This window comes from Gigantopelta aegis, chromosome 10 (assembly GCF_016097555.1).
Source record: "Gigantopelta aegis isolate Gae_Host chromosome 10, Gae_host_genome, whole genome shotgun sequence".
In the NCBI taxonomy this organism is placed as follows: Eukaryota; Metazoa; Mollusca; class Gastropoda; order Neomphalida; family Peltospiridae; genus Gigantopelta; species Gigantopelta aegis.
The window spans coordinates 23,374,586-23,518,764 of NC_054708.1; the positions used below are offsets into that span (position 1 = coordinate 23,374,586).

The 144,179-nt window shown below is 36.8% G+C and overlaps 5 protein-coding genes across 5 annotated transcripts in view; all 5 read left to right on the forward strand.

The window, feature by feature from the left end:
* LOC121384729 overlaps positions 1-5,599 on the forward strand; it is a 20,450-nt gene extending 14,851 nt beyond the window's left edge. The window contains exons 8-10 of the mRNA XM_041515253.1: positions 1-140; positions 1,842-1,979; positions 4,982-5,599. The exon at positions 1-140 is cut by the window's left edge and continues 16 nt beyond it. Coding sequence (XP_041371187.1) covers positions 1-140; positions 1,842-1,979; positions 4,982-5,046 — 343 coding nt within the window. The 3' untranslated portion in view covers positions 5,047-5,599. The remainder of the gene's footprint in view (positions 141-1,841; positions 1,980-4,981) is intronic.
* A 6,794-nt stretch (positions 5,600-12,393) lies between these two features.
* On the forward strand, positions 12,394-35,872 carry LOC121383540 (P-selectin-like). Its single transcript, XM_041513627.1, has 9 exons — positions 12,394-12,521; positions 24,265-24,389; positions 25,151-25,330; positions 26,503-26,682; positions 27,971-28,150; positions 29,284-29,463; positions 31,329-31,508; positions 35,350-35,529; positions 35,808-35,872. The coding sequence occupies exons 1-9, from the start codon at positions 12,394-12,396 to the stop codon at positions 35,870-35,872; spliced, it is 1,398 nt and encodes a 465-aa protein (XP_041369561.1).
* A 21,230-nt stretch (positions 35,873-57,102) lies between these two features.
* On the forward strand, positions 57,103-64,720 carry LOC121384779. Its single transcript, XM_041515358.1, has 5 exons — positions 57,103-58,151; positions 59,599-59,760; positions 61,112-61,267; positions 63,060-63,197; positions 64,350-64,720. The coding sequence occupies exons 1-5, from the start codon at positions 57,107-57,109 to the stop codon at positions 64,352-64,354; spliced, it is 1,506 nt and encodes a 501-aa protein (XP_041371292.1). The 5' UTR covers positions 57,103-57,106; the 3' UTR covers positions 64,355-64,720.
* Positions 64,721-71,220: 6,500 nt separating this feature from the next.
* LOC121384661 (sushi, von Willebrand factor type A, EGF and pentraxin domain-containing protein 1-like) lies at positions 71,221-121,264 on the forward strand. Its single transcript, XM_041515146.1, has 25 exons — positions 71,221-71,250; positions 72,442-72,494; positions 75,647-75,688; positions 76,146-76,178; positions 79,731-79,744; positions 83,596-83,716; positions 84,736-84,860; positions 98,938-99,117; positions 101,180-101,359; positions 102,283-102,462; positions 103,665-103,844; positions 105,083-105,262; positions 106,246-106,425; positions 106,817-106,996; positions 107,718-107,897; positions 108,433-108,612; positions 111,047-111,283; positions 111,860-112,090; positions 112,955-113,038; positions 113,804-113,986; positions 115,118-115,906; positions 117,123-117,284; positions 117,694-117,849; positions 118,864-119,001; positions 120,839-121,264. Exons 4-25 carry the CDS (start codon positions 76,165-76,167, stop codon positions 120,841-120,843), a joined length of 3,879 nt encoding a protein of 1,292 aa, XP_041371080.1. The 5' UTR covers positions 71,221-71,250; positions 72,442-72,494; positions 75,647-75,688; positions 76,146-76,164; the 3' UTR covers positions 120,844-121,264.
* Positions 121,265-144,081: 22,817 nt separating this feature from the next.
* The window catches only part of LOC121384059 (homeobox protein MSX-2-like), a 15,859-nt gene continuing 15,761 nt past the window's right edge, over positions 144,082-144,179 (forward strand). The window contains exon 1 of the mRNA XM_041514258.1: positions 144,082-144,179. This exon is cut by the window's right edge and continues 1,290 nt beyond it. The gene's annotated coding sequence lies outside the window, so the exon portion shown is untranslated.

Genomic DNA, 144,179 nt, shown 5'->3' on the forward strand with positions numbered 1-144,179 from the left:
TGAATATTCACCAACAGGACTACAGCCATGTTTCAGATGTCGAGGTGGGACCATCCAACCTCGCGGAGAAAGCACGTTCTGTCATTTATGTCCTCTTGGGACAATGAACCATACGGTCACCAAAGAACCTATATGTATTCGTAAGTAATCGAGGTCAAGTTCATAATACATTTTATTTTCATTTGGCTTCATTTTATTTTGACATAAAAGATACTCTGTAGACACCATTTACTTGATTCTATTATATATATATATATATATATATATATATATATATATATATATATATATATTCATGCAGATAACTTTGAAAAACCAAATTCCAATAATGGCGGACTTAATTTGCATGTTATGCAAAATTTCCAAAGGTTCCAGGGTGGCACCTTAAAAGATGCAAGAACTGCAAAGTAACTTTACTGAAAAGTTATCTGGGCTACTGCACGACTAAACAGTTACCTTGTTGATAGATTATGAACTTATTCTGTTGTCATACTATGTAAGGTAGTGGGCCCAGGGTTCTAACCTTGGCATTACCATACCATTTCGAAAGCGTTTCATGGTAAACTTTAGCCAGCTAATTGAAGTAGGGTGTTTTGAAGCGCAATAGAAGGTGGAACAAAAGTCACATTGGTATATTATTCAAACAGAGGACAAAGAAAAACAACACAATGCAGTTTTGTCCCCACCCACGGTTCCTATCGACCTGAATAATAATAATACTTTTGTTAATCTTTGTCTTACTTTGTGATGGTGTATCTTCAGGCGCGTGTGCAGGTGGAAGGTTTCGGGGGTTGAACCCCCCTCTCCCCGTTGAAGCAAATTTTCTTCTTTTTTTCATATATTTTCAGGGGGACGACCCCGTATAAACTTCGCTCGCCAGTCTATACCCTCCCCCTCCCCCCGGTGCTAAAATGTGTGCACCCACTCCTCGGGAGTGGCTGTCCTCATATAAATGAGGCACTAGATAGAGATTAATCAAATCAGCAACTATTTTGCCAAAGGCCTATTCGACTCTGCATTGTGCTGAGATATGGCCCTGATCATGTATTACGGTTTTGTCTTTCAGACAGACAATCACTGCATTTTTCTTTGGCGATTGGGATTAAAATAAGCGCTACTTACAGTAGTTTAAAATATTTTGTAAATCACTTTAACAGCAAACAACCAATCAAATGAAGACTAGCCGTAGGCTAATTTCAATTTACGGTTTTTCGTCTTGTGCTAAACATTCAAGAATGATAATAATATTTTCGTTTTCTACTATGACTATTTCAGCTAGGGAATACTGTAACCAGATCCAGGGTGGATCTGTGAGACGATAGAGGGAGGCAGCACGTGCAACTTGCAACAATTTGCCAAAAATGTCTATTAGACTTCAAAAATTGCAGGGGCGGGACGTAGCCCAGTGGTAAAGCGCTCGCTCGATGCGCGGTCGGTCTAGGATCGATCCCCGTCGGTGGGCCCATTGGGCTATTTCTCGTTCCAGCTAGTGCACCACGACTGGTATATCAAAGGCCGTGGTATGTACTACCCTGTCTGTGGGATGGTGCATATAAAAGATCCCTTGCTGCTAATCGAAAAGAGTAGCCCATGAAGTGGCGATAGCGGGTTTCCTCTCTCAATATCTGTGTGGTCCTTAACCATATGTCTGACGCCATATAACCGTAAATAAAATGTGTTGAATGCGTCGTTAAATAAAACATTTCATTCATTCATTCAAAAATTGCAGAAATTGTCACTTTTTTTCCAAAAAAATTCAATTATTACATGAAATTATTTCGCCAAACTAAAACATCCAAGAATGATAATAATACGTTCGTTTTCTACTATGACTATTTCAGCTAGGGAATACTGTAACCAGATCCAGGGTGGGTGCGATCATATCTGTGAGACGATAGAGGGAGGCAGCACGTGCAACTGCAACAACAATTACATACTTCAGGCAGACGGCTTCACGTGCGCCAAGCCGCCGTATAGAGGTTCGAGTATTGTAGTGCCCATACATTATCTGTATTGTAATATCTGACTTGAATTGTAATAGTAATAATGATGATGATGATGATGATGATGATGATGATAATAATTTGTAATAATAATAATTTGTAATAATAATAATGATAAAAAAAACACAACAACAATAAAAATACATTTGTGAAATTAATAATACTAATAATACTAATACTAATGATAATGATAATGATAATAATAAATTAATTTAAACAAATCCTGACAGCAACGTGTGTGTCGTTAAACAAACATTCCTTTCCTTTTCTATCTAAAGAAGAAGAAAAAAATGATTCCGGGCACTCGACACTACCTAAAAACAAGACCAACCCTAATTGGTTTTTTAAATGTATTTCTTATTTATTTTTTTATTAATATTTTAGGTCAAAAAGAGTATACAGAACAATTTATCTTGTATATGGGTGAATGTAATTTTAAAAATGTATTAAAATGCCGATGTACCATACCTAATTGCCCCCTCCACCCCGGCACATTCCCTAAACATACAAAAAAAATTCAGGTTTTATTATACATCAAGTCAATATGATATAAACTGATGACGAGTGTTTTCTGTATTGTGATTGGTTAATTATATTCTTTTTCCGGGATCAAATAGACAATAACACCCGGAAAGCTAATGACGTCATTAGAAAGTGACGTCATTAGCAATTGGAACAGGCGAAGTTGCCGATTCAAAGGTCTACAGTTAAATTGTAGCCAGGTATTTTTTTCAAGAAATACAAAATATACAGTTCGTTCCGTAGAAAAACGATTACGTTTACAATGGACATAACCATATGGAGTTTTTAGATTTGCGGGTGTTATTGTCTATTTGATGCCCGCAAATGTTTCATTTTTGACCTCAGGCTAACGCCTTCGGTCAAAAATGTATTTGCGGGATCAAATAGTCAATAACACCCGCAAATTTAAAAACTCCATATAGTTATCTCCTAAATAATTCAAGGAAGCTATGGTTCCAAGAAATGAAAGCAGTTTTTTTAATGTCTTAAAACACCATTTTACTATTCTTGCAGATATATTTAATGTGATAACAAAGGGACCTATATTAAGTCATACAATGCCGTATCACTATTGTCTGAAATCATCTAATACAATACAGGGGACCCTTATTATGTAACCATCTCTTTTGAGGCCGGTGATGCATTTTAGCTAATATATCATTGCATTTTACCGGCCTCGGTGGTGTTGTGGTTAAGCCATCGGGCATAATACTGGTAGGTACAGGGTTCGCAGCCCGGTACCGGCTCCCACCCAGAGCGAGTTTTAATGACTCATGGGTAGGCGTACGACCGCTACACCCTCTTCTAACAACTAACAACTAGCCCACCGTCCTGGACAGGCAGCCCAGATAGCTGAGGTGTGTGCCAAGGACAGCGTGCTTGAACCTTACTTGGATATAAGCACGGAAATAAGTTGAAATAAATGAATTGCTGTGAGCTGGTGCAACTGCTTATGGTACGTTCTAACCTCATTGTGATATACACTGTGTTTTGAAGGGCGGGACGTTGTCCACTGGTAAAGCGCTCACCTGATGCGCGGTCAGTCTAGTATCGATCCCTGTCGACGGGCCCATTGGACTATTTCTCGTTCCAGCCAGTGCACCACGACTGGTATATCAAAAGCCGTGGTATGTGCTATCCTGTCTGGAATGGTGCATATAAAAGATCCCTTGCTATTAATGGAAAAAATATTGCGGGTTTCCTCTCTAAGTCTATGTGTCGAAATTACCAAACGATTGACATCCAATAGTCGATGATAAATAAATATGCTCTAGTGGTGTGGTTAAACAAAATAAACTTTAACATCGAGTTTTGTTTCTCATTCAAGATGCTGCGAAACTCAATTGATTCTGTTTACCTATGACAATAATCTTCCATCAATAAGAATTTAGTTTTAAAAATGTATCTCTGCATAAACAGTATCACTGTAGTGATACTCTATTTAAAACTATTTTATACATCGTGTTTTATTTGTCATACAAAATATTACACAACTCAATTGATTCTGTGGACAAACGAGAATATATTAATAATCTTTAAAGAGACATTCCTGAGTTTGCTGCATTGTAAGATGTTTCCGACTAATAAAATATTTCTACGATTAAACAGGGCTAGCTCTGGGTGAGCAAAACAATCTGCCAAAAATGTCTATTAGACTTCAAAAATTGCAGGGGCGGGACGTAGCCCAGTGGTAAAGCGCTCACTCGATGTGCGGTCGGTCTAGGATCGATCCCCGTCGGTGGGCCCATTGGGCTATTTCTCGTTCCAGCCAGTGCACCACGACTGGTATATCAAAGGCCGTGGTATGTACTACCCTGTCTGTGGGATAGTGCATATAAAAGATCCCTTGCTGCTAATCGAAAAGAGTAGTCCATGAAGTGGCGACAGCAGGTTTCCTCTCTCAATATTTGTGTGGTCCTTAACCATACGTCTGACGCCATATAACCGTAAATAAAATGCGCTGAGTGCGTCGTTAAATAAAACATTTCATTCATTCATTCAAAAATTGCATTTCGCCAAACTAAAATAAAATTCGCCAACTGCTTTCTGCGAGTACCGGAGCTAGCCCTGATTAAACTTACATATTAAATATGTTTTCATGTTTCGAATATCAGTGTCTGTATGTTCAATGTGTTTCTGGTCGTCTTAATATTTGTAATAAGCCCAAACTGGATTTTGTCTTCAAATAATTTCGTATGTATGAAATGAATATATTAAATTTAACCTAGTACAAATATTAGAACGATCAGAAACACGTTTAATATACAGCCACTAATATGTTATGCAGAAAAATATATTTGATATGCCATTACAATCGTTAAAAAGTCTCTGTTAGTCGATAACATCTTAAAAATTGCAGCAAACTCAAGAATGTCCCTTTAAGGTTTAAATATTGTTTACTGGACATACTATATCACTGTAGTAATACTCTATTTAAAAGGTATATTTGTTTTCAGGATCATCCATGTGGTACTGGAATAGCGGATCAGACGAGAGTTCATCTAGAGGTCGCATAATATAGGAAGCGTCACTTCTCCATAACAGAATTTGTTTTGACTCTTGTACTAAGACTTTTGCAGTGCAGAATTTCAATTTATTTTGATTATATGCCTAATGCGTATGCATGCATGTTTTGTAATATTATATAAGATAAAACTCAGCTGCATATATGTATTATAGCTTTGGCTTCTACTGACTGAAATGATAACATTGTGTGTTTTTAGTTTGTATATTTTATATTTTACGGAACAGTCGAAGTAACGTTAAACAATTAAAATCACAAACTTAACATACACAGAATGCTTCAAATAATGTTCATTAAATGTTTTAAAAACTTTTTTTTAAATAAATGATATATCAATATTATTTACTTAACTTTGTGTTTTTGTTTTGTTTTAAATTCAAGGAGTCGACTGCTTAATTGTTTTGCATTTATACCCAACTACAGTAGCAACCATAGCATGACACGTGACGTTTTGTCATATGTTTTATAAAGTGTCTAGAGGTGTGCTTCCATACTGGTCTGATCAGCTATCAATTAAAAAAAAATTAAACATTGTAATCAAACATTTAAATATCTTTTGTTTTATTTCTGCAAAAACCCTAATTAAAAAGCATTGTAATCATTAACCATTCACACATTTTCGCATAACGGTATCAAATGGAAGATGCTCATTGGTAAATGCAAACATGGCCAAAAACTAATGTTTTCTGGAGCCCAGTCCTACCTAGAAAAAAGAGCTGATCCTTTGTTTTCGACTATTTACTAATAATATAATTAATAATATATAATTAAGTAGGTAAAAAGAGTACATTCCTAGCATTTTATCTGGATCCGTATGGGTGAATGTAGTAAAACAATTTATTAAAGCCAATCTCATTTTATTTGGCATGCTTCTGGAAACAGGTTTTCAGACGTGAGGTAGATCAGGTTTTGTATGACCTCTATATGTTTAGTGGATGGTTAGAATGCATCATATTAAATATTCTAACACGAAACACATAGGCCTCGTTTCACAAAGCGGTGTTAGCGCTAAGATGACATTAAGTGCATAACTACCTTGAGCACTTAAGGTGATAACTGATGCCATATAATTGTACATAAAATGTGTTGAGTGCGTCGTTAAATAAAACAATTCTTTCTTTTTTCTTTTTAAGGTGATCGTAGCACTTAAAAACAGCAATATGACGACCCATACACATTGTCGTTATATTGTTGGATCCCGATGAGAAATCACACGTCAATAATACACTGATGGAAAGAAATAAGAGATTACACAAATAAACTAAACACCAACAGAAATATATATATATCTGGAATACGATTAGTTTGTAGTTGAAATAGGTTTACTTTATCACAAACGCTCAATGATATGAAATGATAAACACTATGAACCTGTATTTATCCTGAATTTCAATGTGTGCTAAATCCCTTTAGAAAACAAAATTTAATTATATTTGTGCTTGTTTTGGTGATCAGTATAGTAACGACAAATACATGTAGGAAGAAAATCAAAGAAAGACCAAGTTCCGAAGTGGGCGACACCAGGCCCGCAAAAGGACACTGAAATACTACAAATCGTAGGATAGCGACCGACAGGCACGCTGAAGGGGGGTTGTGGTTGGGCTGGGAATATCAAACCCACCTAATAATTCTGAATAAAAACTTATTGGTAGTAAACCTTAAAGCAGAAGTGAATTTTACTACATGAATTATGAATAAATTATAAATATGAATTTCATAATGAATGAAATTGCATTTTAGGACATCTATTTTTCAAAAAGTTACGGCTGATCAAAGCCCCGAACCCCCTACAAACTTTGCTTTGCGCCCTCGATCTCGGTCAGCCTCCCACTTCCCCCAATGCCTACATGCTTCCACCATGCCTGAAGAATAACGTTAAAGTTGTTATAGATAAAACCTGTAGGAACCAAAAATACTTGTAATCTGTGTGTTATTAATGTACAACATAGAGTAGCTATTAGTTATTTCGACGCTTGGTCTAGCCAACGTTGACGTTTTATGTACGACAAAATCCTCGCATCTATACGATTCCACAGAATATTTGTTAATAAAGGGCAATAATCGCGATGCATTCACGACCTTAATGGGACAGGACTTCTGTCCCTTAAATTAAATGTAGATATCTAGAGGAAAACGTCAACACCAGATGGGGTGGGGGATGGATTTATCGATTTAGAATCCACTAATTTAAAGGGACTGTCCCGAGTTTGTTGCCGACTAAGCGACGTTTTAATAACTAAAATTACATATCAAATAAAAATAAAATTCTGCATAAGATATCATCCGCTGTATATTAAATGTGTTTCTGATCTTTCTAGTGTCTTTACTATGTCAAACTTCGTTTCATTTCCTAACATATTTTTTTCGTAAATACGAAGATAAAGAGATCGATATATTTAGTATGTAATTTTAGTCGTTAACGGATTTTATTAGTCGGAAACATCTTACAATGACAGAAAACTCAAGACATTCTCCTTAATATTAGTATGATTAATCAAACAAAACAGAAACGTCTTAATGTAGAAAAAGATTTTAAAATTATATTTTAATACAAAATAAATTCGAAGAAAGTACAACATAGTCGTGGCGACAAAATGGTCTGTAACAAACGTAGTCCCAGCATAATAGTTTGTTTACCAGGGCACAAAATCTTGCAGTTCAATACCCACAATTGTGCTTTGTGGTTTTTGCATTTTTGAAAAATAAATAAATTACTAACGGTAATTACGTAAACTTTTAAAACATATGAATGTTTGAAATTTTAAATTTCAGCATGGTGGCGGAAAGAGGGGTGTCTTTAATAAGTTGAAGAGAACAATGACGGCCTCTCCTGCTCCATGCTAATTTTCGTTTTTATTCAATATATTTTTAGAAATAGCATCACTCGCTCGCCACGGTACAGACTATAAGCGTACGAGGCGGGGGGAGGGGGGAGGGGGAGGGGGATCTGCCCCCTAGTGCGTAAGCAAATCCTCGGAATTCGGGCAAAAACGGTAGAGATATACGGACACAATGTCTAACCTGAGACCTTTAAACCATGTATTTCTATCATTCTACCCGCAACATTAGTTGTAATCCACGGGTCAATGCATAGTGATTCGTTTGCAAATCCTATATAGCTGTTTGATAGTTATGCTTAAAAGATAAACGTTGTTATTCAGATTCGGGCATTTTCGTTTAATTAGAGGCAAAAACCAGTCTGCCCGTCTAGAAAATGGGAGCCCGTGCGCCTGTGGTACAGCCCCTTCTATACAATTTTCTGCTGTATGCACAGCGAGACGTTAGTCTTGATTTATAGAGAATACCTGGTTAATCGTGAGGAGCGGGACGTAGCCACCCCAGTGGTAAAGCTCTCACTTGATGCACGATCGATTTGTGATCGAGCCCCGTCGGTGGGCCCATTGGACTATTTCTCGTTCCAGCCGTGGTATGTGCTATCCTGTCTGTGGGATGGTGCATACAAAAGATCCCTTGCTACTAATGGAAAAATGTAGCGGGTTTCCTCTCTTGGAATATATGCCAAAATTACCAATAGCCGATGATTGGTGAATCAATGTGCTCTAATGGTATCATTAAACAAAACAAACTTCTTTTTGGGGGGTTACCGGTGAAAATTAGTATTGAACAAGAAACCGTTGGCCTCTAGTCCAGAATGAATTTTCACCACAACGAGAACGAAAAACATGAAATTCCATATTTACACAACATTGTATAATATACCGCTACATAGACGACTCCTTCCGAATAACAGAAATGGGTATTTTGTATGCAGTTTTAGTAAGCAGGACAGCACATACCACAACATTAAGATACGTTCATTATATTAAACTTCCCATCTAACCCATTTTAAATTACATTCTAGACGGTCATATAAAAATTGCTACCGCCACATAGAGCACTCGTACCGAATAACAGCAGGGGATATTTTATATAGGACAACACATACCACGGTTTTTGTTATACCATACCGCATGCTACGTTCTTTGATGTAGGACCTTGGTTAGAACACCAAAAAACTGATTGGTCTACCGAGGGCCATAGATCAAAGAACCCAAAACCTATGAATAATTGAGTTTGCACGAGTATACGCGTTTGTGTGTAAGTATATGTGTCGCATCTCTACACTTTTTCCTCTGGAACATAATACAACTTGACATTGTAATGTTTCCGATAAAACAGCTATGGTGAAGTATTACATTTCCGACCTAGAGAAGATTGGCACAATGGAATACATGAACTTCCTTGTAGAATGAAGATCTGCGAGATAAGACGCAGTAATATGTATACTATTACTGTTTGTTGTTGCATGAGGTTTGAGAACTGTTGATTTGGAAAGGTTACGACTGAAGGTAAGATTTTAATACATCATCATATAATTAAAAAATCTTTGAATTGTCAGGACTTAGGGACTTTCAAGATTTATTATGTTCTGAATATGCATTAAATAAACAGCAGTTTATTCAGTTCTATTATTCAATAGACTAAAGTCTTTTGTTGACATAAATACTTGCAAATAATTAAAATTTGGTGAAAATAATAATGATAAATGTCTAAACACACGAGAAATTAATTGTAAATATTTAAAATTTATGAAAAAATAAGATCATTGAAAATAGCTGTAGATCTGGTCTGAATGTAGGTGTAGTTTATCTATACTATTAAATCCAAAAACGAAAAAAACAAACAAAAAACCCCCACCCCAAAACCCCTAGAATGACATAGAGCTTTGGATATTTAATAATTCCTTACAATCAGACGGAAAATCTGTAAAAAAAACCCCGCCATGAACTGTACCAGAGTACGATTTAAAAAGTTAAATTTGATCTTCATTGATTAACTCCAAATAAGGATTTTCGATTTACAAAAAAGAGAAAAAGCCACAATAAATATACATTTACAAAAATATATGTTGTAATTATATGAAACATGAAAATATGTATCAACAACCGAATGTACAACATTAGAATTAACAGAATTAAAAAACAACAACCCCAAAACAACACCCTAAAGGTCACTATATAAGATCAAAGACGAGTGGATCAAAGAACGAGAAAATCTGTCAAAATATTTCTGTAGTTTAGAATTCAGAAATTATTATTACAGTAAATTAATACAGAATTGCACCTAGACAATGGAAGACATTAATAACTAATTAAGAGAAATGTTAAAAAGAAACTCAAACTTTATGCATTTGTGTATGCGCGTGAAGACGTGCATGTTTGCATGGCTATATATTATATATACGACATGTCGAATACTAGTATACTTTATGCCAGACTATTTTAATTTTATTTTTAAAATGCGTTTTGGGGGTGTATATACTTTGAAAATTCAGTCCCTTTTGTTGAAATTGTTTCGGGTCCAAGGGAGATTATTTTCTACAAAATTATAATTTTAAATATGCTGGGTTTCTGTTTTTTGTTTTGTAGTATTTTATTTAATAATATTTTGTAACAAATAGGCGAACAAATACTCACAAGCCATATGTCTACAGTTTTTGCTTTTGCAGATTGAACCAGATACCATACCATGCATCTGGGAACTGTCTTCGTCCTTTTACTCGGTACGAGTATTAATAGTTATATTGTTGTTTGTGTGTGTAATAATTGTTTGGTTTTCCATACTCTGTATATCCTTCTACTTAAAGTTACAGACCCTAGTTTCAACACGTGAAATTGGACACTAAGTTTGGGTAATCCACAAACCTGTAACACAATTGAAACACAAACTACAATAGAGCGAAACAAAAGTATGTGATGTTGAAACGGGAAAATACCTTTAAAAGCTCGTTTCCTATAACCGTTACTTGTTAGAGTTACATGCGTTTTTTAAAATATGAAAAATGAATTTCGTGATATTAGAAACATCAGGATGACCAGAAACACTTCGGAATTTCGGAAGTTGATAATCTAAACAATAAAATCTTAAATGTCTGATTTCAGTGGTCAAAACAGCTCTAATAGTGAACAGTATGTCGTAGTGTTTAAAAACTAGGGTCTGTCATTTTAATAGCTATCCGTACATAGTCCTTATTAATAAACTATATTTTATGCATCCATCTTCTGTATTCCAAAACTTCATAACAATTCCATACAAGGAGCGACAGATTCCGGGGGGTCCAGCGAATACAGCACCAAATCCTTGTCTCAGAAACCAACCATTATCCTGACCTCTATCAAGGTTGGTCTTTTAAAGGGACATTCCCGAGTTTGCTGCACTGTAAAATGTTTCCGACTAATAAAATATTTCTACGATTAAACTTGCATATTAAATATGTTTTCTTATTTAGAATGTCAGTGTCTGTATATTCAATGTGTTTCTGGTCGTCTTATTATTTGTAAGAAGCCCAAACTTGATTTTGTCTTCAAATAATTTCGTTCGTACGAAATAAAATATTTTAGGAAATAAAATGAAATTTACGCTAGTACAAATATTAGAACGATCAGAAACACGTTTAATATACAGCCACTAATATGTTATGTAGGAAAATATATTTGATATGTAATTACAATCGTTAAAAAGTCTCTGTTAGTCGATAACATCTTAAAAATTGCAGCAAACTTAGGAATGTCTTTTTAATATGTTGGCAAAAACGTCTTCGAGACAAGCGTTATTAAGGTATTAATCACATGTGGATCCCCAAGAAGTCCAAAGATTACAGTTATCTTCCCATTTGGTTGTCCAAAATCCGGAAATGTGTCCGCGCAAGTAGTCTGCTGTTTTCTTGTGATTATTTCATGGCAGACAGCTACGAAGTGGCAACTATGTGACTTAAGTGACAGGGGAGCGCATGGAGTTTGTAAACATGTGTAACTTGTTGACATTGAAGACTTGTTTGTGCCGGAGTCTGTTACCACAGAAGTGTGCAACGTAGTCCACTTGTAATGCATATAGTTGGTGAAATTGTTGGCCCAAGAACAGAACAAGTATGACAAGTTTTCCGTTTAAAAAAGAGCTATTTTCTGTTTCATGTTTTTGTAAATTCCATTTCATTTCAGTTTCAGACTACAATATGTAACACAACTAACACAAGTTGTGACAAATTAAAGGGTCCGAGAATTGACTGGCGTCGATATTTGTCATTAAATCAAAGTAGGCCTATATATTACTAGCGAAAAATCACATCAGGAGCAAAGGTTACAATTATAACTACATAAAACATAATTGTCCAACAATTAAGTGCACAAAACGTAAACATTTATTTTATCATCTCTTTGACAGTCCAACGTAGTCTGCAAATTGAAGTATGCGCATGAAACAGCGGAAATAAAGTAACATTGCAACGTTCAGCCAGCCGTTTTTTGCTAAACGTTTGCAAACATATTTTGACTGGTGGTTTCCGAAATGGTCATTCAGTTTAATGTGTTGCGTAAAAATCTGTCTTCCAAGACAAGCGTTAGCGACAAACCGCTGGCTAAACTTACTCCTGGAAAAAAACCTATCCCTTCTGCGCAAGCGCAACAGGCTAAACAGTAAACCAGCCCCAAGTTCAGCCAGCAAACGTTTCGCTGACGTTCGCGAAGTATTTGATTGGTTCCCACTGTGACCATTTGGTTTACTGTGTAGCGCATAATCCAGTCAAGCGTTTGCCAATAGTACTTCGCACGGGTCAAGCGTCAGTTTTACAGTGTGTGCAATAGTAAAATAGTAAATTAATTTTTTTAACTTCGCGGAAAATCGTAATTCCGTTTCCAAATGTAAATTCCGTTTCACAATGGGAATTCCGTCCGTTTTCCGCGATCGCGGAAATTCACAGGGTCTAGTGTGCTCATGAATCAAAACAAAATATATTTAAAAAACAAAGGCAATGAGCAGTAATGGACGCTGTATTCGTGGGAAACTCAAAGTTTTCCTGAAGAAATTAACCCATAGAAGCCGAGCTATACATTCAGACAAGAACCAAGAAAATATGAACTGGAGTCTGGACAACTGTGGCGAAAATAGACGTCGAAAATGAGGGTAGTAAATGTCGCATGCGACGCGCGACGCCTTGTTTTGCAACCACTGCATATAGCGAAATTAATTGTGGTCTTAGGCCATTAGGGTGTATACTACCAAATCAAATCCCATAGACGACAATAGTAACATATGTGGCTAAAACTCCTACCTGCAGTGTATCAATCGACACAAACGACACGGATATAAATACTACCACCCCTCACCCTTAAAGTGAATCAGAAAAAAATGGGGGTCAAGCTGCTCATTTCTGAGATAACGGTTAGCATCTATGACTACCCTAGTTCCGCAAAAAATTCGAGTACTTTTTTTTACAGGTACCCCATACATGTTTCAAGCACACGGATACTTGACACAGTGGTACTAGATGAAATAAACTTGCATATTTTTTTTTACCCAGATGAAACTAATTTTTTTTACAACCAACACACTCACATTTATCACCAATCACAGGACTTGTTGTGTTCACTTCTCTATCAAAAGTTGGGTGCACCTCAAACTTTGACCCAGCCGGAAGTTATTTGGTTTAGTACTACCATTACTCGCCGATTTGTTTCTCTATACATATGAATAAGAGTTTCGAACTGATCTGGCTAAATCAAAAGAAGGGAATCCAACAAAAAAGGTTTTATGTCACATTCCGATATATTGATAATATATAATTCAATAATAATAAGGTCACATATTACCTTGCATTGATTTACCCACCAGAATTAAAAATAAAGGAAACTTCAGAAAGTATAAAATCTGATTCACACCTGGATCTATACATAGAACGACGTTGGCCCTCATACAAAGCTGTATGATAAAAGCGATGACTTCAGCTTTCTAATAGTCAATGTTTCCTTCATGTCGAGCAATAGTCCTTCTGCTCCAGGTTTTGGTGTCTATATTTCACAACATTTGGAATACCCTAGGGCATGTTGATCACATGCCGATGTTACAAATCGACATGTCGTTGTGGCAGATTTTGTTTTTTTGATCAAGGTTATAACATCCCAGGACTCCTGAAAGCCTTGAAAACGTTTTATGATGGATGCAATATTTTAACCATGTACAAGCCTTTTCATTCTTTTGGTAAACAACTTGTACATTTCAACTATAGACTTGATGGTTGTGTGTTGTACTGATGACAGGTGGGGCAAGATGTACTCACATTTCGCGAACATCTGATACCATCTCTTTTTTAACGGTGATTCATGAGTGAATGCCACCACAGCTGTATACATTCCACGAAGCTCTATCGTACGCAAGGTTGGGTTTTCTAAGCTAGTCTTGGGAGTGGCAGTCCTCCTAGAGGAGTGACGGTCCTTCTAAGAACGAGCACCTGGTATTGGATCATGGAAGCAATCACGACATTGCTTAATGTCCTTTCGACTCTGCCTTGTGTAGACGTACGATTTTAATCAGATAATACGGTTTTGTCGTTCAGATTTATACCCATGTGAAACTTGTTGACCACGTATGTCTCACTCAATTTGACTGTGCGTCTTACTTTATTTTGAGAAGGTCAGACCCTAACTTGATTGCGTTTGAATGATTCGAGTGCGCCAGACTCAGATTTAGGGAGATATAAATCTATATATTGTTTACCTAGGACATGACTTGATAGCGAGTTACTAATTTGGGGACTACTGAAATGGAACTTCTTTATTTGGCACGTTAGTGACATGGGGCCTTTGTTTGATAGGTTGATGACTTGGGGTGGGATATAATTGCATTTGCAAAGAGCTGACATGTGAACACGTCTGATGGACAGAGCATAATCTGTGGTGTTTTCTGAAAATCACTAATTATATTTCACATTATAGTTTTTCAGAATGGCTTGATGTTTGGAATAAAGAAAAGACGAGGTAATGCAAATTTTGAGAGAGTTTGGATTTTCTTTTCTTGTAATATATAATATGGTTGAGGAATGAATGTTTGAATGAATGTGTACCGACACCCCAGCACGAAAACCCCCAATAACAATTACAACAACAACAAAAACAAACATGCCCCCCCCCCCCCCCCCGAAAAAAAAAGAGAAAAGACAAAAGAAGAAAAAACAAAAACAACAAACCCCCAAAAACAAACAAAACAAACAAAGCAAAAAAAAAAAGACAAAAAAAAAGACAAGCAAAAACAACAAACAAGAACAAAACAAACAAAAAACAAAACAAAATAAACAACAAATAAATAAAATAAAAAACTACAACAAAACACACACCCCACAAAAAACATTGGCCATTGAGTGAGAAGTGATCTGACCCACGTAATTTAAGAATTGGTTAATTACATATACTGGACAACAAAAGAAATTCTATTATTTAATATATACAGTTTATTATATGTTTTCATGTTAAAATTAATTTAGAAAATAGACTGTCAAAATAGGTTTAGAATGCCAACATGACTTTAAAATGGTTAATACTAAATTGATTAATTTGATTTAAGAAATAAAAATAACATTCCGGTTTCTTTCTTCTGTTGCTCAGTATAGCATATTATTAGTATATCATTCTACAGTATCTTATTATCTCGTGTAAAGCCTGTCTTGTCACTGTGAAATTATGTTATTATATGTTCCTCATATGCCGTTGCGTAATGGCCTGAATTGTAATAAAGTTCTGTTCTGTTCTGTTCTGTTCTGTTCTGTGATTATCTAAGGTTACGTTAACTTTTGATTTTGATTTCAGTCGTCAGATCCATCGGTGGATGGTTGCGAGAAGGTATTCATATTTTACTTTCTAAAAACAGGGGACGGGATGTAACTCGAGGGTGGAGGTAAAAAGCATCTGCATGATATACAACATATAGTAGGATCGTAGTATTTACTCCAGTCAATGGATTAATTTTGCGTTATAGCTAATATTCCATGACTGCAACATCAAAGAGCGTGGTATATACAATCCTATACAGTCCTCTATTTAGAGCAAGTCTTGCTGTTCATAAAATAGTTTATATGACGGCAGCGGATTTCGTCTTATATCGTATTCTTAACCATGAGATAAAGATAGAGATAGAGAGAGAAATAGAGATAGAGATAGACATACAGCCACACAGATAGACAGGTAGGTAGGTAGAAAAAAGGACAGAGATGAAGAGAGACATCTATAGAAATGGAGAGAGAGAGAGAGAGAGAGAGAGAGAGAGAGAGAGAGAGAGAGAGAGAGAGAGAGAGAGAGAGAGAGAGAGAGAGAGAGAGACGTCCGTCCCGACCGGTTTTTTGCTTATCCGGTAGGAATGTCAGCCAATTTCATCCCTTTTATTTTAAACTGTCGAATCTTTGACATTATGCAACTTTGAGACTGCCAGTAGTAAGCCAATCTGTATGGAGTATGTGAGCCATGGCCTATTTTAAGAACTGATAAAACAAGATGTCCGCCAAACCACACAGTAGTGGATGATGGAAGGTGATCAAATCGATGACGTCACGAAAGCCGCGTCCCCATTATGAAATCTATGACTCTCCTCTAAAAAGACTGCCATCTCATCTATGTTTAGAAAAGTAACGTGTCTGGCAGTTCCCTTCAGTACTGCAGTACGCTACTCTCCATGTTACAACACATTTAAATGGATGTAGGAATATATGTTATGAATGCATACACCCTCCAATTCACAAAAGATCCCCCACCTAATAGCACCATCTCCTACCCACAAGAATGTAAGTGTTGTGCGATTATCAAACAAAATTGTTTATTCTCTCTCTATATATATTAATCGTATAAATACCTAACTATATACGAATACAAAACGGGACACATAATATACTGACGATTAATAAAGAAAGATTATACAGATAGTTTGGAAGTTTAAACAGTTACAGCGTCCGCAAAGCTATCATTAAAAAACGAAAAAGAAATAAAAAAACAAGATTTATTTTAATTAAATAAATGATTCCTATGGCACAGTTGAAAAACGAAACAATAGAAAAGCAGTTCATACCCCAGCCTTCTAATACTTTACTATTAGAACAATAAACAAGCGCAATGAATACGCAGGAGAAATAATTTATTGCTTGGAAGAAAACAAATATTAAAAGAAGTCCGAAAAAAAACTGACTACAATCAAATAAGCCACACACAAGTGCACGCAGTGTGGGTTTGAAAAGACATTCATGTATTCACTTCTCATTATAAAGAACGGTTTAAATGTAAGTTTCAGTCCATTAAAAATAACGTCATATCGCCCAAACCCTAAATCGAAGCGTAATGCTTGCGTAATAAGTTTATTAAGATAATGGCTTTATACAGACCCAAACTTATCATAAAAACAGAACCCCAATGTTTTACCATACAGTTTTTATGCTATATGAAAATTGTAACATATTCAGTCAATGATAACCAATTACCATGACTCACTTCTCAGTGTGTGGTACTTACCTTAATCCTACCTCCAAGAATAGCGAACGAAGGAAACAAGAACAAAATTTTCAGATATTTTAGAAAAGAAATGTTACTACACGCCACCACCACCACCTCAGGGTCTCTTTAATTATATCCACAGAACACATTAAATCCATTTAATACAACAGCATCTGTACGATCTGCAAGATCAAACACAATTTCAGGTGGTGTAATAGACCAAGGTGGTGAAACAAAATATGAAGGAGTTTCCAAAGTGTCAGTTAAATAATTGTTGGAAATCGGCGAAAAACGCTGAAAGCGAAGACCAAATGTACGAATAGCATTTGGCCTTGCATCAAACAACTTCATATGTTTGTTATCCAAAACACTGCATTATGTATAGGATATTTAGGTAATGGTTTAATCTTGGTAGGCTACTGCAGAGAAAGCTTTGCACGTCTAGCACCAAACAAGGTTCGTGTGCATCAACTTAAACGCTTTCTACAGGAGATGTTCTAAACGCATCAAGACAAAGCCTAAGTCCCTGGTTATGTATAGGATCTAGCATCTGCAAGTAAGACTTGCGTGCTCACTCATACACAATGCATCCATAATCATGTTTGGACCTCGCAAGAGATCTATACAGACGTAGCATAGCCTTGCGGTCTGCTCCCCATTCTGTATTACCAATAACTTTTAAAGGATAGCTTCCTGTCAAATATAACCCCCAGAAATGTAGTCTCCTCCACAACTGGAATTGGACTTTTGTCCAAAAACAACTGTGGATCTAAGTGGAGACCTCTTTTCTGGCAAATATGCATACAAACCGTGTTTGCCTTTGAGAATGAAGCCATTGTCTGTTGCCCAGTGATGAAGTTTATTCAAACAAAGCTGCAACTTACGTTCAATGATACTCATATTGGACGATCTGTAGCAAATCTGAAAATCATTGACATATAACAAGCAATCCACACCAAGTGTTAAACACTGGGGGATGTTGTTAATTTTCACAGAAAATAAAGTTACAGATAGGATACTACCTTGAGGGACTTTAAAAGATCTACCTTTAAAAAATTGAGATATAAAAACAGGAAGTTTACGGCCCATGCCATGGAGGTAGTTTAAAATCACATACCTCCATGTGGTATCGTAAGCTTTCTCCAAATAGAAAAACAACACTGACACCAAGTGCTGATTATGGATGAAAGCTTCCCTACAAAACGTTTGAAATCTAACAAGATGATCAACCGTGCTACGTCTAGATCTGAACCCACATTGCACGTTAGTAAGCAATTTATGGGATTCAAGATACCAGACATGTCAACGATTGATAATTCGTTCCATGGTTTTACAAACGCAACTTGTCAAAGCGATAGGGCGGTAACTAGTAGGATTTGTTGGATCCTTACCAGGCTTGTGCTCGTATTAAGACAGGATGTATCGGTCAGCCTATAGGCGAATCAGTGATAACAAGCAAAGCTCACAACGTGTATGAGTGAGGAAAACAGTTGGTTTTGTTTAACGACACCACTAGAACACACTGAGAAGTGAATCATAATTTGTTTTCATATAGCATTAAACACTTTATGGTAAAACATTGGGGTTCTATTTTACGATAAGTTGGGGTCTATGTAAAAGCAGTATCTTAATAATCTTATAACGCGAGAATCACGGTTTGATTTAGGGTTTGAGCGATGAGACGTTATTTTTAATAGAATGAAACACATTTAAACCGTTCTTTATGATGAGAAGTGAATACATGAATGTCTTTTCAAACCCATATCGCGTGCACTTGTGTGTGGCCTATTTGATTGTAGTCAGTTTTTCTCCGGACTTCTCTTAATATTTTTCGTTCTTCCAAACAATAAATTATTTCTCCTGCGTATACATTGCGCTTGTTTATTGTTCTAATTGTACAGTTTTAGGAGGTTGGGGTATGAACTGCCTTTCTATTGTTATTATATTTTTCAACTGTGCCATAGGAATCATTTATTTAAATCGAATAAATCAGGGTTTTTAAAAAATATTATTGCTTTGCGGACGCTGTAACTGTTTAAACTTCCAAACTATCTGTATAATCTTTCTTTATTAATCGTCAGTATATTATGTGTCACCTTTTGTACTCATATATAGTTAAGCATTTATATGATTCATATATATATATATATATATAGACAGAGGATAAACAATTTTGTTTGATAATCTTACAACACTTACATTCTTGTGGATAGGAGCTGGTGCTATTAGGTGGTTTTTGTGAAATGGAGGGTGTATGCATTCATAACATCTCTATACATTTCTACATCCATTTAAACTTGTTGAAGGGTAGCGTACTACTGTACTGAAGGGAACTGGCAGACAGATCACGTTTCTAAATATAGATGAGATGGCAATCTTCCTAGAGGAGAGTCACAAATTTCATCATGGGGGGCGCGGCTTTCGTGACGTCATCGATTTCATCACTTTGCATCATCCACTACTGCGTAGTTTGGCGGCCATCTTGTTTCATCAGTTCTTAAAATAGACCATGACTCATATACGCTGGGGGTGGGTATTATTATATTTCATCAGTTCTTAAAATAGACCATGACTCATATACTCCATACAGATTGGCTTACTACTACTACCCCTTTAACTTTATTACACTGTAAAACATTGGAACCTTTTAAAATGTGGAAAGTTCAGCAGCTGTCTGAATTGCTCTTCTCAGCTGGGGCGGGATCTAGCTCAGTAGTCACGGTGATAGACAGAGTTAAAGTTTGTTTTGTTTAACGACACCACCAGAGCACATTGATTAATTAATCATCAGCTATTGGATGTCAAACATATGGTAACGTAGTCATCAGGGGAAACCCGCTTCACTTTCCCACAGACAGAAAAACACATACCACGGCCTTTGATCAGTTGTGGTGCACTGCACTGGTTGGAACGAGAAAAAACCTCTTGGGTCGTAGGATCCAACTCCCTAGATGAACACATTCTGTGATTAGTTTTTCCTCGTCTCAGCCAATACTCCATGAGTGGTATCACAGGAAAGTGCATATAGAGATCAATCTAATTAAAATTAGCTCCACTATTACATGTGGATCTAACAGCAGCCAGTTGGAGCTCATGTCCACCAATCAAAACCTTACTTGCAGAATTATGCCAGTGGTTTGAAAATAATTTGAAAACATTCCGAATTATCCTGATGGTATACGACATGTTTCATGTGAATTACGAATGCCTTATTTAGACCAGTAGAACTAATTTTAATCAGATTGCTAACATCACTGCGTAGTCTCCAATGTCCAGGTAACATTTCGTCTGTAAATAATAATTTAAATATTAACCAATCACACTTCGCCTTTTATAACGTTATTTGGGAGCATACAAATTCTAACAATATCGGGCGAGTCTATTTTAGTGGCCGCAGTACAGAGAACCATACCAATACGTACGGGATGGGTTATCAGTCTTCAATTTTACATTACAAATTATTTATTTAAAAAAAAATAATAATATTAAATCAGTCTTCAGTTTTTCATTACAAATTATTTATTTTATAAAATAAAACATGTTTTAAGGCATTCGTAATTCACACGAAACATATCGTATATCCTCAGGATAATTCGGAATCTTTTCAAATTATTTTCAAATCACTGGCATGATTCTGCAAGTAAGGTTTTGATTGGTGGGCATGAGCTCCAACTGGCTGCTGTTAGATCCACATGTAATCGTGGAACTAATTTTAATTAGATTGATATAGAGATCCCAATAAAAATATAGTGAGTTTCCTTTAAGACTACTAGTATATGTCAGAGGTATTAAATATTTGACATACATGTCTAACAAAGTATTACCTGAACAAATATAATTTGATTTGTCCATAAATGTACTTTATTCAACCATCTACATAACCACCATACTCCATTTATTAATGACATTTTGTAAAAATAATTGAATTATGGCAATGGTCCATAATTCAAAAACTAAAATTGCCAAGAGGGATGACATGGATTTCACTCCATCATGATTCAGTTAAGGTGATGCGATAGCTAGATTTGGTTTCCAACAATTAATGTAATTTTTATTTATTATCCTTTTTTTTTTTTGAGAGAGAAATAAGGTCCTTAAATCTGTGACAGTATGCCTTTAAGCAAAACAAACTTTAACTTCTGCACTTCTCAGAGATTGTCATCGATACCACAATTATTATAACATTTTTTGACAAATCTATCTTAACCAATTGCATGTTACAAATCTATAAGTGACATACGACTTTGTTTCCAGTTTCTGGGCATTAAATATAGGGGTGACTAATGCGGTCAGTTTTACTATTGCAATAGTATTGTGATAGTTAAACTAATATTGTGATAGTATTGCAATAGTGATAGTATTATTGCAATAGTATTATGAATAGCAGTAATATGAATAGATATTTCGCAAAACTATTTACCTCAGTCTTCCAATATGTATGTATGTATGTATGTATGTATGTATGTATGTATTTATGAATGTGTGTTTGTCTGTGTGAGTGTGCATACGTATGTACGTGTGTTTGAATGTATGTCTGTGTTTGTACTTAGTTATTTGTAATAATGTCACTAGGTAGTGAAATTATGTGTTGGTCGCAGACAATATTTCACTATGCATACTATCGAAACTATCGATAGTTGAGCAAACATTTGCGATAGTTATCGATAGTTGAATAACTATCGCAACATATCAACAGTTCGATGTATTGTTACACCACTAATTAAATACCACATGTATTCAATCATATCTGTTTTGTTTTCCAGTGGAAAGAGGAGTGGTTAAAACTGTGAAGCATCTGAAAAAAACTTGTATGATCATTATAAGTATTTATTTTAGTGCCCAAAAATCAATGGATTTTAATATCTTGAACCACTTTAGCCATTGCCAAATTTAATCATTTATGTCGTATAATAATTAAGATATATGAAAAGTTTTTCTTTAAAATAAGTTTAATCAGCACGTTTGTTAAATATACATGTATATATATAAGACGAAATAAAAGAAAGATTTATTACTTAGAACTTCCTTACGTTTTAGTTACTTTTTAAAATTACTTTTTATTTGAAATCGTTATTTTGTTGTTATTAAATCGAACATCGAAGAAAATAAGCAGGATATAGAAGTACCATTTTAATTGCTGGCAAATGAGCAAATTTTATTTCATTTATATTTATTTTATTTTTATTAATTGATTCATTGCATTTCATTATAATTATTAATTTTTTTTTTATTCAATGTTATCGTTAGAGGTCTATTTTGATGAACTAAGTATTTGCATCCGTTTGTCTCATAATGTGGAAAAAGACATACAACAAAAGAAGGTGTATTATTATTTTCAGTCAACATTCCGCCAACTATTAAATGTAATGCTGACAGTTATTTTGAGGCCGGTTACTTTGAAGATTATGTGACAGTTAATTTGGGAAAGCCTGGATGGAACGACGACAAAACGGGTGTCAAGTACGTTACGGCTACTACTACTACTACTACTATTATTAATACTACTACTACTACCACCACCACCACCACCACCATCACCAACACTATTTCTACTACCACTACTATTATTATATACTACTACTACTACTACTACTACTACTACTACTACTACTACTACTACTACTACTACTACTACTACTACTACTACTACTACTACTACTATTACTACTACTACTACTACTACTACTACTACTACTACTACTACTACTACTACTACTACTACTACTACTACTGCAACTACCACCGCCACTACCACTATTTCTACTACCACTACCACTACTATTACTATTACTGTATATACTACTACTATGTATACTTTTCAAAAAAAAGTAGGGGAACCTGAAATATTAATGTTAATATCAACTATTAGACCGAACATACGTTTTGACCACAGACATCCTAGTAAAGAACGTTCAGGTCTGTTTATCAACACACCGAAACACATTCCATAGTTTGCACATATAGATGGGGCGGTTACTTGATATATATATATTTATATATATATATATATATATATATATATATATATATATATATATATATACAGTGGACTCTGTCTAAACCGGATTCTGTGTAATCCGGATCTCTGCTTAAACCGGTCCATTTTTAAAGCCCCGTCCAGTCACCGTTTATCTCTTGGGTATACATCTCTGCCTAATCCGTACTCTGTCTACTCCGGACTCTGGATAAAAAATCAGGAACGAAAGAACCGTTCATGCATTAATTACCTCTGTCTACACCGGATTGGGATTTGACTGAATGACGGGCTGCGTAATTAGCTGAACAATGATCGTCACTTGCCGAGTAATCAGGACGCCGCCGAAAGATCAAATACAAAATGTAATCACACTGGTGTGAAGTTTACTCTTATTGCGGTAGGCCGTTAGAATACGTACGTACGAATAAATAATGTTTTAGGAAATAAAATGAAATTTAACCTAGTAGAAATATTAGAACGACCAGAAACACATTTAATATGCAGCCACTAATATTTTATGTAGAAAAATATATTTAATATGTAATTACAATCGTTAAAAAGTCTTTTTTAGTGAATAACATCTTAAAAATTGCAGCAAACTCAGGAATGTCCCTTTAGGTATATTTTTTTTATGTCTGTGAAATAATCGATTGCAAGTCTGGCTTGTATGATTGTGTTTCCCAACCATCCATGGGTTCAAATGTCATTGTTGATCGCGAGTTGTCGATCATTCAAGAACTATTACTACTACTACTACTACTACTACTACTACTACTACTACTACTACTACTACTACTACTACTACTACTACTACTACTAAACAAATGAATAAATATATAATAATGATGATCATGATGATTATAATGAGGATTTTATATTTTTTATAAAATTTTAATGACACATTTCGGTTGTATTTATTTGATTCTGTATTTCTAGAATAACACAAGTTGGGGGACCAAAATCCGGTAGCAAGTTTTACGAAGGGCGACACACAATAACATACAAGGCTACAGATAGAGAAGGAGCAACTGATTACTGTGCGCAATATGTAACTATTAAAGGTAAGTCTCTTTAAATTAACTGAATAAAACATATCTGTATTCCTCTATGGTATTAATGCAGTAAGCTGCAAATGACCGAACATTAAAATTTATTTATTACTAAATATTGTTTTGATTAACTTATCAATTTTGGCAAATTCAGTGTGTGTATTTTTGGTGGTCCTGTTCTTTGTATTAGCTCAAGCTAGGATCAGCGGCGTTCATGTTTATTCTATATTATCGAGATTTTATATTTTATATTCTTACTAAATGTAATACATGCTTAGCACAGGTACGTTCAGATGAGGCGTGGTGTCATGACACTGGAATTTACTCTAAACTATGACCACCGTCTAGATCGCTAGCCCATAGCCATACTATTGCCGTTGGATATATGGAATTCATCTTTGTACGCAATATTTAGAACGATATGTGTACGATAGTCGACTGAACCTGAATACAAACAGATACTTACGAAATGCGGTATCGGGCAAGTACAAAGAAGTCAGCCGGCAGTACAAATCAAAAGCGGGAAAGCGATCAGAACGACTGGGAAATGTCACTGCCTTGCCTATTATAATTATAGATACTAGTTGTTTGCACTGCAATAGAACATAGAGCAATTTATTTTGGGGCGATGATCGGTCCATTATTTAGGTAATGGCATTCACCGATATATTTTGTGATAATCCACAATAATTATTAATCCGCCGCGATAAATTTAGTTCTATTTAATTTTAAAGCTTCTTCTCTACTTCCCTACTTCTCTTTAATTATTTCAGTCATAAAGTGCAAAAGTCTTGGAACTCCGAATCACGGCAGTAAAAACTGTGACAACGATAACAATATTTATGGTACTGACTGTCAGTTCTCCTGTGACACGGGCTACAAACTTAGAGGCTACTCAAAGTCTTCTTGTCAAAAGAGCGGTCATTTTAACCACCCCTCGCCAACCTGCAATAGTAAGTGAAGTGGTTTTCTAAAATTCCTCATCATAATTAAATGTCTTTCTGAGAAAAAGCATATCAGGCAACATGTCAAAGGAAACCTTACATATATACAATTTGAACAATTTGATAAAAAAGAACCATTTTTTAACCAGTTTAAAAACCACCTTACAAACATTTTGCATGTATCACGAAGTGCATTGTGACGTGTAGATGTTGAACTTCTTGATACTTTTATATCCCACCATACTATTTGTTGGTTTTCTATAAAACAATTTCAAGCCTTGTAAAGGATTTGTTTTGGACGTCAGTATAGTAGGTTCTATGAGCTACATTGTGACAAACATTTAACAGTAAACATGATGTTAGAGGGCGTACTTGTTGCCGGAATTATTATCTCTCAGAATATAAAAAAACCCGCTAATTAAACAAAGCTAAGCTTAATCCCGTACTTTTAAAACTTTAGAATTTAGACTCAAACATTTAATTTGTATGATGTTGCCATGACGTTAAATTCTAACAGTCTTCAGTCTAGACTAAACGTTTTATATAGCAGTAGGCCTGTTTTTTTATTTTAACAACCAACACACCAAAGAAAGGGTTTAATGGGAATACATTTACACAGTTGCACTGACCAACACAGACCATCTGTAACTGTGTTTCCATACAAAACAAAACATGTCTTTGGTCTGCGACTATTTGCGTCAGTCTGCGTCGGTTGCCGACGTCTGTACATATTTTATGGAAACCAGGCTTTAGTAGCAGAATCAGTAAGAGGCGGATAAGGCAATTGAGCCATTTGACCCGAGTCCAAAGTTATAATGGGGTCTAGCAATTTAGACATTCGTTAAATTCTCCATTTGTTATAATTTAGTAATTTATGTGCAAGATGTTTTTAATATTTGTTATTTAACAACTGTCTTATTTGTGTCTGATAAAGGAGGCCAGCTCCATTTGCCTCAAACATCAAATTGTAACAGAGCTTCAAATTTAGACACTTGTTAGATTCTCCGTATGTCACATTTATAAGATATTTCAATATGCTACTTATTAATAACTGATAGTCTTATATATGTGCGTGCGTGGGTGTTTGTTGTCAATTTTAATATGATCATGGACCGGACCTCATATAGCCAGGCCTGTCTGAGTCTCAGGGAGCCGTGTATTTTTGTTACTGTTGTTTTCAGTTGTCCATTGCAATATCCTCACAACACCTTCTCACGGATCTAAATACTGTGACAATAAACAAAACGTTTACGGTACTGAGTGTACATTCAGTTGTGACAAGGGTTTCGAACTCAATGGCTACGAAACGTCAACGTGTCAGAGTAGTGGATCATACAGCCATTCCACGCCATCATGCAACAGTAAGTACCTTTAAAGAAAAATCTTAAATAATTTTGATTAATAATTGCTCACTATTTCTAAGCGCCTGATGTGGTATGTAACGGCGATCTGGCAAGGCAATAATATTGACGATGTTCTCATTGCTTTCCATTTTTTATTTTGTCGGCGAACGTTTACATCATCTATCTGTTTAAAAAGACCGCGATTCCAAAGTAGTAGACTTTGTCCCGTAGTTGAATAATGTATCTAACCAGTGCACCACGACTGGTATATCACAGGCCGTGATATGTACGGTGCATATATACAAGATCCCTTGCTACTAATGGAAACATGTAATGGGCTTTCTTTCTAAGACTGTATATGTCAGAATTACCAAATTTTTGACATCCAGTAGCCGATGATTAATAAATCAATGTATTCTAATGGTGTCGTTAAACAAAACAAACTTTAACTTTGAATGAAGTATTTTCCTGGACAATTTTGCAAGTGTACGCACTGTGACACTCTACGTTTAGGAATAAAGCAAATTATGTTGAAAACGATCATGATTCCAATATAGGCGACTGTGTCAAGTAGTGGGATGATATATTTTCTGTGGAGAATGTCTGCTATTATGTTCTGTTTAAGAATAGAACAAACCAGGTTCAAAACAACTACAATTCCAAGGTGGGAGACTATATTCCATGGCTTAATGAGATATTTGCTGTGGACAATGTTTGCAAACGTACACACTTTGACATTTCCTCGTTTAGGGATAAAGCAAATTAGGGTGCAAACGACCACGATCCAAAGTAGAAGACTTTGCCCCGTAGTGGAATGAGAAATTTCCCGTAGACAATATCTACAAATAAAAACACTTTGACCCTTCCCCGTTTGGGAATAAAACAAATTAGATTAAAATAACCCCGATTTCAAAGTGAAACACTGTATCCCACAGTGGAATGAAATGTTTTTTGTAAACAATGTCAGCAAATATATACACTTAGACTCTTCCCCGCTTAAGAATAAATCAAATTAGGTTGAAAGAGACCACGATTAAAACAGGAGTGAATGGGTACTGGACTGGGATGAGATATTTCCTGTGGACAATGTCTGAGAATGTCCTACTTCTCAGAGAAAAAGCAAAGACAAAAAAGGACCCCCCCCCCCCCAAAAAAAAAAACCCTACCATTTATAAAGGGGTCTGGATTCAGGGAATATTATTGAATACCCCCCCCCCCCCCCCCCCCCCCCCAAAAAAAAAAAAAAAAAAAACCCCACAAAAAAAAAAAAAAAAAAAAAAAAGATCTATTAAATCAATAATTTCAGGAGTGTCGTGTCCCTTGCTTTCAACACCAGCACATGGTACGGGGTTTAGCTGTACTAACGGGAGGCACTACGGTAGCGTCTGTTCGCTGGAGTGTGAGGCGGGTTACTCGCCGGAGCTGGGATTGTACACCTTGTGTCAAGACACGAAGCGATGGAGCGCCACGAAGTTTTTATGCAAACGTTCGTCTCTATTATTCTCTCTTCTATTCTTGTAATAAGCATTGAAGTGATTAACGGTTAGTCAAAGTCGGTATAGTGAAGGTCTGTCTGTATTTTTCTCTCTTCTATTCTTGTAATAAGCATTGAAGTGATTGACGGTTATTCAAAGTCGGTATAGTGAAGGTCTGTCTCTATTTTTCTCTCTTCTATTCTTGTAATAAACATTGAAGTGATTAACGGTTAGTCAAAGTCGGTATAGTGAAGGTCTGTCTCTATTTTTCTTTCTGTTCTTGTAATAAGCACTGAAGTGATTAACGGTTAGTCAAAGTCAGAGAATGACCTGTGTACTCATGCCACTGTCTACATTGGCGGATCCAGATGGGTACAGGGGTCCCGTAAGCCACTCCGGGTCGTTTGAAGTGCCCTTTTGTATAACTTGGTGGTGTTTTTTTTTTTTAATTCATCATCCACAACATACAACATTAAACTACCTTAAAACGCATTTCTGAGTATCATTATTTCACACTTTCTTGGGGAGATGGCCACAAACACGCCTACAGATCTCGCTCCCTTTAGGAGCTCGGCTCATTTGGCTTCGACAAATTCAAACTGCCCCTTTTAAAATGTTGTGACCCCTTTTATAAAATCTAGGATCCGCCCTATACTGAGATATGAACCTAATATCTAACAGACTTAAATTTGACGGCCGCATTCGATTCACAGCCATATAATATGGATGAAATTTTCCAAAATATGCTCTCCACTTCGTAGTGCTTATGTGCTTGCGTCTTTGTGTGTGTATGTGTGTGTGTTTGTGTGCGTGCGTGCGTGCGTGCACGCATGTATTTAAAACACGCATCAGTGGCTGAAGACTTCATATACTAAAATGAACATTGAAAAATCAGTTTCATTCCCTGTTGGGTTTTTCTTCCCTTTTTATGTGTCTTTCTTACCGTTATGCATGTGTATGTTGTGGTACCATCAATAATATTATAATAATTAACTCTGTTTTAGTTTAAAATGTTTTGCAGCATGCACATTTGACAGTGTACTAAATCATGAAATTGTTAACAACTTAATCAGTATTGAAAGACATATACGTTGAATATCTTTAACTATATAAACATTTCTTACTTCCGTTTCCGTCTTTTCAGCCAATCGATGCAGCAGTCTGATGACGCCATCTTTCGGAACAAAAAAGTGCAACAAAAAACATAACGAATACGGTACCGAATGCAAGTTCAGTTGTAACGCGGGATTTTTACTTGATGGCCATGAAAAGTCGAAATGTCTGCATAATGGGTCTTACACTCACCCCACACCAAAGTGCCACAGTAAGTAGCTTCATTTAAAGGGACTGTCCTGAGTTTGCTACCATTGTATGATGTTTCCTACTAATAAAATATTTTAACGACTTAAATTACATACTGAATATACTGTCTTGTTTAGAATATCAGCGTCTGTATATATTCAAAATGGTTATAATCGTCGTAATGCTTGTTAGAAGCCCAAACTGGATTTGGTATCCCAATATTTCGTACGTATGAAAAAAACAATATTAGGGAATAAAATGAAGTCTGACCTAGTACAAACACTAGGAAGATTTGACAAACATTTAATATACAGTCACTGATATTTTATGCAGGAAAAATGTATTTAATATGTAATTGTGACCATTAAAATATCTCTGTTAGTCGGGGTCTTAACAATAACAAGAAACTCAGGACCGTCCATTTAATGCAGTCTAATGTAATGCAGACCTCGTTTTATTCGCGCAAATCTATTTTGCGTAAACTATTTTCCGTCCGCACATTCAATTTACATGATCGTAACGGGTTTCGCAATTGGTTTAATACATGATTTTTTTTAATTTAGATTTTTTTTGTTGACCATCCACAAAGGGTTATGCTAATTTTCAATTATTAGAGGCTTAAAATGTTTGCGAGCTAAGAATAAAATAATAATCTTCAAGTGCACCTGTTGGCCATTCTTTTATGATATATTGTGAAAACAGCAGATCCATTTCTAATGTTATAAAATGGAATGAATGAATGAATGGATGTTTAACGACACCCCAGCACAGAAAATACATCGGCTATTGGGTGTCAAACTATGGTAATGCAAACAAATAAAGTCATGATCAACATCAATATAAATAAAAACAGTGTAAAGAACTGTGCAAAAATACAAATATCACAGATAGATACTGACTTTTACTCAAACTTTCAATTGTGCTGTATTGGCCATTGTCAAAGAGAATGTTACACCCCTTCACTACGGTGAGGTTACAGCACGCGCAGGGGTTATACAATGGAGTAATCGTTATTTAGTAACATGGGCCATCCAATAGCGGATATATTTTTCGTGCGGGGTGTCTTTAAACATTCATTCATTTGGTAACATGGGGCTCAGATGCTGAGATGCTTATTATACATTTGCATGTATTTAAACAACAATAACAATAGAGAAAAACATATTTTACTGTTTTTGTTTGCGACCGATATTTCACATGTATAATATACATAAAGAATAAACCATTTTGTGTTGATCTCATAAAGGGGTTTTAATATATTTGCAATAACTGATCGTATTTTTGGCCGTGCGTTGAAAAATCATCGACCAAACTGTTACGTAACGACGCACAAGTTTAAAACTCTAGGCGGATCGCCATGATTGCAAAGAACGTTATCAACACATGGAAGTAAATAACACACATAACAAATGATACCCATAACGTACTTTGAATTATTCAACAATGGTAAAGACCTGCACCGTGGATGGATGCACATACAAGCTGTGAAAGGTATTAGGACCTTACACAAATTCCCAAAAGATCGCCCAACATCGCATCCGTGGGAACAATTCGTTAATCATACCAGAGCTTACTTGAAAGGATCTGCATCCTGAGAAAGGATTTAAAGCGACCATCTTTGAATACAGATTACAATAATTACTTTATGTTCACAGTAATATAATGGCGAATTTTTAAATTATCCTTAAGATAATAAAAAGTCCATGCATCAGTGAGTGTAAAAGGTTAAATATGTGTTGAAAATTTTAAAACAACATTATCTCTAAAATGGATTAAGCTGCAAGCGTTCATTGTTATAATACGTCAAAGGTAACATTGATCACATCTTTTTGTTTTCTTTTTTCAATAAAGGGGAAAAACTTACAACATATTTTTAATCCATTTTAGGAATTGCGTGTTCTGCATTAGAGCTTCCTGAACACGGGACTGAGTTCAAATGTACTAACAGTTGGTTGTTTGGCAGCGTGTGCTCCCTCGAATGTCAGACAGGGTACACGACAGTCGGTGAATCTCACATCATGTGTGACGTCAACAGAACGTGGACCAAGTCTGACTTTTCTTGTCGAGGTAAGTTGACTTTGTTTATTTCTATTTTAGGTTTGACTTTAAAGTGAAAAATAAAGGCGACAAAAAGTCTGCTTTAGATTTATTTTTTTGTTTGTCTGAATAAATTGTGTGTATACAAAATAAATAAGATCACACACACACACACACACACACACACACACACACACACACACACACACAGAGAGAGAGAGAGAGAGAGAGAGAGAGAGAGAGAGAGAGAGAGAGAGAGAGAGAGAGAGAGAGGGGGAGAGAGAGAGAGAGAGAATGAGAGAGGAAAGAAAGAAAGAGACGGAGAGAGGGAGAGATAGTGATATCGTCTATTTTAGATATAAAAATTGGCAAATAAATATAACCATTGGATATCAGATGATATATATATATATTTCTTTGCTATATTTTTTCTAAAAAGATCAAATCCAATTCCATGTAATGTAAATGATATTGTAAACCTTTCTATATTGTGACATTTACTAACCACTGGTCGATGTGCTAGAGCGTCATTAAACATTCACTTCAACGCGAATATCAATTTCAGCTGTAACGTTAAATTTTGTTTTGTTAAAAAGGGATTAACGCTTGATATTAAGAAGCATTGCAGGTTGATACACCATTTATCATTTCGCAGAACTGAGAGTTTTTAAGTCAAGTAAGCCTATTCTAATTACAAACCCATTTCACCCTAATTTGCATTTATTTTGTTGTTCACTGTACTTTCCTTCCTGTTGTCTTAAAGGGACATTCCTGAGTTTGCTGCAAGTTTTAAGATGTTATCGACTAACAGAGACTTTTTAACGATTGTAATTACATATCAAATATATTTTTCTGCATAAAATATTAGTGGCTGTACATTAAACGTGTTTCTGATCGTTTTAATATTTGTACTAGGTTAAATTTGATCTTATTTCCTAAAATATCATTTGTTCGTACGTACGAAATTATTTGAAGACAAAATCCAGTTTGGGCTTCTTACAAATATTAAGACAACCAAAAAAACATTGAGTATACAGACACTGATATTCTAAACAAGAAAATATATTTAATATGCAAGTTTAATAGAGGTATTTCACATTCCTATTGCGCATGCGCGCGAAGAGTAACATCCCTTGACAAAATAGACTGAAACTAGTCTATTTACAAATTGGGGGGCGTGACAGACAGGTTGTTATGGGCGATTTGAGTAGCTTCGTAGGAGACTTTTAAACTTTGGCAACTAACATGTACATATTTCGAATTAGATGGTATAATAGCCGTAGAAAACGGTCCGCTGTATACACACACACACACACACACACACACACACACACACACACACACATATATATATACACATATATATATATATATATATATATATATATATGAGCAGGGGTGCCATGCGGGATTTATGAAACGAATTAGGGGAAATTTTATTCCTAGAGCGAGATCTAGGGATATTAAACAATTTTAAAAACGAATATAATAAATTTCGTATGGTACTCCCGTGCTGTATAATTTTTTTTTAAACCCGTTAAATATGATTATAATTCCTTCACAATCGATGTTGACATTCAGCGATATCAGTGATATATATATATATATATATATATATATATATATATATATATATATATATATATATATATATATATATATATATACATACAGTGAAACCTGTCTTAAGCGGCCACACAAGGGAGTAGATAAACGTGGCCGCTTAAGACAGGTGGCCGCTGAGTACAGGTTGCCACATATATAGTCATTAAAACATTTGTTGTTGTTTCTTGTTTTACCGTCTGTACTGCTAATTAACGGATGTGTGCTTCATAGTTGACTATAAATCAACTTTTGACATGTTGTCTCCTTCAAAAAGAATGCAAATAGAATATATTAAATTAACCGTTCTCCACAAGTTTGTTTTCTTTTTCCATTTAATTATTTAATTCCGACTTCATGCGATGTATTGTTACAGTAAGTGAATCTACAAATGCCAAGCGTAGCCTGCCCAGAGGCAATTAGATGCATGTCAGATTCATACTTCCTTAATTCATACACAGTGGAGATGTGTACTATTATTCCTGAAGGTGTGAAGATCGGTTATTTGCTGCACCTATCGCTGTTGTTAAAACATCCCTTTTATATAAGAGTAAAACTTTACTGTGGCCGCTTAATGCAGGTATTTTAGCGATTTGGGATCAGATTTAGGTGGCCGCTGGCCGCGTTAAACAGGTGACCGCTTATTACAGGTGCATTTACATTATAAATCGTTTGGGAGGAAAAAAGTGGCCGCTTAAGGCAGGTGACCGCTGAGTACAGGTGGCCGCTAGGACAGGTTTGACTGTATATATATATATATATATATATATATATATATATATATATATATATATATATATATATATATATATATATATCAGAAGGTGTTTTGTTGCATTTTACTTAGTGTCTATCTAATTGGGAAAAGTTAAAAAAAAGAAGAGATTTTTATGCTGTTACATGTATATCCATAAAGTGGGAATTTAAAAAAGGGGGATTGGGGGGGGGGGGGGGTTGAAGGTAGGTGCCGTTCTGTTTACCCATACACACGTTTTTATAGTGTCAACATGAACGCATTGAGTATTATACAAAATATATTTATTTTCTTTACTGTTAATGTGTTTTCCACCATATCTAAGTATATAAAATACTAGACGGACCTGTGTAGGAACGTCCTGTACAGAGCCGTCATCACTCTATATATATTTATATATCATTATTATTATTATTATTTAAGGAGTGTCTGTTATTTCTTTTACGTTCATCGGGGTATGAACAAAATAAATCATCCGTAAATTTTGTGAATCGGCGAAGCCGTTCTCACATAAGTTTGCGGATGATTTTTTTGTTCATACCTAGATGAACGTAAAGTAATAACAGACAATACTTATAATTAAATTTGAAACATACTGAGTAATAATAACATTAAAAGTTCATATATATATATATATATATATATATTCTGTTGAGTATTGTCCGAAATATACATATATTTTCTGTATATACAAAATAGATATTTATTTTATTTTATTTACTGTTTACTACCATATCTAAGTAGAGAATAAACCGCCCTGTATAGGAACGTTCTGTACAGAGCTGTCCTGACTACATATATTTTTTATATATTTACACACGCACACGTTATATATTTTATCGAGTATAAACCGAAAAATACATATATTTTCTTTATATACAAAATATATATTTATTTTCTTTACTGTTAATGTGTTTTCCACCATATCTAAGTATACTAGACCGCCCTGTGTAGGAACGTCCTGTACAGAACCGGTAAGATTTTGGTCCCTTATGCGTTCACTGGCTTCCCTCCTACAAAATGTGCCGAACAAACCCTCGTACTTAGAGTAACATTAAAATCGTTTTCTACGTGAAACGATTACCCACAATCGTTTCCGATATCTATTGGCTTGATATCGATGGAAGGATAACGAATTTCCCGGACATATGCGGTTGGAACAGTTAATAATTGAACAATGATCGTGGCCTCGCATTGCTTTTGCCCCCCAATTTGCAGATAGGTCTATTTTGGCGAGATCTCGCGAAATCTCGCGGTTTGCGTCCTCGAGTAACTCCGCAACGGGCACATGCGCAGTGGAATGTGAAAGAAGTCTATTGTAGAAATATTTTATTAGTCGGAAACATTTTACAAAGCAGCAAATTCAGGAATGTCCCTTTAAGGCAACACCACACGATACGAGTGCTTCGTACGAGAATAACCGATTGTGATAAAACAAACTTTACAATTTCATCGGTTGCTGTGTAATCGGCTATTCTTGTACGAGGCACTCGTAACGTGTGTCCCCGCCTTTAGGTATTCAGTGCAACATCTTGTCGACGCCGTATCACGGAATCAAACGGTGTAACAGCCATCAGAATATTTACGGTACCAAGTGTACGTTCATCTGTGAGAAGGGGTTTGAACTCAGTGGCCACAGTACGTCTTCGTGTCTGAGCAATGGGTCATATAGCCACCCCACGCCAACGTGCAACAGTAAGAGTTTTTACTTAAAGTCATTGACCCTAGATTCAGACATAAACACATTATCTGTTTCACACAAAATGCAGCAAACTCAGCAAACCCCACGCCAACGTGCAACAGTAAGAGTTTTTACTTAAAGTCATTGACACTAGATTCAGACATAAACACATTATCTGTTTCACAGAAAATGCAGCAAACTCAGCAAACCCACGCCAACGTGCAACAGTAAGAGATTTTACTTAAAGTCATTGACACTAGATTCAGATATAAACACATTATCTGTTTCACAGAAAATGCAGCAAATTCAGCAAACCCCACGCCAACGTGCAACAGTAAGAGATTTTACTTAAAGTGACTGACATAATATTCAGATATAAAAACAATTTTTGTTTTTCATGAAATACTTTTGGATCCACTACAAACACAAGAATAATAAAACCCCCCAAAACGAACAAAGAAATAACACACGCACGCACGCACACACAAAGAAAAAAGAAAGCAAAAACAAACAAACAAAGAAAGAAACAAGAGACAAAAACAAGTTGAATTTGTAATCTACTCCCATTCTCTTAGGAACTATTTTTTCTCTGTTAATTCCATCAAACATAATTATAAATAACATTTTGAAAGGATTAGGTTGTCAGGGCTGAACTCGTTTTGAGAAAGGAAATAACTAATGATATATTCCATTATTTCAGGAATTTCGTGTTCCGAACTAGAAACCCCTGAATACGGCACTAATTTTAAATGTACTGACGGAAGGAAATTCGGCAGCATATGTTCCCTGAATTGTGAGCGTGGCTATGCCACAGCACATGGGTTGTATGGGATCTGTCAGTACAACAAACGATGGAGCACCGAGGACTTCGTGTGCAAAGGTTTGTCAGGTTTACTCTTTTTTCTCAGTCGGTCGATCAATCAGTCAGTAAATCAATCAGTTAGCCAAACACTAGGTCAGGTGATCAATCGATCACTCGATCAATCAATCAATCGATCAATCAATCAATCGATCAATCAATCAATGGGCGAATCAATACATCAGATAATCATCCAGTTAGACAATCACTCGATCAATTTTTTATTTTTTTTTATTCTTTATTTTTCTTTTTTCTTTTCAAAGGTACAGTTTATAAAACATAAATTACAAAATACAAGAAAAAAAAACCCAATACACTATACACACAGCACGTAATTAAATACAAACAGTATTTGAAAAAAAGAAGGTAAAAAGGTATGCACAGCTGATGTAATTGAACACATGGGCTATTTCACCGCAGATCTCCTATTTCCACGACTTCTATATTTGCATAAATATATATTATTATAGATGCATTAAAACCAGTTTGATTAAATCAACCTTAATAAAAAGAAAACGGAGAAGAAGAATATTTATTCACTGGCTTCTAATACCGCGACAAATAGGCACCATTTTTTAATATGGTCGTCCCCTTGCAAATTTATTTGTGATATTATTTTTTCTGTCATGTAATAATCCTTTACCATGGCTAGAAGACGAGTAAACGATAGTGAGATGTTCGCTACACGAGCATTATATATGTATTGTTTTGTTATTAAAATTAAATGATTAAGTATTTTTTGTCCTGTTTGTATACCAAATATTATCTTTCTATCGTTTATAACTGTACGGCATCCCGTGACGTCAAATATCCAAGATTCCAAATTTCGCCACAAAGAAGTCACTTTTGAACATTTTACAAAAAGGTGCATTATCGTTTCCTTGTCCTCATTACAGAAAGTACAAAGTGCATCGTCCCGAATCCCTATCCTACATAGAAAGCTATTGGTTGCTATTATTCTATTAAGAATTTTATATTGAAAATTTATAAGTGCGATTTGTTTAGTACATAATCTGGGTGTTAAATATACCTTTTTCCATATTAACGGGGAGTTATCATCGTTTATTATCGCAGACCAGCGGATTTGTGCTATTGGCATTTCTACATTCATAGAAAGTATATTATAATATACACCACAACCTTTACTAATTTTTGTCATTAAAAACATATACGTTGGACACAAAGTATTATATAAATTTATCTGTCCTTGTAATTTTTGGACAATGCCTTTCCAATTTTCTGGGATACTATGAATTACATTTTCGTAATCTAAAAAGGTTCCTCGTATGTTGTATTTTTGTTTTAACTCTACAAAAGGAATGATGTATCCTGTTTCAGATAAAAGATATCTGATATGTGTTATACCGTTATTATACCAATTGCGGATAAATAATGACCTGTTTTTAAAAAATGTGTGTTCATTTACCATGTTTTTTTTTTCAAGATCTTTCCATGCATTCAATACATCATTTTACTATTTCGTCACAAGTTTTAGATATTTATATTGTTTTTTTGCACAAAATCATTTCCATGCATTCATTGATACATCATTCCAAAAAGGAGCTTTTAAATGTTTTTTATTTCAATTTTCACCCCAACATTTTTTGGCTGAGCCATTCTTAGATATAGCTAAATTATCCATATATTCATTTTATTTACAAACCAGTTAGTTTTTTCCTAATGTTTTGACAACGGTTTTGCAGTCTGATTGAAAGTAGCGTTTTCATCCAAACCATGTCCAAAAACTAGTTTTAGAGCTTTAATCAAATGTTAATGTTTCAATCATTTTTAAGGGGACCCCACCCTCAGTATAATGTCTCTAAAAATTTTTTGTAATAACTGAGCGTTTAATTTTCTATCTGGACCACCTTTCCATATAAATGACCCTAAAATCAAATTCTGTTTATTTTCGAAATATATATTCATTAGGTGGATTTGGTAGACTGGTAAAAATATTAGTTAGTTTTGACATAGCTAATGTTTTGACCATTTCAAAGTCACAGATCATCCTACCACATATATTTTTCCGCATCAAAATCACCTAAGATCTATACAAGAAAAAACTACACCTAATATAAATAAATAAAAACTTGCCGAATCGTGAAACCCATGTCTAAAATGTGTCCATTATTGTAAAAAGGACCCATTTTTATTGTTTTTAAAGTTTTGTTTTTTTTAGAATCGGTCGTATTAGTCCTGGTAATTCGTACTTTCGAATAAAATATCATACAATATCCTTACATTTTCACCCGTCCTTCTACAAAGCCTTTTTGGTCTTCATTTATAATTATTTAAAATTGGTTTTATTCGAGCTGCTATGATTAGTTTTTGTGATATAGGTCTCCGTGTTAATTACAAGTAATTACCCCTCTTCGTGATACAGACAATTGTTCCTTATCATAACCTTTTGAGTCGAAACAAAACTCACCTAAGTCTATAAAGCTTCAAATACTCAATCGTGAACCCATCTAGTCCAGGACTTTTATTGTTCTTAATTTTTTTTTAAGGTACTAATTCCTGCATACAAACCTTCTAATTTATTTGAAGTTTCTTTGTTAAGTTTTGAATATTCGTGTTAAATATCTTTTAGTCGAAACCTTTTAAAGCTATATAATGATTGGAAGTATATTTAGCCTGTTGAAGTAATAGTTCCTGTAGGTGTCTCTAATTTTAAAATTGTCTTTGAGACATAATTTCTAGTTTCTAAACTATAGAAATATGCACTTGACTTGTCACCTAATTGATACGACAATGTCCTTGACCTTATATAGGCGCCTTCTGTTTTCTTATCTCGAATAGATTCTAATTTCCGTTGTGTGTCTTGCAGTTCATCTAAAATATTTTCATTTATGTTCTAAAAATTAGTATTTATTTCTTTTTGAATATTAGATATTTTTGTTTCTAAATCGTTTTCTTCCTTTAACTCCTGACGTTTTTTCCAAGTACCATAGGATATCGTTTTACCTCAATGTTTCTAAAAATAATGATACTGGTATCTTAAAGTTTATGTCAGCATTACGTATCATTTGAATATTTTCATTTTGCACTGGTTGACCATATTCAGTTTTCGTTTCTTTTATTATATTTTTAATTTTACAATAAGATGGGTCCTTTAATAGGAGTATTTCCAATATAATTCTTGGTCCGAAAAAATTACACGTTATATTAATAGCATTATGGTCAGATCTATAAGGTATTGTAATTTTAGGATCTAAAATTTTATCAAACATATTTGGAGATATAAGAAAATAATCTAGTCTAGCCTGCTGTCCAGGTTTTTTCCTCCTCCACGTAAATGATTTGGTATACCCATTTAATATTCTCCAAGCATCTATTAAGTCATTTTTAGTTATAGTTTCTAATACTGCTTGTCTTGCTCTTGGGTTATTAATACGTTTGTAGTTTTCGAGATCTAGCTCTGGGTCCAATACAAAATTCCCATCTCCACAAAATATCACGTTTAATTGTTCAAAATTAATTTTATTAAAAATATCCAAATAGAATTGCGGTGAATCTTCATTTGGACCATAAATATTTACTATAGTGAAATCGGTATGTTTATTTATCGTTAATCTAGCTATTATGTAATTTGATCGATCAGTCAATCAGTCGGGCGGTCGATCGATCGATCAGTCGTTGATTGGAAGGTCGATCAGTGAGTCAACCACCTAGTCACCCATCCATCCCTCAAGCCAACTGTCACGGGGATTCTATAATTCCCGTAACTGAATAAAACACGATTATCCAAATATCTCTCCTAACTGTATATCTATTAGATCTCTCTGTAACAGGCAGTTCAAAACCGCTTTGGCTCGTCTCTAGGTATGATCAGAGATACGATCTTATATAAAGTATATGTAATATAGCACGTTTAGTTCACTAGAAAACACAACAAAAACACAATACACTTTGGAATCTGTATTAACCTACGCTGACAAATGTACTGCCGCAGTAGTTAATTAATAACAACAATAATAACAACCCAGACTTGATCACTTAATTAGTTAATCTCTAGGTGTCTAGTTTACACAATATGCTTAACACTTGACCGTGACACAACACCCACACGTGTGATAATTGAGAAACGCTTCTAGGGGAACTTAATTAATAAAGGAATTACAACACTATTACTAACTGGTTAATTTTTAATTAACCCTTAACTACTCATTCAGTAACCTTGTAACACAGAATTAATACTGGTACCTATCACAATAAAGACAATAACCTACAGTTTACCTAGGTCTGCTAGGATGACTGGCTAAGCTTTATATTACCAAATACTCGTATAAATAGAACAGTAAGACTACGATTTACTTTGTCAAATGACCGAAGACACTGTCTAAAGAATATTGGTATAATACAGTATTAAAATATTAAAAGTCACATCAATCACATCAAGGTTATACAACAGAGCAGAAATGATATTTACCAAGTCCTAACGGACTACGTTCCCGGGAAGCCTTCCTTTTTGGTTCTCCCCGATATCTCTCAAACACTAGCTATTTATTATAAAATCAGAATATCGCCTGGGGTTACAAGGCGGTCCTCCCCCTATCAAGTGATATATCCCCAACTCCCGGAGACGCATTTTTCTCTTTGATCGCCAGACTTACTGACGCCTTGGTCGCCAAACGCGAGCAATCCCCTGGCCATAAACAGCACTACCGGAGATATTACGTAACTACTAGCCACATGGCCTCCACACCTGCTCTGGGTGTGTATTAGGCGTACCGATCGAGGACCGTCGTGCAGAAGTATTACGTAACAAGTTGCCCACCTGGCTAAGTGCAATTTGGAACTGCACACGGCCTTCTAAAACAATTAATATTGCCACAGGCGAAAAGAGATTAAGAGCATGTACCGTCACACACCCCCACCTCAAAAAGGATATTTCCTCTACTCTAGGAATAGGGAAATATACTACATTAAAACAAAAGGTGCGTTAACCGACGCATACGGGCATTTATAACACATGTAATAATAAGGTGACTACCAGTAATCACACTGAGTCTCTGAGTCCCTGGTATACAAAATAAAATATATAAAAACAAAACAGAAATCAAGAATGTCAACACATTATCATAACGTTCAACTTCGGGACAAGGCATCAGCGATTAAATTGGATGTGCCCTTGATATGTTCAGTGGTAATTGGGTATTCTTGCAGGAGAAGACTCCATCTCAAACTCTCTGGTTGGAGGCTTTCATTTGGATGGTCCAGTCCGTCTTCGTCTTCTTGGAACAGCACAGCTCCAGCTCCCATGTCACTGGCATCCACAGCTAGCTTGAACGGCATTCGGTAGTCTGGTGCTGCCATCACGGGAGACGAGGAGAGCATCTGCTTGAGACGGATAAATGACTTCTCGCATTCATCTGACCACTGGAACTTCGTTTCCTTCTTTAGCAGCGAGGTGATGGGGGCCGCTACCGTCGCAAATCTAGCACAGAAACGACAATAATAACCGGCCATACCAAGGAACCGGCGAACTTCACGACGGTTGGTCGGTGCAGGGTACTGGCTGATGCTTAGTGACTTGGCCTGCAGTGGGGCGACGCAACCATGTCCGACAGTATGACCTAAGTAGGTCACTGAAGCTCTCACGAATTCACATTTGCCCAGGTTCACAGTCAAGTTAGCTTTCTGTAGGCGACTGAATATTAGTTGTAACCCGGTTAAATGTTCATCCCAAGTGTCGGTGGCTAACACCACATCGTCCAGATACACACTGACGTTTTCTAAATCAGATAACACCTGGTTCATCATCCTTTGAAAGGCAGCAGGGGCAGTCTTCAAACCAAACGGCATCACTCGGAATTGGGAGAGGCCGTCAGGTGTGATGATCGCCAGAATGTCCTTAGCTTCCTCCGTTAACGGAATGGCATAAAAACCCTTCAGTAGGTCCAATTTGGTGATGTATTGCGCGTGTCCAACTCGGTCGATGTAATCGTCAAGGCGGGGTAGAGGGTAGGCATCTGCCTTGATGAGTTGATTCACGCGACGTAGGTCAGCGCACACCCGGAAACTGTTATCTCCCTTTTGAATCAGAATAACAGGTGATGCCCACTGACTGTTTGATGGTTCCAGAATGTCGTGTTCCAACATGTAATGTATCTCTTTTTTTAGTGCCGCACGTTTTACAGGATTTATCCGATAGGCATGCTGTCGAATCGGTGTAGCGTTGGGTTCCAAGCGCACATCCTGGATTAAAGTATTGGTAACCGTTGGAAAGTCCTGACAAATGGAAACATTGTCTTGTATCAACGTAGTCAGCTTTGCTCGCTGGGGGCTGTCAAGGTGCTGTAGATAGGAACTCAAGTCTGCTAGAATCTGGCTGTTGGTTAATTTGATCTCCGCAGTCTTGACGTCATCACAGGAAATTGATTGACTCTCAATTTGGACAGGCAACACTGGAACTATCGGCAGTCTGTCAAAATAACCTTTTAGCAAATTGATGTGACAATACCTACTTTTCCTAACCCTATCAGGAGTGTTTATCACATACCCTGTCTCATTAACCCGTTTGTGCACAACATAGGGACCGAAATACCGGTTCTGTAATGAACCCCGTTTAATGGGAAGGTACAGCAGCACTTTATCCCCTGGTTTAAATTCCCGACTCTTAGCCTTCCTATCAAACACTGATTTTATTTTGCTCTGAACATAGCTCAGATGCTTCCTAGCCATTTCGGTCGCCTGCCACAACCTATCTCTAACTCTCCCTACATAAATCAGCAGGTTTTCGGCATTATCCTTGTCTAACCAACTATCTTTTACCAATTTGAGAGGGCCTCGGGCTGAATGCCCATAGACCAACTCAAATGGGGTGAATCCTAAGGATTCTTGCTTAGCATCCCGTGCTGCGAACAACACGAAAGGAATTGACTTGTCCCAGTCAGTACCATTGTCGAAACAATGGCAGCGGAGCATACTTTTCATGCTCTGGTGGAAACGTTCTATGGCGCCCTGGCTCTCAGGGTGGAATGCAGCAGAACGAATCTGTCGTATATCTAACATAGACAGTACTTGCTGGATTAACTTGCTCATAAAGTTCGTACCCCGGTCGCTTTGAATTTCACCTGGTAAACCCGTGTACATAAAGTACTTAAGCAGCTCACTAGCTACAACTGACGCAGTAACCTTCCTTAAGGGAATCGCCTCTGGAAAACGCGTAGTTAAGCACATAATTGTTAACAAGAATTGGTTGCCTGAACGCGTTTTCGGTAATGGCCCCACGACATCTATCAACACTTTTGAAAAGGCTTCCCCAACTATGGGAACCTTCTGCAGGGGATAGGGAGGAAATAGCTGATTTGGTTTGCCCACAACCTGACACACATGACATGACATACAATGTTTACTGACATCTGCAAACATTCCCTTCCAATAAAACTCTGAGGCAAGTTTACTATGAGTTTTATTCCGCCCTAAGTGGCCAGCAAACACGTCCTCGTGTGCTAACAATAACAATGACGGACGGTACTTAGAGGGCACCACAATTCTACATCTTGTCACACATTCCTCACTATCAGGCACAACCTTTTCCACACTCTTATTCATTAACACTCCCATGTCCATATAATACCCTGACATCTGATCCTCCATCTCACCCTCAGTTAACAATGTAGTGCGAGCTGCCAACAAACTTGGATCAGCCCCCTGCTCTAGGATTAACTCTTGTCTATTACAAGGTAAGTCCCCCCTATCAAACACAACTGGTTCATTTCCCCTCTGCGGGAGATCAACAGGTTCCACCACATATAATTCCTCAGTTGACTTATCTACCATTTTACTGATAACATCATCCACTCCAATTTCATGGCTCACACACGTATCAGACAAATCACAAATATCCTCTGGGTCTCGTGCTAACCTACTGGCCATAGCCCTAGTCATTACACACGCAGGATATCTAGTCTCATCAACCTCACACTCTTCTATGGGTAAAGGGCTGTCTTCAATTAACAATTGGTCACATTGCGGCTGACAACATTGACTAGTCAAATCATTACCCAACAAAACTCCTATGTTTTCAAAAGGCAAGTCCTTCACAACACCCATAATGACTGGTCCCGTCACAAACATCGAACACAAGTAAACCTTATGTAACCTGACAACCATATTTTCTCCAGTAACCGAGGTTAAAGCCAAACTACGTCCTGTATCTGAATTCTCCATACCAGCTAAAAACTCTTGCGTGATCAAACTCTGACTACACCCGGTATCTCTATAGATTGATATTGCCTTAGGACTCAATTCTTGTTTCACATCACAAACCATACCAGTGGATACATACGGGTTTACTTTCTCTGCCATGGGACTAACCATTAACTCTCTCGCTAACGGAGCTGACCTCACTAAACCGACCACTTGCGCATTATCGCGTTTCCTTTTAAAACAGTCCCCGACAAGATGGTTATCCTTTTTACAGTAACTGCAATGTGGACGAAAAGTTCGTGCATTGGCTGATAATGCAGGCCTATCCTTACTTTGCCCACCTGGTGCATCCCTTGCCTGACTAGCTGACCAACTAGATGACTCTCCCCGATAGTTACTTTCCCGGGAAAAACCTGGCTGAAATTTCTTCTTATCACCCTGTTGTAAAGAGCTACCCTGTACTGCCTGAGCTTTGTGTATTAACACGTAATCATCTGCCACTATGCCTGCCTCCTCTATCTTTTTGACATCACGATCCTCTAAATGAATACGTAAGCTAACTGGTAATCCATTTTTAATGTCCTGTAAGATCAACAACTCCCGTAACTCGGTATATGACTCTACCTGATGAGAAATCACCCATTTATCAAACATCCCTGCCTTCTTAGCCACAAACTCGCTATAAGACTGACCCTGCGTTTTTCTCAACTCGCTATACCGTAAACGATAATCCTCAGGTCGTAATTCATAAGCCCTCAACACTGCCGCCTTAACTAGGTCGTACTGACTTGCTCGCTCATCACTCATTGAATTATAAGCTACACTAGCCTTCCCCTTAAACTTAGACACGGCTAACAATGTCCACTTAGACTGCGGCCAATTTAGCTGCTTAGCGGCCCGTTCAAAAAGTTGGAAGAACATATCTACCTCCTGGTCATCAAATATAACTGATGTATAAGCCTCCGACATGTTAAAACCATTTCCTGCCTCACGTCTAACTTCTTCAGTATTCAACTTTAACTCATGTTCCACTTTTAATTTTGCTAACTGGAATTCTCTATCCCTATCTCTCTCTTCTCTCTCTCTCTCTCTCTCTCTCCTCTCTCTCTCTCTCTCTCTCTCTCTCTCTCTCTCTCTCTCTCTCTCTCTCTCTCTCTCTCTCTTCTCTACCCCCCTCTCTATCTTCTCTATCTCTACCTCTCTCTTCTCTATCTCTATCTTCTTTCTCTCTCTCTCTCTCTCTCTCTCTCTCTCTCTCTTCCCTCTCCTCTCTCTCTCTCTATCCCTCTCTCTCTCTCTTCTCTCTCTCTCTCTCTTTTCTCTCTCTCTATCTATCTCCTCTCTCTCTATCTCTCTCTCTCTCTCTCTTTATCTAATGCACGTTCCTCTCTTTCGTACTCAAGCTTTTTAAAAGCTAATTGTTGTTCCACACTTAACTCATTTATCTCTATCTCTGGAACAATCTCACTGTCTTCCATAACAGGCCTTTCACCAAAAACTTCCTGGATAATAATTGTCTTTATATCACCTAAGGTTTTAGCTGATGTTAAATCAATTTCCCGCTCACATGCGATTTGAACTAATTCGGCCTTACGTGCTCGCTTAATCTCCACTACACTGAGTGTAGGCCTATCCAGCAAATTCTTATCCATGTTTAGATATGACGCACTTATTATTAATTAATTTTCTAGTGAACAACGTTGCTACTTCTAGTAAATTTGTAAAAATAATTTATAAAGCCTCCATTTACAAACAATACTTTTTTTAATATGCATGTCCCGTTTCAGATCCGGGACGAGCGCCCCAATTTTCTACTCCTGTCACGGGGATTCTATAATTCCCGTAACTGAATAAAACACGATTATCCAAATATCTCTCCTAACTGTATATCTATTAGATCTCTCTGTAACAGGCAGTTCAAAACCGCTTTGGCTCGTCTCTAGGTATGATCAGAGATACGATCTTATATAAAGTATATGTAATATAGCACGTTTAGTTCACTAGAAAACACAACAAAAACACAATACACTTTGGAATCTGTATTAACCTACGCTGACAAATGTACTGCCGCAGTAGTTAATTAATAACAACAATAATAACAACCCAGACTTGATCACTTAATTAGTTAATCTCTAGGTGTCTAGTTTACACAATATGCTTAACACTTGACCGTGACACAACACCCACACGTGTGATAATTGAGAAACGCTTCTAGGGGAACTTAATTAATAAAGGAATTACAACACTATTACTAACTGGTTAATTTTTAATTAACCCTTAACTACTCATTCAGTAACCTTGTAACACAGAATTAATACTGGTACCTATCACAATAAAGACAATAACCTACAGTTTACCTAGGTCTGCTAGGATGACTGGCTAAGCTTTATATTACCAAATACTCGTATAAATAGAACAGTAAGACTACGATTTACTTCGTCAGATGACCGAAGACACTGTCTAAAGAATATTGGTATAATACAGTATTAAAATATTAAAAGTCACACCAATCACATCAAGGTTATACAACAGAGCAGAAATGATATTTACCAAGTCCTAACGGACTACGTTCCCGGGAAGCCTTCCTTTTTGGTTCTCCCCGATATCTCTCAAACACTAGCTATTTATTATAAAATCAGAATATCGCCTGGGGGTACAAGGCGGTCCTCCCCCTATCAAGTGATATATCCCCAACTCCCGGAGACGCATTTTTCTCTTTGATCGCCAGACTTACTGACGCCTTGGTCGCCAAACGCGAGCAATCCCCTGGCCATAAACAGCACTACCGGAGATATTACGTAACTACTAGCCACATGGCCTCCACAGCTGCTCTGGGTGTGTATTAGGCGTACCGATCGAGGACCGTCGCGCAGAAGTATTACGTAACAAGTTGCCCACCTGGCTAAGTGCAATTTGGAACTGCACACGGCCTTCTAAAACAATTAATATCGCCACAGGCGAAAAGAGATTAAGAGCATGTACCGTCACACCAACCAATCAACTAATCAGTCAGTCAATATTCCAATACATTAACTGAATTATTTATTTGTATATAATGAAATATATAAATAAACAAATAAATAAATAAATAAATAAATAAAGGAGAGATCACTAGTCACAGAACATTTTCTGCCCTGTGTAAATAGTAACAAAAATATGTCAACGACCTTACAGTGATAATAACAAATAGTAATGCTTATTACTGCAATCACGTTCCCAAAGTGAACACTCTTTCCAGCTATCCAGTGCAGCAATCTTGTGACGCCCCCTCACGGAACCAAATACTGCGACAAACAACAGAACGTTTACGGTACAGAGTGCACGTTCGGCTGTGACAAAGGATTCAAACTCGATGGTTACCACACATCTGTATGTCAGAGTAATGGGTCGTACACCCACCCCACACCAAAGTGTAACAGTAAGTAGTTTGAACGTTCATGCATTTGTAATTAATAGTACAGGCCCGTTGGAAACGGAGGGGTCGGGGTGGAAGGGCCTAAGCCCTCAACTCGAGGACGAACATGTATGGTATTTTTGGCCTATTCTATATACATAAAGATAAAAATCCGGGTTGCCCCCCCCCCCCACTAAAGACTTTGTCCCCCCCCCTCCATTAGAGTTTATGCCACTAGAGATTGTGTTCCCCAACTCCAAATGTCGTTCCTACGGGCTTGTAGTAATAGTAAGTAAGTTTGCTTAGTACAATTTAATGTGTGGGATTTGTTTTCCAAAAATTGGATCTATATATTTTAGTGGATCAAGCCATTATGGATATTGCTGTAAAACATATACAGGTGCCCCATAAAAATATTTTAAAATGTAGTTGGAAAGCACGTTCGGAGCTCAACTATTGGATCAAAATGTCTGTTCTCGATGAATAGATCAATATATTAACGTTAGTTAATATCAGATCTTTAGACTGATACTAAGGCGGGGTAATAGTAATATTAGTCCAACTATAGGATTACATTTAGTAAATTAATTGTACCCTAATTTGTTTTTCTTTTACCCTGTGTTTGTTTTTAAGGCTACCAATAACCCTGACGTTTTTATATTCCTTAAAAAATAAAATTAAGCCAAAATCCGTCCAAAAATGAAAGAAAAAACCCTAACTGATATTCATTTTAGGAATTTCGTGTCCAGAGCTGGAACTGCCTGATCACGGCATTCACTTCAGATGCACTAACAATTGGTACTTCGGCAGCGTGTGCTCGCTGGAATGTGAGTCAGGATATACAGCCATTGATGGATCACACATCATGTGTCACTTCAGCAAAATGTGGACCAAGTCTGATTTTATCTGTGAAGGTTTGTCTGGTTTCTCCTCCTTCTCTTTTACCGTATGTTTCATCGTCGCCTTCTTCCTCTTCTTCTACATCTTCGTCGTCTTCTTCTTCTTCCGCTTCTTCTCTTTTTCGTTATCATCATCATCATCATCATCATTATCCTCCTCCTCTTCTTGTTTTTCTTTTTATCATCATCTTTTTTCTTTTCCTTTATCATCATCATCACATCATTATCATCGTCTTCGTCTTTTCCTTTATCATCATCATCATTGTCATCATCATCATCATCATCATCTTCTTTTTCACCCCAATGCTTATTAAAGGCTGTAGTATTGTAAATTCCATCTCTTACTGTGTCTGTCACTCATTGTCTCGTCAGCGAGCCCGTTGGTCTATTTCTCGCTTCAGCCAGTGCACCACGACTGATACATCAAAGGCCGTGGTATGTGCTATGCTGTCTATGGGATGGTGCATATAAAAAATCCCTTGCTGCTAATCGAAAAGAGTAGCCCATGAATTGGCCACAGTGGGTTTCCTCCCTCAATATCTGTGTGGTCCTTTACTATATGTCCGACGCCATATAACCGTAAATAAAATGGGTTGTGTACGTCGTTAAATAAACAATTTCATTTCATTCATTTCTCATTGCCTTGACCAAATGTCGAAATAACTATATACTGGTATGTTAGACGCCAAATCGGTAAACAAATACCACTTTCGTTTTCCTTCTTCTTTTTCTTCCTCTTCTTCTTCATCATCTACTTTTGTTTTAGCTGGTAATTGTTTTCTACTTCCTTTGTAACTATATGTATTAATTTATGGGGGCAACCACATTATCTAATTTACACGAATTATGGGAGACGGAAATATAAAAGGTCCTGGCGAAGAAGGATTTCTGACTTGAGGATAGGCATGGCCCCCATGCCCTCCTGGATACGACAAGTGTGCCACCACCAATCGTTTGATATTCACTAAACAAAACGTACACAGTTGTCGATCATTCGTTATCAAACTTGTTGTCAGGCTTGACGATTATTCTGCGTAAGTTTATTGTCAAGGTAACATCATGTTAGAGTACCTCATCGCAAATTGGCCTTAACATCATGTCGGGGTACCTCATCGCAAATTGGCCTCAACATCATGTTAGTGTACCTGATCGCAAATTGGCCTCAACATCATGTTAGAGTACCTCATCGCAAATTGGCCTTAACATCATGTCAGGGTACTGATCGCAAATTGGCCTTAAAGTCCCATTCTGCTCCACAGATACCGAGAAGCCGAGATTCACCAACTGTCCGAATACTACGATCACGTCATACAACATGTCCATCTCTTGGCCCCCTCTCAAAGTAGAGGACAACTCTGGCAATGCATCAATACACCAGACTATAGGTCAGCCGCCTGGATCGTCCTTCGGTGTGGGATATCACGTCATCAAGTATGACGCACAAGACTTGGCGGGAAACAAAGCATATCCTTGCGTTTTTACAGTCAAAGTGGAAGGTAACCGATTTTTTTAAAATTAATAATTCTTTGTTTTTAACCTCCTGGCTGGCACATATGCCTAAGATAGTCCTGATATTGGTTTGTCGTAATTTTGTTTTAAGAATGTATGCCAAATGTAATGGTATTCAGGGAACATTTTGTTCAGTATCGCATCATTATTCGCTACGCAAGTTTCAGAAATTGTTACAAAATTTTAAAATATTAAACAGTAGTTGCTAATCAATTATCAATCGACTACAAATCAAGATATTGAAACAAAAAATGTATTATGACAATGATATGCTTAAAGGCGTTTAAAACCCACCTTATTTATTTTTGACAAATTTGTCTCTAGTTTATTCATGATATTCCGACATTTTTCAATAATGGCAACATGGCTAACATTATTTTAGCAAAATGTCAATTTTGGTTTCAAATGTCTCGGATGACCCTGGAGTTGATTGCAGTTAGGCTGTGACGGTATGCAAAACCTATGGCGAACTTGCACCTATCATACAAACCATAGAAACACCTTCCGAGACAATAAGTATCAGCATTAAGCAAATGACTTTTTTCTGTCAGTCTGTAGAGAAAACAACATTTTTAATCGCCCCTGGATCAACTGAACCAGCTATTGAGTCATTGACAAACTGTCTATATTGAACATTTTTCAGCGTTGTTCTGTTCTAACCCGAAAGATACATTCAAAGAAGACCCACAGTTGATGTTTATTGACTGCAAGTCGAGTCAAACTAAGTTTGTCGAAGGCACAATTTGTCAACTTGGATGCCACACAGGATCGATGGGTGGAGCGAAATATGTACGGTGTGAAAGAAATGAGTCTCTTGTGGCATCTGCAAAGTGGGTGACCAAGAACGCTGGAAAGCCTTTTTGTATTAGTGAAAGTAAGTGGAATAGCCAGTGATAAATTCAAATAAAAGGACAAAATATGGCCACAAAGAACGGGACGTAGCCCAGTGGTAAAACGTTCGCCTCATACGCGGTCGGTCTAGAATCAGCCCACTTCAGTGGGCCCATTAGGCTATTTTTAGTTCCAGCCAGTGCACGACGACTGATATATCAATGGCCGTGGTATGTACTATCAAGTCCAGATCGGTTGCTACAAATGGAAAAATGTAGCGAGTTTCAGTGCAAGCTAAGTCCACATTAAGACCATCAATATTACATTAGATATCGTAAAAGGATTGGGGGTGGGGGTGGGAGGAGGACTGACTGAAGTGTTGATACATCATACTTTAAATTCTTTTGAGGTATCGACAAACAAATACTCATTGCTTTCTTTGTTAGGTTACTTGATTATGTTTTTGTGCCTAATTTTGTAATAAGCTGGATCTATTTTTTTATTAGTGCCTAAATCGATTGGAATACATTTTTTTTCACCACGGAATTACAGAGGACGGAACCGATGGGATAAGAAGAGACGAGGTGTGTATTAATTATGTTATTTACTTTATTTAATACGGCTGTACCTTTTTCTGATTCAACATATTTTGGTAATTATTAATTCGTATTACTTCGTTTAACATTCTATACTCAGTTTCAAAGTTTCAATATATTTAACACCATTTTAGGAAAGCGCCGAGGTGTTGTAAAAGTAATATTTACTTCATTTGTGTTGTGGGACGTTGGTCTTAAACAGAATAAAAAGCCCGCGTATCTGTCTATTTGTCTGTATTTCCATCATTCTACTCACACATTTTGGGATTTTTTTAAACAAAAATGTTTTATTATTTTTTTATTTAAAGATGTATTGCCCCCAGAACATAGGCAGTGAACGGGTTGGGGAGCCGTGGTCACTGCCTTACAAAGTACATATTTAAACAATAGTATCTAAACAAAATATGTTAATGCTTTCTATGATATTTCTACTCACAATGTTAGTTTCAATTCATGTACAAGTGCGTAGTGATTCGTTTGGAACTCTATATACGTGTTTGGTCAGGCGCATGTGCAGGAATTTTAGCAGGTGGGGAGGGATCTAGACTGTGAAGAGCAAAGTTTATAGAAGGTGTCAAGTCATGCTCTCCCGGAAAATTTATGGGAATAAAAGAACACTTGCTTGAGCAGGGAGTGATTTCGAATACATACCGAATAAAATTAGAAACTTCACAATCTAAAATTTGAATAAAGTCAATGAGTGTTAAAAGCAGGTATTTTTCGGGAATAAATATTGTAATGACAATGTCTACACTTCATTTGAAGCCCATCACAGCCCACGTGACCCGATCCATATCACATGCACAGCATCATTTAGGCAAAAGTGGTTTTGCACGTGAGACTGGTCATGTGACTACAATAGCTCACGTGTTTTCATCGCTACTTGCCCACAGTAGTCGGACACAACGAAAAAACACATTAAAACGATATTTGTTATGACCTGTTTCGATGCTATGCCTCAAAAATGTGTAATATGTGTAGAGTGAACATGCCGTCGAAATGTTGCACGCGGGAACGTCAAAAGCTGACGTTGCAAGGGTGTTGGGTTACAGTCGACAGGCAATTTATGATCTGCGGACACGAGTACAACAAACGGGCACCACAGCTGATCGCCCCCGACCGGGTAGACCACGTGTGATGTCACAGGCAGATGACCGTCATATTGTGTTACGTCACCCCCGCAACAGTTTCATGACACCTACAGCAACCAGTAATGAACTTTTCAGACGTTGGGTGTCCGCGCAAACTATCTGAAATCGGCTGCGAACCGCTCATCTCCATGCACGGCGCAAATATGTTGGACCCATTTTGACCCTATTTCATCGACGTCAGTGTCAATTGTGTGAACAACGCCACTTGCGATGGACTCAGAGGGAATGGAATACAGTCGTGTTTAGCGACGAATCAAGATTCACACTGCGATTTGCCAGTGCAGGCAGAGGGTTTAGAGACGAATTGATGAACGTCATGCTCAGTGTTGTGTCAGTGAAGTTGACAGATTCGGAGTTGGAAGTGTGATGGTTTGGGGTGCTTTCTGTGGAAATGGACGTTTTCGACTTCTTGTCATCCGTGGCAACCTCAACGCTGCTGCATACCGTGACCAGGTGCTGGCCCAGAAACTTGTGTACTTCATGGCAGCTCATGGTCCAGGCCTGATCTTTCAGCATAACAACGCCGGACCCCACACGACCATCTTGACAAGTCATTACCTGAGGAACGCGGGCATCAATGTCATGGATTGGCCTTCAAGGCAGCCCGACCTGAATCCCATCGAACACATCTGGGATGTGCTGGGAAGACGCCTGCGCATCCCCAGGAACTCTCCACAGACTTTGCAGGAACTTGGTGCCTCATTAGTGGAACAATGGCGCCGTATCCCTAATACAGTATTTACATGCATGAGGCAGTCAATGAGGAGGCGTTGCCTTCCAGTTGTGGGTACACATGGAGGACATACGCGCTACTGAACCTGTGATTTCATCAGACGACCCTGCTTGTGAATTACCATTTTGACTATTTGTGGTTTGACGAATGCTGTGGGCGCATCGAACAGATTTTTGACTCAATATTTATTCCTATTCTTTCTTTGGACCTCATACAATAAAACATACCTTATTTAACACGTTCTTCTGTCATATGTGCTAATTAGCCAAGATGAAACGGTTGTGAAGTTTTTATTTGATTCAGGTAAAAAATCAGCCTGCCCCCCCCCCCCCCCCCCCCTCCCCTCCACAGAATTGGAGCTGCAATGGCTATGTCAGAATGGACAATGCTGTTTTACATTTGGTGTCCAGGCACGTATGCAGATGTAAGTTTTGGGGGTCGAAACCCATTACTGCTGAAGCAAATGTTTTTTTTTTTTTTTTTTTTTAATTTTCGAATGAGTATGGTTCGACCCGTTCTATAAATTTCGCTTACGACCAAATAGCACAGAACAAAACTTAATCACGCCCAGGCTGGTACACAACAGCATGTGAGGAACATGATAAATAAGCTGGACTCTCCTCTGCATAAATTCCTTTACACACGCCTGGTGTCTGTTGCAGAAAAGGGATGCCCACCACTCCGCAAGCCTAAGAATGGCGAGCTAGTTTGTAACGACCAGACCACCACGTGTAAGCTGAAGTGTAACATCTGGTTTGACACGCCTGAAAAATCGGTAGATACGTACATCTGCAACGAGCGTCAGAATATTTGGTTCCCCACGGACGTCATACAGGACTGCTCGGGTAATGGTCGTAATTAATGATAATGGAGATGACCATGCTTAATGATTAATGATAAATAATAATAACTATGGTGATGATGATGATGATCATTGTGATGTTCACAATGATATGATAACATCGATGATAATAATAATGATGATGATGGTGATGGTGATGATGATTATGATGATGTTTATAATGATGATGGTAATGATGATGATGATAATGATGGTGATAGTGATGATGGGATTGGTGATGGTGGTGGTGATGGTGAGATGATGATGGTGATGATGATGAATGTGATGATGATGATGATGGTGATGATGATGGTGGTGGTGGTGATGATGATGATGATGGTGGTGATGATGATGATGGTGATGGTGGTGATATTGATGATGATGGAGATGGTGATAGTGATGACGATGATGGTGTTTATGATAATCATGGTGATTGTGATGATGACGATGATGATGTTGATGATGATGATAATAATGATGGTTATGATGATGGTGATAGTGATGATGGGATTGGTGATGGTGGTGGTGGTGATGGTGAGATGATGATGGTGATGATGATGAATGTGATGGTGATGATGATGGTGGAGGTGGTGATGATGATGATGGTGGTGATGATGATGATGGTGATGGTGGTGATATTGATGATGATGGAGATGGTGATAGTGATGATGATGATGGTGTTTATGATAATCATGGTGATTGTGATGATGACGATGATGATGTTGATGATGATGATAATGATGATGGTTATGATGATGGTGGTAGTGATGATGGTGGTATTGGTGTATATAATGATAATGATGGTGATTGTGATGATGATGATGATGTTGATGATGATGATAATGATGATGGTTATGATGATGGTGGTAGTGATGATGGTGGCATTGGTGTTTATAATGATAATGATGGTGATTGTGATGATGATGATGATGATGATGGTTATGATGATGGTAGTGATGGTGGTGGTGGTGGTGGTGATGATGATGTGTATAATGATAATAATGGTGATGGTGATGATGATGATGATTATGATACAGATGGTAATGATGATGATAGTGATGTTGATGATAATATTAAATGGATAATAATGTTGCCCAGCCTACCTAATCTTCCACCATAATAACGATAATGATAATAATAATAATAACAACAACAACATCAACCATACACACACACGCACGCACGCACACACACACACACACACACACACACACACACACACACACACACACACACTGCACATATATAGTTCTACTAGGTTTGGGGCATGGAAATAAAAATGCATATAGTGATTTTAATTGTCACTGCAGTTATTATTTTAAATGAAATAAATATATTTTAAAATATTTTTTTTATCTTAATAATTAATATTAAAAACAATAATTATGTAATAAATTTGTTAAATGTATTAGCTCGTTCATTTATCATCGAAAATGTATTTTTTTAAGTAGCCTTTGATTGTCGTTTTTAAATGAAAGACATTCATACAATAAATTTTTATTTTTAATTTCCTTGTTCTAATTTATAAGGATCATGTAATCATTTTGCTCTCTCTCCAGCTTCTCTAATTCATTATTGTTAAAATCCGACCGCAGATGTCAAAAATGTTCTCGCCAAGATAGATAACGAAAATGGGTTACATGCGTAAACTGATTACATGTCGATTATTATGTTTACATCTGTAGTAAAGTTAGCACACGTTGATTTTTATGTCAATACTAATGTTTTGACAAAATCACCTATGTGCTATTTATTTCCGGGTTAAACCCTAATGTTCCTAGACTATATAGAACTCACTAAATTGTCATTTAAAAGTTTACTATTGTTATTGTGTTTATATTTTAAGCTGCTGAAACCAGATCGGAGTATTAAATAGATAATAATGTTGCCCAGCCTACCTAATCTTCCACCATAATAATGATAATGACAATAATAACAACAACAACAACATCAATTATACATACATACATACATACATACATACATACATACATAGATACTGTACATACATAATGTACATACATAGTTCTACTAGGTTTGGGGCATGCAAATAAAAATACATATAGTGATTTTAATTGTTATTTCATTCTATTTCAAATAAAATCTTAATAATTAATATTAAAAACAATAATTATCTAATAAATTTGTTAAATGTATTAGTTCGTTCAATTATCATCGAAAATGTAATTTTTAAGTAGGCCTACACCAAACACATTTCCTTGTTCTAATTTATATGAATCATATAATCATTTTGCTGTCTCCGGCTTCTTTTATTCATTATTTAAAAATCAGACTGCAGATGTGAAAAATGTTCTCGCTAAGATAGATAACGAAAATGGGTTGATTATTATGTTTACATCTGTAGTAAAGTTAGCACACCGTGGAAACTTGGGGACTTTTGATGTTATTACTAATGATGTTTTGACAAAATCACCTATGTACTATTTATTTCCAAGTTAAACCCCAATGTTTCTGGACTATATAGAACTCTCTAAATTGTCATTTAACAGTTTAATATTGTTATTGTGTTTATATTTTAAGCTGCTGAAAACAGATCGGAGTATCGCCTATCATCTGAATTTTATTATATTGGTAACCGGTTTGACGACGAAGAGGCGGAGACTATGATCAAAAACAGCTTCAGCAAAGCATTGGAAATGGCCATGCATGCTTGCAGTGACGTCGACTGTAAGGCTGAAAATATTATACTTACATTTGTCAAAGAATCTAATGGAAAAATTAAAAGGAAGCCTCCATGGTTCTGGTCATCTATAAACAGAGGTTACATCAGGCACAAGAGATTACCTACAGACAAAGATGCCTCTGAAGAAACATTTCATATGTCAAGACCATATATCACTGCTTCTCCAGAGTTTTCGTCTGGAGATGACTTTATTCCCGTTTCAGAATCAACTGGAGATGATTTACCTTTTGTCCCAGGGGTTTCTGGAAAAGACTTGACTGCTGCTTCGAAGTTAACTGAGAATAACTTTACTCCCACTTCACAGTGGAATGATATGAGTACTACTCCGGAATTATCTGCAGACAACATTACTCCTGCTCCAGAAATATTAGGAAATTACTTAAGAACTACTCCAGAAGTTTCTGAAAATTACTTGACAGCTGGTTCTGATTTACCTGGGAACGACTTTACTCCTGCCCTAAGGTTCTCTGGTAATGACGTCAATGCTGGTAAAGAGATCAACGATAATGACATAACTACTGATCCGAAATTATTTCAAAATTATTTTACTTCTTCTTCAAAACTAACTCATACTCCAGGATTACCTGATAATGTCTTGACCACAGTTCCAGAATCATCTGAAAATGTATCCACTCCTTCTCCACGGTTATCTGGTAATAGCTTAACTGGTGCCCCAGAGCTATCTGGGAATGGTGTAACTACTGCTCCAAAGTCATCTGGCCATAGCGGAGGCAGAAACATGATTAGACATCGACTTTTGACGCTTCGGTTCGATCTCGTCGTAAGTGCCAGGAACGCAAATGCAGACGAGGCGAGTGCAATACTCAGTTCCGTAGTGCAGAGGACGTCAAGACCGCTGTACAACTCGTCTGAAGAGTTCCCCCTTCATGACTTCAAAATATTAGACATGGCGGTGCAGTGCCAGGCTGGCTTCACCCATGCCAAGAAGTATCATGGAAGATGTGGTATGTATATAGGCAGTTGTTATTAGTATTTTAGATCTTTTACTTTCTACTATTTTAGATGATGCCAGCGTTAGGTACGTACTATCTGGTCTATGGGATGCTGCATATAAAAGATCCCTTGCTGCTAATCGGAAAGAGTAGTCCATTGTGTGGTTTCTTCTACTATTATATGTGTGGTCCTATTGATATGTCCGACGCCATATCAACATGTCTTCTTGCTTTACATTTATTAAGTGTATACTTTATACCAAAAAAGGGTGTGCGGTTTTTGCTCTTAAAAAATAAAGAACCTACTTGATGTTATTGGATTGTAGGATCGAATTCGTTCGACGGACACATCTACCAGTTCGATAACTCCTGTTCTCATATCTACATAATTGAAACATTAACACTTTCAAAGTTGTAACTCTACAGAAGACAAGAGGCAAAATGGCGTTTTGACAACGTCATGACTACTCCAATTAATCTGTCAGGTGTTTCGTATTTAGCTATACGGCCACTCCCAATGAAAATACAACGTCCTTTCTAGTTGACTGCAGGACTGCCACTCCCCAGGATGACAAAACGTCCTTTCTATTTAAAATGTAGGACTGCCATTTCTCAGGATGACAATACTTTCTACTTTACCTACAGGAGGACTGCCATTCTCAGGGTGACACCACATCATTTCTACTTGGCCCATAGGAAGACTGCCACTCACCAGGATAATACATCCTTTCTATTAGATATATGAGGACTGCCACTCTCAGGACGATACATCATTTGTACTTGACCTTTGACATGTAGGATTGCCACTCCCAATGATGATACGTTATTTCTTCGTGATCTGAAAGAGGACTGCCACTGTCCAGGATGACACATCTTTTCTACTTGACCTTTGAGATGAATGCCATTCCGCAGGATGACACAACGTCCGTTCTACTTAATCTGTATAACTGCCACTCACCAGGATGACACGTCCTTTCTACTTGTGGCGGGACATAGCCCAGTGATAAAGAAGTTTAGGATCGATCACTTTATATCTGTGTGGTCTTTAACCATATGTCTGATGCCATATGACCGTAAATAAAATGTGTTGAGTGCGTTGTTAAATAAACCATTTCCTTCCTTTCTAGTTGGTCTGTATGAGGACGGCCATTCCCAGGAACGATACATCATCCTATCTATTGACATATAGGACTGCCACACCCAGAATGACACATCATTTTTACTTGAACTATAGGAGGAATGGCACTCCCCCGAATGACACATCATTTCTACTTTACCTGTATAAGAACTGCCACCCACAGGATGACACGTTCTATCTACTAGATCTGTATGACGACCGCATGAGGACTGCTACTCCCAAGGACGATGCAATGGATGTAATGTACTCACGAATCACTATTTCAACATACTGCAAAAAGCTTACACAGATTTTTCCTCTAATAATTTCTTTTTTTTTTAGTTGCCTGTGGTGTGGGAACTTTTCACAAGAAAAATCAGGACCTGTGTATGCCTTGCCCCAAAGGCAAATATCAAACAATCGAGGGACAGACGTCTTGCATAGCATGTCCCCCGGGGACCTCCACTCTCGGCAATGGGACCAAAACCTTAGCTAGATGTATGGGTATGTAATAACTTTAGTTTGTCATAGAACAAAATAATAATAATATAGACTTTAGTAGGATAAACTAATGAAGAAAATATACTTTCAAACTCCATTCCAGACAACATTGTTCGCCAAGGCCCAGTTTTAAATAGCGATCTTGGCATTCAAATCGCCTTAAGTCTCTACATTCTACTATCGGACTTACTGATTTAAGGTGGGTACTGTTCATATTTTTACGATTTGTTTTTCGAAATAACCATATGTTGGACATCAACTTCCCGGTAATTTAACATTAAACATATCTTCAATTCCTTGCCTATACTGGGTGGAAGGATCAAATCCTCTTGGTGGATTCATTCTTGGTGTGTTTTTCCACCGCCTAACCAGTGCCCCACGTAATCAGCGGTCAACGACCTTAAGCGCTCATTGTTTTTTCTCCCAAACGATTTATAATGTAAATGCACCTGTAATAAGCGGTCACCTGTCTAACGCGGCCAGCGGTCACCAAAATCGGATCCCAAATCGCTAAAATACCTGTATTAAGCGGGCACATTAAATGTGTACTATTATACAAAAGGGATATTTTAACAACAGCGATAAAGTGCAGCAAATAACCGATCTTCACACCTTCAGGAATACTAGTACCCATTCAGTCCCGACATCTCTACTGTGTATCAGTTAAGAAAATATGACTCTGCAATGCATCTAATTGCCTCTGGGCAGGCTACTCTTGACATTTGTAGATCCACTTACTATGACAATACACCGCATGAAGTAGGAATTAAATAGAAAAAGAAAACAAACTTGAGAACGGTTAATTTAATACATGTACATTCCATTTGCATTTTTCTGAAAGATACATGTCATAAGTTGATTTATAGTCAACTGTGAAGCACACATCCGTTAATTAGCAGTACAGACGGTACAAAACAAGAAACAACAACAAATGTTTTAAAGACTATGTATGTGGCAACCTGTAATCAGCTGTCACTTAAGCGGCCACTTTTATCTACTCCCTTATGTGACCGTATAAGACAGGTTTGACTATATATATATATATATATATATATATATAGACCGTAGTATGTGCTGTCCTGTCTGTAGAAAAGTGCATATGAAACAAATCCTTGCTGCTAATGAAAAAAAGTAGCGGGTTTCCTCTAAGACTTATATGTCAGAATTACCAAATGATTGACATCCAATAGCTAGTTTTCTAGTGGAGAATACATGGTCATTACAGCTGTGTATTTTTAATATCATTTGCGTGGTTTGTAGAGTTCTTATTGTACCCCAATTCAAAAGTGTGAGAGACCTGCAGTTTCACTGATGATGACAACACATTAACATAACACCAACCTTTTTGTTTCAGACGCTTGTAAGCCTCATGAATATTCATCAACGGGACTACAGCCATGTTTTAGATGTCCAGGAGGGACCATCCAACCTCGCGAGGGAAGCACGTTCTGTCATTTATGTCCTCTTGGGACAATAAACCACAAGGTCACCAAAGAACCTATGTGTATTCGTAAGTAATCGAGGTCAAGTTCATAATGCGTTTTATTTTCATTTGGCTCCATTTTTATTTTTACATAAAAGAATATCCTGAAGACGTCATTTACTTGATCCTATTATATATATATATAACAATATGTATATTCATGGAGATAAGGTTAAAAAAAACAAATTTCTATAATTTCAAAGGTACCAGGGTGGCACCCTTTAAAGATACAAGGACTGCAACGAAACTTTACTGCAAGGTTGTCTGGGTTACTGCAGGACTAAACAGTTACCTTGTTGATAGATTATGAACTTATTATGTTTTCATACTATGTAAGGTAGTGAGCTAAGGGTTCTAACCTTGGCATTACCATAATATTTCGGACGTATTTTTATATTAAGAAAACATCCATGGTAAACTTTAGCCAGGTAATTAAAGCAGGTTGTTTCTGAGCGCACAGGGAGGGGAAACAAAAGCGATATTTGTATCTTTATTTATACAGAGAACAAAAAACCCCAACACAATACAGTTCTGTACACTGCCCCAGTCCCTCGGTTCCTATCGGCCTGAATAATAATAATTTTGTTAATCTTTGTCTTACTTTGTGGTGTATCTTTAGGCGCGTGTGCAGGAGGAGGGTTTCGGATAGATAGAGGTTTATAGAATCGGTCACTATTTTGCCAAAGGTCTATTCGAAGAGATACGGTCCTAATCATGTATTACGGTTTTGTCTTTCTGATAAACAATCTTTGCATTTTTCTTTGGTGATTTGGATTAAAATAAGCGCTATTTACAGTAGTTTTAAAATATTTTGTAAAGTGAGTTTACAGGGTTCGAATTTCACCACGGCATCGACGGCAATTGTCGTCAGTGCCCTCCTTACTTGCCGTTATGCCCCTAAAATCTTAAGGTGTCGACAGCAACAAAAATGCTGCGCTGCCTTATCTGATTTGCCACTGTGCCCTTTGGAATTATTATTTTTTTTTTTTTTAAACCCAGCATTTGTTTTATTTAAAAATGACAAACCATAACAGTTAAACAAAACGTGCTAAAATTCCCATAAAAATGACGTTACTTACAGAAATTTAAGTTGACAACATTTATAAATATAGTGTTTGTGAATTACATATTTGTGTATATATCTTTTCGACTTGACAAGATGATTGGGATGTTGCAGTTAAGAACATACTTCATTCTGTCAAGCCAGTTTTGTACCATGACCGCATATTTGACGTATTCATTTATTTTAACCTTCTAGTGTCCAAGTACTCAAAATCAATACCAATAATTATCATATTCATTCAACTTACAGGTGTTAGTGTATATTGAACATTTCCATGTTGATTTTTGAATGTTCATAAATTTGTATATATTTTAATAATGTAGAATATCTGCTACTTCGAGCATTTAAGAAAAAATGTAGCATATATGCTACATGTTATTAACTTTGTAAAATACATTATTATGGCATACATCTGTATCAAAAATAAGTATCAGAGTCCAAGACCATAAGGTGAAATAATTTTTGTCTTAGAAACTTGATAGAAAGTAAGTTGCCTTTGTGTCCCCCTTTTAAAGGAAAATGTTGCCTTCATGCCCCTCCAACCTGCCTTGGTGCCCATATGTTTTATATTAAACCGAAGGTTACACTTGCCGTGTCCCCCCAAAATTGAAATTGGAACCCTGTGAGTTTAAACAGCAAACAGTCAATCAAATGAAGACTAGCCGTAGGCTAATTTCAATTTACGGTTTCGTCTTGTGCTAAACATCCAAGAACGATAATACATAGTACGTTCGTTTTCTATTATGACTATTTCAGCTAGGGAATACTGTAACCAGATCCAGGGTGGGTGCGATCATATCTGTGAGACGATAAAGGGAGGCAGCACGTGCATCTGCAAGAACGATTACATACTTCAGGCAGACGGCTTCACGTGCGCCAAGCTGACGTATAAAGGTTTGAGTCATGTAGTGTCCTCAGTTGTAATATATTATCTGTATTGTAATACCTGACTTGAATTGTAATAGTAATAATGATGATGATGATGATGATGATGATATTGTAATACCCGACTTGAATTGCAATGATGATGATGATGATGATAATAATACATACATACAGAACAATTTATCTTATTTATGGGTGAATGTAATTTAAAAAATGTATTAAAATGCAGACGTACGCTTCCTAAAAAAATTCCACGGCACATTCCCTAAAACATTTTTTTTTTTTTTAGGTTTTAAAATAAATCAAGTCAATTCAGGGATAATTTGATAACAAAGGGACCTATATTAAGTCATACCATGCCGTATTACTATTGTCTCAAGTCATCTAATAAAATACAGGGGACCCTTATTAAGTGCACAACGACTGGTATATCAAAAGCCGTGGTATGTGCTATCATGTCTGGGGGATGGTGCATATAAAAGATCCCTTGCGCTAATGGAAAAAATGTTGCGAGTTTAATTTCTGTCAAAATTACTAAATGTTTGACATCCAATGTGCTCTAGTGTGGTGTCGTTAAACAAAACAAACTTTAACATCGTGATTTGTTTTTCATAAAAGATACTGCAAAACGCAACGATGCAATCAACACATTTTATTTACGGTTATATGGCGTCGGACATATGGTTATAAACCACACAGATATTGAGGGAGGAAACCCGTTGTCGCCACTTCATGGGCTAATCTTTTCGATTAGGAGCAAGGGATCTTTTATATGCACCATCCCACACAGGATAGCACATACCATAACCTTTAATATATAAGTCGTGGTGCACTGGCTGGAACGAAAAATAACTCAATGGGCACACCAACGGGAATCGATCTTAGACCGACCGCGCATCAAGCGAGCGCTTTACCACTGGGCTATGTCCCGCCCCCTCAGTAAGAATTGAGTGTTAAAAATGTATTTCTGGATATATGGTATCACTGTAGTGATACTCTGTTTAAAACGAATTTTATACATTGTGTTTTGTTTGTCATACAAAATATTGCAAAACGTCTGTCGACATACGAGAATATATTAATAATCTTTAAGTTTTAAATACGTTTTCACTGGATATACTATATCACTGTAGTAATATTTTATTTAAAATGTGTTTTCAGGATAATCCAATTGGTACCTGGATCAGGCGAGAGTTCATCTAGAGGTCACATAATATAGGAAGCGTCACTTTTCCATAACAGAATTTGTCTTGACTTTTTTACTTTTGCTGTACAGAATTTCAGTTTATTTTGATTATATGCCTAATGCGTATGCATGTTTTTTAAATATTATATAAGATAAAACTCAGCTGCATATATGTATTATAGGTTTGGCTTCTATTGACTGAAGTGATAACATTGTATGTTTTTAGACATTTGTATATTTTATACTTTACGAAACAGTCGAAGTAACGTAAACAGAATTCCTCAAATAATGTTCATTAAATATTTTAAAAACTATTTTTAAATAAATGATATGGCAATAGTATTTACTTAACTGTGTTTTGTTTTAAATTCAAGGAGTCATCTGCTTAATTGTTTTGCATGTATACCCACCTACAGTAGCAACCATACATGACACATGACGTTTTGTCATATGTTTTATACATATGCTTCCATACTGGTCTGATCAATTATCAATTTTAACAAAAATTAAACAGTGTGAAAATTGTCAGTGTACACTGACAGTGCGCCACATTTTGATGGAGTTTGACCATCTGAAGTCGACGAGAAATGACATAATATTTGGTAACAGAAATGTTTTGGAATCTTTTAAATTCCAATCAAAATTAATATTAAAGTTTTTAAAGCACTTTGATTTCTAGACAAAGTTTAAAAAAAATATTTACCTTGATATTTGTATTGTGTTATACTCCCCACACACACAGCGCCTTACACTGTGGTTTTACATACTTATATAAATAATATTTTAATATACTATATCGCACCCAATAGCCGATATGTATTTTTTTGCTGGGGTGTCTTTAAACATTCATTCATTCATTTACTCTCCATTTTCGTTGTTAACGGGGTACTCAAAACCTGTGCACTGCAACATAGATATAGAATGAAGGCCTACATAAAATGTATTCGGTAAACCGAATAGAATCCGTTAATTTAAAGGGACTGTCCTGAATTTGTTTCTGACTAACTGACGTTTTAATAACTAACATTACATATCAAATAAAAATAACATTCTGCATAAAATATCATCTGCTTTATATTAAATGTGTTTCTGATCGTCCTAGTGTTTGTACTATGTCAAACTTAAGTTTATGTCGTATGTACGAAAACAAAGTTTATTTTGTTTAACGACACCACTAGATCATATTGATTTATTAATCATCGGCTATTGGATGTCAAACATTTGGTAATTTTGACATATTATAGTCTTAGAGGAAGGAAGAAAGGAAATGTTTTATTTAACGACACACTCAACACATTTTATTTACGGTTATATGGCGGAGTACATATGGTTAGGGACCACACAGATATGGAGGGAGGAAACCCTTTGTCGCCACTTCATGGGCTACTCTTTTCGATTAGCAGCAAGGGATATGCACCAACCCACAGACAGGATAACACATACCACGGCTTTTGATATACCAGTTGTGGTCCCGCCCCTCGTATGTACGAAGATACAGAGATCGATATTCTATACAAGAAACTATATTTCTTACACACCTGTTGGTGAGAACACCATGCGTTATTTTTTTTTATAACACATTGTTGTTTACACATGTACGTGTGCTAACAATTTCAAGACATACGGCTGGCTGCTCCTAGGTGATGACCAGGTCACAACTGCCATAAATCCAATGAAACACCACACGATGGACATCGATTACATTGTGGCGTATAGTTAACCTGACAATCATGGGTCTGTGATGCGTAAGTTAGCTACAAGTGCAACGGCTGTTAAATAAATTTTAGTCGAAAAAGATGTTAAAATGTGCTTAAAACTTGGTTTTTGAGGATATGTAAGAAATAGAATAATACATTCGTGTCCGTTAGACGTCATTTATCTCACAACTCGTTGTTTAAAAACGTATCAAACTCGCTTTCGCTCTTTAGATACATTTTAAAAGAACTCGTTATGAGATAAATGGTATCTAACGGCCACTCATGTATTATCTCTATTTAGTATATAAATTTAGTTGTTAAAAGATTTTGTTGGTCGAAAAGTCAGGACATTCTCTTTAATTCAATCAAAACAGAAACGTCTTAATTATCATACACGTAGAAAAAGGTTTTAAAATTGTATTTTAATGCAAAATAAATTCGGTGAAAGTACAAAATAGTCCCAACACAATAGTCTGTTTACCAAGGCACAACATTTTGCAGTTCAGTATCCACAATTGTTCTCTGCGGTTTTTGCATCTTTGGAAGGTACTGACTGAGGATCAGAGGGGTGCAAACTTGGCACACTTGAGCATTTTGAAATCTTTAAGATGGCTGCCAGAACACAGAACTTGGATACTTTATTACATATAAAGAAACTGTTGATGTCTATGACAGAATTTTAGAGGTCGAGGAATTAATTTTGAACTACCCAGCATCTTCCAAAGATGTTAAAACCACAAAGAACAGTAAGTGTGGGTTCCGAAGTGCAAGGCTCAGCCAAAAATTAGTTTGGCAAACAGACTATAAGCTAACTTTAAAATATAGTCTGCATACTAAGTGATAGGCGTAAACAGTGACTAATCATAGTGTTTATAGAACACTGGTATTTAAATATTTGTATAAATAAAATAAGTTAATTAATTAATAACGGTAATTACGTATACTTTTAAAATATATGAATGTTTGAAAATTTAAATTACAGCATGGTGGCAAAAAGAGGGGTGTCTTTAATGGATTAAAGTAAAAAAAGTAAAGTTTGTTTTATTTAACGACGCCGCTAGATAATATCTTATCATCGGCTATTGGACGTCAAACATATGGTCATTCTGACACTTTTTTTAGAGGAAACCCGCTGTCGCCACATAGGCTACTCTTTTTACGACAGGCAGCAAGGGATCTTTTATTTGCGCTTCCCACAGGCAGGATAGCACAAACCATGGCCTTTGTTGAACCAGTTATGGATCACTGGTCGATGCAAGTGGTTTACACCTACCCATTGAGCCTTGCGGAGCACTCACTCAGGGTTTGGAGTCGGTATCTGGATTAAAAATCCCATGCCTCGACTGGGATCCGAACCCAGTACCTACCAGCCTGTAGACCGATGGCCTGCCACGACGCCACCGAGGCCGGTCTTAATGGATTAAAGAGAACAATGACGGCCTTTCCAAAAATTGGCGATATATTTTAAATGACAAAATTCATACTTTTGTTTGGTTCTTTGCCGGACGACCACGTTACACATTTGAATACAGTTGAGTGTGTCGGTTGAGGTGGCAGGGGGTGATGCGGGGTGGTGGTTTTGTGTGGGGATTCGGTGGTCTCACCTCCCATGCACCATGCTGATTTTCTTTTTAAAAAAAATATTTTTTCAGGAATAGCATCACTCGCTCGCAACGGCACAGGCCATAAGCGTACGAGATGGGGTGGGGGGGGGGTGGGGGGGGGGGGGGGGGCATTTCCCCCCTAGTGCCGAAGCAAATCCTCAAATTCGGGTAAAAACGGAAGAGATATACATGCACAATGGGCTAACCTGAGACCTTTAAACCATGTATTTCTATCATTCTACCCGCGAAATTAGTTGTAATCCACGAGACAATGAGTAGTGATTCGTTTGTAATCCTATATAGCTGTTTGGTAGTTACGCTTAAAAGATAAACGTTGTTATTCAGATTCGGGCCTTTTCGTTTAAATCGGGCAGAAACCCGTCTTCCTCTCTACAAAATGGGAGCCCGTGCGCCTGTGGTACAGCCCCTTCTGTACAATTTTCTGATGTATTCACAGCGACACGTTAGTCTTGATTGATAGAGAGGTTACTACAAACATCAGAACGACAACAAATACAGTTTTGTATATACAGACATTGATAAACTAAACAAGACAATATCTCTAATATGTAAAAAAGCTCTATATATTGTAAACATGTTACAGGGTGTATACCACCACATCAAATCCCATAGACGAAATAGTAACATATGTGGCTAAAAACTCCTACCTGCAGCGTATCAATCGACATAAACGCCACGGATATAAATACTACCGCCCCCACCCTTAAAGTGAATCAGAAATAAATGGGAGTAAAGCTGCTCATTTAAGAGATAACGGGTAGCATCTATGACTAACTTTGTTCCACACAAAATGTGAGTACGTTTCTTTACAGGTACCCCATACATGTTTCAATCACAAAGCTACTTTACACATTGGCACTAGATGAAATAAAATTGCACACATTTGTTCGCCCAGATGAAACTAATTTGTTTTTACGACCAACACACTCACATTTATTTATCATCAATCACAGGACTTGTGGTGTTAACCTAGGCATGGTATTTTGTAGAAATGGATCATTTCTTCAAGAAAAAAAGACGCTTTTATCGCAAGCCAAAAAAGGAATGATTTTGTTAAAGATTAGAAGTAAAAGAAAATTAATTTACGTATAGACTATCAGGTACGCATTTTTGATAGTACTATTGTTCCAATTCTATTATATTCTTCAGAAGTATGGGGATTTAGCAATAATCAAAATATTGAACAAATACAGTTAATTGTTTTAAAAGACTCTACTACCTATGATTTATGGCGAACTGGGTGTTTTCCCTCTGGATATTAAGATCAAAACCAGGATGCTTAGCTTTTGGGCCTCTTTGATTACTGGAACAGCTTCTACAATATCCGCAACATTATACAGAATTATATTATATGAAACTGCCAAGTAGTTAATTGATATAGAAGATACACTAACGGGAAATTATTGGTTGAATCAACATATTATAAACAAGAACGCATTCATTCATATTGTGTCTCAAAGGTTAAACGATCAATACATACAGGTATGGCATGATAATTTAAATATCTATCCAAAATGTATTACCTATTAGAATGTATTAGAATATTCAAATCAACACATTCATGCGAAAATTATCTTTTTCACTTACTGAAGAAACTATGGACAGTCTATATTCGATTCCGGACTAGTAATTATTATTTATCAATTGAAACTGGCTGATGGCAAACCATTGAAAGATAAGACAGAATATATCCTCTTTGTAAAATTTCTTAAGGTGAGAATATCATTATTTATTTCAGTGTCCTTATTTTACAAATGAAAGATCAACATATCTAAACAAATACTACTACGACAGACCTAACACTTTCAAATTTTATCAGCTATTGAATTCTACAAAGTTAGCAACCACAAAGAAATTATGTATGTTCCTTTATACTATTGACACTGTTTTTAAAAACATGTATATGCTATAATTATTTCCAGTGTATTATTATATCATATGTATCACGCCTAGAGTACACCTCTGCCTTTAAAACTATTTTTATATAACAATTATACCCATTTATGTATTATTGCTATTATTATACACCATAATTAATTATTATATAACATAAATTGTTAATAGTACACTGCAGCTGTCAATATATACGTTTGTAAACCACCTCAATGCATCACCGTTTGGTGCTCTGAGAGAAATAAAGTTCTGTTCTGTTCTGTCAAAAGTTGGGTGCACCTCGAACTTTGACCCAGCAGGGAGTTATTTGGTTTGGTGCTACCTACAATTGTAGCAAACTCGGGATAGTCCCTTTAAATTTGATGGCTATATTCGATGCAGGTTTTTTTTCCTAGAACATTCAGAACCACATAATATAGATGCAATCTTTCAAAAATATCCTCTCGAGATCGTGGTGTGTGTGTGTATTTTGTGAGGGGGCGTCTTTGTGTGTGTGTTTGTGTGTGTGTGTGTGTGTGTGTGTGCATGCGCGCGCGTGCATGTGACCGTCCATATCAACAAGTACTCATATCTTGTGTGTAAGCCTGTGCGTATGTTAAAGTTCAAGTTTAAGTTAAAAATGTTTAACGTTTGTTTGTTTTGTTTTGTTTAACGACACCACTAGAGCACATTGATTTATTAAACATCGGCTATTGGTTGTCAAACATTTACTAATTTCGACAGTAAATCTTTAGAGAGAAAACCCGCTACATTTTTTTCCATTAGTAGCAAGGGATCTTTTATATGCACAACCCCACAGAGAGGATAGCACATACTACGACCTTTGATATACCAGTTGTGGTGCACTGGCTGGATCGAAAAATAGCCCAGTAGGCTCACCGACGGTTATCGACCGCAAACAGACCGCGCATATAGCGAGCGCCTTACCAATGGGCTATGTCGCCCCTAAGATGTTTAACGTGCACATTCAGAGCAAGTTGCTATAGCGCACGCCTGTCATGGGCGCAAATTCTCACTATTGCCAGGTCGTGTATCCAAGACAAACAAAAGTTGGGGAGGGAGAATGCGTGAGCGCGTACACTGGCAAGTGTAAGGTACCACCAGCACCCCGACCGGCGTCGAAAGTATGCGAGGTGTATTGGTGACAGTACGAAATTTGCAATGTGTTCCCGTAGGAATTTATAGCCATTTTTAAAGGTTTTGTGCGTGTTCAGGTTGTCTTTTCACTGTGTTATTCAAACATTTTCATAACCCGCCAAAAAGAGCTCCACCCTCAATCGGTTTGGTTATGTAAGAGTTTGTTCGAACAACGAGCGTGGTTAATCTTTTTTTAACTGGGTCTTAGCATGTTAAACCACTTGGTTGATTGTTTGATTTAGGTTGCGAGGGTATGCGCGTTTGTGTGTAAGTGTATGTGTCGCATCTCTACTCGAATCCCACCGGAACACAAACACTAATTGCCATTGTAATGTTTCCGATAAAACCGCTATGGTGAAGTATTACGCTTCCGACCTAGAACAGAACAATGGATTACAGGAACTTCCTTGTAGAATGAAGATCTGCGAGACACGACGCAGTAATATGTACATTATTACTGTTTGTTTATTCTTGCATGCGGTTTGATAATAGCATCTGTTGATTTGGAAAGGTTACGACTAAAGGTAAAATTTTATTACATGTAATTAGGGGACATTTAACATTTATTATATTCAGAATATGCATTAAAATAAATATCAGTTTATTCAGTTTCTATTATGCAATAGCCTATTGCCTTGAAAGTAACTAAAATTAAGGGAGAAAAAAGTGTAAATAAACTTTGTTGAAAAATAACAACTGAAAATGGCTATGGATTAGATCATTAAGGAGTAGTTTATCCATAATATTAAATCCAAAAACGAAAACAAAAAGAAAACCGGAAAAGAACAGAGCTTTGAACATGTAAGCATTCATTACAAAAAGATGGAGAATATGTAGAAATCTCAAAATTAACAATTAATAAAGAAATACGCCAAGAACTGTACCAGTGTGTAATTTTAATAAGATAAATATGACCCTCAGTGATGAAATCCAAATGAGTATTTTATGTTTACAAATGACCCCCCCCCCCCCCCCCCCCCCCCCCACCACCACCATAATACAAAAATATATGTGATGTAATTAAAGCCTTGGAAGAACAGAAGACTATCAACAGAAAGTTAAAACCCCCCCCAAAAAACAGAATTAAGAAAACAAACCCACAAAAACCTAACGGTCATTATACAAGATCAAAGGGACAGTGGATTGAAGAACGAGAAAATGCATAAATAGTTCTGTAATTTATTACTACAGATAATCAAGACAAAATTACAGCTAGAAAATGGAAGACAAAAATAATTAATCAAGAGGAATTTTTAAAAGAAACTCAAACTTTATGTATATGTATGTGCGTGCATGTCTGCATGATTGCATACTCAATAACTGAGTATTATCTTTTATATATCTGAACCTACCGAATATGTTTTATGCTGGATTATTTGAATTTTATTTTTAGAAACTTTATTTGCGGAGTGTGTGTACGTTGAACATTTAGTCCCTTTTGTTGACTTTTGGCATGAGGGAGGTTATTTTCGACAAAAATATATAAACTATTTCATGTACGACATTCAAATATGATGGGTTTTTCTTCTTTTTTGTTTTGTGGTAGTTTTAATTTATTTAATAACATTTTTTAAGTTGTAGGTAAATCAAATACCCAACAGCCCTATATTCCACAATACGTGATTATTTTTAAATAGTTTTAGTTCCATAAATGTATTTTTTGTTGCTATGGATGCATTGGAAGGTATATCTTAAAACTGTTTTTGTTTTTGCAGATTATACGTACCAGATATCATGCGTCTGGGGACTGTCTTCATCCTTTTACTTGGTATGAATACTAATAGTTATATTATTGTTTGTGTATGCTATAATTGTTCTGTTTTCAGTACTCTGTATTATCCTTCTTAATAACTATCCCAACATAGTTTTATTATAATATATATATATATATATATATATATATATATATATATATATATATATATATATATATATATATATATATATATATATATATATATATATGTTATATTCTGTCAAAAAACACAAAAAAACCCAACGCATAGGTGATAGAGAAAGAAGAAACGTGTTTGATTTTGCAAAATATCGGGATTTTTTTGTATAATTTTGCTGAATGACCATGTTTGTTAATGTTCCTGGAATGGGACAGCATGCACCCTAAAACTAATTTAACGTACGTTGTGGCACGTTGTACGATAATTGCAGGAAATCGGCGTGAAATTGTCAGATTTTAGAGGATGCACGTGAAATTCGGGGAAAAGATTGGGGTAGTGGTGGGTATTTAAAACTGCAATGCTCTCAAAGATGCCTCATTTCCATTTCGACGTAGACGAGTTACAAGATGCCAAGACTAAAGCTGTATCCTAACCGGCCGCGAGCGATGCGAGCGATTATTTTAGAAATCATTGATTTCAATTGCTACATCCTAACCGCACGCGTGCGACGCGACATACACATCTGTCGGCCGGTTAGGATAGAGCTTGAGCCTGCCGAATCGAAACATTGCAATAGGCCGCCTCCAGTTAGGTAAATCGCAGTTAGCAGTCGCACGCCACATGTTTTATTTAACGACGCACTCAACACATTTTATTTACAGTTATATGGCGTCAGACATATGGTTAAGGACCACACAGATTTTGAGAGGAAACCTGCTGTCGCCACTACATGGGCTACTCTTTCCGATTAGCAGCAAGGGATCTTTTATTTGCGCTTCCCACAGGCAGGATAGCACAAACCATGGCCTTTGTTGAACCAGTTATGGGTCACTGGTCGGTGCAAGTGGTTTACACCTACCCATTGAGCCTTGCGGCACACCACATGAACGTCCATCAGTGCATCATTTCGCGTCTATGGGACAGGTACCAGCAGTTTCAATCAGGTGAAGACTGGCCCAGAAGTGAAAGACCTCGCATAACAAGTGCAGCACAAGATCGCTACATCCGGGTTCTGCACTTGCGTCACCGAACTGCCACAGCAACGAACACTGCTGGACGCATATCTGGTTTTAGAAGGGTGTCTGCACAAACCATTCGGAACGGACTTAGAGAAGCTGGTTTATGGGCTACGAGACCGCATGTTGGCCCCGTCCTACGACGTCAACATCGACATTTACGTGTTCCCTGGTGCACGAATGTACAGGGGTGGAACTTGGGAAACTGGCGGCGAGTATGGTTCAGCGACGAGTCACGTTTCCTTCTACAGCGACGTGATGGACGACAACGTGTTTACAGACGCCGCAATGAACGTTTTGCCAACAACTGCGTCGCCCAAGTTGACAGATTCGGTGGAGGGAGTGTCATGATGTGGGGAGCCATCTCATACACCGGCAGAAGTGAACTTGTGTTCGTTCAAGGCAACCTGACAGCTGTACGCTACCGGGATGAAATTCTTCGCCTTCACATGCTTCCCATTTTGGATCCACAGAGAGAACTCTTTCAGCAGGACAATTCCAGGCCGCATAAGGTACGTGTAACAATGGATTTCCTACAGAATGAGAACATTACTGTGCTGCCATGGCCATCAAGATCGCCAGATCTCAACCCCATTGAACATCTATGGGACGAACTGAACAGACGTGTACACCAGCGTGACCCGCTGCGGCAACTGTCACATATACTGCAGGAAGAATGGGCTAGGATTCCACGTGCCCGGATTCAGACGCTCATTCAGTCTATGCCAAGAAGATGTCGCGCAGTGATAGCTACTGCTGGTGGCCACACAAGGTACTGATTTCAGCGCCCTCGTGCGACGCTGTTTGGTCACGAAAACGCCTCCACTCCATTGTTACATACTCGTGTCAAATTTTACTGTGATACGATCATAAATAACAAAATTATGCCACTTTGTATACAAGAGATAATTCCATGAATATTTCGCCTATGCGTTTCTTTTTTGACAGAGTATATATATTGCCAATTTTGAAGTCTTTATTATATATATGTAAAGCGTTTTGATCACCTATGTCTTGACTCTATTTGACTGCGTTTGACTCAAGACTTGAGACAAGTGCGTCTTATTTTGTTTTGAGGAAGTCAGACCTGGCTGACTTGAATGCGTTTGAAAGTGTATGACTGTTTCGAAAGCAGATGACGATAATCTGCAAGTGTTCCAGTGTAAGTGTGAGTGTGTTTGGGTCTGATTTCAGGTGCGTCTAACTAATTGAGAGTTTAGCTCAAATGAGTTTGCCTGAATCGAGTATGTCTAAATGAGGCTAGAGGTTTTCGACATCCGTAGGCTATGACACCACTACAGCAGACACCATACTGATGCTACAGCTTACGATGGTTTTACGATATCCTAACGTTAAGGTACCTTGGGAAATATGGACTCTGAACGACTCAGAATCTGTCAGGACTCAACGGATTGTACAATTTACAATATAATAATCATTCTGTACAGTAACTCGAAACATCCGTACAAAACTAGACAAAGTTGTTACAACAGTACTTCGTAACCGAGTAGCTAATCGTAATTTATATATATATATATATATATATATATATATATATATATATATATATATATATATATATATATATGTACACGTGTGCGTGCATGTGTGTGTAATACATATTGTTTTGTTTACCTAGTACATTGTACATGCCTTGATAGTGGGTGACTGATTTGGGATTTGTCCTAATAGCCTACTGAGTTAGAACTTATTTGGTAGGTTAGTGATTTGGGGCCTGACATGATAGGTTGTCGACTTCGAATTTGTCTTGACATGTTAATGACTTGGGGTGGGATATAGACTTTGTACTTTCCACGTTCTGACATATGAACACGTTTGATATCTGTACATGGATAGAATGAATGAATGAATGAATGAATGAATTAATGTTTAACGACACCCCAGCACGAAAAATACATCGGCTATTGGATGTCAAACCATGGTATGTACATGGATAGGGTATAATCTGTAGTGTTTTCTGAAAATCACTAATTATGTTTTCATTATAGTTTTTCAGAATGCCTTGATGTTTGGAATAAAGAAAAGAAGAGGTAATATAATTTTGAATGGTTTGGATTTTTTCTTGTAATATATGATTGAATGGATGTTAGACGGCAACCCAAGACAGACCCTACCAACCCCCCCCCCCCCCTCCATAAAAAACCAAAAACCAAAAACAAACATAAAACACCCCCCAAAAACCCCCCAAAACAAAACAACAACAACAACAAGAAAACCCCCACCAAACCCATCGACTATTGAATAATAATGTAAGGATAAATTATGTAACAATAAATTAATTGTATATTACTAGTATAATTATGATAATACACATTTTATTTGGTACTATATTTTGTATGGTTACATTTTGAAAATACAACGCACATTTTCATGTGGTCTGTTACGTCAGTCAAGATACAACATATCAAAATTCCTGCTTATGTTATTAAGGGAGAAAAAAACAACACGTTATTCGTCGTTGGTTTAGATATGCTGTGTTTTTTTCAGTGACCAGATCCATCGGTTCATGGTGGCGAGAAGGTATTCATATTTTACTTTCTATAACGGGGGAAGGAATGTAACTCGAGGGTGGAGGTGAAAACATCCGCATGATATATAGCAGATAGAAGGATCATAGTATTTATTCCACTCAGTGGACTGATGTTGCGTTATAGCTAATGTTCCATGATGACAATATCAAAGGGCATTGTATATACAGTCCTGTCTGCTATACAGTCATGTCTGCTATACAGTCCTGTCTGATATACAGTCATGTCTGCTATACAGGCCTATATGCTATACGGTCCTATCTGCTATATAGGCCTGTCTGCTATACAGGCCTATCTGCTATTCGGTCCTGTCTGCTATACAGGCCTATCTGTTATACAGTCCTGTCTGCTATACAGGCATGTCTGCTTGACAGGCCTGTCTGCTATTCAGTCCTGTCTGCTATACAGTCTTGTCTGCTATTCAGTCCTGTCTGTCTGCTATACAATCCTGCCTGTCTGCTATACAGTCCTGTCTGTCTGCTACACATGCATGTCTGCTATTCAGTCCTGCCTGTCTGCTACACAGTCCTGCCTGCTATACAGTCCTGTCTGCTATACAGTCCTGCCTGACTGCTATACAGTCCTGCCTGCTACACAGTCCTGCCTGCCTGCTACACAGTCCTGCCTGTCTGCTACACAGTCCTGCCTGCTACACAGTCCTGTCTGCTACACAGTCCTGCCTGTCTGCTATACAGTCCTGCCTGTCTGCTATTCAGTCCTGTCTGCTACACAGTCCTGTCTGCTAGACAGTCCTGTCTGCTATACATTACTGTCTGCTACACATTCCTGTCTGCTATTCAGTCCTGTCTGCTATATAGTCCTGTCTGCATTCTAAACCATGAAACAATACTGCCCCTTTAAAGTCATCACGCTATAAAACATTCTAATTTTTGCAAAGCTCAGCATAGTGCAGACTGATATGTACGAAACAGTGTCCCATAGGATATTTTGTGCTAAAAGTGATATTTTTGCAGGCTTGGTACCATCTTGGATAAAAAATCAAAAATAATTCTTTAGGGTCCGAATTTTTCGGACCCTGCAACCCCCTTTTCGGGCCCTTTTCAAAATGGCCGTCACCAGACAGGCCTAATGTGGTATCTCAGGAACTAATTGGCGGATTTTAATTATGTCTGTGCTTAATTGAATATTTTTGATGGTGCCGAGTCCGATTATAAGGATTTCAGATGAATTAGCAGTAGAAGGCAAGGTCATTTGCAAATACAAACTCAACACAAATTACTTTCCAGCGAAGAGAAGAATTTACTCATAGCTGTAAAACTATACAAGCGCTAGAATACTAAATACTAATACAAGCAATAAAAGTCTATAGTGTAAAACAAGTACAAATAGACACCAATAAGCAGGATTAATCTATACTAGGCTGGTAAGATGCCCTCATGGAACACAGATCATTTATGCAGCCTTATAGCTCTGTGTCATCATACTCATTGTCATAGAAATTGTTACAACCTGAAGTGAAACATTTGCAAAGAGGAGTGCAAGACGAATTGTTCTTTATGCATGAGCAATTTCCTTGGCATAAAAGACTTGGAATGTAAACTCCCTCCTCAAGTAACCAACCATTCTCTTCCACAGCAGCAAGACACGTACATGGAAAGGCATGCACAGGATTTGTGTCGCATGTAGACGAACTTAGTTCGGACAACAGAGCGGTGCGAGTGAGAGAGAGAGAGAGAGAGAGAGAGAGAGAGAGAGAGAGAGAGAGAGAGAGAGAGAGAGAGAGAGAGAGAGAGAGAGAGAGAGAGAGAGAGAGAGAACATCTCAGCCTCGAGGTTTTAAAGCTTGTTTAACAACACCACTAGAGCCTATTAATTTATTAAAGGCTGTTGAAGGTCTAGGGTCCCCATGAGTACTCGAGTACTCGGGCACGAGCCGAGTCTACCAAGACTCGAGTCCATTCACAGGACTCGAGTACCTGTGCAAGGAAGAGCACTCTCATTTATTTTTTTATTTTTTTCACATCATTTTGCCATACTATATTTGTCGCCGGTTACATTATAGGGCTACGAGACGTGGAGGGGAAAGAAAAGCTGAATGTGACAACATGGAATGCAATATAATGGGCCATTGTATCAATGGCATGACTTGGCATTCATGTTCAGCGCTGGAATTAAAATGCATAATGCTAGTTTTCTTTATGCCTTAGTCTCATTATTATCTAGTGTTAGGTACTCGGATCCGGGTCGCGTTTAGCCCTTAGGTACTCGAGTCCAATATTTTGGACTCGTGAAGACCCTATGGAGGTCAAACATTTGGTAATTCTGACATAAGAGTCTTAGAGAGGAAACAGGATACATTTGTTTTCATCAGTAGCAAGGGATGTTTTATGCACCATCCCACAGACGGGATAGCAAATACCACGGCTTTTGATATACCAGTCGTTGTGCACTGACTGGAATGAGAAATACTGCCATCTTTTTGTTTGAAATTCCAATGACGTCCTGCCTCAATCAGCTTCAGAGAAGTTGTGTAGGCATATAAGACCATGGGACTTTTGCTGACCAATTACTGGCACACATGCCCGTATATATATTTCTTCATATTTCACACCCATGCCAGTGCGGAACTTCAGCTGAGTGAGAGTACCAAGGCGATCATTAGAGGCGAGTTCTACCAAGAGAATACACACATCTGTATCAGGGGACTGTACGTGGATTTCTCTGAATGTGCTGTCACAAAAAACTGTCAACAATATGAAAAGGAATCAAGTTCCGGTTGCTTAAGTCTTCTTCAGCTGTATGAGGGAATTGACCTTTACTAGTGTGTTGTAGGTGAACATGATTTGCTTCAACAGAGCTTGAGCCAGGAGTTCGCATAGTCCATTCTTCGTTTCAAATGATACAGACAGCCTAAAGTATTCTTGCTTATTGGTGTCTATTCCCACTTGTTTTACACCATACACCTTTAATGTTTTTATTAGTATTTACTATGCTAGCGCTTGTATAGTTTTATGGCTATGAATAAATTCTTCACTTCACTGGAAAGTAATTTTTGTTCAGTCTGTATTGCAGTTGCGACCTTGACCTTGTCCAAATGACCTTGCCCTCTACTTAGAACCCTAATAATCGGATTCGGCACCCTAAAAAACACCTAGTTAGACACAAAAACCATAAAAATCCACCAATTTGTTCCTGTTTGAGCTTTCCCGCTAGTCCTGTCTGGTGGCGGCCATTTTGAAAAATGGCTCGAAAAGGGGGTTGCGGGGCATGAAAAATTCGGACCCTAAAGGTTTCTTTTATTTTGATCTAACATGGTACGAAATGTGCAATACAATCAATTTTAGCACAGAAATCCTACGGAATTACATATCAGCCTGCACTAGCAGTTGTTAGAATTGCTCTTCTCAAAGATAGTCATCGATGCCACACACGTCTCGATATAATTACATTTATAAGGCATCTAACTATCTTAACCATTTTACAAGTTATATATATATATATATTTTAATGACGTAACATTTTCTTTCCAGTTTCCGGACATGAAATGTCACATGAATTCAATCACATCTGTTTATATTTTACAGTGGAAAAAGGAGCGGTAAGAACTTGGAAGCATGTTGAAAGAGCGTGTATGTTTATTTTACTTTTTATAGTTTTACTGTCTCCAAAAAGAATGGGTTATAATGTCTTAAACCATGTGAATCAATGTCTTACAGAAATCAAAGCAAAATGTTTAATTTATATTGTATATTAAACATTATTAGAAAGTGTCTATACTTCTTAATCGAAACATTCTACATTCTAAAAGCTAAAAGGTACTGGTCAGTTTATATATACATTTTGTTTTCAGTATTAAATAAAGTCCAAAATTGATGTCGCCAGCCTTTCGGAGCTAATGTTTACAACAATATGCACAAGATTCTCATTTGTAACTAAATAGTAACTTACAATATAAAGTCATTATTCTACTCACGATATTCTTTCTCTGGTTCGCTGATTAGGAATTTTTTGCAAAAACCCAATGCTGTCACATGTTAGCTAAATCACCTTCTTACACACCCGTTGGTGAGAACATCACGCGTTATTTATGATTACACATACTTGTTTACACATGTACGCGTGTTAACAATTTCAAGACATACGACTGGCTGCTCCTAGGTGATAAACAAGTCGCCAATGTCATACGTCCAATTAAAAAAGAAAAAAAAAGAAAAAAAGAAGAAGAAAGAGCGCGATAAAAATCGATTACACTGTGAGGTATAGTTAACCTGACAATCATATGTATGTGACGCTTAAGTGCAACGGCTGTAAATAACTTTTAGTCGAAAAAGATGTTAGAATTTCCTTAAAACCTGGTTTTCGAAGTTATGTAAGAAATATGTAATACATTCGTGTCCGTTAGATACTTATCTCACAACGTGTTGTTTAAAAACGTATCACAGTCGCTTTCGCTCGTTAGATACATTTTAAAACACCTCGTTGTGAGATAAATGGTATCTAACGGGCACTCATGTACTATTCTCCATTTGTCGCCATGCATAAGGGGAAGCGATATATCGTCAGGACTATATGGGTAAATAATTGACAAATAAATTGATATTATTAAACGTTATTTTCTACATATTACAGCATTAAAACATTAATTTCATTTACTAAAATATTTAGGAGGCAAATGTTACGCTGTCGCCAAGTTTCATATCAATACCGTAACACGACGTTAACCGGCAACATCAATATAACCTATATTGATTAACATCGGTTATTGTGTGATCATTTTCAATACCGTAACACGACGTTAACAGGCAACATCAATATAACATATATTGATTAACATACGGTTATTATGTGATCATTTGAAAAAGTTGTCATTTCCATCATTTTACGAGTACCGCAGACAAAATCGTTTTCATGATAAGAAAATATTGGCCAGTTTGGTACTAGAGGTGGAATGGGTATATTGATTCAAAGTCGGTACGTAACGCAGATTCGCAATGGATTCTGTGAATTTCGTCGTTAAATAACTGTGTAAAACAGGAATGACATGTTGGATGTGGCACTATGAAACATTACGTACAGCTATGCATTTTAAGTAACTACACGTACATACACACGCACACACACACACAAACACACGCAGGCAAGCACACGCACGCAAGCACACGCACGCAGCGTAAACCCTTGAATAGCAGCCCACCTTCTATAAAGGCCAACTTCCGCTATTGTAGGTTTGTGAAGTTAATGACAACGTTATAATCGACATTTCCGTTAACGTCAAAAGCTAACAACCACATGGCTAGAACAGGAAAGGGTAATTGGTTTTCATTTCTAAGTGAGTGTGACGGAAAATGCTCTTATCTTTTCGCCTGTGGCGATGTTAATTGCTTTAGAGGGCCGTGTGCAGCTTGGTTACGTGATACCTCCGCGCGACCGTGCATTCTAATACACACCCAGATCAGGTGTGGAGGCCATGTGGCCAGTAGTTACGTAATAACTCCGGTAGTGCGGTTTATGACCGGGGTATTGCTGGCGAACTCCCGACAGTAAGTCTGGCCATCTAAGAAAATATACCGACTCTGGGAGTTCTGGAAATATCACATGATAGGTGAAGTACCGCGTTGTGCCCCCAGGCGATATTCGCTGTCTCTGAGATTTTTGAATAAATAGATAGGATTTTAGAGATATCGAGGAGAAACATTGGAAGGCTACCGGGGAACGTAGTCCGACAGGACTGGTAAATATATTTTTCTGCTCTGTTGTATAACCTTGATGTGACTGATGTGACTTTAAATATTTTAATACTGTATTATACCAATATTATTTAGACAGTGTATTCGGTAATCTGACGAAGTAAATTGTAGGCTTCACTGTCTAAAATATTAAAGCTTAGCCAGTCATCCTAGAGGACCTAGGTAAACTGTAGGTTATTGTCTTTATTGGGATATGTACCAGTATTAATTCTGTATTACAGGTTACTCCATGAGTAGTTAAGGGTTAATTAAAAATTAACCAGTTAGGAATAGAGTTGTAATTCCTTTATTAATTAAGTTCCCCTGGCAGCGTTTCTCAATTACCACACGTGTGCGTGTTGTATCACGGTGAAGTGATTAGAATATTGTGTAAACTAGACACCTAGTGATTAACTAATAAGTGATTAGCTCTGGGTTGTTACTATTATTGTTGTTGTTAATTAATTAACTGCGGCAAATATATTTGTCAGCGTAAGGTTAATACAGATTCCAAAGTGTATTGTGTTTTGTTGTGTTTTCTAGTGAACTAAACGTGCTATATATATATATATATATATATATATATATATATATATATATATATATATATATATATATATATATATATATATAAGATATATTCTCTGATATACCTAGAGCCGAGCCACTCGGGTATTAGACTGCCCGATACAGAGAGATCTAATAGATATACCGTTAGAAGAGATATTTGGATAATCGTGTTTTATTCAGTTATGGGTATTATAGGATCCCCGTGACAGTGAGATAAGAGGTTTCCACATGTACAAAACATGTTTGGAAGCCTACATCAGAATATGACCTTACAATACGGTTATAATATTATTAGAAAATGTTGCATGAAAAACAAAAGAAGCCTGCCTTGAATAGAGACCATCAAGCCGGTCTTGGGAGAGTGGCAGTCCTCCTATTGACAGTGCAAGAAGGATGAGGTAGTCTTGTGTTGTGCCCGCATCGGTCATACATATTTGACCCATTCATTTATCTGAAAGAAAGATCCTCCACCTCAGTGTGAGCACTGTCAGTGTACTCTGACGGTGTTCCACATTTTGGTGGGGTATTAACCATCATAAAAACTCGAAAAAAAATATAGTTTGGCCAAAGTAATGTGATGATATCATTTCGATTCCATCCAGAACTTTTATTACAATTTCTTCGAGATACTGACTTTTATACTAAATTTTAATTGTATCTATCTGTATTTTTGCACAGTCCTTTACACTGTGTTTTTATTTAAATATTGAATTTTTATATTGATGTGGTTCATCATTTACTGTTTTGCGTTTATCATAGCTTGACACCCAATAGCCGATGTATTTTTCGTGCTGGGGTGTCGTTAAACATTTATTAATTCATTCATTCATTTGAATAGAGACTGGGTATCAGAGAGTCACGAAAAAAAAAAGCCTAGGCTTCTATTCGAGGATTTACGGTATATAACTTCTGCATACAGGTAATGTTAATAAAAGTTATATATTGCACAGTGAGCAAAAGGAGCACTCAACGATGGATGTTAATACAATGTAATTGGCTTAAAGTAAATTATTATTATATTTTCAAATTTATTAAATCTGCTATGTTAAACCACCACGTTATAGTTATGTAATTATTTGCATTCGTTGGTAGCAAAATGTCCAAAAAAGGACATAATACGAAAGAAGGTGTGATGTTGATTTACACTTTTCAGTCAACATTCCACCAACTATTGATTGTAACGCCGACACTAGCTATGTGGCCGATTACTTTAAAGATTACGTGGTGATTAAATTGGGAAGACCTGGATGGAGCGATGACAAATGGGGTGTCAAGTAAGTACAGCTATCGCTGATTTTTGTTTTGTTTAGTTTTGTGGTGTGGTGTGAGGGGGCAGGTGATCGTAGCACATTTATTTTACATACATGTAAGTCTAAAACGCAGATAAATGACTACTACTACTACTACTACTACTACTACTACTACTACTACTACTACTACTACTACTACTACTACTACTACTACTATCACTACTACAAGTACTACTACTACTACTACTATCACTACTACAAGTACTACTACTACTACTACTACTACTACTACTACTACTACTACTACTACTACTACTACTACTACTACTACTACTACTATCACTACTACAACTACTACTACTACTACTACAACTACCACTATTAACTAGTAATATACTACTACTATTACTACCTCTACTAACTAGTAATGTACTACTACTACTACTTTTACTACTAATACTACTTCCACCACAACACTAACACCTCTACCACCACCATCACCACTACTACTACTACTATTACTACTAACTAGTAATGTACTACTACTACTACTACTACTACTACTACAACTACTACTACTACCACTGCTAACTAGTAATGTACTACTACTACTTTCACTACTACTACTATTATTAATACAACTACCACTATTATCTAGTAATGTACTACTACTACTACCTCTACTAACTAGTAATGTACTACTACTACTACCATTACCACTACTACTACTACTACTTCCACCACAACACTAACACCTCTACCACCATCACCACTACTACTATTATTACTATTACTACTAACTAGTAATGTACTATTACTACTACTACAACAACTACTACCACTGCTAACTAGTAATGTACTACTACCACCACTACTACTACTACTACTACTACTACTACTACTACTACTACTACTACTACTAAACAACGCATGAATAAATGTATAATAATGATGGACATGATGATTATAATTTGGATTTGATAATTTTGAGAATATTTTAATGACACGTATTCAGCTGCATTTATTTGATTCTGTATTTCTAGAATAACACAAGTTGGGGGACCAACATCCGGTAGCAAATTTTACGAAGGGAGACACGCACTAACATACAAGGCTACAGATACAGAAGGAGCAACTGATTACTGTGTGAAATATGTAACAATTAAAGGTAAGGTTCTTCAAATTAACTGAATAAAAATGTCTAGTCCTCTATGGTATTATTGCACTAAAATATAAAGGCTCGACCGATAAAATGTCAAAATGAGATTGTAGCGATATTTGCGATTCTCCATGCATGCATGTCTATAGTACTACTGAATATTAATGTCACTATACATGGTATTCCACATTTAAAACTATTGGACGTAGCCCATTGGTAAAGTGTTCGCTTGATGCGCGGTCGGTCTGGGATCGATCCCTGTCGGTGGGCTCATTGGGCTATTTCTCGCACCGGGCAATGCACGACTGGTACATCAAAGAGCGTGGTGTGTGCTATCCTGTCTATGGGAGGGTGCATATAAAAGATCCTTTGCTGCTAATCGAAAAGAATAGCCCATATGTGGTTCTTAACCATATGTCCGACGCCATATAACAGTAAATACAATTTATTGAGTGCGTCGTTAAATAAAACATTTTCTTCCTTTTTAAAAACCGTTGATGCTAATTTTTAAGCAGTATAAAATATGTTAGGGTATTTATAGGCCCCCTCCCCGTTAACTTAAAACCTTTTTTGATTACTTTATCAATTTTGGCAAATTCAGTGTTTTTTGTTTTCTTTATGTCGTCCTGTTCTTTGTATACACTCAAGCTACGATCAGCGACTTTAATGTTTATTCCATATTATTGAGATTTTAGATTTTATATTCTAACAAAATGTAATCCGTGCTTAGCACAGGTACGATTAGATGGGGCATGGTATCCTTACACTGGGATTTACTTCAAAATACGACCGTCGTCTAGATCGCCAGCCCACTGCCACTACTATGTTAAAGGAGCAGACTGGTTTCAACCCGTGAAAATGGACACGGGTTTAGTTAATTTATAAACCTGCAACATACATTTGAATAAGATTATTTCAGATAGAAGCTAAAATCTGTGATGTTTAAACAGGGAAATAGTGTCTAAAATAATTAAAGTTTGTTTCTGTAACCATTACTTCTCAGACGAACGTGCGTTTTTAGAAACTAGGGTCTGCTACTTTAAGTGAAAAAGATGGCAGCTTCCATTACTGTTGGATTTATGGAATTCATCTTTGTACGCAATATTTAGCACGACATGTGTACGGTAGTCGACTGAACCTGAGCGCAAAATGATCCTTACGAAATGCGGCACCGGGCATGTACAAAGAAGTCATCCAGCAGTACATATCAGAAGAGGAAAAGCGGTCAGAACGATTGGAAAATGTAAAAACTGCCTTCCTTATTATATATACTCTTCAAAAAAGTAGGGGAACTTGAAATATTAATGTTAATATCAACTATTAGAGCGAATATACCTTTTGACCACAAACATCCTATAAAAGAACGTTCAGGTCTTAGTATCGACACAACGAAACATATTCCATAGTTTGCACGTGCATCGCGCAGTTGCCCCATACACGTGCGTGGGGTGTCATTCTCGATTTTGACAATTTCCAGGAAGGTCGATTAATCACTGTGGAACATTATTCTCTCAATCTTTTTCATTCTGTTGATCATACAGTTGTTATTGTTTTGTTTTTAGTCATTTTTATTGCTTGAATTTGCGATTTACTGATTTAAAAAAACCGTCAACTTTCAAATTTCACTTCTGACCCCAATCATCCTTCAAGATCTTTGGTGATCATAAAACCTACTGTAATACTGAACTACCGGTTGTAATGTTTGCCCAATTAATTAACTATTAGCATATGACCATTCCCCACAGCTAATATACCTTACTATTTTGACAATTGTACATTCGTATTAGAGTTCCCCTACTTTTTTAAAGAGTTTATATTATAGATGCTTGTTCTTTGCACTGCAATAGAACATGAGCAGTTTATTTCGGGGCGATGATCGGTCCATTATTTAGGTAATGGCGTTCACCGATATATTTTGTGACAATCAGTTAGTAGTAACAGGGCCTATATACCACCATGACCTACTTTTTCTTGACCTTGGTATGAGTCGTAGGTGTGACGTCATAGTCTGACATTGGCCGTGACCTTGATGTACTTGACGGGTGCGGCCTTGGTGTGTCATAGCCTTGACGTACTTGGTGTGTGACTCATGGCTTAGCCTTGACCTACCTAGATAGCAGTGACTGGTAGGCAGGAGCACGACCTTGGGACACATGTGCGACCGACTTCCATGAACAACCGTGTCCCTGGCCTATTTAGACTAGTCCCGTTGTGTCCTTAGAGTGTCCCCAACTACTGTCCTTGACCTAGTTACGACTGGCCACGACCTATGTAGGCTCGTATTTGGATATTAAAAAGGGGGTGTTTCGTTAGTAGCGTCATTCGCTTGCCGAAAGTTCTGTGAACGAGATCTATTTTTGCTTTGGAGTCTGAAGATATTCCGGTACGAAGAAAATGGCATCGAGATATTCGAGCAGTATTAGTAGCAGCAGCAGTAGCGACGAGGACGACGTCTTGGTCTGCAAATGTTCAGAAAGACATACAATTAAATGTAAAAGAGTGACTACCAAACAAGATGAGAAGAAGAGTACTTATTATACGGATCAAACGGTTACTACACGCAAAATTGGGAATAGAATTGAAGATGGCGAACTCGTGGATGAACCCACAGATCAGACGGATGCTAGTCGCGATCCTGACTATGCTGTTTCCTACGATGCTCACGACGAAGACGAATGGACAGATGCAGCTCGTGAGTACGCCACAGATGCTGCCTATGAGGATGACTGGTATTCGAGACGTTACTTGTTTTGTCATCATCCCGAAATGAGATATTTCTATGCCCGGATGCTGACGTATGCTCGATGGCCCATACAGGTAGTACTAAACCAAATAACCTCCGGCTGGGTCAAAGTTCGAGGTGCACCCAACTTTTGATAGAGAAGTGAACACCACAAGTCCTGTAATTGGTTATAAATGTGAGTGTGTTGGTTGTAAAAAATAATAGTTTCATCTGGGTAAAACAAATGTGCAATTTTATTTCATCTAGTACCAATGTGTCAAGTAGCCTTGTGCTTGAAACATGTATGGGGTACCTGTAAAAAAAAAGTACTCGAATTTTGTGCGAAACTAGGGTAGTCATAGACGCTACCCGTTATCTCAGAAACGAGCAGCTTGACCCCCATTTTTTTCTGATTCACTTTAAGTGTAAGGGTGGTAGTATTTATGTCCGTGGCGTTTATGTCGGTTGATACGTTGCAGGTAGGAGTTTTAGCCACATATGTTACTATTGTCGTCTATGGAATTTGATTTGGTAGTATACACCCTATACAATTACGTCAAAAACCAAAGAAACTCGACAAGGCCGGTTTCTACTACACTGGAAACCACGATGCCGTCATGTGCTTCTGCTGTGGTCTACTCGCCTACCGATGGAAGAAGATGGACGATCCAGTGATGGAACATTACAGACTCTCTCCGAGATGTCCCCATGTGAACAATGTGTTCAGACATTAGATGTTTCAAACACGTGTGAGACACCTGTATGTTTTTGTCATAACTGTATGTTTTGTCATATATTTTATGTACTACATTTTTGAATCTGTTGTTTAGCAATAAATTTTGTGTTGTATCTTTTGAATCTGTTATTTTAAAATAACATGACGTTATGACCTATAGGTCAGTTGGGAATCATGTCTCGGTGGGAACGGTACCTCAATGGATTTACTTTACTTGATATATGTTTTTTTCCAATATCCATAGCTAAAGTAGGGTAGTGTGTAAGTGTGTCCCTGCATGTGTCCCTCCAGTCTAAAATGTATCTCTCTTATGTAAATATATGTCCCTGAGTGTGTCCCTGGGCCGGCTTAGTGGGTTCCTGGGTGGGAATTTTATAAACCAGATGACAGGGCAAGTTCATTTATGTTTGGTACTTCTGTGTGACAGACAGACACAAATTCAAATGTTAGAATAACACGGGAAATCACAGAAAGAAGGTATACAAATAAAATAGTTTTGAAAACTCGTCATTTGAGGTAAAACCTTCAGAGGAGCAACATTTCTGACCAATACAAGTTATATGTACCCGACATTGACAAGTGGACCCGTTTCTAAAAGCTGCAAGCATAAGGCAAACGTCAGTCTGACTACGAAATTCAGTGAGGCGGGAAAATTCAGCTCAGTGTGGATCAATGTCTAGAACTCTATGATCCCACGTGGAAAAAAGAAAAAGAGGAACAGAACAAGCCCCCGGCACCCAATGTGGTCCTGGTCTCCCTCACACAACAGGTGGTAGAACAAGCCAAGCCCGATCTGAAACGGAAACAACAAGAACAAACTGGTACGGGTTGGAAAGACTCAAAACGACAGAAGCATTTCTAAATATACTATAAAAGGAATCACATAGCCAGACAACGTCATTTCAGTTAGAGTCGTCATGCAGAGCACATGTTCAGAATGTCGTTTCACATTCTCGAGAAGAGATGCCATGTTAAGACATTTTCAACAAAAATATGCTAAAGGCCTACCACCACCACCACCACCACAGCAGCCACCACCACCATCAACACCACAGCAGCAGCCACCACCACCACCACCGCCACAGCAGCAGCAGCCACCACCACCACCACCACAGCACCAGCCACCACCACCACCATCACCACAGCAGCAGCCACCATCTAAGCTGTTACATCCCTTCACCATGATCGTGTCGGGACCCACTTCGTGTGGAAGACATTTTTGGTATACAAACTGCTAAGAGATCGTAAAATCATCTGGCTCTACAAACGAAGGCAAGCCCGCTACGACATCATTGCGGCAACCGTTCGAGTGAAATTTGTTCAAGGCATACTCGAGAATTTGGAAAAGGATCGTTATTTGGATCCCAGAGTCAGAAATCTTATCGTTTTTGGACGACCTGATGTCTACAACTGGAAAAGACCCAAGGATCACCGACCTGTTCACAGAAGGAAGTCTTCACAGAAACTTATCCGTCATCGCCATCAACCAGAACCTGTATCATATCAAGGACCCGGCGCTGTTCAACAACCCCATCGACAAGCAGCAAGTTCTGACGTTGGCACGGCAGATGTATTCGGAAAATACTCGTCATTTGATGCAAAAGTTTGAGGAAGCTACCCACAGACCCTACGGACATCTTATGGTGGACTTGAAACCGACAACGCCCGAACATTGGCGTCTTCAGCCTAATGGTTTAGAGACAGGGCTGTCCGAATGGTATAAAAGCACGAGCGTAACGGCGAATGTCTCAGAAGACGTGCAACCATCGTCGGAGAAAGAGCTCTTAGTGCAAATCATGCAAACGGACGCATTCAAGAGAAAACTACCACGCATACCCGCCAACGAAAGTGAGAACGAAGAAGATGATGAGGTAGAACCCTATCTGAAAAAAGTCAAGAGGATGCAGTCTTGCGATACATGTGGTCTGGTCTTTAAAGACGGAAGCGACTTGCAGCGACATCTGCAATTTAAAACGTGCGAGGAGGGAAATAAAGAGCTGGAAAACGAAGGCGTACGTCTTATGGCGGAACGTGAATTCGATATCAATCTGGACTATTTCGAAACCAAGAGGAAACGCTACGAAAAAACAAAACTGGTCCCAAGATGCCATCGAAAGAAACATGAAGACATTGCAATGGAAATTATTTAAAGACACGTACTCTCGCTTTCTGACATATATGCATTACTTTGACAAAGGCCCCAACACCAGGGAAATTCTACAGTCTGTGAATCCTAAAAGAGATGTGAAACCACAGATTCGTTCTAAATTAAATCAGTATCGTTCCTGGATCAGCGAATATTTGGACGAAGTAAATGACGACGATACCGATGATGATGAGGATAAAGATGATGAAGAGAAATGAACATTAATACTATTCACATGTCGCCCTTAAGGCCTCTCGATGTAACCCAATGTGTGTCCATTATTCATGTGTAGTTGTCTACAGTGATTGTAATTTAGAAATAAATGAAAAACCAAACCAAAATGTCGCTAGTCCACACAAGTCCCGCTCGAAACGATGGACGAATGGATGTAGGCACTGTGTTTTGTTTTCACTGCAATATACTGCCAATGATTTGAAAGTTTCAAACTTCGTTTAGGATATTGAGAAAAACATGTCAAACAAATGCACTTATTGTATATCAATCATGCATAATTGTGGGGATGTACATAGTCTCATAGTTGCATACATTTTAGATGTGCACAAATTGTTGGCATATATTTGGTATATATAAAGGTTGAGTAGTATATCACGGGTATTCAGGGTAGCATTGAACCAATGATTGGGCAATATTACACAATATCTGTATCTTTAATAGGTTACATCCACATACTGACTTTAGAAAACAAATTCACAATTTCTAAAGGCATACTAAAAATAAATGTGTATTCAAATCAAATTTTTATTTTACAAAGAACATGGTATCGTTTAAATAAGGACATGTATGCGTGTAAAGACGTTTTAGACAAGTTTCTACCAAAAATATGTTAGTAAGAGAACTGCTGTTTAAAATTCTTCAAAGCAGTGTCTAATTTCAATATATTTGTTATTATTACATATTACATAGTTTTCGGTCACAAAGCCTGCAGGGTTATAGAAGGAAGGAAATGTTTTATTTACTCAACACATTTTATACGTACATGAGAGAGGAAACCCGCTGTCGCCACTAAATGGGCTACTTTTTTATTAGCAGCAAGGGATCCTACACCATCTCACAGACAGGACAGTACATATCACGGCCTTTGTTACACCAGTTGTGGAGCACTGGCTGGATATAGACCAATGGGCCCACCAACGAGAATCGATCCTAGATCGATTGCGCATCAGACACGCGTTGAACTACGTCCCGCCCCTACAGGTTTATAGAGGATGCTTGTATTGTATTGGGTTCTGCTTGAAAATTTAACATAATAAATAAACTTTCAATAAAATAAGAAAAATAAGAAAACTCTTTCTTCTTATGAAAACGAACTCAATACCCTCAGAAATGTATTTAAAAAACACAAAAAAACATGTTATACTTGTACGATGTTCAGCTATATTGATACATTTAACACATTCAGATGTGATCGTTTTTTCATACTTCGCCAAGATACTCAAAAGAACTAAAGTACAAAAACAAGCATACTAGGTAAATGTAACTTATTCACTTTATATAGCATATCTTTATTGACAGCCCAACTAAACTGTTATTTATTTTTCATCTGTATTTAAATGTGTTTCAGCAGCACAATTACCCTTTTGTACAGCGCCGACACGCGGTTCGTATTTTTAGCGTGTCAAGCCTTTGTTGGGAGGTTATTACACATGTTGCGATAAAACTGTGCTTTTCAATCCTTCATGTGTAATACTTGTCACACTGAAGCGTTCCACGTGGTTTAATGCCGTTTGTTTTATCAAAGTCTCGGCCCTGCAGTTTTGGCGGTTAATTTGTTTCAAGTTCACAGAGTTCACATCGCAATCAGCTACTTAACAAGGGTTCCCCCCCCCCCCCCCCCTTTTACCATAAAACTGTGACAACGTGTCCTATTAACGCACTACTTGCATACGGTCATTGAAGCTTGTTAAGTTATTGTGGAATTATCAAGAAGGTCACGAGTTTTTACAGGGATATTTCCAAGCTACCGGAGCGAAAATACGTTGTGACTTCTTCAAATTCATTTCCCGTCTGTTCATGTGCTTAATAAATAGAATCGTTCGAGATAGCATGTGCTGTTTCCAGAGCTGTCAACCTGTGACAATTCTTTGGCGTCCAAAATGGAAATCTCTAAAAAGAATAATCGAGCGAGTGCAAGTTTTACTAATTAATACGGTTAATGTTAAACCATACAAGTCGGTCATCGGTAGCACCCGCGAGTGATTGTTGGTATTGAACTGATTGTACGTTCAATATGCTGTATTATTATTAATAGGTACGAATTCAGAGACCTGCATAATCAGCATTAATTCCATTCAGCTCTAAAATATAAACCACAATTATAAAATATTTTAATTTTTAGAAAAAGTGTCAGATTATAGTAACGTTGCTCTCCCAAATGCGTGAGACTCACGCCAAATGCGTGAAAGTTGACAGGTATGTGTTTCTATCGTGGATTCCACTGTTGATACGGAAGTAAGTGGTTTATTTACAGGCACATTCTACACATTCTACACATTGATATTACATTCTTGACTTCATCGATGGATTCTTAAAGTAGAGGAAGTTCCAAATTATGATACTTCGTTTCGTCTTACATAGGTCTGCGTTGATAGTTTTATTGTTTTATGTTGTTATTGTTTCCTGTACATATACAGCTATAAGTAGTTTCACACTAAAATACTTGAAAATACTGTTGTTGTTTGTTTTTTTTCTTCTGTTTTTTTTGGAATTACTAAAGTATTTGAATATTTTTTTTGAATTTTTTTTTTTAATCATTTATTATCCCCAGCCAAGTTTGACCATGTCAAGGTTGGGGAGCCTTGATTTCATGGCCTTACAATAGAGTTGCTATATAAGTGAAAATTCATAATATTATAGTAATTTAACATATAAATATATTTCTAGTGTTCCCATATGGTTGGGGATTGGCAAAGAAAGCCAAGATGCTATGATTCATATCTTGGAAAGAGTTGAGAAAAGTAGAAGGAAAGAAAGAAAATACAATAGAATAGAAAGAAATTAATGAATGAATAGATAAATAGATAGATAAATAAATAAATAAATAATGTGTGTGTGGGGGGGGGGGGGGGGGGAGACTTAAAATCTATGCTACGAAAAGAGACTTATATTTCGAAACGAAAAAACCTGCAATTACAAACGAAAATACCTGTAATTCGAAACAAGCTATTTATAAGAAGTTTCAGTTAAAAAGATTAAGCCACTGTGTCCATTGATTATTGAAAATTTCATGTTCACAATTTTTGTATGAAATAAACCTTTCGATTTCAAATTTGTTTCGCAATATATTTTTAACTCCATTTATATTTAATACTTTTTTCTGTACTTTCATACTATAAATATAATATTTAATATTGATAATTAACCAATTTACAAAGTTGCTGTGTTCATTATTAACCATACCGAACATAACAATATCTCGGTTAAAACAAATATCAATTCCAGTTTCAGTCTGTATCCAATGTTTTGTAGCTCCCCAAATGTGGTTAACCTTATTGCAGTCAAAAAATAGATGTGGTATCGTTTCTGGAGAATTTTGACAGAAGTCACAAGCATTTGAATCAACATAATGTATCATGTGTAAAAATTTATTTATAGTTAAGATTCTATGCAGTATTCTGTATTAAAACCATGATAAGGTTGAAACTTTTACACATCGAAAAGGAATAACATAATACTTTTCCAATTGTCTGGTATCGTACATAAATCCTTCGTTCGCATATTTTAATTGTGCTTTGGGGGTTATAGTTTGTGAAGTTATCATATCATAAATATCTTTACAACCTTTTTGTCTTTTAATAAACATTTTAGTTTAAACGGAAAAACCGGATTTTTTAGAATTGTGAACGTGTCATCCCTTATTGTTCCAAGCTTGTTTATAAATGATTTAATAGCACTTGTAAGTGAAGCATATTCTAAGAAGTTTGTATTTATATGATATTTTGTTGCAAACTGTTCGTATGTATAAAAATCACCTTGTTCATTTAATAAATCATTTATAAATATAATACCGTTATCTATATAAATTTTGTATATAAATGGTTTGTTACCTATACATATTTTGCTATTATACCAAATATTAATGCTTAAAATATCCTCAACATTTTGTGGTTTTTGATATTTGTGTATCTCTAACCAGCTGAACAAGGTGTCTCTCCAAAACGTATTTCGGACATGTTCAATATTTCGCATTAGGAAATAATCGCCTTGTATAACCAAGTCTTTTAAAGATATGTTTGTAACCGATTTAAACAAAGTTATCCACTTTGAGTTATTTAAAAACATTCTTCGAATCCACGTGCATTTTAAGGCTGTTATAAAATTTGATATGTTTATCATTTTAATACCACCTGTTTTGTAATTTTGTATTATTAGATTCCGTTTCAGTCTTTCAGTATTGCTCTGCCAGATAAATTTAAAAAATAATGTATTTACATTTTTTATCAATTTGTCATTTGGATTTGGTAGCGCTATTAACAGATGGGTTAGCTTTGGCATTATTAAAGTTTTCAGTACTGTTATTCTTCCTAAAACTGTTAATCTTCTAACAGACCATAACCTCATTAATTTTTGCATTTCTATTATTTTAGAATCATAGTTCAGTGCAATTATTTGTTCCATGTTAACTGCGAAGTTGATACCGAGCAAATTAAATTGTGTTGCGCCCCATTCTAACTTCCACCGCGTACGATGGAACACATTCTTAGAAAACTTTTTCTTTCCGATCCATATAGCTTTTGATTTAGAAAAATTAATTTTTAGGCCTAATATATATGCATAATAATCTAAAACCTTCAATGTATTGTACAGAGACTCGGGAGAACCATCAAGAATGAAACTTGTGTCATCTGCATATTGCGAAATTAAATATTCTTCGCCATCAATACTGATTCCCTTAATATTGCTAGAGTTTCTTATTATAATTACAAGTACTTCAGCACACAGAATAAATATATAAGGAGACAGAGGATCTCCTTGTCTACAACCCCTTTCTAATTTGAAAGCTTCAGATAAAAAATCCATTCTGTATTACACTAGATAAAGAATTATTGTAAAACGTTTTTATCCAGTTTTTAATGGATGTTTTAAAGTTAAATATATCTAACACTTTATATATAAACGACCAAGATAAAGAATCGAACGCTTTTTCAAAATCAATTAGTAGCAGTAATCCAGGAATATCATGTTCTTCTGTGTATAACATAATGTCATAGATTAATCTAATATTTTCCCCAATGTATCTTCCTTTAACGAAACCAGTTTGGTCTTTGTCTATTAATTTATCCAAAACGGTTTTAATTCTATTCGCGATACATCCTGACGCCATTTTATAAGTACAGTTTAAAAGGGTTAAACGTCGCCAATTTTTAAAGATTTTTTTTGAATTATTAGGTTTTGGGATACATGTTATAATACCTAGCTTTTGTACATGAGCCATTTCTTTAATAGTGTAACTATAGTTGATAGATCTAATTATATAGTGTCCTAAATCCATCCAAAACATTTTAAAGAATTCAGCCGTAAATCCATCAGACCCCGGGCTCTTGTCATTTTTCATAGCTTTAAGAATGTTAATACCTCCGTATATTTTATTTCACCCTCTAATTCTTCAGCTTCTTTATCAGTTAATTTATTAAAACTAAAGTGAGATAGTTTTTTAATAATATCATCATCATTTTGCCACGATGGTGCGGAATAAAGATTTTGGTAACATTTCTTTGTTTCTTTTAAAATTTGCTTCTGATCCTTAATTTCTATTCCATTATCTAACTGAATTTTTTATATTAATTTACTGAAATAATTACGAGATTTTAAATTGCAAAAATACTTACTTGGTTTTTCGCCTTCTTCTATCCATTGTGACCTTGACCTAATATAATGACCTTTGAGTTTTTCTTTACGTAATTCTAATAATTCAGACTTTTTGCTTTCGATTCTTTTCCAGTCAACTACATGTTCGTTTTCCTCTAAAGCTTGTATTTCATCACATATAGTTTGTTCTAATTCGGTGTTTAATTTTTTCTTATACACGGAAAAAGATATACTTTTCCCCCTTATTTCCATGAGTAATGTTTCTAGAAAGAGTTGACTATTTATTGAAATATTTATTTCATCTTTCGTATTGCATCGATATTATCTAAATCATAAACTGGTAAAGCATATTGCCGTGTTATTTTAGTAATAGTTTCCTTGACTAAGTTAACATATTCTTTATCACGTAACAAAGAGTTATTGAATTTCCACAAGCCTTTGCTTTTTTCTATATGACTCATTTTTATATTTAAAACTACTCCTGAATGGTCTGAACGATTGCTATTTTCGAGTATAACCTTTTCCACCATAGACATCAGGTTATTAGATATTAAGAAAAAATCTAATCTAGCTTGTTTTAATGGAGTTTTTTTCTTCCATGTGTATCTTCGGAGATTAGGGTATAATTCTCTGAAAGGATCTATTAAATCAAATGTTTCCATGTTTTCGTTAATTTTTTTCCGACATTTTGAATGGTTTATGTGTTTATAGTTTTTGGTATCGAGATCCTGGTTTAACACTAAATTGAAATCTCCACAAAGTATATATTTTTCATTTTGGAATTCTTCAATACAGTCTAAAATATATTGATAGAAAATATCGTTATCTGCATTCGGTCCATATATGTTCACCAAAGTAATTCTCTCTCCCTATATTGTTATATCGATTACAATATAGTTTCCCAAGTTATCTTTTTTTATATTATGTATTTTATATTCAAAATTGTTATTGAACATTATAGTTACTCCTCGTGCGTTTCCAGTATAAGAACTAAATATGCATTTATACCCCCACGGTGCCTCTATGAATGGTTCTAATTCTAATGTGAAGTGTGTGTCTTGTAATCAGTAAATGCTAAATGCTTTGCCTTTTAGGTAATGCAATATATGTCTTCTCTTTTCCTTGTCTCCGAGCCCCTGACAGTTAAGGGTTATTATTTTTAGACAAGCCATGATTTGTTCTTTTCAAGAATGTTTGAAATATGTACACACATGTATAGACCTAATACTGTTATAGTGCTTATTAGTCTTTTTATTATGGATTTGTATTTTTAACTTGTTAGGAAAAAGCAGGTCTTTAATTTGAGCAAAACTATCCTTACATTTTTTCCCCCAAAAGGAAAAATAGATTTCATAGATTAAATGAAATATCGTTAGTTCTTGATGTAAAAATGTATACAACAAGGATAGAAAAATTACACTAAAAATATTCATTTCTACCCAGAGGAAAGGAAAATAAAAAGTTGAAAAACAAACAAGAAAAGAAACCTATTAATCAAGGGTCACGTTGTCCCCTTCTCCAACCTTTAAGATGTATTGAAACTAAGATCCTGATAGTGTCAGTATATTGGTATATGGAACTATAGGTATTGCTGATCGTATTTTCAGACTATATGTTTTAACTGCTAAATATATCTAGGGTACATATGTATATATTGGAATATATAAGCTAATATAAACTCGTGAATCAAACAAGCACATATAAACGTTTGAATGCCGTTTCTAAAATAGTAACAAGTTGTCAAACCACCCGGTCGCTTATTTGGTGAGTAGTATTCAGTTGACCGTATCCATAGTTAATGATGATTTTTGAAGTATACCGTTTCAAGTTTAAAACAGTAATAATTTACGCCAGTATGATTTGCATTATATTTTACATTTTTACCAATCATATCAAATTACATTATTACCACTAATATAAATTTGAAAAGTGTAGAACAACCAGGTAGTTTGATTTTTTGATGTTTCCATAATATATTGTAAGAGTTATCGGAAAATACTGTTTTCTTGATGAAGACTTGGTTTCTAAGGGTACGTTGACAAGTTATTTTCTTCGCAGCAATTTCTTTCCCTGGGGAAGTCTTAGGTTGTTGAGTAATTTTTTCTCGACAACAAAACTGAATGTTGATCTTGTTTGTATACTATTTTGACGAGCGAATGAAGTTGCCACGAAAAGACAGTTTTTTTATAATCTAATCTAGCAGTCCAAGATCACTCCAAGGATGTCAGGACCTGACCAAGGCCAGCCCAAGGACGTCAGTACCAGCCCAAGTATGCCAAGGCTAGAATGAGTCACGTCCGGCACCTGCACCAGGTATAACAGTCACTGTCCTCTAAGTCGGTCAGTGCTAAAACAGGGCCAGTCCAAGGACGTCAGTCCCAACCTAAGTCGGTCAGGGACACAGGCGGGGTGTTGTCCTCCTCAAGGTCACACACCTAAACACCTATGCCACGGTCAGACTATGACGTCACACCTATGACTCATACCAAGGTCAAGGAAAAGTACGTCATGGGGGTATATAGGTCATGTTACTACACCAGTTATTAAATGTGCACCTGACACTCTACAGCGATTATTATTATAATTATAATTATTAATCCGCCACGATATATTTAATTGTGTTTAATTTTAAAGCTTCTTCTCTTTGATTTTTTAGTCATTAAATGCAAACGGCTTGGGACTCCGTATCATGGCAGTAAACGCTGTGACAACGATGATAATATTTATGGCACGGACTGTCATTTCACCTGTGACACTGGCTACAAACTTAAAGGCTACGCAAAGTCTTCTTGTCAGCGCAGCGGCTATTTTGACCACACCATGCCAAGCTGCAATAGTAAGTGCAATGTTTTTCTAAAATATTACCTTTCGATATGTATATGTCTTTTCGAACAGAAGTTATTTTTACATATCATCCAACATGTTAAAGATTATAGTAGGTCATATGAGCTACAGTGTGGAAAAGCTTTAACAGTAATTATTACCCATGTGGTTAAAAAATTTTTTTGGAACATATCAAAATAATTAAATTTCTGTTACGTTCTTTACAATTTAACGTCATACCATTGGTCCAGCCGTAGCAACGCGAGTTTGTTCATTTCTCGATGAACGTAAAAATAACGTTATTAGGGAACGTCATATTTGATGACGTCACTTTATATTGGTACTTGGTCTTACTGAGCGTTATTCTTGAAGAACAAAAAAAAATAATTCAAAATAAAATATGAACTATGAAAGTATATTTGAAATTTAATTATAAGTATTGTCTGTTATTTCTTTTACGTTCATCGGGGTATAATTAAATTTCTGTTTCTTTCATTATAATTTAACGACATCCCATTGGCCTAGACGTAGCAACGGAAGTTTCTTCATATCTCGATCAAAAGTAACAATTACGTCATGAGGGAACATCATATCGCCTTCATGTAAAACACTCGAATTTCACTGGTTACTTGGTCTTGGAAAAAAACCTTATACCTCGCGTGGGCAGAGTCAAATCTCTTATACCTCACCTGTTACCAACGTAAATACCAGATGGCAGTCAAACGATTTGCCAACCACTAGGAAAATGAATTTGAAGAAAAGCGACACACACACACACACACACACACGCGCGCGCGCGCGCGCGCTAGCAGAGTGCATACAATGTGTATATGGTGCTTATACCGCTGTGTGTCATCACGATTAGGACAAATTACTTTGACATCACATCACAGCCATACATTATTATGGAGAGACCTCAAACATTTGCATATATCTTTAAATTTCCATACCATTATTAACCGGGTTAATACACATTAAATTATCACATGGATTTATGACATGGATATCATGGGTAAGTTATAGGATATATCTGATTAAAATTAGCTCTACTGGTCTACCAGCAGATCTAACAGCATTGCGTGGACTCCCATGTCCAGGTGACATTTCATCTATAAATAACAATTTAAATATTGACCAATTACACTTCGCCTTTTATAGCGTTATTCGGGAGCATACAAATTCTAAAAATATCAGGCGAGACTATTTATGCAATAGGCGAACTTGTTGGTCTATTTTAAGTGCAGTAATAAACTCTGGATTGTATACTAGTATAAATAGATTTTATGGCTGTACCATCACGTTTTTTTGTTTTTTTCGTCTTGAAACGAATTTTATATTGAAATTATTTTCCGGCATACTTCGTATTTCACTCGAATCATTTCGTATACCCTCAGCATAATCCCGAATGTTTCAGTTTTTAGCAGACAGTGGCGGATCCAGAAAATCCATTTAGGGGGACCCCAATGACATGAGGCGGAATGCCAAGTAAACTTTGGGGGAGGTTTGGAGGGGGATCGTAAATGTTTTTAATTTAATATATAATAAAAACATAATTGTGGCAAAATTTAGGGGGGCGGGCCCCTCCCCCCCCCCCCCCCCCCCCCTGGATCCGCCTCTGGCAGAGTCCGTAAGAGGGAAACAAACCAACAGAGCTATCTGGCCCGATCCTCAAGTAGTAACATGGCTTTAAATTTATACACTGCAAAATTATCAATTTTTCAAATTTTAGGATTTTATAAATAAAATCTTCCAATCTGTTATTTAACAATTGATGGTCTTATGTGTGTGTGTGTGTGTGTGTGTGTGCGTGCGCGCGCGTGCGTGCGTGTGTGTGAAAAAGAGGAAAAAAAGTCTCAAACTGTAACAGGACTTCAAATTTAGACCCACATTAAATTCTCCATTTGTAAGATTTATAAAATATTTCAATCTGTTACTTAACAACTGATGGTCTTATGTGTGCGTACGTAATAACTATAGGAGTATTTATTGTCAATTTTAATATGATTATGGGCCTCATATACCTGGGCCTGTCCGAGTCTCAGATAGCATTGTACTTCCCTTACTGTTGTTTTCAGTCGTCCATTGCAACATCCTGTCAACTCCTTCTCATGGGTCTAAATACTGTGACAAAAAACAGAACGTTTACCGTACTACGTGTACATTCAGCTGTGACAAGGGTTTCGAACTCAGTGGCTACAAAACGTCAACGTGTCAGAGTAGCGGATCATACAGCCATTCCACGCCATCATGCAAAAGTAAGTACCTTTAAATGACACTCTTAACAGTTTTGATGAAGGATTGCTCAGTATTGCTAAGCGCTTATTTTCAAATGTAATGGCGATCTGAAAAGGAATTCAGAAAGGCAATAATCTTGACTGTTTCAATTGATTCCCATTTTATATTTTATCAGCGAACGTTGTCCTGATCTATCTGTTTAAAAATACTTTGTCCTGTAGTTGAATATTGTATCTCCAGTGGACGATATTTTCAAGTATACACACTTTGATATTTCTCTGTTTAGGAATAAAGCACATTATGCCAGTTTGAAAAGTATGTCTACTTACCATTTATTCTTGGCTTATATTTTATTTAAACTATATTTTATTTCCACTTTGTAATTGCTCTATTTCATTCAGATATCAATAAGTTATATTATTTTCATATTAAGATTATGTAATGTCTGTTTTCTATATGTAACATGTAAGGTAATGGACACGGACCCCATCCCTGACATTGCCATATCACATTTCTGGGGCAATAAACTATTAAAAAGCAAAAATCTAAGAATATAGTTTTGACCCATCTGCGTTTGGAAATAAACCACATTATGCTATATTTATGACATATTTCCTGTGGACAATGTCTGAGAATGTCTTACTTCTCAGTGAGAAAAACAAACACAAAAAGGACATCCCTCCCAAAAAACAACAAACCATTTAGAAAGGGATCTGGATTGAGGCAGGATTATTCAATCCCCCTCCCCTGAAAACCCCCCACCCAACAACAACAAAAATCTGTAACAACAAACAAACAAAAAACAACAACCAAAGACCTAAAATCAAACAAATAAGCAGCCAAACAATTTCGAATGTGATCTAGACTGAGGGAGGGTTATTGAATTGCCTTAGTTTTATGAAAGAATAAACAAGCAATAAGTCTATTAAATCAATAATTTCAGGAGTGTTGTGTCCCTATCTTTCAACACCAGCACACGGTACGGGGTTTAGCTGTACTAACGGGAGGTACTACGGTAGTGTCTGTTCGCTGGAGTGTGAGGCGGGTTACTCGCCAGAGCTGGGATTGTACACCGTGTGCCAAGACACGAAGCGATGGAGCTCCACTGACTTTTTATGCAAACGTTTGTCTCTATGTTTCTCTCTTCTATTCTTGTAATAAGCATTGAACTGATAACAGTTAGTCAAAGTCAGTATAGTGACGGTCTGTCTCGTTGTTTCTCTCTTCTATTCTTGTAATAAGCATTGAAGTGATTAACTGTTGGTCAAAGTCGGTATAGTGAAGGACTGTCTCTATGTTTCTCTCTTCTTTTCTTGTAATAAGCATTTAAGTAATTAACGGTTAGTCAAAGTCGATTTAGTGACGGTCTGTCTCGATTGTTCTCTCTTATATTCTTATAGTAAGCATCAATGTGATTAACGGTTATACAAAGTCGGTTTAGTAAAGTCCTGTCTCTATTGTTCTTTTGTATATTCTTATAATAAGCATCAATGTGATTAACGGTTAGTCAAAGTCAGTATAGTAAAGTTCTGTCTCTATTGTTCTTTCTTATATTCTTATAATAAGCATCAAAGAGATTAACGGTTAGTCAAAGTTGACATTGTGAACGTCTGTTCTCTATTTTTTCTCTCTTCTGTTCTTGTAATAAGCATCAAAGTGATTAACGATTATAGTCATCAAAGTCAGTATAGTAAAGTTCTGTCTCTATTGTTCTTTCTTATATTCTTATAATAAGCATCAAAGAGATTAACGGTTAGTCAAAGTTGACATTGTGAACGTCTGTTCTCTATTTTTTCTCTCTTCTGTTCTTGTAATAAGCATCAAAGTGATTAACGATTATAGTCATCAAAGTCGGTATAGTGAAGGTCTGTCTCGATTGTTCTTTCTTATATTCTTATAATAAGCATCAATGTGATTAACGGTTAGTCAAAGTCGGAATAGTGAATGTCTATTCTGTATTTTTTCTCTCTTCTGTTCTTGTCATAAGAATCAAAGAGATTAACGATTAGTCATAAAAATTCAGTATAGTGACGGCCTGTCTCTATTTTTCTCTCTTCTATTCTTGTAATAAGCATCAAAGTGATTAACGGTTAGTGATCTTCCAAATCTAAAATGAGCTGTGTATAGACATGTCGTATATGTTGTGGTCCCATTAAAAATATTACACTAATTATTTTTTAAGTTTCAAATATTTAGGAGTATGCACATTTGACAGTCTACTAAATCATAAAATTGTTAATAACCCACTCAGTATATCAAAATACATGTACGTTGAAAATCTATAACTATATAAAACTTTTCTCACTCCCGTTGCCCTCTTTTCAGCCAATCGATGCAGCAGTCTGATGACACCACCTTTCGGAACTAAAACGTGCAATAAAAAACATAACGAATACGGTACCGAATGCAAGTTCAGTTGTAATGCGGGATTTTTACTTGACGGCTATGAAAAGTCGAAATGTCTGCATAATGGGTCTTACACTCACCCCACACCAAAGTGCCACAGTAAGTAGCTTCATTTAAAGGGACTGTCCTGAGTTTTCTGCCATTGTGAGATGTTTTTAACTAATAAAATATTTTAACGACTACAATTACACACTTAATAGTTTCTTTGTTTAGAATGTCAGTGTCTTTATATTGAGTGTATTTGTGGTCGTCCTGATATTTGTAAATAGCCAAAACTGGATTTGATCTCCCAATAATTTTGTACGTACGAAAACCTATATATTAGGGAACAAAATGAAGTCTGACCTAATACAATACACTAGAGCCACCAGAAATGCATTTAGTTTACAGCTACAGATACTTTATGAAGAAAAAGATATTTAATTTCAATTTTAGTCATTAAAACGTTTCTGTCATTTTCTCGTTTCAACCAATGCACCATTACTGGAAAAAGGCCTTAGTATGTGCTTCCCTGTCTCTGGGAAAGTGAATATAAAAGATCCCTTGCTGCATTAGAAAAAATGTAGCGGCTTTCCTTTGATGACCATCCAATAGCGGATGATTAATTAATCAATGTGTTCCAGTGGTGTCGTTAAACAAAACAAACAAACAAACGTTTCTGTTAGTAGACTTAACAATTGCAACAAACTCAGGGCAGTCCCTTTAAGACGAAGGCTAGGTGTTTCGCCATGATTGCAGAAATCAGTCATCGCATGGAAAGTAATAAATCACATATAACAAATGGTACACGAAAAGTGTTTTGAATTATTTAACAATGATAAGCACCTGCACCGTGAATAGATGCACACAGAGGCTATGAAAGGTGTTAAGGACCCAAAACGAATTCCTATAAGATCGTTCAACATTGCGACGGTGGAAAGAATTCGTTAATCATAAAAGAACATACTTGAAAGGGACATAATTTGTAACAATCATCTTTGAAAACAAATTAAAATAATTACTTTAAGTGCTCAAATTTTAAAAATGTTTTCGAATTTTGCAATTCTCACAGTGATATAATGGCGAACTTTTATGCTATCACAAAGAAAATATAATAATACATACATACAAGGCTCAAGATCTGTATTTATGAGTATAAAACATTGTTAAAAAGCAAGACAGTCTCCAAGGTGGATTAAGCTACATAACTTCATTGTGGCGTTACATCAAACGTCAAAACAGTAAAAAAGGGGGGGGGGGGGGAGGGACTGTTACCTATTTTAGGATTTAAAATATTATTATTATTTTTGCAATAAAAAAGAAAAAGTTTTTTTTTGTTTTGTTATTGCCCATTTTAGGAATTGCGTGTTCTGCACTAGAGCTTCCTGAACACGGGACTGAGTTCAAATGTACCAACAGTTGGTTGTTTGGCAGCGTGTGCTCCCTCGAATGTGAGACGGGGTACACAACTGTCGGTGAATCTCACATCATGTGTGACGTCAGCAGAACGTGGACCAAGTCTGACTTTTCTTGTCGAGGTAGGGTCTACTCTGTTTATTTCTATTTTAGAAGGTTTGGCTTTAAAGTGGAAAAAAAAGTTTTACTGAATCTGTGTGTGTGTGTAAAATAAATAAAATCACACACACATTACAATGAGAGAGAGAGAGAGAGAGAGAGAGGGAGAGAGAGAGAGGAGAGAGAGAGAGAGAGAGAGAGAGAGAGAGAGAGAGAGAGAGAGAGAGAGAGAGAGAGAGAGAGAGAGAGAGAGAGAGAGAGAGAGAGAGAGAGAGAGAGAATTAATATGATAGTGATAATCTGTTTTCTGTTTTAGACAGTTGTAACAATTGCATATCGAATAATCAACATTTATGCTGATCACAAAAAAAATGCGAATAACATTTGCAGTTGTAACGTTACATTTTGTTTTGTTACAAAGGGGTTAACAATGATATGTTGAAGGACAGTTGTGTCAGTAATGCGGTAACTTATTTACACTGTGGATGAGGATTTTGATTGTTGTTAATATACTGAATAACAAAAGAAACGCAAATATAAATTTCAGCTGTATTATAATTTATTTTCAACTTATTTTCGTGCTTATATCCAATTAAGGTTCAAGCACGCTGTCCTGGGCACACACCTCAGCTATATGGGCTGTCTGTCTAAGACAATAGGTTAGTGGTTAGTTGTTAGTGGTTAGTGAGTAAAAAGAGGGTGTAGTGGCCTTACACCTCCCCACTGAGTCATTAAAACTCGCTCTGGGTTGGAGCCAGTACTGGGCTACGAACCCTGTACCTACCAGCCTTACGTCCGATGGCTTAACCACGACGCCACCTAGGCCGGTATTCAGCTGTAACATTAAATGTTGTTTTGTTAAAAAGGGGTTAACACAATGGAATTCACAAGAATTACCGGTTGATATACACAGAATTGATCGTTTGTGTTCAATTAATACAAATTAATAGTAACACCAATTTGCGTTTCTTTGTTATCCAGTGTACTTTGCTTGCTGTTGTTTTAGGTATTCAGTGCAACATCTTGTCGACACCGTCTCACGGAAGCAAACGGTGTAACAGCCACCAGAACATTTACGGTACTGAGTGTACGTTCGTCTGTGAGAAGGGATTCGAGCTCAGTGGCCACAATACGTCAAGGTGTCTGAGCAATGGGTCATATAGCGATCCCACACCAACGTGCAACAGTAAGGGTTTTTGCTTAAAGGCATTGACCCTAGATTCAGATATAAACATTTTCTATTTCACTTAAAATACTTTTGCATCTACTACAAATATAGGAATTAAAAAGAAAAAACCCAAACAAACAAAACAAACCAATCCGTTTTCTATTTCAATACAAGAGTAATAATTACAGCCCCCCCCCCCCCCCCCCCCCCCCCCCCCCCCCGATAAACAAGAAAAAACAACCTCAAAACGTTGGATTTACATCCGGCCCCCTCAGCATTCTCTCAACGAAATTATGTGTTCTCTATTGATGCCATCAAACATAATTATAAATACAAATTTTCACTGGATTAAGATGGCCGAAATTGTTTTGAGAAAGAAAATAACTAATAATCTATTCCATTATTTCAGGAATTTCTTGTCCAGAACTAGAAATCCCTGAATATGCCACTCATTTTAAATGTACTGACGGATGGAAATTCGGCAGCATATGTTCCTTGAATTGTGAGCGTGGCTATGCAACAGCACATGGGTTGTATGGGATCTGTCAGTACAACAAACGATGGAGCACCGAGGACTTCGTGTGTAAAGGTTTGTCTGATTTTCTCATATGCTCATTCAGTCGGTCAATCAATCAGTCAGTCGGGTAGGCATCCGGCTAACCAAAAACCAATCACCCAACCAATCATGTTCATTTGTACCATATTTTTGTTTTGTTTTTCCCCATTGACAAAAGTGTGCGGTAAATGTTTAAAACCGCACATTTTTAAAGTCCACCTCTCACAGAGTCAAATGTCCATATCGCGTCATGCAACGTCACTTAGGTGCGTGGTACAAGTCAGTTCATCGCATAAACGTACGAGTGGTATGAATGATTATTTTCATGATTTCAATGTTTTGATTAACATCAGATAAACTCTTGTGCTTTGCACGCACTTGGGGCTATCGGTTGCCAATCACAACATCGAAAGTGTGCAAATAATGATGCATGACATTCATAAGTTCATCCGGTAACTTTAACTTGTATAAAATAAAATGAAATGAATAGCTAAAGGACAGACCGCCCCTGTGAGAACACATTATGTGTAAATAATAAAAAATATTCTTGTTAATCACGTTTCTTACAGAGATAAAAACAAAATAATGCTCATTACTGTAATCACGTTCGTAAAGTTTACTCTCTTTCCAGCTATAAAGGAGAGATCACTAGTCGCAGAACATTTTCTGCCCATTTCAACGATGTTACAGTGATAGTGACAAATAGTAATGCTTATTACTGCAATCACGTTCCTAAAGTTGACACTCTTTCCAGCTATTCAGTGCAGCAATCTTGTGACGCCCCCTCACGGAACCAAATACTGCGACAAACAACAGAACGTTTACGGTACAGAGTGCATGTTCGGCTGTGACAAGGGATTCAAACTCGATGGTTACCACAAGTCTGTATGCCAGAGTAATGGATCGTACAACCACCCCACACCAAAGTGTAACAGTAAGTAGCGTTTCTAGTTTTTAGTAGTAAATTTGATTGCTTAGAACAATAATTAAATGCAGTCTTCGCCAAGATAGGCAAGTGATCACTTCAACGCCCTTCTACACTCGCCTGAAACGTTTTATGAGAGCTGCAAATTGCTCTCCTTGCGATAAAATCGCCTGACACCATTTAAGGAGAATGATCTTCAGTTTCCCTTGATTTTTCTCATGGCAAATAGTGAAAGGTTTATGGATTTTCCCACAGGATGCACTCGTATGGCTATTCGTGATGAAAAGGTCAATGGACATATAAGCGTTGGTTTATGTCAGATCTTCAGCCAAGTACTTCTAAGGAGGGGCGACAGTAAGACTGGTCAAACTGCAGGGTTACATTCAGTAAATGAATGTACTCTAATTTCGTTTTCTTTTACCCTGTAGTTATTATAGGCTACCTACGACCGTGACGATTTTATTTTCTTTAAAAAAAATATGAAATTAAGCAAAAATCCATCCAAGAAAGAAAGACAAAATAAATAAAGTGATATTCATTTTAGGAATTTCGTGTCCAAATCTGGAACTGCCTGATCACGGTATTAACTTCAGGTGCACTAACGATTGGTACTTCGGCAGCGTGTGCTCGCTGGAATGTAAACCAGGGTATACAGCCATTGATGGATCACACATTATGTGTCACTTCAGCAAAATGTGGACCAAGTCTGATTTTATTTGTGAAGGTTTGTCTGGTTTCTCTCCTCTTTTGTCTTCTTAAGCCCCCGCCCCCTTTCTTCTTTTCCTATTCTTGTTCTTCCTCTTCTTGTTTTTCTTCCTCTTTTTCTTCATGTTTTTTCCTTTCTGTTCTTTTTCTTATTCTTCCTCTTCTTCTTCTTCATGTTTTTTCCTTTCTGTTCTTTTTTTTATTCTTCCTCTTCTTCTTCTTGTTCTTCCTCCTTTCGTTGTTATTGCTGTTGTTCTTCTTGTTCCTCTTGTTCTTCCTTTTCTTATTGTTCTTTCTCTTCTTGTTGTTCTTTCTTCCTCTTAATCGTCTTATTCTTCATCTTCTTGTTCTTCTTCTTGCTTTTCTTATTGTTCTTCATCCCTTTTTTCCCTTATCTTATTTTTCTTCTCGTTCTTCCTTTCCTCCTCCTCCTCCTCCACGGCTTGTACATTAAAAGGTAGACCAAGTGGGAAATAACCATAGCAGTATGTCAGAAACTAAATAGCAGTAGTTTAAAAACAGCAGAGGTGTCTGTAAACAAATACCACTTTCCTTTTTTCTTCTTCTTACGGTTTAGCTGTTAATCTTTTACCTTTCTTTCTAACTATTAATTTTGTTTTGATTACAAATAAATAGAAATGTTTTTGTGTGTGTGTGTGTGTCTGTCTGTCTGTCTGTCTGTCTGTCTCTCTCTCTCTCTCTCTCTCTCTCTCTCTCTCTCTCTCTCTCTCTCTCTCTCTCTCTCTCTCTCTCTCTCTCTCTCTCTCTCTCTCTCTCTCTCTCCGCTAGTTCGGTACGATCGGGGTATTGCTGGCGGACTAGGCGACGACCAGTCTAGGCTTCTAAGAAAAATATGCCGGCTTGGTCGCTGTGGAAATATCACTTGTAGGTATTCGGTGCCGCCTTGTGCCCCCAGGCGATATTCGGTTTTGTAATAAATAGCTAGGATTTAGAGATATAGGGGAGAAACATAGGAAGGCTCCCAGGGAACGTTGTCCGTCTGGATTGGTAAATATTTTATTTCTGCTCTGTGTATAACCTTGATGTGATTGATGTGACTTTATATATTTTAATACTGTATTATACCAATATTATTTAGACGGTGTTTCCGGTAATCTGACGAAGTAAACTGTAGGCTTCACTGTTCTAATATTATTAAAGCTTAACCAGTCATCCTAGAGGACCTAGGTAAACTGTAGGTTATTGTCTTTATTGTGATAGGTACCAGTATTAATTCTGTATTACAAGGTTACTGAATGAGTAGTAAGGGTTAATTCCTTTACTAATTAAGTTCCCATGGCACAGTTTCTCAATTATAACACGTGTGGGTGTTGTGTCACGGTGAAGTGATTAGAATATTGTGTAAACTAGACATCTAGAGATTAACTAATTAAGTGATCAGTTCTGGGTTGTTATTATTTGTTGTTGTTAATTAACTACTGCGGCAGTACATTTGTCAGCGTAGTATTAATACAGATTCCAAAGTGTATTGTGTTTTGTTGTGTTTTCTAGTGAACTAAACGTGCTATATTACATATACTTTATATAAGATCTTATCTCTGATCATACCTAGACGAGCCACGCGGGTTTTGAACTGCCCGTTACAGAGAGATCTAATAGATATACAGTTAGGAGAGATATTTGGATAATAGTGTTTTATTCAGTTACGGGTATTATAGGCTCCCCGTGACACTACCTGAAATATCATTTATTGTCATTTTAGTAATTGTTTTCCAGCAATGTTTGGTTCATTATTAATTCTTGTGTTACTTTGGCGATTAAGCATTACACAGGTTGAATTCGACCAGGTACTAGTATATTATGAAAGTTTCAAAATGTGTGTGTGCCCTCAGTCGCACGTGTGTCTGTGTTATCCTCAGATTTGAATATCTGTTGGGTTTTGTTCACACACCCGCACGTTCGACTAATAAAGGCCAATGCACATTACAAAATTGGAAGAAGTGATTAGCTTAAATCGCCGGCCGAGAGGCGTAGCCAGGAATTTATATTGGGGAGCACCCACACTCAGGGACAACAACACGGTCTATGAATCTGTTTCACACTAATTATTGGGGTGACAGGAAAATATAAAAGTGCCCGGGAAGAAAAATATGACTGGAAGGTAGGCATGCCCCCCCCCCCCCCCCCCATGCTCGCCCTGGATACGCCAGTGGGCCTGATGATAACTGTGTCACCAATCGCCTCGTGGCAAATTGGTTTTAACATTGTTTGCGTACCTTATTGCAAATTAGCCTTAACATTGTCTGCATACCTCATCGCAAATTTGCCGTAACATTGTCAGAGTACCTCATCACAAACTGGCCTTAACATTGTCAGTGTACCCCATCGCAACTTGGCCTTAACATTGTCAGTGTACCCCATCGCAAATTGGCCTTAACATTCTCAGGGTACCTTGTCACTAATTGGACTTAAATTCCCATCCTACTTCACAGATACCGAGAAGCCGAGATTCACAAACTGTCCGAATACTACGATCACGTCAGACAACATGTCCATCTCTTGGCCCCCTCTCAAAGTACAGGACAACTCTGGCAGTGCATCAATACACCAGACTATAGGCAAACCATCTGGATCGTCCTTCAGCGTGGGATACCACGTCATCAAGTATGACGCACAAGATCTGGCAGGAAATAAAGCATACCCTTGCGTCTTCACAGTTAAAGTGGAAGGTAAGTGATTTTCTATTAATAGTTTTTTTTTTTTTCAACCATCTGACTTCAAATGTTCACAAAACGGTTCTTAAGACAAGTGGGACAGATGCCTAAGATAGTCCTGAAATAGGTTTGTTGTATTTTTTTAAAGAATATATGCGAAAAGTGAATTGTAATGGCATTATGACAGTGATATGCTTAAAGGCATTTAAACTCACCTTGTGAATGTTCAACGCTTTCATTTTATTTTTGACAAATTTGTTTCTAGTTGATGCACGACATTCTGAAATTCTTTTCTTCACTATTGGCAACATGGCAGTAATTATTTTAGCAAAAATGTCAAGCTTTGTTTCAATATCTGAGATGACCCTGGAATTGGTTGTAGCTAGGCTGTGACAGCCTACAGAACTAAAGATGAACTTGCAACCATCCTCCAAGCTATAGCAAACCTTCCAAAACTCTTAAGTATTAGCATTACGCAAATGATTTTCTTCTATCCGTCTGCAGCAAATTTGAAGACAACATTTTTAGTAATGTCAGGATCAATTGAACCAGCTATTGAGTCATTGACGAACTGTCTATATTTTTTTCCAGCATTGTTCTGTTCTAACCCGAAAGATACATTCAAAGAAGACCCACAGTTGATGTTTATTGACTGCAAGTCGAGTCAAACAAAGTTTGTCGAAGGCAAAATCTGTCAGCTTGGATGCCAGAAAGGATCTGTGGGTGGAGCCAAATATGTAAAGTGTGAAAGAGATGAGTCTCTTGTGGCATCTGCAAAGTGGGTGACCAAGAACGCTGGAAAGCCTTTTTGTATTAGTGAAAGTAAGTGAAATAACCAGTGATAAAGTCAAGTAAAAGGACAGAATCTGGTTACAAGGGACGAGACGCATCCAAATGGTAAACCTCTCGCCTGATGCATGGTCGGTTTGGGCCCATTTGGGCTATTTCTAGTTCCAGCCAGTACACCACGACTGGTATATCAAAGGCCGTTGTATGTGTTACTCTGTCTTTGCGACGGTGCATATAAAAGATCCTTGCTACTAATCGCAAAATGTAGCGGGTTTCCTCTCTAAGACTATATGTCAAAATTACCTAATGTTTGACATCCAATAGCTGATGATTAATACATCAGTGTGTTCTAGTGGTGTCGTTAATGACTAGAAGACATGCAATTACCAAGGATCAAGAGGCGATTACAGGCATAGCAGAAGCAAGTAGACATTGGGGTAGGGGTGGGGGTGGGGCTGATTAATCGAGGGCACAAATCACAGTTTCTAGGAGGTTCGGGGGTATGCTCCCCCATAAATGTTTGAAAACTAGACGTCCTAAAAGGCAATTTCCTGCATTCTACAAGTAAAATGCATCTCTGCCTTAAGATTTACTACCAATAATATTTTTTATTCAGATTACCACTCAAATATCCAATATGCTTTCTGATAATCAATTTCAAAATTAGCTTTTCTTTTCATCCTAAAACATTGTACAATTATTTGGATTAAGAATTCATTGCAGCTATGTCGAGATTAGGACAACCCATATTAAATTAGATATTGTAACAAAATTGGGGGAAAACAAACTGATCCAGTGTTGATACACCATACTTTAAATTATTTTGAGGTGGATGTTGATAAAAAATATTTTCTTATGATACTTGTGCCCGATTTCTAAATCTATTTTATTTACTAGTGCCTAAATCGATTGGAATACATTTTTCACCCCCGAATTACAGAGGAAAGAAAGTAAACTACAGAATGAATATAAAGAGACTAGGTGGGTATTAATTATGTTATTTACTGGTCTGATTCAGCACATTTTAATAATTATTAGTATCAACTAAGTCTCATTCAGTACATTTTAATAATTATTAGTATCAATTAAGTCTTATTCAGCACATTTTAATAATTATTAGTATCAATTAAGTCTCATTCAGCACATTTTAATAACTATTAGTATTAATTAAGTCTGATTTAGCACATTTTAATAATTATTAGTTGGTACCAGTAATGTGCACGTAATGCTATAGTCTGTACCATCCTTCTACAAACATGTTTTTGTAAATAATTTCAGTTTGGTTTGACATAAAAAGAAAAGTGTTTTGGAAATAACAAATATATGCTATGTTTTGTGTGCAGTTTAGAAAACTATGGGCTCAGAAATAAATCACTTGTAATAAATTCCATAGTTTCTTTTTGTTAGCTACTCACGAGTCATGTCTGAAAGTGTCTTGTCTAATGGACTTCATAAGACGTGAATATAGTTGAAAATATAGTCTAATCTGATTTTTAAAAATAAATTGGAAACATATAACGATAACATGGTACATGTAGTAATTCATTTCATCTCAACTTATGTTTGTGGTTATATGGTGAGTGTTTTGGAGGTTGTAACCCCTCCGCGCTCAGGCAAATTTTTTTCAATATATTTTTTTCGGATGAGTATGACTCGACTCCCTATACACGTCACTTGCGACAGTCTAGACCCTCCCCTACACAAATTCCTGCACAGGCGCCTAGTGTGTGCTTTGTTTTTTTCCAGAAAAGGGATGCCCACCACTCCGCAAGCCTAAGAACGGCGAGCTAGTCTGTAACGACCAGACCACCACGTGTAAGCTGAAGTGTAACGTCTGGTTTGACACGTCTGAAAAGTCGGTAGATACGTACATCTGCAACGAGCGTCAGAAGACTTGGTTCCCCACGCACGTCATACAGGACTGCTCGGGTAATAGTCATGATTAATGATAACAGTGGTGGACATAATTAATAATTAATTATAAATAACAATAATGATAATGATGGTTATGATGATGATGGTAATGATGATGGTGACGATTATGGTGATGACGATGATATGATAAGGATGATGATGGTGATGTTTATAATGATGATGATGATAATGGTGATGATGTTTGTAATGATAATGACTGATAGTCGTGTTGGTGATGGTAATGACGATGGTGATGGTGGTCATGATGATGATACTAATAATGATGCTGCTTGTGATGATGATGATGGTGATGATGATAATAATGGTGGTGTTTGTGATGATGATGATGGTGGTGGTGGTGGTGATGATGATGATGTTTATAATGATAATGCTGGTGATAGTGGTAATAATAATGATGGTGATGATGATGGTGGTGGTGGTGATGATGATGATGATGAAGATGGTAATGATAATAATAATAATAATAATAATAATAATAATAATGGATAATAATACCTAATATTCCACCATAATGATAATGATAATTATTATAACAACAAGAACAGCAATAACAATAATAATACATACGTACATACATCACACCACACAAGTTTTGGTTTACAAAAAACATAACGTGAATTAAGACAATAACAAGTTCCGATGTTTTTTGTGGTTTTGTTTAGGGTTTTTTTTTTTTATAGTGTTTCAATTGTTTGCACATTTGAATAATGGCCTCTGCATTTTAAAAAAATAAATGATTCTGCTATATGTTGTATGTTTTCTAACACATATATAGGTTTCATATCTATTTAATCATTGTTTCAAAATTTCGTTAACGTTTCTTTAATTCCCATTAACACTAGAATCATTTAATAGATGACTTTGTATGTTATATAAACGTTTTTCAAGAGATAATACCCACACCCAATCCATACATTTTAAAAGTCAATTAAAACTTGAACGATGCTTGGTTCATTCATATATTATTTCATTCTTGATTCATTCATTCTTTTTAGATAGATAGATAGATAGTCTATTTATTAATTGTTAATTAAGGTGTCTTCAAAATATTTAAGTAATTCAATTATCGAACTCACCAAATTGTTGTTAAAACGTTTACTATTGTTATTGTGTTTATATTTTAAGCTGCCGAAAACAGATCGGAGTATCGCCTATCATCTGAATTTTATTATATTGGTAACCAGTTTGACGAAGAGGCGGAGACTATGATCAAAAACAGTTTCAACAAAGCATTGGAAATGGCCATGAATGCTTGCAGTGACGTCGAGTGTAAGGCTGAAAACATTATAATTAAGTATGTCAAAGAATCCAATGGACAAATTATACGGCACAAGAGATCACCTACAGACACAGATGCCACTGATGGAAAACAGCATATACCAAGACCATATATCACTGCTACTCCAGAGTCGTCTTCTGGGGATGACTTTATTCCTATTTCAGAATCATCTGGAGATGAATTACCTTTTACTCCAGAGGTTTCTGGGAAAGACTTGACTGCTGCTCCTGTGTCATCTTCGAACGACTTTAGTCCTGCTCCGAAATTATTTCGGAATTATTTTACCTCTTCTTCAAAAACTACTTATTCTCCAGGATTACCTGGTAATGACTTGACTACAGTTCCGAAATCATCTGAAAATGTATCCACTCCTTCTCCACGGTTACCTGGCAATGACGAAGGCAGAAACATGATTAGACATCGACTTTTGACGCTACACTTCGATCTCGTCGTAAGTGCCAGCAAAGCAAGTGCAGACGAGGCGAGTGCAATACTTAGTTCCGTAGTGCAAAGGACGTCGAGACCGCTGTACAGCCCATTGGAAGAATTCCCCCTTCATGATTTCAAAATATTAGACATAACGGTGCAGTGCCAGACTGGCTTCACCCATGCCAAGAAGTATCATGGAAGATGTGGTAAGTATATAGGCAGTTGTTATTAGTATTTCATTTTTACTTTCTACTATTTTAGATAATGGCAGCGTTAGGTATATACTATCTAGTCCGTGGGATGATGCATATAAAAGATTTCTTGCTCATCAGAAAGAGTAGCCTATTGTGTGGCTTTTTCTAGCATTATCTGGTCCTATTCGTATGTCCGACGCCATATTAACATATGTTCTTGCTTTACATATATTGAGTGTATACTTTATAGTTAAAAAGGTGTGCGATTTTGCCCTTAGACAGTAAAGAACCTACTTGATTTTATTGGATCGAATTCGTTCGACGGACACACCTACCAGTTCGATAACTCCTGTTCTCCTGTTATATATATATATATATATATATATATATATATATATATATATAGATAGATAGATAGATAGATAGATAGATAGATAGATACCGTAATTTCACATGTATAGGCAAAATGACGTTTTGACAATGTCATGACTACTACAATTAATCTGTCATATGTTTCGCCTCTAGTCATACGGCCACTCATACGGCTACAATGTCCTTTCTTCTTGGTCTGTATAAGAACTGCCACTCCCCAGGATGATATGTTCTTTCTATTTGACCTGCAGGACGACTATCACTCCCCAGGATGACACAACGTCCTTTTTACTTAACATATAGGAAGAATGCCACTCCACAGGATGATACGTACTTTTTACTTGTTTTGTATGTGGACTGCCACTTCTAAGGACGATACGTCATTTCTACTTGACTTGTGGGAGGACTGCCACTCCCAATGGTGAGAACATCCTTTGTACTTGACCTATAGGAGGACTCCCATCCCAGGATGACATTTCTTGTACTTGACATGTAGAAGAACTGGCACTCCCCAGGATAACACGACCTTTCGACTTGGTCTATATAAGGACTGCCACTCCCAAGGATGATACATCAACCTTTTTACTTGATCTGTAGAACTACTACTCCCCTGTAGGAAGACTGCCACTCACCAGGATGTCCTTTCTACTTGGTCTGAGGATTGCCACTACCATGGATGATACGACATCATGTCTACTTGACCTGTATGTGGACTGCCACTCTCGAGACGTGTTTGACAAAACTGCACGAAACAGAGCTAGTTGAAAATTTAAACAGTTCTGATGGAATGTACTCACGAATCACTATTCCAGCACTCTGCAAAACTTAATGATTTTTATTTTTATTTTTTTTTCAGTTGCCTGTGGTGTAGGAACTTTCCACAAGAAAAATCAGGACCTGTGTATGCCTTGTCCCAAAGGCACATATCAACCAGCCGAGGGACAGACGTCTTGCTTAGCATGTCCCCCAGGGACCTCCACTCTCGGCAATGGTACCAAAATCATAGCTAGATGCATGGGTATGTAATAACTTCACTAGTGTCATAGAACAAAAATATAATCAAATATAGAGTTTAGTAGGATAAACTAATGAAGAAAATACACTTTCAAACTCCATGAGCAGACGACATTGTTCACCTGGTTTTAAGAAGTGATCTTAGCGCTAACATCACCTTAAAGGGGACATTCCCCGAGTTTGCTGCAATGTTTATGTTATCGACTTACAAAGACTTTTTAACGATTGTAATTACATATCAAATATATTTTTCTGCATAAAATATTAGTGGCTGTATATTAAATGTGTTTCTATTTGTAGTTTGCGTGGTTTGTAGAGTTCTTATATTACATTACTAAATCAAGTGTGTGAGAGACTTACAATTTCACCGATGATAACAACACATTAACATCACACCCACCTTTTTGTTTCAGACACTTGTAAGCCTCATGAATATTCATCAACGGGACTACAGCCATGTTTCAGATGTCCAGGTGGGACCATCCAACCTCGCGAGGGAAGCACGTTCTGTCATTTATGTCCTCTTGGGACAATGAACCACAAGGTCACCAAAGAACCTATGTGTATTCGTAAGTAATTGAGGTCAAGTTCATAATACGTTTTATTTTCATTTGGCTCCATTTTATTTTGAAATAAAAAATATCCTGAAGACACCATTTACTTGATCATATATATATAATCATGGAGATAACGTTGAAAAACCAAATTTCAATAATGGCGGACTTAATTTGCATGCTATGCAAATTTTCCAAAGGTTCCAAGGTGGCACCATAAAAAATACAAGAACTGCAAAAAAAACTTTACTGAAAGGTAATCTGGGCTACTACAGGACTAAACAGTTACCTTGTTGATAGATTATTAACTTATTCTGTTTTCATACTATGTAAGGTAGTGAACTCAAGGTTCTAACCTTGGCATTACCATAACATTTCTGAAGTATTTCTTTTTTTCTTCTTTTTTTAAACATTTATGGTAAACTTTAGCCAGCTACTTGAAGCATGGTGTTTTGAAGCAAAAAAGGAGGGGGAGAAAAACCCACATTTGTATATTTATTTAAATAGTGAGCAAACAACAATAATAATTTTGTTAATCTTTGTCTTACTTAGTGGTGGTATATCTTCAGGCGCATGTGCAGTGGGAGCAAATTTCCTTCTTTTTCAATATATTTACAGGGGGAGCATGACAAGACCCTGTATAACCTCTGCTCGCCAGTCTATACCTCCACCCCCGGTGCTAAAATGTGTGGCTGTACTCATATAGACGAGGCACTAGATAGAGATTCATGGAATCAACAACTATTTTGCGAAACGCCCATTTGACTCTGCATTGTGCTGAGATATGGTCCTGATCATATATTACGGTTTTGTCTTTCAGACAGACAATCACAGTATTTTTCTTTGGTGATTGGGATTAAAATAAGAGCTACTTACAGTAGTTTAAAATATTTTGTAAATCAGTTTAACAGCAAACAACCAATCAAAGGAAGACTAGCCGTAGGCTAATTTCAATTTACGGTTTTTCGTTTTGTGCTAAACATCCAAGAATGATAATAATACGTTCGTTTTCTATTATGACTATTTCAGCTAGGGAATACTGTAACCAGATCCAGGGTGGGTGCGATCATATCTGTGAGACGATGGAGGGAGGCAGCACGTGCACCTGCAAGAACGATTACATACTCCAGGCAGACGGCTTCACGTGCGCCAAGCTGCCGTATAAAGGTTCGTGTCTTGTAGTGTCCTCAGGTGTAATATATTATCTGTATTGTAATACCTGACTTGAATTGTAATAGTAATGATTATGATGATGATGATGATGATGATGATGATGATGATGATATTGTAATATTTGACTTGAATTGTAATGATGATGATGTTGATAATAATAATAATAATAATAAATTTGTAATAATAATAATAATTTACAATTGTAACAATAATAATAATTATAATGATGATATAATAAGAATAGTAAGAATAAATAATACTAATAATTATAATAATAATAGTGATAATAATAACAACAATAATAATACGAATAACAACAACAATAACAACAATAACAATCATCATCATCATCATCCCAGCAAAATACAATAGATTCCCAGCAAAAAAAGCTTGGGAACCTAATAATAAATATTATTATTATAAATTAAATTAAGCAAACCCTTGTTGCAACGTGTGTCATTAAACAAATATTCTTTTCCTATTATTCCTAAACAGAAAATGCGATTCTGGGTTTTCGACATTACTTATTTTCTTATTTATTTTGTTAATATTTTAGTCAAAAAAGAGAACATATAGAACAATTCATCTTGTTTAGGGGTGAATGTAGTTTTAAAAACCCTAAATTTGTTTAAAAATGCCAACCCACCTTACCTATTTTTTCACATTCACAAATCACATTCCATAAAATATAAAAATATTTAGGTCTTATTTACAAATTAAGTCAGTATCAGGGAATCTATCGTTGATGCAGGTAAAAGCATTTTTTTTTAATGTCTTAAACAACAATTTTACTATTCTTGCAGATAATTTAATTTGATAACAAAGGGACCTATACTAAGTCATACAAGGCCAGATTACTGCTGTCTCAAATCATCTAATAAAATACAGTGGACCTATATTATATAACAATCTCTTTTAATGCAATTCAGCAAACATAGAATTGCTTTTTAGTGCAGTGTGAGCTGGTGCAACCGTTTGTGATACATTCTAACATCATTGTTGTATAAATAGAGATTATCAACCAAGTCTATGTTAATCCGTATTTGCCGAGGCTCTGCCGAGACAAATACCGATTAACTAGACGAGGTTGATATTTTACATATTAAAAAATACGAGTAACTAATTCTATTTATCCTATAACACTTTGAAAACAATATTTTAATTCAATTTTAGTAAATCACAGTACTAAAGTCCCCGCCATCCGTAATATGACGTCATCACGATTAGCAAAAATTAGTTTGACGTCACGTATTTTAACTAAATCTTTGAAAACGTTACGCTCAGGTACACAGGTCGTGTTGGCTTGTAAGCAAATGGCCCATCTACAGCAACACATTACATAGAGATCTTGCAAATGTGCATACCATTATTAACCGGGTTAATACACCAAAATTATCACATGGTTTTATGACATGGATATCATGGGCAAGTTATAGGATAAATCGTGTTATGTTTCTTGTGCATGATATTTCAAAACTCAGTTGATTCTGTTAACGTAAGAGAATAATCTTCCATCAATAAGAATTGAGTTTTTAAAAAGAAAACTTCTAAATGTACGTTTACGTGTAGTGATATTCTATTTAAAAAGTATTTTATACGTCGTGTTTTGCTTGTCATACTTTGAATTGCTTTAACATGCTCAAATACCACTAAGGTTTCGAGCATCTTGTCATAATAAAATACTGCAAAACTCAGTTGATTCTGTTAACATAAGTGAATAAATAATCTTCCATCAGTAAGAATTTGAGTTTAAAACGAAAACTTCTCTCTTTTTTTGGATATATGATAACACTGTAGTAATACTCTATTTATAACGTATATTCATTTTCAGGATAATCCAAATAGTATGCAACTATCACCTGACAAGAGTTCATCCACAGGTCACATACTATAGGAAACGTCACTACTCCACAACAGAATTTGTTTAGATTTTTTGCACTAAGACTTTTACGGTGCCGATTTTCCATTTATTTTTATTATATGGCTATTGCGTATGCATGTTTTTTTTTTTTTTAAATATAACAGTTATCGGAGTTCACAAAACTCAGTTGCTTACATGTATTTTAGCTTTGGCTTCCATTGACTGAAATGATGACATAGTGTATGTTTCCAGAAGATTCAATATGTTATACTTAACGGAAAAGTCGAAGTAACGTGAAAAATAAACTTACCGTACACAGGAGTTTGCAAATAATTTTCATGAAATATTTTGATATAGCAATATTATAAAACATACTCAATAAAAAACTAAATTTAATGTTTGCGTTTCTTTTGATGTTCAATATAGTAATAACAAATAAATATTTCAACAGAAACCTTCATCCATAGTATCAAGAAGTTAACCATATACGGTTGCCTTTTCATTAGTGCGGTTATCGCCGCACGGCCAGCCGCCTAGAGGTTCTACCCGCTCGGCTAGCACATTTCCATTGAGGCGTTCTTATGACACGGTTCCTTCCATGTGACGTCATAAATTAATTAAGCTGCCACGTTTTTCTATTTTGTTTGATACTGCAAATTAAAACATGCCATTACTTATTGTTCTTCCAAAAGGAACGTTGTTTTTTCCATACTATGTAATTTACTATAAATCAGACACGGGGAAAGCAAGTAGACATGGGGGGGGGGGGGGGGGGCTGGCTGACAACGAGAGCGCAAAGCAACGTTTCTAGGGGCTTCGGGGGAATGTTCCCCGCGTAACATTTTGAAAACTAGATGTCATAAAATGCAATTTTCTGCATTCTACAAGTAAAATTCATCTCTGCCTTAAGATTGACTAGCAATATTTGTTATTCAGAATTATTGAGGGGGGGGGGGGGGGCTTTTTTTTTGCCGCACAGCTAACACCCGTGTCAATGGAAAGACGTCAATGCATTTCAACGCATTCGAATTTTACCGCTTAGCGGCAGAAAAAGCCGCACTGGTAAGACCGCACCAGTAAAAAGGCTTACTTAATTACTGATATTCAGTATATCTTTTGCTAGTAGTGATTTAAAGTTGGTCTTCATTGTCACGTATTCCAGTAGATATACTACCCTTAACTTTGCCATCAGTTCGTTTAGGAGAAAGCCACAGTTCTGAAGTTGGAAAGAAAGAAAGAAATGTTTTATTTAACGACGCACTCAACACATTTTATTTACGGTTATATGGCGTCAGACATATGGTTAAGGACCACACAGATTTTGATAGGAAACCCGCTGTCGCCACTTCATGGGCTACTCTTTCCGATTAGCAGCAAGGGATCTTTTTTTTGGGCTAATCCACAGGCAGGATAGCACAAACCATGGCCTTTGTTGAACCAGTTATGGATCACTGGTCGGTGCAAGTGGTTTACACCTACCCGTTGAGCCTTGCGGAGCACTCACTCAGGGTTTGGATTCGGTATCTGGATTAAATCCATGCCTCGACTGGGATCGGAACCCAGTACCAGCAGCATGTTGACCGATGGCCTAACCACGACGCCACCGAGGCCGGTATGAGACACGGGCCCGTAAAAGAACACTGAAATACGTCATTACTGCAATAAAGCCTGTAGGAACCAAAACTACTTGTAATTTGTGTGAGATATTAATGTATTTTCAGGGGCGTAGGCTAGGGGGGTTTGCTGAAGCAAATGGTCCGCTTTCAGAACTAAAACATACAGGTTTATACATATGGAGTTTCTGGTGGTGCAAAAACAAAATAGAAAAAGGTCCACTTAGTTCATATTCGACACCCCCCCCCCCCCCCGGTCCAGATTACGCTACGCCCCTGATAATGATTTCGATCATTGGGGCACAGGCTCTCATTTTTGTAGGTGTGTGGGGGTGGGGGGTTGATTTTTGCCAGAATTAAAGAAAAATGCCCGAATCTGGATAACAACATGTATTCATATTAGCAGTACTGTCAAACAGCTATCACTACACATATTTACATGCATTACAACTGATACTGTGGGTGGATTAATGGGAATACAAGGTGAAAGTGTTTAATGTCATTCATTTTGTCCGAATATATCTAACGTTCTTGCCAGAATTTGAGGATTTACTCCAGCACTATGATTTCGTACGCTTATGATTTCGACATCGTTTATATTTTATGAAAGAAAATTCCTCGTGTCCACATTTAAGTACATAACACGTTCCGCGTATATATTTTTGTAATAAAGGGCAGCAATCGCGATACGTTCACGACAATGATGAAACAGGAGTTCTGTCCCTTAGATTAAATGCACATAGAGGAAACCATCAACATCTTGAACCTCGGGATGGGACGGGGAATGGATGTATCAGTTTAAGAATGCTCATCTGCCATGACGGGGTAGTCTTTTGTACACCTCTCCATTTCCGCTATCAACGAAGTACTTTAGACAAATGACCGGCCTCGGTGGTGTCGTGGTTAAGCCATCCGACATACGGTTGCTAGGTACAGGGTTCGCAGCCCGGTACCAGCTCCCTCCCACACAGCGAGTTTCAACGATTCAGTGGGTAGGTGTAAGACCACTACACCCTCTTCTCTCTCACTAACAACTAACCACTAAACCTCTGGCCTGGACAGACAGCTCAGATAGCTGAAGTGTGTGCCCACGACAGCGTACTTGAACCTTAAATGGATATAAGCACGAACATCAGCTGAAATGAATGAATTAGACAATTGCACAGCAACAAAGACATAAAATGTAGAATACAGGATAGCATATAACGCATTGTCATTTACGGTTATATGGCGCTGGACATATGGTTAAGGACAACACAGATACTGAGAGACGAAACCCGCTGTTGCCACTCCATGGGCTACTCTACGATTAGCAGCAAGGGATCTTTTATATGCACCACCCCATAGACAGGATAGCACATACCACGGCCTTTTCGGGATGTTTTGGGGAAGGAAAGAAATGTTTTATTTAATGACGCACTCAACACATTAATTTTCATTTACGATTATATGGCGTCGGACATATGGTTAACGACCACACAGATATTGAGAGAGGAAACTCGCTGTCGCCACTTCATGGGCTACTCTTTACGATTAGCAAACAGGTTAGTACACACCACGGCCTTTGATATACCAGTCGTGGTACACTGACTGGAATGAGAAATAGCCCAATGGGCCCACTGACGGGGATCGATCCCAAACCGACCGCACATCAAGCGAGCGCTTTACCACTGGGCTACGTCCCGCCCCTCTTACTGTCACGGATACAGACTGCTAATCACAATGGACCATGTGTACAAAGCCTGTTTATGTCGTACATATTGTATAACTGCATACATTTACAATGCTTAAACACCTGCGTTTAAGAAAAATCAGGCTTCACAAATTCGGCCCGATATGATTTGGTAACAGTACTTACTAATCGTTTAGCTAGTTTCACAGATCAGCACAGTTAGTGATTTAAACGTGCTATGTCACAGTGGCAATAATGGCGGTTCCCACCAAAATATTTATTCATTTTGGTTTTGAAGCATAAAATGTATACCTTCAAGTATATGCCTATAAAAAAATTACAAACAAATAATTCCATATACTAGTAGAAAAAATTGGGGGGGGGGGGGGGGGGGGGTAGCTTGAGTGAGTCACACTCATTAGCTAGTAACATCACTGTTTTATGCGTACACATTCAACCCACTAAGAAACAAAGATGGTAGCCATGCTATATTTAACCACAAATTATTCGGGAAACCCCTCTTGTAGTCCAGCGCAAGACTTTTAAAAATTATACTTCTAGTGTTAAGTATGGAAAGATTATGCGTGGGATCAATTAATTTGTAGTTATTTATTACAAACAAATGTGAAAATAACAAAATATTGTAGTTTCAACTTTGACATAAGACCTTGAAAGACGGCGGTATTCTCAGAAATGTCATTCCTTTTTTCTTTTACAAATTATATATCGTTAATCACGAAATTTTTTTTGGCAACTACACTCAAAGTTGTGACCTATCATTATCCGTAACAGTAATGGTGAGGTTGCAATACCTCTAACTTAAAGGAACTATTGTCAGTTTGTTGCTATTGTAAGATGTTGCCGACTAACTGACCATGTCCAATTAAGTTTCAAGCATGCTGTCCTTGGCACACATCTCAGCTATCTGGGCTGTCTGTCCAGGACAGTGGGTTAGTTGTTAGTGGTTAGTGAGAGAGAAGAGGGTGTAGTGGTCTTACACCTACCCACTGAGTCGTTAAAACTCGCTCTGGGTGGAAGCCTGTATCGGGTGCGAACCCAGTACATACCAGCCTTATATCAGATGGCTTAACCACGACACCATCGAGGCTGGTCATTACATATTAAAACAGTAAATTTTGTTCTGCATAAAATATCAATGGCTGTATATTAAAGGTGTTTATGATCGTCCTAGTGTTTGTACTAGGTTAAATTTTATTTTATTTTCTAATATATATTTTTCATATGTACGAAATTATTGAAATACCAAATCCAATTTGGACTACTTAAAAATATAGTATGATCAGAAAAACAATGAACATACAGACAATGTCATGATATTCTGAACAAAAAAATATATTTAGTTTGCAATTTTAGTCGTTAAATTTTTTTATATATTGTGAATAACTTTTTTTTTAAAGTTATTAAAAAGGACACGTTAAACGGGCAGGGTTGGGGGGGGGGGGGGGGGGTCATGGCAGAAAACTCAGATACAGTTTATTAATGTTACTATGATTAATTAAAACAAAACCGAAAGAGGGTGTAGTGGTCTTACACCTTCTACCCATTGAGTCGTTAAAACTCGCTCTGAATGTAAAAGTTGTAGAAATATAAGTTAAAATTATTCCAGTGTCAATTTAAATGTATGTAATGTATTTCAAAACAATATGTTTATAGTGTATATAACTTTTTGTAAATAGTTGCCGGAATTTATTTATGGGATATTATTATGATCGCTAAATGTGTTAATTTAATGTTTGCAATTGAAGGCTGTGTTTTGGCCTTGCGATTTCGACCGTATTTAATTCCCAGATTCCTGTGCATATAAAAGCTATGACACAACATTGACATTAATGTTATTGTAAATGTATATATTTCCATAATTGCAAAGTATGTGTACTTACACACTGAAAACATCCCATGGGCTCATAAATAAACCGGGGATAAATTTCCGTTTCATCGACTGTTTTAATATGGCTGCCGGGGTTGACCGTGCCCTTCAGTAAAGTTTATTTTCCTCCAAAACTTGTACGATCGTTTAGCTATTTTCTTAGTTAAACGTATCCTAATATTGTTTGTACATTATGGCAAATCATTTTATTAATTAAGCGAGATAATAACTGTAAAACTGATTACTGTAATATTAGTGCTTTTAGGAAACAAAAGTATTAAAATGCTGTTTTTATAATTACCTCAAAGGCTTTTTCATTAAAACTGTTTCATATTGAAATTAGACCAGAAACGCAATTGTGTAATGATAGTCTCATGTTTATGCACATTAGAATTTGTGTGTATTATTAGTTTGAATTCCCCATATTTTTGCAATGCACCATAGCTTGTTTTTGTGCCTGGTGAATAATGTAGTTTTTATGAATATTCTAAAGGCTTTTCCTGTGAAATTGTTTTACTCTAATTTTAGATTGAAAAACCAATTAAGAAATGCCAGTTTTATGTTTTGGGGATCCGGGGATATGATTCAATGGTTATTTGCCCGTTACTGTAACTCTCGCCGTTAATCTCGATCCGTTAGTCTCGCTACAACTTTTACATTCAGTTAAGATGTAAAGGCTATCAAAAAAAAAAAAAAAAGGAAAAAAAAGAGGAAAATTATTGGAAGGGGGGGGGGGGGGCCCAGGCCTGTGCTTTTAATGTTTGCCTTCGGCGCTCGTTTAATTGGGCCCCCCTCCCCCAATAATGTCCACCATGCTACGGGCCTGAAGCATGTCCCCTTGTCCAACTTTCCAACTTTATTACATTACATACATTTAAATTGACACTGGAATAATTTTAACTTATATTTCTAAAGTAAATTTTATTCACTTACCATCTCTACTTAATTAACATGTTTTATGGAAGTAATATTTATAAGCAACTGCAAGCTGGAGATACATTCCTCACTGGTTTAATGTAACTAGAGCTGAAAGGAAGAGATCTATCTGTTGGGAACTTACCTGTGAACATTAACTTTATTTTCATTTACTCATAACTTTTAAATAAAGTTATAATTCTGGAAACTGGAACGCTTTGTCATCTGTGAATGTTATTTATATTCTCTGTACATTGTTGCTATCCTTGGAACGCGGCCACAACTAGCTATATACTGTTTTTAAATTATATTTTAATGCAAAATAAATGCATAGACAGTACAGCCTACATATTTAAAAAAAGAAGAAATTGTCATATTCATTAGTATTCAAATATTTGTAGAAATAAAATTAATTTAAAAAAAATTAATAATGGTAATTGCGTGTGCTTTTAAAGCATAGAGTACTTGAAATTTAGAAAATAAATTTCGGTGTGTTCTTATTTCAAAATAGAGGGATGGTAGAAGGAAAGGCGCTTTAAATTGATAGCAAGAACACCGACTGCCTACAAAAACAAGGTGGTTTAATGAAAAAAAATCATACTTTTGTTTGTTTCTTTGCTGGAAGAACCGCTTTACATACTTGAAAACGCTAAACACAGCTAGAACAGTTGACTGTGTATATGTATATTGATTTATTAATCATCGGCTATTGGATTTCAAACATTTGCTAATTTTGACATATAGTCTTAGTTTTGTTTAATGGCAGCACTACAGCCCATTGATATATTAATCATCCGCTATTGGATGTCAAACATTTATTACTTTTGACAGTATAGTTTTAGAAAGGAAATCCGCTACATTTTTCCGTTAGTGGCAAGGGATCTTTTATATGCACCACCCCACAGAGAGGATAGCACATACCACGGCCTTTGATATACCAGTGTTGATGTTCTGTCTAGAACGAGAAATAGCCCAATGGTTTCACCGACGGGGATCGATCCTAGATCGACCGCGTATCAAGCGAGCTCTTTACCAAATGGCTACGTCCCGCCCTCGTGTTTATTCAGCGACACGTTAGTCTTGGTTTAAAACAATAATAAATACCAATGCTAAAATAGTTTGAGCGTCATACTGGCACTATTAAAGTGTTTAGAAGATAACTTCAATAAATGAGAGTATGCACTGTCTGGACCACGAAACGTGTATCTGACTGTTGTGAGTACTTGGTTTGATTCGTGAAATCGGCCGAAGTGTCCCGAGTGTGAACGATTTGTTTCAAATAGCATTCCCTGTAATTTAATAGAGGTTTTCACCAATTTCATTTAATTTTTATGTGATCTTTTGTACATCAGTCTATTTTTGTCATACAAAACTATAAAATGGCTTAATATACTATGACTTTAAAACATGTGTAACGTTAAAGGGATATTACTGTGTTTGCTGCACTTTTTAAGATGACAGAGACATTTTAACAATTGTAATTTCATATCAAATATATTTTTCTGCATAAAATATTAGTTCCTGTATATTAAACGTGTTTCTGATCGTTCTAATGTTTTTACTAGGTTAAATTTCATTTTATTTCCTAAAAAGATTTTTTTCGTACGTACGAAATTATTTGAAGGCAAGATTCAGTTTGGGCTTCTTACAATCATTAAGACGACCAGAAACACATTGAATATATAGACACTGATATTCTAAACAAGAAAATATATTTAATATGTAAGCTTAATCGTAGAAATATTTTATTAGTCGGAAACATCTTGCAATGCAGCAAACTCAGGAATGTACCTTTAATGAAAAATTCTTATTTAAAACAAAATAAGAATCAGACTCGGTGTGACTTAAAGTGACGAACCCTAGTTTTAACCCGTGGAAATAGACGCTAAGTTTAGTCAGTCTACAAACCTGTGACACATCTGGATAAAATTACAGTTGAGTGAAAATAGTCTAGAGCTCGTTTCCATAACTGTTACTTCTCAGAGGTACATGCATTTCGTTTTAATCCTTTAATGCCCATGACAAAACTAGCATGAATTCGGAAAACATTGGTTTATGAGTAAACATAGCATTACTTTTGAGATTATTTGAAATAAATATTTATTTTTATTTTTTTAAATATACTCATCAGGCTATACTCATATGAGTACAAAAGTAATTATTACATCAGATTTATTAAATATTTATTGCAATCTGAGAATATAAAATAAAAATAAAATTAATTTAATACAACAATAAAACACTGTATCAGTTCTAGACGCACAGAGAACAGATTTCAAGTGAAACATGTTGCCGTAAGTTCCTATTGTACTCAAAAAGAGTACACGTTTAAACTATTGGCTCTATTCAAATATAACCTTTATCATTCAGGTAATTGTTCTCATTTTGAGGATATTGGACATACATGGAAATTATCAATACTTATTCATTAGAAGTATTTTTCATTTTTGCAAATAGTGTTTGCACTTCAAAAGTATACACTCATTTGAGTACAGTGGGCATTAAGGGTTAAAATATGAAGAAAAAAATACATTTTGTATTAGAAACACCAAAGATGACCAGAAACACTTTGGATGTACGGAAATGGATAATCTAAACATTAAAATGTAAGTATTGTCTGATTCTAAATTATAAAAAGAAAAAACACGAAAAAAAACCCGAATCTTCTTCTTCTGCGTTCAAGCTATAGTTGATTATGTTTTAGATTTGAAGTCCGGTGTTGAAACCCGAATCTGATAGTGAACAAATATGCCGTAGTCTTTAAAAACTAGGGTTTGTCACTTTTAACTAACATTTACGGAGGATTCTAATGAAGAAATCCCCCCCCCCCCCCTAAAAAATAACCTTACAGTATCGTTGAAATTAGGAACTACAAACGTTATTAATACGGTAACTAGTGTACTTACGTCACCAACGACCGTATAGTTTTCAACTCCGTCCTTATCTAGTTCAGTAGAATTTGTTATCAGTACAAGACGCTAACGAATGGAGTCGTCCTAATTGAGAAAATTAGCAAAATAATTAGTCATTAAGTGGCCAAAATATATCAGCACTATGTTATCTGGTAGTCAATTAGCTGGGCGGAATCACACCGGGAATTCTGGGAGTCGTGTCACACTCGTGACATGAATTATTATTAACAAGTGGATCATGTCGCTTTAACTCGTAGGTAATCGCCGACGCATCTGGTTCATATTGCACAGAATTAAAGACGCATAATCGTGTTTGACAATTGTTGATTGGGTTAATTACATCTTTCTTTGCGATAAATATGGCAACATTTGAAACGTCAGATTACTTTCTGGACACCAGCTTGAAAATTAATCTACAATAAATGTCGGCATAAACCAAGACAAAAATAAAATGTTGAAAACCCGTGATTTTCAAAGTGAAATAAAAGTTAAAGTTTGTTTTGTTTAATGACACCACTAGAGCACATTGGTGTATATATTATCGGCTTTTGGATGTCAAACATTTGATAATTTTGACATAGGGAGAAAACCTGCTACATTTTTAAATTAGTAGCAGGGGACCTTTTACATGCACCATCTCACAGACAGATTAGCACATACCACGGCCTTTACTATACCAGTCGTGGTGCATCAAACGAGCGCTTTACCATTGGGCTACGCCCCGCCCCGTGCATGAATGAGGCGTGGAATCTATTTCTATGGCACTGCTTCTGACAGGTGAATTTTACCCTGTTCCAACCAGTACCCCACGACTAGTATATCAATGGCCCACCACTAGGGATCGATTCCAAACCGACCGCGCATCAGGCGAGCGCTTTAACACTGGGCTACGTCCCTCTTAAAGTTATACAGGTCCTACCGGGTACACAGTATAGAAAATGTAGATTTTTTCTCTGTTTATTGTTTTGCGTGGAATGTGTCTATTAATATGCCACTGTTATAGTGTTTTCAGGATCGCTGAACACGTTTTTTTATGGTGGAAAACAACAATGAAATATCCAATATGGCGGCAATCCAAGATGGCTGCATAACATTCAGTATGGCTGACACAAATAAGCATATTTTAAACAACATATACAGCTTGTAATATATCAGGGGTTTTATGTCTTCAGGGAACCTAAATACATTTCTAGTATTTATTTCCTTTTTTATTTCTGTTTGTCCCTGTCTCCAGTATCCAGTATGTCTCTATTGTTGTCAATGTATGTTTGTATCTCTCCCTCAGTCTCTCCTCTCTCTCTCTCTCTCTCTCTCTCTCTCTCTCTCTCTCTCTCTCTCTCTCTCTCTCTCTCTCTCTCTCTCTCTCTCTCTCTCTCATACATACATACACATGATAATAAATTTATCTTGGTATTTGTCTGTAATGACCTTTGGTAATAAAACTTATTTCTTATGCGCACGTGAACATAACATTACTTCTTTTCGAGTGGTTGCCTGCTTTAATGGTTCTTCATAAAGTTCTATCGTTGCAGGAAACCCAGCGTGCGTTTTGCCTGTTCTGCAATCACTTGGGTGATGTTTGTGTCGTAAAATCTTCAACTTCACTGCCGACTGTGATGTAATGGCCATGTAAAGATAACTAACAGAAGTAAAACGACCAAGTGAAAATCCCCATGTGGAGCCATGCTGAACATATTAAATGCATATATCGAGATGGATCGTATCAGGTCCACGACACGAAACTATTTCCAGATAAAACCTGAAAGAGAGAGAGAGAGAGAGAGAGAGAGAGAGAGAGAGAGAGAGAGAGAGAGAGAGAGAGAGAGAGAGAGAGAGAGAGAGAGAGAGAGAGAGAGAGAGAGAGAGAGAGAGAGAGAGAGAGAGGGAGATGGAGAGAGATGGCGATCAATCCTATGAGCTCTCGCACTTCAGGCGAACATTCTACCACCGCGTTACATCTTGTCCCTTTTTATAGAGATTCAAAAGTATCGATGTTATGATGATGATGATGAAGATGATGATGATGATAATGATGATGATGATGATGATTTTCTCCTTCACCATCATTATCATGATATATCTTACCTTTTTGCTTATATCAGGACAAATATTCATCGGATACTGTGAGAGAAGAAACTGCTGTCGCCAGATTAGCAGCAAGGACTCTTTTCCCCCCACAAACTGATACACCAGTCATGGAGTGCGTTTTGGAACGTAATTTCTAACACAATACATCTGATACAGCCAGACATATAGACATACACATACACCATTCACACACACACACACACACACACACACACACACACACACACACACACACACACACACACACACAAACTGGCTATGCAACATTGTCTGCGGAACCATCATACCATTAATTTAATGTTCTTATTTATTTATTTTATTTTATTTCATTTTATTGATTTTTTATTTTTAAAATATCTGTACTTCTCATTGTTGTCTGGCATGCATTTTAACTGCCGAGCTGTCTGTCTGTCTGTCTGACTGACTGTCTGGTCGTCTGTCGCAGATTTGTATGCCGATTGTTTTCCGGATGGGTTGTAATCTTTCTGTTCTTTCTGTTTTTTTTATGGCATCGTGGTCGCAAGCGGACATATCTTCATCCCAGAACACAAACCACATTGTGTACACTAGTGTGACGAAGACGGCAATAAAAAATGTGTTAAACATTCATATGCCACATATTAACTCCAACAATTTATTATTCCGACAATTGCACAAAACATTAAATCGTAGTTTGTCGTTCACGCATCAAGGTAACTATATTCATGCATGGCAGATTAAATACTGGCGCGGCTTTGAGTATTAAATAAATAAACTTATATCTGCGTGAACGAGCATAATTTTATTTGTTGTACTGTAAAGAAAAAAACGAATGCTAGGAAAATGGAGTATGTGGATCTCAACAAATTTCTAATACTGAAGGATATCAAGAAAAAGTTTTTCGGTACTGATGTTGTTAAACGATCATTCATTCATTCGTTCATTCATTTGTTCATTCGTCCGTTCGTTTATTCGTTCGTTCGTTCATCCATCCATCCGTCCGTCCGTCCGTCCGTCCGTCCGTTCGTTCGTTCATTCATTCATTCATTCATTCTTCATTCATTCAGTCAATTATTCATTCATTCATCCATTCATTCATTCACTCACTCACTCATTCATCCATTCATTCACAAAAGTAGCACCTGCCAGCTGTACATACAACTGATTTGATATATGCTGCAAAAAAGCAAAATCTCAACTGTGATAGTGGCACAACCACAACATTTTAAAGATGGTGAATCTACAAAAGTCAGCACAGTGACAATGTGTGTGTACAATTAGCAAACTGATCCCACTTAATGTGCGGGTGTTAAACTTGACATTCATTATGTCCACTTTGAGCTTGTCACAGAGTTAGCGATCAGCGAGCGTTCTACGATAGTGTCCGAACTCCAATCTGGTCCTTCATCGGGTCAGAGACTCGTCGTGGTCGCGTAAATCAGGGCAACAGGCGCTTTAATTGAAGAGTAAACCCGAACGATGTGTTTCCGTGGATGACAAAACACTGACAGGGTCGGGTGGTAGCAACAAGGGTATTCAGTGTCACCATATTGTCTAGTAGCGTTCTTCTGTCATGTTATCGCAGAGGAATCATTTTCGTGAATAATTCGAATGGCGATACAACCAAGGTCCATCTTTACGGGAGAATTTTCGCTCATATAACAAGGTACTGAAAGTCCTATACGATAATTACGATTTTGGCGACTAAATTATGAGGAAAAAATACAATAACAATAACAACAGCAACAACAACAACAAAAACCCCGCAACAAAACAAACCACAAAACAAACAAACAATCCCTCACCAACACTTCCCCCCAAAAACAAAACCCACGCCAAAACCCACCCCCAAAAAAAACAACAAAACAAAATCAACAACAACAACAACAACAAAAACCCCATCAACATCAAATAACAAACCAACAAATCAAAAACCAAACCAAAAACATCCAAACATATGAAATATAACGTTTCAGTAAAACGATGGTCAGGATGGGGTGGCAGATAAGGATTCAGCAGGGTCCGAGTTCCTGCCTTAATGCGTATATAATGATGTTCTTTATTTCTTATTTCATGCTTATAAGATATATCCAAGTAAGGTTTAATTACGTCACCATGAGCACACATACCACAATTATCTGAGATGTGAATTTACTCTGGGTTGGAGATGACATTTGGTTATGAACCCAGGACCTTCTAATCTTAAAACCGATGGCTTGGTCTTTCAGCTACTCAAGCCAGATCGAAACTGGCAGAGGATGAAAGACTGCTCCGTAAACGAACCTTTTTGAATCTCATTGGATATAAAATAAAAAGGATAAGACTGTTTTGAGAGGATCAGAGATTGTTCAAGCATTGAACCTCTTTGAATCTCATTGGATATAAAATAAAAAGGGTTAAACTGTTTTGAGAGGATCAGAGATTGTTCAAGAATTGAACCTCTTTGAATCGCATTGGATATAAAATAAAAAGGGTTAAACTGTTTTAAGAGGGTCAGAGATTGTTCCAGAATTGAACATCTGAATCTCACTGGATATAAAATAAAAAGGGTTAAACTGTTTTAAGAGGGTCAGAGATTGTCCCAGAATTGAACATCTGAATCTCACTGGATATAAAATAAAAAGGGTTAAACTGTTTTAAGAGGGTCAGAGATTGTCCCAGAATTTAACCTCTTTGAATCGCATTGGATATAAAATAAAAAGGGTTAAACTGTTTTAAGAGGGTCAGAGATTGTTCCAGAATTGAACATCTGAATCTCACTGGATATAAAATAAAAAGGGTTAAACTGTTTTGAGAGGGTCAGAGATTGTTCCAGAATTGAACATCTGAATCTCATTGGATATAAAATTAAAAGGGTTAACCTGTTTCGAGAGTGTCAGCGATTGATTCAGAATTGAACCTATTTGAATCTCGCTGGATATAAAATAAAAAGAGTTTAAACTGCCGAGTTGGCTGCCATTGTCACAGAGCCTGTTTAACGATTAAAATTACATATTAATCTTCTTTTTTTTAAGAATGTCAGTCCCTATCTATTTAATGCGTTTCTGGTCGTCCTAATACTTGTAGTAGCTGTAACTTCATTTTATTTGTTAATTTATATTTTTTAAAAAACATTTCATGCATGTGAAATTATTGGGAGCTAAAATCCAATTTTGGCTATTACAAACATTAGGACCTTCAGAAACACACTGGATATACTATACTGTACTATACAGTGTCTGATATTATAAACAAGACAATGTATTATTTCTTTTTATATTTAACTGTAGTCCTTAAAAGCGCCATTAGTTTGAACCATGTTAACATTAAATATAAAAAGTGATTTACATATATATATATATATATATATATATATATATATATATATATATATATATATATATATATATATATATATATATATATATAGGTCCTATGAACTACCTTCAAAAGTTTAATATCTGCGACTTGATGCACACTAAACGATAATAAAATTGGATTGAACTATTGCTTATGTCACCAAACAACCTTCAATGCTAATGCTAATTTTATTGTTCATGATCTGTGTTATATCTTGGTGTCAGTGATCAAAAGCACAACCTCTCCATCAAAGTCTTGACGGGCAGCAACAACATGGCGGCTGAAAAATCCTCGAACTTAAATTCGACCACTGCGGTGCTCCCGTGGAACAGTAATTATTTCTGCTGACATTATCTTAACTACCCTGTTCTTTCATCTGACTCTTAGTCGCAGCAAATTTACGACTTGTTAGTGCACAATTAGGATGATAATGACCCAGAGTCGAGCGTCAAATTCTAATTAAAAACTCGTTCGCTTATCCGGGTATAAGCGCATCCTACACCTATCGCCGTCCTATCTTGATAACGTAATGAAGCCCAGTTTTACACAGAGGCACAAGAATAATTCGTGCTTTATTCCGAAATGACTTCTCTATAGGGAGCAGTTGGGACACACCGGCTGATGCAAGCCAGATTTGAGGAAGGCAGCATTTTATGGCGAGCCCAAATAGCTACCTGCTGATACCAATGATTGCTCCCTTTGTAGACCGGAGTAATCACGTCGAAGCAATCTTCATTAAAAGTAGACTAAATTAGCTTGATTTCTTTTGGATGAAGCCAGGTATAATTTTCAGAGGTGTGTAGCTTCTATAAGAGCGGAACTAGTTTATGAAAGGCAAAATAAAAGATAAAAAGATATGGTTAAATTAAATTATTTTACGGGGTTCTGAAACGAGCTTTAATGGCGTCATCTTTTTTCGTTTGTGTTTTTCTGTAACGTTTAATTTTGTATTCAAACAAAAAGGGAGACAACGCTATTAACTCTACCCCCACCTGGCATATAATATCACATCTAGAGAGGCGTATGAACAAAAGGGTTTTGGTTTAATTTTTAAATATATAATATTATGACGTGTATTTTGTAAAACAGGTAGAGCTGTATGTTATTTTGGAACATAGGTAGAGCTGTATGTTTAAGGGGATAAACGAACAGAGATTTAAATGAACACTACTTTTTTCTTTTATCTAGATTAAAACTTGAATTTATACAATAAAAATATGACAGCTTGCTATATAAATATTCATTGTTACACAAATATTTTCAATGGAATTTTTACTGACTATTTGGAATAAAAAATTACCGTACGCAGGGTTTTTGTTTTGCTTTTTTTATGTTTGTGTTTTAGTGTATGGTTGTTTGTTTGTTTGCTTGTTTGCTTGCTTGCTTGTTTTGTTTTTTGTTTTTTGTTTGTTTGTTTGTGTGGGTTTTTTTTATTCCAGTGTTGGCGTGTCAGTTATTAAAAACTGAATATAATTTAGTTACAATTAACCAATTCATCTATTCTTGTCATGTTTTCTTTTCCTTTTCGGTTTCTTTGTCACTCTCCATGAACATTAATTCAACACATTAATAAATATCCACATATAATTATAATTATCAAAGTAGCTGTTGTTAGCATTTTAAAAGGAGGAATCGTATGGCGCAAGAAAAGCTAAAAAAAGAAAGAAAAAAGACCAACGATATCAGATATCCACTGTGATAAATGATATCAGTCGTAGCATTCATTTGCGGAGATACCATCGCAGATAGGGAGATTTTTCATATGACTTGGTCGGGCGGTAAATACTCAATAAAAACTTTAAAGGGGAACTTTTGGTGGAAATTTGGTGATTGCTATCATAAAAAGACCCCTGAATGGATCTAAGAGAACCTCCCAATTTGGGGCTAAATGCTGCTGAGCTCTGTCGTCGTGTAACGTTGATCACAATGGTCGTATCTTGATGGGCACTCAGCGTGTTTCTAGCGCACAGAGAGACCGGGGAACTGAAATCTATCTCCTGAGTGTTTTTCATCTCTAAAATAAATCTCGGTCGTGACATGATACATATCAAAAACATAATTTTATGATTTTCTTCTTTTCTTCTTCGTCATCTTTAAGGGAAGGAAACGTTTTTATGTAACGACGCACTCAACACATTTTATTTACGGTTATATGGCATCAGACATATGGTTAAGGACCACACAGATATTGAGAGTGGAAACCCGCTGTCGCCACTTCATGGACTACTATTGTCGATTAGCAGCAAAGGATCTTTTATATGCACCATCCCATAGACAGGATAGTACATACCACGGCCTTTGTCGTCATCTTTAAACGAATTATACTTCTTTTGTGTGTGTGTGTGTGTGTGTGTGTGTGTGTGTGTGTGTGTGTGTGTGTGTGTGTGTGTGTGTGTGTGTGTCTGTGTGAGATGGGGTAAAAAAAAAAGAATTGTTGAACGCCGTCAAGAATAACCAGGGGGAACCATCTTTTGGTGGCGTAGTGGTTAAACCATCGGTCTTATGGCTGGTAGGTGCTGTGTTCGCATCCCGGAACCGGCTCCCAACTAAAGTGAATCTTTTGATCGACCCACTGAGAATGTGAGTGACCATTACACCTCGATTGGTATAATGAAAGGAGGTGGTATGTGCTGTCCTGTGTGTGGGAAAGTGCATATAAAACATCCCTTGATACTAATGGAAAAATGCAGAGGGTTTAATATTAATTCGGTAAATATATTGTCAAAATGTATCTAAAATGTTCACAAGACAATGATCATTTTGATAGACACAAAAACTAATGGGATTCAAACGGAATAATTTTAAATAAACCGAAAAAACACTAAATTAATATCCGCGTGCCCAGTGGTAATGCGCTCGCTTGATCCGCGGTCGGTTTGGGATCGATCCGCGGTCGGTTTGGGATCGATCCCCGTCAGTGGGCCCATTGGGCTATTTCTCGCTCTAGCCAGTGCACCACGATTGGTACTCCAAGGCCGTGGTATGTGCTATCCTGTCTATGGGATGGAGCATATAAAAGATCTCTTGCTGCTAATCGAAAAGAGTAGCCCATGGAGTGGTGACAGCAGGTTTCCTCCCTCAATATCTACCTCATATGTCCGACACCATATAACCGTAAATAACATGTGTTGAGTGCGTCGTGAAATGAAACATTTCCTTCCTTAATATTTGCGTTTCTTGTGTTGTTCAGTATATATGCTTTAGCAACGCTTTGCTATCCTACAGTACGCACCATTATGTATACGACGGCCTGGAATATGTTTAAAATTAAATAATAAATTTTTATGCACGTTTACAGAACAAAACATATAGTAACAATTTATAACATAATATCAAGTTATGCTATAGAACGTTCTAGGTCGTAAAGAATGGTGTTACTCTCTACAGACACTTTTATGATTTACAATGTTAATTTGTGATTTGTTATATAAATGTGCAGTTTATAATATTAATTTGCAACTTCTCTATGAGACACTGATGAATAGAAATAAGGGAATACAATGTTGTATAGCATATTCAATTCACTGTTAGCGTAATAATATCTGTAAAATGGATAAAGTCCTGTTACTATGGATGCAGTACTGGTTGCCATCATTGTAAGTTATTTTTTATCCACCTGTCTATTTGTCTTAATAACATTTCATACTGAAATATTCTCTCTCTCTCTCTCTCTCTCTCTCTCTCTCTCTCTCTCTCTCTCTCTCTCTCTCTCTCTCTCTCTCTCTCTCTCTGACCGCCTCTTCCATAGGATATCCGTAACAGAATGTTTCATCCCTCTTGTACCTTCCCTTGGGAGGACTGCCATTACCAACGACAGCTCCGCAAACAGTTGTCAGTAACGACGATTCCGTTTCAATTATTTTTTCACTGTGAGCTGGAGAACCAATCAGTACAATCGGAACAACAAACCCTTATCCACGATCAAGACCGTATCTCTGCACAACGAAGAGTCGAATGGGCATTTAGCAAAATAGTGGTTGATTCCACGAATCTCTATCCAGAGCCGGTTTATCCTAGTAGCACACGTAGCACGTGCTACGGTCCCCGTACTCCAGGGGGCCCCGCGGTGATGTGTACATTTATTTTTTCCTAAGTCATTTTTCCCATCTGCCCGAGGGGGTTACAACATATATATCCTGGGAAGAGGGTCCCGCTGTTATTTGTGCTACAGGCCCCGCGGATCCTTAAACCGGCTCTGTCTCTAACTAGTGCCTCGTCTACAGGAGGCAGCCACTGCCGATGAGATCCTTTACTGGACAGTAACATAATCCTGCATCGCTCTAGGAGGACTGCCACTCCCAGAATATTCCAGGTGTTTGTGAAAATAAAGTAAAGTAAAGTAAAGTAAAATCTGTTTTATTTAACGACGCCACTAGAGCACATTGATTTTGTTTTATCTTATCATCGGCTATTGGATGTCAAACATATGGTCATTCTGACACTGTTTTTAGAGGAAACCCGCTTTCGTCACATAGGCTACTCTTTTATGACAGGCAGCAAGGCATCTTTTATTTGCGCTTCCCACAGGCAGGATAGCACAAACCATGGCCTTTGTTGAACCAGTTACGGATCACTAATACATAAAAAGAAAAGGTGAACAGTGGTACATGTTACAAAACAATACAGATGTATGCTAGGAGAATGCAAACAGTATACATTAAAAATATTTCATTTCATTTCAATTTATTTTCGCGCTTATATCCAATTAAGGTTCAAGCACGCTGCCCTGGGCACACACACCTCAGCTATCTGGGCTGTTTGTCCAGGACAGTAAGTTGGGTTTGTTTTTGTTTTTTGTTTAATTTAAAAAAAATTAAAGTTAGTTGTTAGTGGTAAGTGGTTAGTGGTTAGTGAGAGAGAAGAAGGTGTAGTGGTCGTACAACTACCCAGTGAGTTGTTAAAACTCGCTCTGGGCGGGAGCCGGTACTGGGATGCGAACCCTGTACCTACCAGCCTTATATCCAACGGCTTAACCACGACATCACCGAGGTCGGTTGTTAAAAATAGCTATTTCTCATTTTCTAAACTTATTAATACATAAAACATATTAATACTATGGACGTTAAACAATTTAATAAGTTTAAAGGACGAAAGCTTTTTTCACCAACAATTCTTTTTCCTAAATAGCAGCTGAATGATGATATTTGAGAAACGGCCTATATGACGTATTCAAGTATTCAGACTAGTTGGCAGCCAATGTCGGCGCCTTTCCAAAGTATGTGAGCAGTTTATTGATGAGATGTAAGACCAATTGTTTCAGCCAATAACGGTGTACCCAGGGAGGTGCGCATCCAAAAACAATCGTAGTCCAAAAACAATTGAAACGGATAGCACGTAGGCCCCTATATGTTTGTCTGACACTCAGTCTAATGACAAAATTTAGTCAACACTTTAGGACTTCAGACAATAACACAGAGATCATCTTTCAATTTGAATTATGACACACACATTTATAATGGACAAAGTATGCATTCCCTTTGGACAAAATCCACTTTTTTTTATCACCACCACTACCGTTTTCATCTCCGAGAAAGAAAAAAAAAAGACAGAGAAGGAAAGAGAATACTTCATTTAAGTGTCTGCCTATTTCCAACACATCGTAAAAGTGAGCTTATTTGTTGCTGTTAATTTGGGACTCACCGCAAATTCGGCTGACACTTAGCAACAATGGGCGAAAATAGTTTGGTGTCACTTTAATTGGTTTCGTTTATTGATTTATAACCTTTTGTCTAAAAAGCAAATTTAGCAATCCGGCATGACATTGTTGTATTGGTTACCTGTCACGCGGATCAAGGCACCATTTGTCTCCCTTGTCTGTGTGTCGTGTTCTGGCTCGTGACAGTGGTCTCGTTGCCTCTCGGTCTACTCTCGCGTGAGGTGGGAGGCCCGAGTGAGAACGAGGCTCTTGCGTCAAAAAAAGCAAAACAAAACAAAACACCCCAACAGTTACGCTAGATATACAATATTTCTGTTTTAATTAATCATTTTTAAAACTGCATCTTAAATATATGTAAGTTTGATTATTAATTGGACTCTTTTTTAAGAGAATTGTAAATAGAGGACTAATTCCACCCATTTGGGGCCTCTGGTTTCTCAATTTCTGCGTCAGTTTTTCGGAGACTGTAAAGCCGAGAAGTCAGCTTGTTTTCTAACATTTCTACACCTTGACGAGTTGCAGACGCGACAGCGCGGAGCCCGCAAATTGCTTCTACCTGTGATATCGGGTTACCTCCCCTGGCAGATGATCAAAGAAAGCGATTTGTCACCCATAGTAAACAATAATTTACGAAGGTTAAACTGTGATATCCTAAACTGAACAGAAACACCACAGAACGGCAATCCGATACATGCAAAAGTTACCACTGGCGACAGCGAACGGGTACCTTATAAACGTTAAACAATCGTCTCACTCGGGTTGTCTCCCCTGTTACAGACCAAAATGGTCGCGAGAGTGTCGAGAGGAGAAAAATCTCGCGACTTCACTGCAGCGGTCGAGTTAACTGTTCTTCTTTAAAGGCAAATTAAATCTTCTCTAGGTGACAAATGAAAAAGGAGATGCCTCCGCAATAACTTGTTTCCCGATGCGACTCCTCTGTAGGCGGACATTTTTGTTAGCATCGAGAAGCCAGTGGCGCCGTCGTCGGACGGTGGACAAAGCGCTATTTGATGAGTGCATGCATTTAAAATACCTTTTGGAATATAGTTTTCTCACCGTCTGTCGACCACAGAAAATATCCCTTCACACATCTCTTATTTAAATACTAGTATGTTAATAATTATGCTGTTTTATTAAATTTTTTTAATTTCCCGAACGGTTAGTTAGGACTTTAATAATTAAAAACAGTTTTATCTAAGTAATTACTAATGCTCTTCTATATCAAATTTAAAATAATAATAATAATAATGTGATGGTGTTGATAACGTCTATAGCCATGATAATGATAATAATCATTTAAGATACATGCACTTGAATAAATAAATAAATTAGATTTTTATTTTGACGTAGTAAAACATTTAATAATTAGAATGAAAGAATAATATTTTATTATGGAATTGGCACCTCTCTCTCTCTCTCTCTCTCTCTCTCTCTCTCTCTCTCTCTCTCTCTCTCTCTCTCTCTCTCTCTCTCTCTCTCTATATATATATATATATATATATATATATATACACACGCATACGCACACACACAAATATATATACAGTCAAACCTGTCTTAAGCGGTCACACAAGGGAGTAGATAAAAATGGCCGCTTAGGATATGGTGGCCGCTGAGTACAGGTTGCCACATATATATTCTTTAAAACATTTGTTGTTGTTTCTTGTTTTACTGTCTGTACTGCTAATCAACGGATGTGTGCTTCACAGTTGACTGTAAATCAACTTTTGACATGTCGTCTCCTTCGGAAACAGAGTGCGTCATTAAATAAAACTTCTCTTTCTTTTTTCTCCCTTCGAAAATAATGCAAATGGAATGTATTAAATTAACCGTTCTCAACAAGTTTGTGTTCTTTTTCCATTTAATTATTTAATTCCTACTTCATGCGGTGTATTGTCACAGTAAGTGAATCTACAAATGTCAAGCGTAGCCTACCCAGAGGCAATTAGATGCAAACTTTACTGTGGCTGCGTAATACAGGTATTTTAGCGATTTGGGATCCGATTTAGGTGGCCGCTGGCCACGTTAGACAGGTGTCCACTTATTACAGGTGCATTTACATTATAAATCATTTGGGAGGGGAAAAAGTGGCCGCTTAAGGCAGGTGACCGCTGAGTACAGGTGGCCGTTAGGACAGGTTTGACTGTATATATATATATATATATATATATATATATATATATACTAAATGAGGCATATTCTATCGAATGACATCCGGTCTATAGTTATGACTAATAATATCACTGGTGTGTTTAACGTTAACAAGTTAACACGACTCGTGTTTTACAACTAGTAGGAATTTGTTGTCAGGTTATTCAGTCCACACCTTGACTCACGGTCCACAATTTATGGGCATTAAAGAAAAATCTACCCGATACTAAACACACAAAAGAACAACCATTAAAGGATTTGCACAATTACTGACGCCCCATTAAATATTAAATATATCGATCCGACGACACGTCCCATTGAGATCAAAGATTTTTAATCAGTCTACAGACTCAACATCTCTTTATGTCGAATAAAGAAGCAATTAAGTTTTTTTCGTAATCTTATACCCGCCTTTTCTTTGTAAGCATTGTCGTAGAAAATCACCAAAACATTGTGGGCACAATTTATTCGATACATCCGAATGTGCGGTTCATTTCGCCGGCGTTTTGTCCCCAAATTCACCATCTAACGACACATACGTCGCGTCAACCGGGCGTCGAACGCGTTTCACGGGTCTCGACTTTTGTATAGTAATAAAATCCGATGTATCCCCTCCTTTCATGAAGATGAGTCCGTTATTAGCCTCCACGCGGCAGGGTGGATGGAACATTAACTTGTTTGCTTCATTATCATTTTCAGACTTACTCATAATGTTTTTTCGCGTTAAAAAAAGAAGAAGAAGAAAAAAAGAAAAAACCCGACTCAGTGTCCGCGTCGCATGTCTCGAATAAAAGGCGGCATATTTCACGCGTGGTAAATTTCCTATAATGTGAGAAATAATCGAGTGCTGGGACTATGGACGATAATTGCCGCTCTTGAAAATTTTAGTTGCTCACAACCACAGAAGCACTAAAGGGTTTGCTGCGGTGTCAGTTTGAATGCAAACTCGATTAAAAGTCGTGTTCCAGCCATTTCACAGTACGGAGCTTCGCGAATGCTCACTGCGAAGTCTAGTACCCAGTTTTTCTTAACGTGGGACAACAACTCAGCCAGCCACCGACCATTTGCACCTAATATATCCGTCTATCGGACAATGAC

Bases quoted from the DNA above. Each gene is read 5' to 3' on its own strand.
- LOC121384661 (XM_041515146.1), top strand. The intron at 107,898-108,432 runs GTAAGTAGCGTT...TATTCATTTTAG, and splicing joins CCCCACACCAAAGTGTAACA to GAATTTCGTGTCCAAATCTG. The intron at 117,850-118,863 runs GTAAGTAATTGA...TGACTATTTCAG, and splicing joins CAAAGAACCTATGTGTATTC to CTAGGGAATACTGTAACCAG.
- LOC121383540 (XM_041513627.1), top strand. From the start codon at position 12,394: ATGGTCATTCAGTTTAATGTGTTGCGTAAAAATCTGTCTTCCAAGACA. The intron at 12,522-24,264 runs GTAAACCAGCCC...CTGTATTTCTAG, and splicing joins CAAGCGCAACAGGCTAAACA to AATAACACAAGTTGGGGGAC. The intron at 26,683-27,970 runs GTAAGTACCTTT...CAATAATTTCAG, and splicing joins TTCCACGCCATCATGCAACA to GAGTGTCGTGTCCCTTGCTT.
- LOC121384779 (XM_041515358.1), top strand. From the start codon at position 57,107: ATGATCAAAAACAGCTTCAGCAAAGCATTGGAAATGGCCATGCATGCT. The intron at 58,152-59,598 runs GTATGTATATAG...TTTTTTTTTTAG, and splicing joins GAAGTATCATGGAAGATGTG to TTGCCTGTGGTGTGGGAACT. The intron at 59,761-61,111 runs GTATGTAATAAC...TTTTTGTTTCAG, and splicing joins AACCTTAGCTAGATGTATGG to ACGCTTGTAAGCCTCATGAA.